The sequence below is a fragment of the Pholcus phalangioides genome, unplaced genomic scaffold (assembly GCF_987345545.1).
Source record: "Pholcus phalangioides strain wild (caught in Gottingen) unplaced genomic scaffold, Ppha-v1.0 ptg000022l_1, whole genome shotgun sequence".
NCBI lineage: Eukaryota > Metazoa > Arthropoda > Arachnida > Araneae > Pholcidae > Pholcus > Pholcus phalangioides.
The window spans coordinates 23,501,956-23,646,134 of NW_028301615.1; the positions used below are offsets into that span (position 1 = coordinate 23,501,956).

General features: G+C 37.8%; 2 protein-coding genes across 2 annotated transcripts; one reads left to right on the plus strand and one right to left on the minus strand.

Moving 5' to 3' along the window:
* Window positions 1–28,792: 28,792 nt before the first annotated feature.
* On the minus strand, window positions 28,793–114,765 carry LOC149070026 (putative polypeptide N-acetylgalactosaminyltransferase 10). Its single transcript, XM_089250048.1, has 11 exons — window positions 114,422–114,765; window positions 67,713–68,921; window positions 55,940–56,142; window positions 53,848–54,014; window positions 49,316–49,507; window positions 47,581–47,758; window positions 39,660–39,888; window positions 38,895–39,116; window positions 35,342–35,452; window positions 34,936–35,079; window positions 28,793–31,670 (listed from the first exon to the last, which is right to left on the minus strand). Exons 2-11 carry the CDS (start codon window positions 67,902–67,904, stop codon window positions 31,518–31,520), a joined length of 1,791 nt encoding a protein of 596 aa, XP_089106174.1. The 5' UTR covers window positions 67,905–68,921; window positions 114,422–114,765; the 3' UTR covers window positions 28,793–31,517.
* Window positions 90,574–91,131, plus strand: LOC149070027 (uncharacterized). Its single transcript, XM_089249262.1, has one exon. It carries the CDS (start codon window positions 90,574–90,576, stop codon window positions 91,129–91,131), a length of 558 nt encoding a protein of 185 aa, XP_089105388.1.
* Window positions 114,766–144,179: the final 29,414 nt, after the last annotated feature.

Genomic DNA, 144,179 nt, shown 5'->3' on the forward strand with positions numbered 1-144,179 from the left:
AAGACACTTTTTTTCCCGTTATAATCTTTATTATCCGGAATGTCATTGATGGAGATACGCCATTTGATCGGGGAAAGGGGGGGGGACATTACTATTAATCATTGCTAATTTTTCCCGACACAACCCTTCCTCTTTTGAGGTAACGGAAGTAAGTTGCTTTGCATTAGTCCGGGGTTGTAAGCGGTTCTATCTGCCCATCTCGGTTATAACGGCAAAATTTCGTAGAATCTTCAATTCCTTAATAACCGAATTCGACAGTAAAAAATTTATCCGAAAAAGGATATTTCTATGAAGTATTTTTTTCTAAAATAAAATAAAGTTTCGTCTTTTTCTAGAAAATTGGACTCAATACGGAAAGTGAGTTAAACGCTCTTTCGTATGTTGCCACCGTATGGAACGGGTGAAAAAAGTTTTCCGAAAAACGTGAGAAATGGGCATAACATGGGTAAAAAGTGAAGTACCATTACCGGAAGAGTCCGAAAAAATTGTTTCCCTTTTTATATGGTTTTCCTTGACCATTGGCCAATGGACGGAGAAAAGGATCTTTTCAACAGGGAATTTTTCTTTTCGATGCTAGTGTTCCATTCAAAGTGAACCGATGCATTTTTATTCCGATTTTTCATTGAACATCAAAAGGACTTTTTTTTTCAAAAAAGGACTCTTCTCTTCTGAGTCGGATGTTTCCTCCTTATTTGTATGATTTTTCTTTTACAACTTTTAGACTCTAATAATATGGAGAGAAAATAACACAAAAATGATGAAAATATTGTTGATTTCTAAAATAATTTTTTTCCCCAAAGGAATCATAAATCCGTAAATATGATTTATGGATCATAATGGTTTATCCATAATTGATGAGTATATATATATATATTATAGTATAGTATATATATATTATAGTATAGTATATATATATTATAGTATAGTATATATATATTATAGTATAGTATATATATATTTTAAATTATGGCCGTCACAACCAGTACCAATATCTCAACCGATTCCGTTGAATAAGATAGTGGAAAAAAAGGTTAAGAACAGCAGAAAAATTGTCATATTGCGAAAACTTGTGGATGTAAATGTATGAAAATTTTAGAGAGATAATTACAGGTAGAACTAAGCATTTTCCAGTGAAAATAATTCTAATGAATGTTGTACACCGCTCCAAAAAAAGAAAATTAAATTATAGTATAGGCCAAAACCAGGAAAAAAAGTATAAAGACAGTTGAAATGTTATTTTTTCGCAGCACAGTCATTTTCTGCATACAAGGACTAAATAGACACAGGGACCAACAATTTATTGCCGATTCCGAATGGCAGACTTTTTATATACTAATTAAGAGGTTGGTGCGCTGACCCCTCGGTGTGAAACTCCCTGCGGTATTAACCTTTTTCTGTGGCCTTGTCACCGTTTCTGTTGGTATCCCTGCGTCCGGAAAGTTACTGACAAGAACGAACCGGGTATCGAACCATCACCACCTAGAGATAGAAGGCCTCTGCAGGGTTTGCCATAAACGTCATTCAGACTACCTATCAAGTTCGCCACATTTTGAAACACAGCATCCTATTTCGTTTCTTCTTATTTTGGCGTAGAGTATACCTGGTCGACTCACAAATATCGCATAGTGATTGGATGTGGAGCATAAAAATCGCCAATTCTGAGCCCGATCATTTCTTTTCCTGGTACTGATGATACTGGCACGAGCAGGGAATTTGTTTTCTCTGAATATTCTGAGGGAAAATGGACCACTTACTTGACGTTAAAAGCAGAGTGCGAAGGCCTTCTATCTCTAGGTGGTGATGATCGAACTCGCGTCACCTCTATACATCCTTCAGTACTTTAAAACGTCAACCTAATGGGCAAGTATCTTATCGATCTGAGCTGCCGCGCTCCTACAGATAAGCCATAAATAATTATTTGTGTAACCGTCTTCCAAACCTGTTTGATGACCGCGAGAAGATATCATGTTTGTTTTCGTACTGCGTATCATGTCTATACCGTTCATGAGCCAATGAATGCAACTCAAGTGCTCTACAGGATTGAGAAAAGGGCTTCCCAATGGTCACTCGAGAGGTTCCAACTGAACTGACTTCAAAACAACATCTTTAAACTTTGTACAAGAATATTGTTCTGTTGGAACAAAATCCGTCTAAAATTTATGACAGGTGCTTCAGAAAATAGAAAGTCTGAAACTGTCTTGATATTCTTATATCTCCAAACTATGGCTCTGTCATTGCATAGGGCAGTAATATTTGAAAACATCGAGCCCATCTAAATAGATTCTTATCGAAGAAAGCATACTCATCCCACTGGGCGCAGAAAGGTACATGCTGTTTGGTCAATACACATCGCTTTTCTGTCTGCTTGTTTTGTAAAGAGAGGTTTTGTTTTATTTCGGTTATGCATACCACACATTTGAATTATTTTATGACGTTAGAGGCACAGTTTGACGCGTGCAAAGCAAGTTGTATTTCTTCTGAACTACAGTCGAATCCCGTTATAACGAACTCCAAGAAACCGGAGAAATCACTTCGTTACAACGAAATTGCGTTATAAAGGAATTCCAGGCATTGTTCCTATGAAAACTTATCTGAGGAATTAGAAAAGTGTTCGTTAAAACGAGATTTTCGCTATAACGGTATTCGACTGTTTAAGGAGATTGATTGATGACCGCTCAGGCCCAGAGCTGTTGTGCAAGACAACTTCTTCTTTTCACCTCGTAAGAGGCTGGATCGTGTCGGAGAAGCATCTGTTGAATATTTATTCAACAAACGAAATAATTATATACACTCTATGGAAACAATCAATCAAAATACATTGAGCAGTCAGGGTTACCATAAGAGGAAAAACGAAATAATAATTATATATATGTGAACCAAAGGAAAAGTTTAAACACAGACTAATTTCACTAATTAGCTATGTACTATTACAGTCGAATCCCGTTATAACGAACGCCAAGAGACCGAAGGAATCACTTCGTTAGAACGAAATTTCGTTATAAAGTAATTCCAGGTTACCTAGCATTGTTCCTATGTAAACTTATTTAGGGCATTAGAAAAGTGTTCGTTAAAACGAGATTTCCGCTATGACGGTATTCGTTAAAACGGGATTCGACTGTATATACAATCTATGGAAACAATCCATTTGAATTATATACGGAGAGATTTTTTTTTTAAATCGAGAGAGACGTAAGAAAATATCGACCCCCGCAATCAGTAGTCATTTTTGTAGCAGTGTTCGAGAAACCAGCATTATTGGTATGGGATATGTTCAAACCCCCACAGAACCGATAATGTCAAAGCCGAGGCAAAGAAATCTAAAACATCATTGGCGTTGATACCATGTAAGCTAACGTCGATTGTACAGCCTTTAGATGTGAGCATCAATAAGCCTCTCAAAGACTATTTGAGGGATTTGTGGATCGAATGGATGAGTTCCGATGATAAAGTGGTGCCTTGAAGTAAACTGACATTGGCCTGGTGTGCCAATGGGTACATGAGGCGTGGAATTCCTGTTTCCGCCGAAATTATCATCCGATCCTTCAAAAAATGTTGCATCATCATCAATGCGATGGACGGAACTGAAGATGATATCTATCCTGTTTGAAAGTGACAATGGCGATGAGACAGCCCAGATGAAGATAAAAACGAAGATGCCGCACCTTATGATGATGGATTACGATGAGCTTGGAGACAGAAGAAATGGTTTAAAAAGTTTGAATCATTTTCTATTGTAAATTTCCACAAGCAACTATTCATTTTGCATGAAAATATAAGAATTTTTTTTCTCTGAAATGAACGGATTTTTTTGGGGATCGGCTTATACACGGGTTTTCAATTTATTGCGGTTTTGGTGGTCCTGAAGGGGGGGGGGGGGTCGGCTTATACACGAGTATATACGGTAATCAAAACAGTAGTGTACGCTACGCCGACATGAGAAAAATTCAAATCTCTTTTCCCTGACGTCAGAAAACACGCGTGTCCGTATATGTTTTTTCCATGTTTGGACATTTTACTATAATTTCAATATTTTTTTTTTGAAAAAGTGCAGCACTCATCAAAATTATTTTAACTAGGAAATGTTTTGTTTTACGTGTAATTATCGATGTAAAATTTTCATTAATTTACGTCATCAAGTTAACGAGATATTACGATGTTTTGGTTGTCCTTAAATTTCTCTCCATCTTATAGGTGATATTGCAATAGTACCAGTCAATTTCACAAGAACTCGATCTATTTCTTGGCTATTCAAATGTTATATTTCATTGTAATGTGAAAGAAAAAAAAAATGTGTAGAATTTTCTCGTCGACATTCTTTCTCGTAAATTGAATACTTTTTAATGGGGAATTTGAATCGCTTTCATTTATTTCTCATTACCGTGTTTTCCTGCGTATTATCTGTTATTAACGTTATTAAATTATATGTTAAAAATGCACCGGAATTCCTAAAGACCGTATATCTACCACTGTGCATTATCGAATAGTTAAAACTGTAATTTCTAAAAATATATTTTTATAAAGATTCATAAATAGATATGGGTATTTCTTTTCTACGAAAACGTGAAACAACAACGCCTTATATTCCATAAAATTTCATTATTGATGAATGCAATTCTCACGTGCGGATTCAAAAGCCACTACGGTCTATACGGGAATTTTCATTTCGAAGTAGCAAATTTTTATCGTCAGAGTATACGAGAGAAAATATGGTAATATTGGTTAAAATGCAGTTATTTTCTTACAATTAGTTGTTTTAAGGCAGATAATTTTTTTTTTTTCTTATCGAAATTCCTATTTCTTGTCTCTAAAATTTCGAACTAATTCGGTTTTATACAAAGGTTATTAACAGCTGGCTGATGCGTGAAGATATATATATATTTTTGGAAAGAGAGGAAGTTCAACTGCCCCTGCGGGGAATCGAACCCACGTCCTTTCACTTTCCGGGTGAACGCACTAGACTAGATAGGCAAGAAATATCTTAATCTTTTCTTGGAGATCGTGTGCACTGAACGGGATCGTACATTGACGGTCGGACGCAATTCAGGCCAAAGCTCACAATTGCTGACGATGTCACCAGATGGGGACTTATCCGAGGATGACGTCACTCTCCGGTATCCATACAAAGGTTATTAACAGCTGGCTGATGCGAAGATACATTTTTTTTGGAGAGAGAGAGAATTTAACTGCCCCTGCTGGGAATCGAACCCACGCTTTTTCGAAGCCCGATATTTTTTCTTTCCAAAAAAAAATATATAACTTCGCATCAGCCAGCTGTCAATAACTTTCGTATGGATAGCGGAGAGTGACGTCATCCTTTGATAATTCGGTTTCGTTTCGAAATAAAATCCATATTCATCAAGCTTGATGCACCTACGACAATTTTTGTCCGATTTCTAAGAATTTTTCAAGAGACGTATGTCTCTCCCCGTGTATATCAGCACGATAAATATTTTTATTGTAACAATAACGAAATATGATTTACTGCTTTTGATACCACAGAATCTCCCTTGAAGGATGTTGTTCTAACCAAGATACAAACCTATGATAAGGTCCGTTCTAGGCTGAAAACTACGGAACACTAAAGAAATATCTCATTCTTAGAATAATAATTACAGCAATAATCACTCTTATACATTTCAAATAACCGAATATTAATTTATCAGTTCATAATTCAGAACATCCAGAAAATAAATCCAGAATTTTATTATATTGCAGTCAAAAACACTGAGAATATAAATAAGTAAGAAAAGAATACAATTTTTCGCATTCGATATTTTTTTACAGCATTGGAAAATAGAAAAGCAAACTATGCTATTAATACAGGATTAAGATACCCCTATTGTCGTTCTGTATAGTTTGTTGTGTGAGTTTCATATACATTTATAAGAATAATGTATCTCCTATTGTTATACATGCTAAAGTTTGGAAGATGTATTCTTTGCATTCTCTTCGAAAGGAACGTGTGTTTGACAGATATCAGATTCCCGTTCCATGGAAAAGAAACGTCTTTTATTGAAAACAGATTTCCCCTCTTCTTTCTATTCTTATTTCTCCCATTCTTACTTTTTTTTCCTTGTGTTTCTTCTTCTAAAAATTTCTTTCAGTTTAAAAAACTTTGTGTCTTCAAATCTCAAAAAAAGTTCTCGACTTAGAAATGTACAAGAAAAATTTATTTTCAACTCGAACAATGCCGTAACGTTTCCAACGTTATATACCAGCGTTTTCGATACAGCAACTAAAAAACTTTAACAATAAAAAAAATTTAAAATGTTTAATTTTTTTTCGAATTTATAATTTTAAAACTTTCTACAAATAATTGAACGATAATGTCATTAAAATTACAGTGCGGACGCCAAATGTTCTAGCTAATGTAGACCGGCCGTACTTCGGATATAGTGATGGCTCGTCACAGAAAATTCCAGCGAGGAGCACAACAATCGTTTAACATTTTATTATCTATCAAGCATTGTTATTTTTAGGTACATTTAAACAAGTATTGATGAATAGTTAGGTTTTAGCACAAAGAAATCGAAATGTATGAAAAAAATGGTGAAACGCATACATGAAAATTTGTGTTCGACAAAAAAAAAAACCATGTTGATCATCAAAAAACTACAATTTAAATGAAAGAAAATTTTCGGCAGCAACATACATGTGAAAATGTATGTATGTTGCTGCCGAAGTGCGGTCGATTCTTGAGGTGGCAGGAAATTTCTCCCCAAAGTTCGATATGCTGATTTAAGAAGGTCCATTACCGCATTGTGACTGAGATATTATGGACATAGCTAACGAGGGCATGATTACTGCCAAAAATACACCAACTCGGCGATGATCCCGAATCATTTGCTTTTTTATCGAGTTTTGGCCAGGGATCTCGTGGCATTTCGCAAACTCACCTGCCACAGACTGAAATTCGGGCATTAGCCGGGTCCAACGAAATGCGTCCGGGTCCGCTCATGCCACAAGCAGCATACAAATCACATTGAAACTGTGCGAAAAGTAAATCATTAATTGACTTAATATCACTACACAAAGATCACTGATGTCAGGTAATGATGTGTTGAATAAAATAGGAAAGAAAAATTTCCGCGAAAAAATTAGTGACTGCGGACTACGTATATTGAAATATAGATATTATGCATTATCTCAAAACCTAGAGCAGATTCGGCAAAACCAGCACCAGTTTTGAAATCAGCAACCCCAAAAAACCCTAAAACCATTAAAATTTCGTTTAGGAACCTGAAAATGTTTTTTTTTTCTCTAGCATAAAATTTGGCTATTTTAACTTACTCACAAACGTTTAGTTTTATGGTAGTTATTAGAGTCAGTGTATTATTAGAAAAAATAATTTTGACGATTAACTTTTCATCCCTCTCAAAAGTTTTTAAAGCTAGTTCAGCCTACAATATTCTTGTATGCTGAATGCCATCAAATTATAAATTATAGCCAAAAAAATAAAATAAAATAGATTCAGTACTTTCTGGAGAATAAAACAAAATGACTAACGCTTATCCATAATCTCTGTAAAGATGGTGTTGTCAGATACAAAGAAGATATTCCGATTTTGACTTGTAAAAAAGTTTTTCTCTGTTGCCCGAAAAAAGTGTGGGTTGTTTTCATACCTCTTTCGTTTTCTGGATTTCTCTATGTGGAGGTTAATATATTTTTAGCACTTCCAAAAACGCCAAGTTATACGTTGGGTGTACGATTGGTGCATTTGGCAGGATTTTTAAGTGACGTCATCAATTTTTAAAGCGTTATAAATCATTAATTTTATGGGTCTGATCAAAAAACTGAAAACACTTTTCGATATTAGTGTTTCACAAGGAATCGCGTGTGTAGTTATTGGGTGGTCGATAGTTATCACCCTGTATATTTTGGAAACGGAAAGTTTTCCAAATTTGTTCAAGAACTTAAAACTTTGTCAGTAGGTGAAAGAGGAAAAAAATTAACAATGTGGAATGTGGAAAAAAAAAACAATCATGGAGCAAACAGGGGGATTGCAGATCCAGTGAATTATTGAAGCAATTGGCATATTTGAATGCGATTTGCAAAGAAAAAGTTATTCTCATGAAGGGGGAATTTTCTGGTGCAGAAAAAAATTTTCGAAATTTTTTGTCGATGAAGCATGATGCATAAAAGCAAACCATAGAATCGCAGAAATTTCCTTCAATCACTTCTGTGTCCGAAAGATTCATAAAGCTCCTGCCGGTATTCGATGGCTGAGGTGAGGTTTTATATTGGTCAACATCACGATGAAAACCTTGTGTAAACGTCAATAACAAGAAAATTCAGAAATGAGCTGTCGATCGTACACTCTGCGTGACTCTCACATTTGAATATTTTGAATAATTTGAATATTTCCAGGAATTTGTTCTCGTGCAGTGTCCTCTATCGACAAAAATTACAAAATTTATTTTTTCTGTACTAAAAAGAGAAAACTATCCATGAGAATGATTTTTCTTCAAACATTTCTTCAATTAAATAAATTTTTCAACTATTTACAAATTTATGGGACACCCTGTGCATCGCACGGAATTCAGAATTTTTTAAAAAATAAGTTATTTATTATAAAAAGTATGTTACTATATATACTAATGTTTAATTATTTATTCCAGTTCATCAGGGCGCTAAGTCGATATTCACATTACAGGGAGATTAAGGTTCCCTGAGTATACTTTGTCCTGCGTAGCGGACGTATGGTTCATGGGAAATTGTATTAGAAAACGCCACTTTTTTTACCTAGGGGTCGAAAATGTATTTTATTTTACAAATCTCTCTCCCATGGCATCATTAAGATATCCTAAAAATTTGGCTGTATTCGGTTAAGAAGTTGGCTGAGTTAGAAAAACTACTCAGAGTCACACGCAGGAAACCTAAAGTATAATCACCCTGTATTTCATTCGTTTTTGTTACTATCAATCTTTTTACGGTCGCGGGCGTAATATTACGTCCAAACTGTAGTGCAATTACATTCATACAAGTTCTCTGTGTTTTTTTTTCCTCTCTCTTTACCATCGCGAAGCTTTATAGTAAACGTGTTATCCGCGGAGAGAAGTTTCTCTCTTTTTATATAAAGTATATACTCCTGTTAATGACTTTTTTCTCACACCTATATAATATACCTTTCTACTACATAGTAAGACCTGTTTTCAACAGAATCGCAAGGGACCGAGATTTTTTCCGTTGAACACAGGTTTCCGTTTAATAAAGGTTGAATTGATATAATGTGTAAAAAATATTATGTAACGATCCTGTGTGTGATTGAAATGTAATAAAAATAAATTGAAGATAAAGTGAATAATTAAAAAGTATATAAAATAAATAATTAGTTCATAATTACTGAGTACTGTATATATAGGTTTTGCCAGCATCTGTGTAAAATTCCGAACCACACTTTTTTAACAGACAAAACAAAATATAACGGCATTTACGTTCTTTTTATAACTTCCTCAAAAATTCTGATTAGGGTGTCAATATCCGTCGTGTCAGGTTTTGTTTGTATATTGTGGTCTATGTTTATGTAATCCTCAACAACATCAGAGCTGTAAATAGGAATTTTGTGAGGGAAAGAGCAAGATGATTTTGTCACCCCTAGCACTATAAAATTCGATAATTTTATAGCGGTGTTTATGTTCCGCCAGGCATTTGCCTCCCCCCTTCTTGCTTCTCTCCAGTTAATTCCGGCACTGCTCAGCCTTGTGATCACAGAATGTAGACGGCAATGCATAAACCTTTGTAAGTCATTCGCATCATTTGGAAATTCAACCCTTACACAGATTTCCCCCGTGGAAAAGCCTGCTCTTCCGAAAAAAAAATTCACAGTTTCGCAGCAAGCAACTGCTTTGCTACATATGGTTTATCAAAACCATAGCATCAAGTACAGGCAGCGCCGTCTTAAGTGCATCTCTGGGCCCCCGGGCGAAATGATTTTTCTGAGGCCCTACCTAGCAAATTCTCGAAAATCTGAACAAGATCTCATTTTTGAGAGTCCCATTTTCCTCTTCAGGCCCCCAGCTGTGCCCCATGCCTTACGACGGCATTGAGTACCGGGACGGTTTTTTGCTAATCTATGGTCGGATGATGAACATTTACAAAAATGATTTGTGTAAAATATTTCGATGGAACACTTTGTATGGTTTATTGGTCGCCAAACATTCAGTGTTAGTGAGAAATTTTCCGTTTTGAAGGGTTCAATTTTCCTTTTCGTTCCGCGTTAGACAGGTTACGTTTAATCCAACTCTTTTAATGTGTACTTTGGTATTGAAATCACGGCACCATGATTTTTTTTTTCCGTTGAAGATAGGTTTTCGTTTAATGCAGGTTCCGTTTAAGACAGGTTTTTATGTATATGTAAAAGTGAAAGAGAACGCGTAAGTTGAGGGTGAAAAGAGAACGCGCGTGCGCGAAAAAAAAAACAACTCTCTCATATATATATATTTTTATATCTACCCTCTTATCTATTATATTTTTCCTTTCATATTTTGTTTTCTCCCTCCCCCACTTCTTTCCATTTCTATCGCATGGTTACGTTGCGACAAGGTTACCAGATTTATCGCCCATTCCTCTAATAGAGATAATCCAAATTTCTTGCTAAACGATTGCAGTGAAGTGGTTAAATTTTGTGTCGTCATCTAAATATTCCAAATAAAAAATGGCAATAAAAGTCTTCGTAAACATTTTTTTTCTTTTGGAAAATAAAAACTTTTATTTAGAAAACTTCTAATAAGAAACTCGCAAAAAAATAAAATGATGTGGAAATAAAATGGAAACATTTTATTCTTTAGTACGTAAAAGATTTCCATCCTGAGAATACTTTCCTCCTCCATTTCTATTCTTTTGAATGTCTTAGGAATAAACATAACAATTCCTTCATCGTTTTCGACTTTTCTCGAACCTTTTATCGCTTTTACAAAAGAAATCACCTCCATTTTCGGGTCGGGAATTTATGATGCTGGCGCCCATCTCGTAATTTCTCCTTTTATTTCCCCTTGAACACAAGATTCAAACTGAAGATAATCTTATTTGAAATGTTGAAATCCGTAAGAGACCAATCGAGTTGAATTATTTGTTTGTATTTTCAGAGAAAGAAAAAAAAACACATTATATACCTATTAAAAAAAATTGTACTATTTTTTACAAATGTTTCTTGAGAAGAAAAATCAAAGAAAACGTTTTTTGTCGAGAAACATTTCTTTCTCCATTAAATAACGATGTTACACATTAATGAGCTTGGTTCTCTGGAGTATTTGTAAATTCATGAAACATTATTTTAATTGTAATGTATTTTTATATTTATGTTATTTCTCTCGGTTTATCAACGGTATGGGAATAACAGAACACATCAGGAAATGAGATACATGCACTCGGCGCCGTATTTAGGCAGGTGTAACTGTGCACCCGCACATGGCTCATTTAGAAGGGGGGGCCGAAAATGGGCCTAAATGAGTCGTTCTGGGCTCAAGAATGGGCAAGAAGGTGCCTAAATGCAAATTCTTGCACAGGAATGGCTAGTTATGGCACTGCATGTTTTTTTTTAACACACAAAAATGACAACTATGTGGCTCCAAGGGACATATATTTAAGGTTATATATTTAACCGTTACAACAGCAACGACGAGATATCTTGTCTAAATTGACGCGCTTTATTTCGGCAATCCTAAAATATCTCGGTTTCTTAAGACCTTCATTTATGTCGGCTATGCCGAGCCACAGAAAGTTTTGTTTCTGTGTAATGCATAATATAGTGCTTCCATCTACCACCTGTTTTTCGAACTATGAATGAAGTTTGATGATTTAATATTTGTACATGCCTACAACGGTGCAAATCTCCAATCACTACACTTCACACGTAGTTCGAAAAATAGATGGCAGCACTTACAAATAATTACACAGAAACAAACGACACACTTAGCGTTGGATTCACAACACGTACACACGCATTCCAACGTGTGCCAAATTGTTAGAAGTTCCGCAGAGGAATATGAATGAAGCGCATGTTTGGTTAAGTAGTTCCTGATAACATGTTTCCCATTCCCCCCCCCCCCCCCAAATCTTTTCGTCTGAAGTAGGGAGGATGCATTTTGTATTGTTGAATCGAGCAAAACATAATACAAAATTGTTGTGTAACACGATTTACAATTAAATTATGGAATAAAGTTTCCACACTGTCGCTCTGTATCTATGCATCTACCATAGACTTAACATATCCAGATATATAGAACCGCTCACAACCCCGGACTGATGCAAAGCACCTTACTTCCGTTACCTCAAAAGAGGCAGAGTTGTGTCGGAAAAGTTAGCAGAGATTTGCAGTGGTGGCTCCCCTTGCCCCGTGCTCGCAAGTATCGAATCACTCGCGTCGTTCTCCCCATGAAGACATCCATCATTTAGTGTATCACATAAAAATGATAAACCAGGCTTTCGTAAACTGAAGGTCTATAGATCAGTGATTCCCAACGGGGGAGTTAACGCCCCCCTTGGGGCGGTAGAATCTATGGGTATAACATGGGTTACATACCTTAACATACCTATGTTAGATTGCGTTGAGGGGCGATTTGAGTAAAAAATTTCTGAAGGGGGCGATGTAGGACAAAAAAGGTTGGGAAACTATGGTCTAGATTGTAATGGAATTATATTTTGGATATCAAAAAATATTACACAATATAAATATCAGTACATTAAATATATAAATTTTAAATTCAAATTATACGTTGCGGTAAAAATGTGTGGCAATCCCTGTATAAAATAACCGGTTATTATGAATAATCACCGAACATTTTGGTTTGATACATTTCCCTGAATTTATCACTTCTACCGGAAAGGGTTCAGCCGAGATGAGGAAAAGAGTGAACCTCCCTCTCAAAAGAAACACAAATTGATAACCACCCCTCGAGAAAATTCTGCATACGTCTATGTAAGCATGCATAAGAAGCGGTTATTATGTATAATCACCAATTTATCACATTTAACGTAACATTTACATAGCTTAAGTTTTCACACGAAGACCCGGCAACAAAAGACTCCCTTTTGTTTGCGCCAAAAAAAAGGCGCATTTTGGCCTTATTGGCCCTTGCGCCATTAAACCCAAAATCCAAGACATCGTTGCATCAACTCGATGCAACGTTAACATATCCAGAAAAGATCCCCCTCGATTGTTTTCTAGTGTAAAAAAGGGAGGGCTGTACATGTTTTTCACGAACACATCAGGTGACACAAGTGTTATCGACCGCGTCATTTTCCTACGTAGTGGGACACGTACTTTATGGGCACATCTACCTTTTGCAGCATTTGGAAGCTGTATACCTTCTTTATTAATTACCCTTTATTTTGCGTGGATGTTACTATCACAACTCAATATCACACACACGCACGCACGCACGCACAGGGTGTAACTAAACTGATAATCAGAAAAACTGTAAGAGGTAATAGAACTTGCCGAAACAAACGACTTTCACCTTACAATGTGGAGACGGAAAGCAAGCGGTCAGCCACGAGCGGGCACCTCTGTGGTAAAAATGTAGACACAGTAAAGGCGAAGAATCTTTATTATAGAAAACATTACAACAAATGCTGAAATGCGTGATCACCAACTGCAATGCAGGTGTCACGTCGGCGACGAGGCGAATCGCGCGTACACGTTGGGAGGTTCCTGGCATTTCACGAACTTCTGCAGCTGCGACGCTACTTCGGTCGACAAGGTCCCCTGGTGACTCGATGGGTGTGTCGTAAACGACGCTTTTTAGAAGGATAAAAAAAAAGGAACGAAACCTATAGGCAGGACAGATCGGGAGATCTGGGAAGCTAAGCGACGGGCCTACAGCGGCCAGTCCAGCTGATCGGACGGGCAATGTCCAGGTAGTTCCGCACATTGCTAAGAAAATGTGCTGGCACTCTGTCGCGCTTTAACCAGATAATCGTTCAAGAGTTTGGTGGTACAGTTCCTATTGAATCAGGCAGAACCTGCTGAATAACGAATAGCAGCTGAAAGGCGGGTTCTGCGAAAAGCGACGTTTAATCTATTTCAGGAAAATCGCTCTCTCGAGGCTAGTCGCTTGCTTTCTGATCCCTCATTGCAAGGTGAAAGTTCTGTGGTGTTTGGTTAGAACATAACTTCAAAATCACAGTTTTGAGATACAAGCATTTTCTCTCATTGCCATTTACAAATCACAAATAAAGCATACACACAAATGCAAATGAAAATATCATACATCAGCATATTGTTTTGTCGTACGCACGTATTTGTGCATTTATCTCACTTCTAATTAGTTATAATTAGCAAGAGTTGCTTTTAGATCAAAAAGTCATTTTTTGGAGATATCATGTTCTGACCAAACACCACAGAGTTGTTTGTTTTGGCGAGTCCTATCGACCCCTTATACTTTTGAACATCAGTTAAGTTACACCATAATATATACCTGTTTTTTCAGATTTAATTTCAATTTTATAATTTTCATTCTTTCAGAAACTGCCTGGGAAATACCCCGAATACGTGTACCAAACACTTTTATAAGTGACGGTCTACACTCACAAACGCACTTATATAGATTGCTGATGAGAAATAATAAGGGACATCTTAAACGCTGATCGGAATGAAATTAGCTCTCCGGCGCGATAATTATGTTGGACGCGACTAATGAACGACTTGAATGACAGCACCGACGGGTGAAACGTTAGGTTGATGCGGGATGGGAAATGAAACTAAAACAAAAAAACTGACATTAAATGACAATCGAATACGTTCAAGTTCGTGGTTTGACAGCCAATCACGTACTAAAAAATATAGTTAGTCAAATTATATGAACACAGTACTCTCTCTGCAAATAGAAATTCAATTGATTTAATTCATGTAAATGCGATTCGATGTCAGGTTTCATGATGGAAATTTGTGGAAACGATGACAGAATTTACCGAAAACCATAATTGGTGAAACGGGGTTCCAATGGATAGTTATAATCCATCAAACCCCCCTTCATCATGACTCTGCCAATTCCTGTGCAGTAATGCGCTTTGCAATGATAATTAGATTCTAATAAGGTGGGTGAAGGCGTAGGTTCACCTGAGACCTAAGGGGTTTTGTTTTATTCTTCCGATAATTATTGCACTGGTAACAGTGCTGATAGGTTCAAGCATTCTTTAGTGAAAAAGATATACAAAACAATAAATGCGAGTAGGGAGGATGAGTATAAATGTATTCACAACTTAGCAGCGTTAACAAGAAAACCAGGATTAATCATTATCTGCAATAGCCGACAGATAACAAAATTTAGCGACGTAATTGATTATATTGTTATAATTTATGGTTTCTAAAAAACACAGAAATGATTTTTCCTTAACTTTTCTTCAACTCCTTCTGTGTCCGAAACGTTAGTAGTCCGAACTGTTAATACGAAGTACAGATGACTGCATACCAAGCGAAGATAGTTGGGAAGAAAAGTCGCATTTTTCTCTGTGGGGAATCGAACCAACAACCTTGTATTTTCCGAGCGCGTGCTCTACAATTAAACTATAGAGGACAGGCGTTTTCGTTCATAAGAAAACCGTGCTCCTTTGGGCTGAACGGGACTGCCCACTAGACGGCCTAACTCAGCAGCAGATCGTAACGAGAGCTGTTAATCGTCCATCGTAAATAAAATTGGTAACATTGTATACGACTCTGATTTGCTCATTTCCAGGGATTCTCTTTCGTTCAATGTCATCAATCAACAAAAATTTGATGGAATATATTTTTTTCCCCGTACCATTTCAAATCTTCCTTCGTTGAGACAGCTTTACGCAGAAACCGCATTCAAAAATTCAGATTTCTTCAATTTTCACGAATCTTTATACTACTTACGAACTCATGGGTCTCTCTCGCATATATTATAAATGAGAAACATACAAAGTTTTAATGTATGTGTTTCATTAAATTGAATTAAATTTAGTATTCGATATTCTGATTGGTGAAACATTGATAAGAGATTATAGTTATAATTTTTTAAAAATATTGTATAAAAAATTTGACATTTTTTCTTTACGCATATTATATATTATATTATAAAAATATATTATATTTATATAAAAGAAAATTGAAAACATATAATAACAAATATATATATACATATTTAAAAGGAAAAATTAATATATAAGATTAAATTTTATGAGGGTGAAATAGAACCGATACAGTGGGTAGCCATCAGGTGGAACCCCATGCATGGTTCGAAAAGAATTTCTGAAGGGTGGCTATGCCTGATTGCATTAAAAATGCCAACCCTTGTTCACCGACACCTGCCTTCTCAGAAAAACAAGAGCAACTTTTTACCTGGTAGTAAAAAACTGACGTTTTTTTCCATTGCATAAACTTCTCTCCCATGGGGTCATTAAGATATCATGAAAATTTGGCTGTATTCGGATTAGTAGTTTTTGAGAAAACCACACACACACACAGAGTACACACGGGAAATTTAAATATAATCACACTGTATATAAAAATTAGTAAAAAAGAATGTAGTTAGTTTTTTTTTTCTGAATAAAAACTCTTTAAGGCCCTGGTACCACAAATGTGTGGGGTTGCTTATTCTCAGAGTATAATTGTTTCCCTGGGTCTCAGGGAATTAAAGCCCTAACTTGAAAGATTGTGTAAGTTTTAAGTTAGAAATATGGTCAATATGAAATTTGAGGGCTTTTATCAGAGGGCAGCACTTAAAGCTAAACTTTCAGGGATTTTATTTATTTTTTGTCAGATAATAAATAAATAAAATAAGTATTTGCTGACGTTTACGTTTTTAATAAATTTTTTGAGCATCAAAAATACAAAAAAAAAAAAGCCAAAAAATTTATACTCGGGTCTGAAAGGGATAAAATAACTCATACAGGCGCAATATGTAAAGTTGAACATATTCTACTGATACGAAGGCCGGTTGTATCAATTAAAATTAGACATGAATAAAATAATTACATATAACTCCAGATTCATTTTCCTTCGTTTTATTCCGGTATCCATCCCACTGTTCAACAGATTAAAAATTACATGTTCTTTTAATTACGCGAGGTGGCAAGTAGTGAAGAGGGAAGAGTCAGTAATTAACTTACCGCCGCCAGGCAGAGGGGTCCGCGCTCGCTGGTGTTTCTTGTCACTCTGTCTGTGTTACTGCTTCTTCCTGAAGGTCTCATTCTATCTCGCCAAACACCTTCTTGTGCGCCAACCGACACCCTCTTGTGCGCCAAAACAGCGTAGTGTTCCCGCATTACAACTTGCAGTTACGGTTAAATTCAGCAGGGAAATTATCACAAATTATTTCCCTCTATCACCCCCCCCCCCCTTTGTAAAACTTGCCACCGAGGGATTTTCAACTAAATTTACCAGTTCATTGTTTCGTAATGTACAAGTGTCCGTAATATCCCATTCTGTCCACCGCTGTGCATGCCGGTGTGTGTCTGGGTGACACTTGGCCTCGTCGACGATGCCTCAATGCAGCCTGCAAGGGTGACTTGACCCTGACAAACCATGAATGGACCCTGGTGTGGCATGGTCATGATGCAGCTCATCGTTGCTCCAGTATGGATGTGGATGTTTCAAAAAGGAAAAAAAATATTCTTGGTTATATTGATATGTTACAAAACACACCTCTCCTGGCGACCCACTCCTTACCTCTCCACACTTACCACCTGTACACTATTGCTTGCTGTACAGATTTGCCAAAATTTTTATCTATATTCAATTTGGAGAGGCAATGCATGTGACTATACCAAAACAATCGAGTAGAGAGAGTGACGCCAGAAAAATAATAAGGGAAATTATCACAAATTATTTCCCTCTATCACTACAATTATTTCAGAAGCTTATAATTTTTATTATTGTTAAATATTTCCAGAAATAAATTCTTAAATACTTTAAGATATTTATTTCTGGACACATTTCATACAGATTAGTAAGTATGTATGTGCATCGCCATTATGAAGCGTATTAAAATGAAATATAATGCGAATTCTCCCCCACACGGAAAATACTACGTTTTATAGAATAATGTACAGAAGGCTCAAGAGGGAGGAGGAGGACGAGATTAATTTAATTCCTTAATTAACTCTAGATGATATGCAAAATCTCAGGTAGATTTCACCAACGCGGGCATTAGTCATGCGATTTATAACTGAGAATGTTCGCACGGGGGAATTATGTTTATTCCTGTGAATGCGATGTTCTGTAATGTCTCGCGCATATCTTTATAATGGCTTTAATGCGCTATCGCGAGAATGTAAATGTTTATAAATTTCACGGTGGTAACGTTGTATTTCACCGCGGATAAAAGGTCGCCGCTCACTACTCTGACATACCACGTCGCGTCAGAGTAGTGTGTAGCGGCCTTAAGACAGATTGCATTGTATACTAGGTTCTCTTTGCCTAAATTACACGTAAACAATATGCTATCTCATCTATGATCAGTGTAACGTAGTTGACGTGGATATAAATTCTCCCAGTTGATGCGATCTGCCGCTGTGCGCTCGTGTGGACACCCTCACTGTCGGGTTGACACGCGCACTTCCGACGTGCCATCCGGCAGTAAGTTGCCCATTGCAGTAGATAGGAGTTGTGCTCGGTTTAAAAGGAACAAAGTCTGACAGGAGCGTGAGGAATAAGATTTCAACTTCGTTGGCGGCACATTGGTGGTCACATGAAGTTGGATTTTACAACTTCGAGGCGTGAAAGCGAGCCGGTCTCGCTAAAATGAAAATGTAAGCATTTTAATATCTTCATTTCAAAATAGGGAAGGAGATGGCAGCACCAGCAAGAGGCTGGGGTTCTCAACTTCGAGTCGCAAATGCGAGCCGATCTCGCCATTGAAAAGTCTCGCCACAGAGAGCACACAACAGTCCTACAACAATACAATTGTTCAACCATTACACTTCACTCATAGTTAGAAAAAAACAGGTTGCCGATGGCAGCACTACACATAATAACCATTACACAGAAACAAACTTCACGTGCACGCACATTCCAATACGTAGCAATTCGTTAGAGGTTTCGCAGAGGAATATCGACGAGGGAGAAGTATGGTTCAGTAGCACCAGCAGGAACACGAAACAAGCGCAACTCTGGCAATATAAACACGTTAAATTGCCACGTATATATTCAGAACACACATTTCGGCATGCACCGATTCATTAGAAATACCACAGAGGAATAATTACGAGGCACGCAACAACCCCCCCCCCCCAAAAGGTCCTCGCTGCACTCACACTTACCTCAAGATATCGTCACAATACCTTCCGTCATGAAAGGTCGGGAAATAATGAGTGACTTAGTGAATATGATTCGCTATGCAGAGGTTCTCCGGAAGGTCGAAAAAAAAACCCGTATTGAATGGGCTTGTGTGCCCTCACATATCGCCATCGAGACCGATTCGGGCTCACCAAAAATGCAGTAAATAGCAAAGATAATGATGGGAGTTTCTAAACATTTTTACTCGGAACTGTGTAAACGTCATGGCCAACCTGCAATCTTCTGAAAGAGAATTCGATCCCTCACTAACGCTTTTAAAACAGCTACAAACTACTCTGACCTGACGTGATCCCACGTCAGAGTAGTGGTGCGGTGGCCTTTACATCGTGGATAGGTATATAACCTCCGAAAACGCTGCCTGACAAAAGGGTTCCATCCGTGCCGCGAAAGTTTTCAGGAAGAAAATAGACCGAAAATATTTCTTTTCGAAAAATAGGGATCAGAAATGCGATAAATCAAATATGATGCCAAAAACATATGCAAAGTTGCCAATTATTGCTAAAATTATCGATATTCCTGCACTGAAACATGCTTTATCGTGTGCAAAAACCTCTCACAAAGCATTAAAATACAGTGCATGGCATAACATTTCCAATGTGGAATTACAGATTGAACGACGATAATGAGTAGGCCTACTAAATGTTTAAACAAGCTAAAATGAATTGTGATTAATGCATGGGTGGAGATACGAAGGGGACCTGGGGGCATTGACCCCCCCCCCCCAGCGTCAAAGGTGGAATCGACTGATCTAATGTATATATGCATATATGAATTGTCATCATCATCATCTTGCCCCCCCCCCCAAGACTTCCAAGTCTATCTCCGCCTATGGATTAATGCTATTCATGAGGCTAAGTTTCAAAGGTGTTTGTAACCCAGGCTGAAACAGTGAATACAAAATATATAAGGACCATCCTCTCCTCAGGTTCAAATTGAAACCATCATTTTGTTAATCGTAAAAACATTCAGTGAAATTTCATCATTACAAAGTTCATACAGTAATTACATTTTATTTTTTAAATCGACTATAAATGCAAATTCCGACTTTTAACGTTTCGAAATCACAATTTTTTTCCCAACTCCTATTGCATAGCATTAACCAAAATTCCAAGTCCTCAAACACGGAACATACAAATTGAATTAATCCAATCGAATTCGCCCGAGGGAGTACAAGAATTCGACGGTAATATAATAACAATACTTTACAATATTTACCCAGTGATGATTGAAATTCCGTTCCGCGCTACATCGAAAATTTAAATTCGGAAGAAAATTTCCATAAACTTTATTAAATTAAACATTACGTGACTTTCAATTAATTCATAAAAAAGAAATCCACGTCTACGGCATTTGTAATAACTTAATTGGAAATGCTTTAATCATTTTATCGAACGTTCGCTAGAAAAATAAATTGTAATAATTGCACAAAAATTATTAATTTCGCTTATGCTTGCTACAGTCGAACCCCGTTATAACGAACTCCAAGAAAACGGAAAAATCAATCGTTATAACGAAATTCCGGGTTTTTATATTGTTTTTATGTGAACTTATCTGGAAGGGGGATTAGGAAAGTTTTCGTTACAACGAGATTCTTCCGCTATAACGGTATTCATTAAAACGGGAATCGACTTATATCAATGTTATTTTTGATTTCTATCGTTGTTAAAATAAATGGTATAAAATAATGGAGGTATATACGGTATAGTTTCTTCGGTTGATCTCTTTTTTCGGAGGGATAGGAATCTAGAGCTTGGCACGTAATGGAGAAATTCCGGTCCACTAGCCATTCCGTTCCTCGTTCTTAGGAGATTAGGAGTACGAGGTACTGACTATAAACTTCCTGAGATTGTACTCCTTTTTTTCCCCTCCATTTTATCCAACTCAGATAATCTCTTTTATTCCGGGGCATCGTTCTTTCTTATTTCTTGTACGTAAACGGACGAAAGACATTGCCTTCACAGAAAACCAAAAAAACTACGTTTTTCTTTGTGAGGGATTCTTTCCTTACACGCTGACCCAATGAGGTCGATCGTACACTTGCTGTGTAAAGATCATTTAGGGTTTACCAATTGGCATTGACTCCATGCAAAAACGCATCTCAGAAATTGTGATTGTCGTCGTAACCAGTGATCACTTTTCAACACGGTAGAAAAAAAATCCCTTAAAAATTCGAATCCCAACGTAGGGGCCTCTCGAAACTTTCCTGGTCTACTTTATAATTGCCGCAGTGGAAAGCCCTAAATTGTGCCCACTACTACTTAACCGGACATGCACCTCGTACACCTTCCGCTACGGGATTTTTAACGAACCGGCATATGTCGAAATGTGTGTTCTGAGTGAATGTAACCTAATGTGTTTATGTTGTCGAGCTGCGTTTGTTTATCGTTTGTGTGTCTTCCATATTCTGAAGTAAAGATGGAAATGCTATTTATGTTACGTCAGTATCGTGTTGTAATCCCTAAACACTTTCTGAAAAAGTCACCCGTTTTTGAAAAGAATATTTTCTTCCGATCTCGGCAACTGATGTGCACCACCACAGCGCCTAGCTCTCTCTCACATCCGTGCATTAAGTCAAAGCAGCTGCAATGAAGCGCCGCTGTGGTGGTAGCGAGGTCATGGTGACGGACTCGCATTGCGAGGTCCAGGGTTCGAACCTCACCGTCGTCACATCGGTGGTCGGCTGAAGTTGGTTTTCTGTAGTTCCCAACTTCAAGGCGCGAATGCGAGCCGATCTTCCCCCTTTAATACACACATAATACAATCATAACACATCGCTCACTTCACTTCTGAAATATAGACGGCGGCACTGAAAAATCAAACACAACACTACATACGTACTCAGACTGTTAGGTACAGTTACACTCAGGGGCAGGCTTAACCATTTTGCGGCCCGGTGCGAAAACAGCTGCTTTGCGGCCCTCCGAAATCATTTTTTAAGATCCTTGAGGCTGAAATAAGACTCCGCCTCCAGGTTATATGCCAAACCTCCCCCTATGCCAGAGAATAGCATGGGCATCGGACCCATTCTGCTGCAAAATTCGGGCGCCATCTCTACAACATCTATGCACAGTACATCACAATGAAAGGGCTGTCAAGGCTAGATGACGGATTCTCTGCCCAGAGTTACAACTAAATACGCTTTCAGCTGTGACAAGCACGCATTTTGCCGCACTGGAACCCCTCCCTCGTAGATTTAAATAAGTACGTCGTTAGAGTGAGAATTCAGAGATCTTTCTTGTCCGGCGCCCCTGAGCAAATGGGGCACGTGCCCAAAAATTTACAGGACGCAGAATTTTGATGCTTTTTGCATTACAAGCAAATCCCTCCCCACGCTTCTGCCTCAAAGAAAACTACAAGAGCCGCCCCCTCCCATTAAAAAATAGTACTTGCTTAAGGCGCGAACTTATGAGATGCAGGCCGTGGGTTCGGGAGGGAGGTATGTCAAAATCCTAGATCTCGAGGGTCCCTTGTCTTGGACAGAATCTTAAGACAGAATCTTAAGATATTGCTTATAAGATTTATAAGAAGTCAAAATGTAACAATGCAATCAACGTATTTTTCTCATTGTAAGCAAAGTATTTTTAATTCGTTTTGCGGCCCCTAAAACTAACGGCCCGGTGCGACTGCACCCTTCGCACCTGCCCAAGTCCAGCCCTGATTACACATGCGGCACAACCTTCTCACTAGGTAGTATATCGCTCATAGATGGTGATAGACCTGAGTTGTGCTCGGTTTGAAAGAAAAAAAAGGATCTGCAAAGAGGGTCAGATTCAAATAAATTCGCAATTGTAAAAACGAAAGCTCTAAGGAAAGACTGAGATTCGTTGCCTTTATATAGTCTAGTGGTCTATGCCGCTTACGTTGCAACTATTAGGACGTGGGTTCTATTCCCCACAAAGGCAATTGAATTTTCTCATTTTCGCTTCAGCCAGCTGTTAAAAATCTCCGCAAACTTTTTCACTTGCTTTACGCAAGTAGAAAATTTCACTCTTACAGTGTTTTTACTTCAATGTTCAACTTGGAAAATAAGCCGCCCCCTCAATTGTGTTTGTGAGCAACCTGTTTGAGTAATCTCAGGATGAGTAGAAAAATTCGATCAAAAATCCTAAACTCCACCATTATCTATATCTCAACAAGAAACGAACGTTTTTCTATTCCATATTTTACGAATATAAAGTATCGATCCAATATTTCAGCCATGAGAGAGAAAAATTTGAATAATATTCTCAACTCGTGACTAAGAATTATTAATCAAAATAAATTTATGTAAATTTGTAAAAAAAAAAAAAAAAACCAACACACACAACAACAGAATTTTCCCATCATCACGAGATAAAAATTCAATCAAAAACTCATATTGATTGTGAGCACGAAGCATGCAACAACAACAACAACAACAACAAAAACAATTCGTTTACGTTTTTGAAAAAATCATCACAGAAATCTCCATAAAATGAAACAAGGGGAAAAAAAAATTTGGTTTTCCGGAGAAAACAAAGAAAAACTTGCATTTATTACTTTTTCCATCTTGTTTCGAGTTTATTTTAGGAAACAGCACGTTGTGTTTTATTAATGTAAGGAACACTGAGGCGTTTTTTCATCCGGTTTATGAATAAGAACGAAACCTAACAGTGGGCTTGAAAATAAAGAAACATTTCTAGAGATATTCTAGATTCTCTAACACGGAGGTGGTTAGATTTGTGTGAGTATGTTATGCTAGAAATTTATATTTTTTGGGATCCTATATTCGTGTTATTTTATTTTTAAAGGTCTGAAAAGACCCAGTGGGTGATTAATACAGTCGACGCTCCATTTTACGAACCTCCAATTTAAGAAATCGCTCTTTTTTACGAACCGTTTCTCTGTGCCATAGAGCTAATGTTAAAATGCGCTCTATTTTACGAACGCCTCTTTTCTATTAACTCTATATTTTACGAACTTCGTTTTTCTTCTGCTATTTTGTGTTTCCACATTTCTGAATTCCTTGTAGCAAAAAGTGAACTTTAATTCGGACTTTATACTCGCCTTAAGAGAAAATAGCGGAAGAGAAGTGGGTGGTGATTTCACAAATTTGTCATCAGTAGGACTAAAATTTTTGACATAATAAACGTGAAAATATGACCTCAAAATTCAAAAATATGACCTTATAATTCTCCCGTTATTTCATCTCTTCTTTTTCAGTCAGTGTTTCTTATCCTATTCAGTTAAATATAAACAAAAATTTATCAATTTACCTTTTTAATTAAAATTCTCTCACCAGATTCAAATGAAAACCCATGCGCATCGTATGCTGAATAATTGTCTTTTGGTATGTTCTAGAATCAACCTTAATTTTATGAGAAGCATGTTTAAAAAAACTGTTATTATATTTTGTTTCTTCTTTAGAAATATTTGAAGAAACTAATTTGCGCAATTGTTTTTTTTTTTTAATTCGATAAAAATTACCAGATGCCGCAATATTTGAAGAAGGCTTGTTGCGCACGCGCGTAAATTAAGACTGTAGTTTCTGAAATCTCGTTAATTGTTTCTCAAGCTGAATTCTAATGTTGCTGAACATCATATAGGTTTTGCACTAGAACTTTTAACACGTTTTTTTAACAAAATAAAATACGAAGTAAAACCATCGGTCCTTCTTTCCAACAGACCACAACTCCGGTCTCCCGTCGTTGGGCGCAATTAACTACTAGTTGATCCGCTTTCAGATTTGAGTTATGCCAAAAGTTTGTATACGTTCTGATACTTGATATACTTAACCGTCTGAGTGCGTATGAAAATAGCGCTGCCGTCTGTATTTCAAAGTGTGGATGAAGTGAATATATGTTTGAATATCTGATGAGTTTGAATATCCGTACAGGTGTAGGCGGGGACGTAATTTTTGCTTTTGGTTGCGGCCATAGTTTTAAGATTTGTTGAGGGACTTTTCAATGGGCAGATCGATTCACATTTGCGCCTAAAGCTGGAAAACGGCAGAAAACCAACTTTAGAAAACCACCATTCTGCCACCGTTGGGACTCAAACCCATGTTCTCGTGATGCAGATCCCCACAGATGCACCTATGGCCAAACAGTGGCTACCATCACTGCTGAAACTGTTCTCCCCAAACTCCTGGAAAATATTCCGTAACCTTTTACTCCGGACACAACTTCAGGCCGAGCCAGAATTAAAGTAAGAAACAAAGAGAGGGCAACTACCAAGCTTGAGGAAATGACAAGTTTAGAGGTGAAAAATTGGGAAAATGATTTTTATTTAAAAACATAATGCAAAATACATGGTTATGAACAGTGACGTGTGAATGGCAGAACCAGATCTGCTACTCTGGCAAAAATCATTACGTTCAGGGATTGTTAATGATGAAAATGCATTGAACGCGAAGATTCCGAGCGTCCGAATCGGATACTACCACAGAGTAATAATAATATAGTATACTAGCTGTAATACCCGGCGTTGCCCGGGTTTTCTTCAATGAGGCTTTATGAACCACGTGATATCTCCCTCTTTCTTTGAGGGACGTGCAAACCGTGTCTAAAGATAACCAATATGGCGACTCATGAAATAAACAAATCTAAATTTAAAGAAACATAGAAATGAATAGTCCCCTCCCCCTTTTTTTTTAATGGGTGCTAGGTATTTCGAGTCCCTCCCCCTGAACTTCAAGTTATCCATCTCTGCCTGTTTGAGCTTCCAAAAATGCTTAATTAAAGCTGTGGAATTTTTTCGATGCACTTTACGGGGCCCATAACTAATTTTAAAAACATTCTAAATCATATGAATTTATGCAGTTGAATATCAAAAGACAATACGGAGACATTAATTTTCATGCTTGAGAAAATATAAATAAAAAGTTGAAATCAATGTTATTGCATGAATATCCAACTAAAAAGTAGGTCCAGCTAATTACTTCATACTTAATTTTCTGGGCTTCGTATCTCCAAGCAAATTCAATATTTCAAAAATCGAGAATTCAATTTAATTTTTAAAATTATTGATGTGGCAGGAAACCCCCTCCCCCACTAAATTTCCGTATTTATTTTAATACTGATTTCTATGAGGATCACCCTTTTCCTGACACTCAAAGCGATGATGGTGATGATTATAGCGTCTATTCAAAAAGCCTCATTACTGAGAGTATTGAAAATGTGGCAAACCATTATAAAGGCATAAACTATTATACATAACTGGCAGCATTAAAGAAGTGACAAACCATTGTAAAGACATAAACACGTCTGAAACTCATCGCTAGGGAGCCACGGTAACCAAAGTAAACGTTCACAAAGTGATTGTTGAGGCCCAAAAACCATTGTTGCCAGACAGTTTTTTGCCCATTTGGGACATTGGCCCTGGTCTGGCGAAATTTTAAAGTAGCCTATCGTTCAAGTCGGGTCCCATTTGGAATATATGCAAAATTTGGCGACGATCGATCTAAAATTGTAGATTTGTATAGAGAACATACACACACAGACTGACAGAAAATCAATTTTATATATACAGATATTAGAGTAATAATAATATAGGTAATACTATAGTATATCTTCAGTCTATGGATACTACCTTTTTTTGGTATATTTGGGCATGTCCGGGAATCGTTTTTACGTCGTTGTAGACTTCTCTGACGCCACTTCCAACAACTCTTGTAACAATTAATCAAACAAATATTTTTGTAGTTATTATTGTACTTTTTGTCGTTCCAGCATGACATCGAAGCCTGCGTGCGTTTTTCGCGATTTCCACCCTTTCAACGTGGTTTGCGACACCATTCCCCCATCGAAAGTTTTGTTCCTCTTGATGTCTACTAACAACCCTCTTAGTTTGCCGTTTCATTAACAGAACGCCCTGTATTTATAAATCCCTATTAATTCGATCACTAAGATATCTATATTCAGATTCTTTTGATCTTTCGGGTTGCCAGACCTAATTATAATTATTATGGTTAGATATATATATATATATATATATACGACTAATTAAAAATAGTCATACTTATCACAAAAAAACACGCCAACGTGGCGATTACCTTAAATATTAGGCTCGATGATTAGGGGTCGGCCATTTCAAAAGCTGGCCATCTTCAGGTTCGGCAGTAACCCGAAGATTGATTTTCCGTCTCTGGTCTATGTGTGTTGTGTATGTTCTCCATAAAAAAATCTATAATTTTAGACCGATTTTCGCCAAATTCTGCATATGTACGAAACTAGGTGCGACCTGAATGATATGCTGCTTTAAAAGGTTTTCAGAGCTGAGCAAATACATGAAATTGCCCCAAAAACTGCCGTGGGGCCGTTCAAGTATTACGTAAGCAATTTTTAGCCATTTTTGACCCCCACCCCTCCTTGTCAGCGAAAGTCAGCAAAACTCTGACCCCCCTCCCCCCTTGTCAGCAAAATTTCATCAGCTCTGCCCCTCTGAATTCTAACGCATAGTGGTGGGATCACACGCGTACATGGGGGGCTTTTTAAATTGAAATTTCCGAAGAAAATACCTTTATTTATGTTATTATAATCAATTTCTGTTAATTTCAATGCTATTTGAAGGCTTTGAGCTCAAAAAATTTATTTTAATAAATTCATTGCGAACCACCCTCTAAGCCATATAATGATAAATCGCATAAACGCCCTTGGCCCGCTGACCAAATATGGCCCTGGGGGTTATGCGACCTGATGCGACCGGCCCTCCTCAAACATAATTTTGTGAAAATGAACTAAGCGGCACATTTACAGATCGCTTAAGTGTCCCGTGGTACAATTCCATAACATTTACGCAGCCCGTGGAACATTTCCAGATCGCTTAAATGACCAGAGACACAGTTACAGAACACTTAAGCGATCCGTGACACATTTAGACATCCCTTGAGTGACATGTGACGTCGTTTTAGAGCACTTAAGTGGCCCCCAGTGCGGTTCTACATCACTCAAATTACCCGCGGCACATTCACAGATTATTTAAGCGATCCGCGGCATATAATTACGGATCACTTGAGTGATGCTGGCACAGTTCCAGAGCACTTAAGCGACCCGGACACATCTCCAGAGCAGTTGGATCCGCGAAATATTTAGTGATAACTAAAGTGGCTCTGTATGGCACTTAGCAGTGGGGGGAGAGGGTTGTTAAGTGCCCACAAACTATCGAAAGGTTTTTCTCGTTTTTGGCGCACGACTAAGATTCCATTAAAAAAATATTTCATATTTTCATAAAGGGTGGTTGATGACGTAAGCATTATCCAAACTCCCCTTGTCATCAAAAGTCAGAAAATCGGAAACCCTCTCCTCCCATTGGTGATGACGTAATATTTGAACAGCCCACGTCGGGTAAGAATGATTTGTAAGCCTCAACGATGCCTTTTGGAACATTTATTCAAATGTCCGTGGTCCCCAAACACAATATTCGCTTTAGATATTTATATGCCTTTACACAATGGGTTTGTCACTTCTTAAATGCTTCCAGTATACGGAGGGGGGACCAAGGCAGCCCCGGGTATTAGAGTCAGCCGTCCATAAAATCACGAATTCTCCATGAATGAATGAATCAATACGCACAGACTCATACATAACAGACACTTTATTCATGTTTTTTTTTGTACAAAAAGGAAAACAACCGCATTCATCGTCCATCTAGCATCTACATGTACCAGGGAATAAAAAAAACAATCACTCTATATATTTAATAAAAAAAAAATCTTTTCCATCCAATTTCACAAAAAAAAATAACTAAAATTCCATTAAAAATCATAAAATTCTTGGAAAAAAAAAACTAAAACAATTAACCAAAAAAAAAGGAAAAATTCTTTCCCGTTTCGTGAAGAATTTCCACAGAAATATATTTAAAAAAAACGATTTCTGTTGCTTTTTTTTTTCCATCGTATTCCCTTATTATTAAAAATTATAAATTGAAATAAATTAAGGCACATCACATTTGGGAGAGAAAATTTTCTTCTTCGTCGTCGTCGTCGCATTTAGAAACACACACTCATTTACAAAATATCCGTTTATTGAATTATTAAAAATATATAATTATATTCTTCCCCCTCACTATTATTAATCAATTACCTCATTTTACCCCCCTAAAACACCTGCACATTTGAATATTGATCTGGATAATTCCGTATGTGATTATATCCGTCGTTATTCAAAATTATTTGAAATAAAGTCGATACGAAGAGTTGAATGCTATTTTGTATTATTAAATATTTAAAACAAAATATTGTCGCGAATTCGGCATTTGTGGCGGGGAAATGAAATTCCGTAGCGATTATATTGTGAGTATTAAGAGCAGGGATTCTTTTCTGGTTGAACTTGTTATTGGATTTGTTCGATGGTTTCGATACGATATACTTACAAATGTGTTGGGGTTTAGTAGGTGGAAATTGCAAACTTATGCAGCCACTCTCTGACATCATTATTGGCCAAATAACTAAGGTTATTTCCGGGCCGTTGTTGGCCAAATAAAATAGAACGTTATCAATAATGGCAAAATAACCAATGCATAATTTCGTGAACAAATAAACAAAGCATCACGATTCTTGGCCCGATTTTGGCCGATAGCCGTAGCGTCATAATCTTTGATCACATTTCGGCCAACAGCCGAATTATCATCATTCTTTACCTGATAACCAACGTAACTCGTTTCAAACTAACTAAAGTATGAATGATTAATTAAGCAAAGTATCATCATTCGTGACCAATTACTCGAACATCATCATTCTTGGCCAAATTAACTGAAGTTTCTCATTCTTCGTCAAAAAAAAAAAACCAAAAATATCATTTTTGTCTAAATAACTAAACAATTCTGATTTTTGTGGGAATATAACCAAAGAATTTTCATTTTTGTCTGAATAACTCAAATGATTATCATTCTTTGCCAAATAACCAAAGCATCATCATTCTTGACTAATTTCGGATGCATCACCATCATTCTTTTCAAAACAACCGGAATATCCTAATTCTTGCAAAATAACCGGAGAATCATAACTTCTACAAAATAACCAAAACATCATCAACTGTGGAAAAATAAGCATAGCCTTCTTGGTCTATTAACCAAAGTATTATCATCCTTGTATAAATAACCAAAGAATTATCATTCTTTGCCAAAAAGCCATTCTCGGCTAATTAACCAATGGATCATCATCATCATTCTTAGCCAAACAACCAAAAAAATCACGTTTTTAACCAAACAACCAAGGAATCGACATTCATATCCAAAAGAAAATATATTTAAATATATAATGATCTAATTAAATATATATTCATAAATATTATAAATATATAAAATTTGGTTATTCCTCAATGAAATAAATCACCATTTGCAGCCAAATAACTAAAGACCATCTTTCGTGGTGAAGAAACCAATGTATTATTATTCTTGGCCAGATAAACTAGAACATTATTAATCTTGGCAAAATAACCAAAGCATCGTCATTCTTGGCGACATAAATTAATAGGGCGTGCTATTCTGCATCAAAGTGGCATTCGAGTTGTGGATCCATGGGATTTCCCAAACAGAATCCCACTCAAAATCTGTCTGTATTAGGCTTCAGTTATGGCCTATGCCTCCATAACCCGCCGAATCCCTAAATACTCCATTGCTGCATATCGCAAATTGCCTTATCGAACACAGAAACGTTAGGTCCACGCAGGTAAGAAAAATGGGGAACCCTTGAAGACGAATATAGCATTGGAGAATTTGGTCATTTGTCACAGAAAACAAAAAGAACGTAGGCTATCAAGTGAATTTTAAAGTCATTGAGATGCACCTCGGGCAGTATGACCTCTATGCTCCTGATGATTAAGTCGGAAAACTTTCGCGAGTTTAGAATCATCACCAGCACTTTCCACATGATATAGACATTATTATACTGTGTTCAAGCAAACCAATGATAATCGGCACTCTAAAGATAAAAATTCTCAGGACCTTAAACCCATGAAAGATCCAATCATATGACTAAACACCTCATCAGTACCCTGCTGTTTCTGAGTCCAAGGCTTTTACCGATTCGTCGATCGAACCAAATGTGTGCGTGTGGATCTTAAGATTACCGGTAATTGAAAATCTTCTCTGTCCACACAAATACATATATATATGAGATCATTTTTTATTCCAAACTTAGTCCGAAAAAAACCCTCAAAATGTCAGGCATCCATGCATTTTGTCCGTAAGTTTACCGCTTCGAGTCATTTTACATCACGTCCCCCCGCCAGTCACGCGCAGGTAGGACTATTCCACGCGAATAAATTCATGAACAATAACCACATCATGAAATGAATGTTCATCACCAGTTCATAAGCGCCGTTATGTTTAGAGTCTCGAAACGCCATATCTGAGTCTTTCTCTGTGGGTTGCAGGGGCTCATGAAGATGAAGCGTTTCTCTCTGTCGCAGTCCAGGCAGTTACCCGTAATCGGATGAACTAAATGCTGGTTTCCCTAAAGCGGAGGGGAAAAAACATGCAGTTGTGAGTTGTATTGTCATAAAAGAGTTTATCATTATGCAAAGTAAACGTGACCTGTTCGGCCAAACGAATGTGGGTGATAAACGAGTTCAAGTAGAACATGAAACACCCTACCAATCCTGCCATATCTCGAACCGGTTTCGAGTTATGGTGGACAATCGATTATGGAAAACAAAGTGGCAAGTCTAAAAAACCCAAATTTTTGAAATTTCTGAAAGATGTACGTGCAAAATAAGCATATATTTGGAAAGAGCAGAAAAAATTCTACAAAAAGTCTCACTAATTTCAACGAAATATCTGGATATAATGGCCAGCTACAAGTGCTGAAAGTTTGGCGAAGTTCAAAATGGAATTGTCACCAAAAGTTTTCATCGCCGATTCCGCAAACACCCGTCTAGCTATAATTGGTCAAATTTACTAAAAACTTGTCCATTCCACCAGCTTTCAAAAAAGCTTACAGCAAACCACATCAGCAATCACGTTCAAGTTTGTTGGAGCCTTTTATTTGCAATACATCACTGAAATCTGCGTGGCGCTGTAGCCCAGGTCGATAAGACACTCGACTAAAGAACCAGTGGATGTTTAGATGGGTCGCGAGTTCGATACTCGGTTTGACCTTGTTAGAAAACTTTCCTGACACTGTACAACAGAAACGGCGACACGACCACAGAAAATATTGCTACCGCAGAGAGTCCCACATTGAGGGGTTAGCACACCAATCTCTCTCGCTGAGTATAAAAATAAGCCTGCCGTTCGGAATCGGCACTATATTGTAAGTCCCGGTCTAATTTGTCCTCGTGTGCAGAAAACGCAGCGGTGTGACAGAAATGACCAAATGCTGAACTGAAATCTGCTTTCGTCGAAGTAATTATAGTAGGTTTTGGCGACAATTCGATTTATCACTTCACCGATCTCTCAGGGCATGTAGCGCGCCATTAAATACGAATATCCTGTAGATAAAAGTAAGTGTCACACCTTAAAAGACTTTTTCTCCAAAGTGAAATTGTCAAAATCTAGCACAGCCAATTCTGGATTTCCGTGGAATATCTACTTCGACAAACGCTGGTTTCAGTGAAGTGTTGCAAATAAAATGCTAAGTAACTTCTGAGCACCGGAATACCGATATGATTTATTGTAAACTCTTTCTGGAAGCTGGTGGAATCCACGAGTTTACGGTAAATTTGGCCGGCTGTAGCTAGAACGGTTTTTGTGGAATTGGTGTGGATTAAACATTTTAGAGAAAATTCGATTTTGAACTGTGCTAATCGTTAGCTCCCCATTATACCCAGATATTTTTCGGTGGAATTAGTGTTACCCTATAGAACATTTTCTGTTCTCTTTCAACATGTGCTTATTTCTTATTTTGCGTATAGATCTTCCAGGAACTGCACAAATTTGGGTTTTTTCAGACTTGACGCATTTTTTTTCCTTATTCGATCACTAACTATAGCTTCAAAACGGTTCGAGATAGGACAAGGTTGGTAGGGTGCTTCATGTACCATTTGGGCTCGCCCATCACTCGTTTAGTAGAAAATGCCACGTTCACCCTGTCTGTATACAGGGTGCATAAGGAAGTATCTTTATCCCATAACTGGAGTTGTGAAAATTCTGTGCGTAGCTGGCGTCGTGGGGTCATTTTGAGACCCCAGGAAGTATTAATGCATTTTAAAAATCGACAAAAGAAATTTTCATAAAAGCAATGGGTGTTTTTACATTCGTCTATCAATTAATTCATTAAATTTTTTTTTTCAAATTTCTCTTTATTTTTCCAAAAATGGTCTTTTATTAAAACAAACATTCGAAAGAAAATTTTTTGAAAGCAATTTTCATGATTAAGAAATGTGAGCATAATTACAATGCATTTAATTTCAAAATAAAATTTACAAATCAAAATAATATTTATTATATTTTCACAAGCACCAAAATTAATCTTATTCTAAGTGTAATTTCTGATGAATGGGGAATTCTCTGATTGGACAGGCGTCACTAATGGAGTTCCCCAAGGAAGTGCCCTTGGCCCTATACCTTTTCACTTTCTATCGATGAACTCGATCAGGGTATCGATGGGATTCTTCGCAAATTCGCAGATTACGTGACGCTAATAGGGGTAATCGGGAATCAAAGCGATAGGGAGTTTCTCCAGACCAACTTAAACAGGATTGCAGCATGGGCAAATGAATGTAACAAAAAGTTTAGCGTTGACAGGTGCATGGTCGCTCATTTTGGTTCGAACAGACAACGGTTCTCTCACGAGTTAAATGGTGTCACTATTCCAGATGCAGTTTAGGGTGACCGATTTGGGAATTCTCATTGACGAGAAAATTAGCACTTTTCCGATACGCCATTTCGATCTGAACTCTGCCGTTACACAAAAATGACATACTCAAGTAGTGTGGTGGGATAATTTTGACCCCACGGAAACATTATATAAAGTGAAGAAAAAGTAGGAAATCATCATAAATTTGTCAAACACTTTTAAACAAACAGCTTGAAAGGTACTAAAAATAAGATGGTCCAGATGCATTTCTTTCTCAAGGGGCAGCAAGATGAAAAATGCGTCGGGTCAAAATTACCTCACCAATCCAGTTAAGAGTTATCCTGGATAACTCGCGAAACGTTGATCCAAGAATCATACTTCAAATTGGAAAAAGTATTCAAATAACGAGTATAGGCCTCAGATATGTACGTTATTAACACTGCAAGGGGTTGTAAAGTAAAATAAAATCAACTTTTTGGTGGTAATCCAGTCCTACAAACCCAAATTAGAAACTTGTTGACCTGTCTTTGTTTGTTTGCCCCACCCCCAAAAAAAATCCATGTTTCAAAGTGCAATATTCGCTGTGAATTAAGTAATTATAAACGTGAGAAGATTCACATAAACTTACGACAAACTGTTTCTACGTTTCACACGCTGTGTTTTTTTCCTTATTTCCAACGAATATTGAGCTTTAAAACATGATTTTCTTTTGGGCTCAGGAGTGACAGGGCAACAACGTTTTAGTTGGGTTTCTTAGCACAGGGTGACGGAATAAATAATTTTTTTTTAAATTTCAATAACTATTCAAACCCTTGCAATATGAATGACGCATTTGAGGCGTGCACGTTCTTTGGATACTTTTTCTAACTGGTAGTATGTATCTAGGATCAACAATTCACGAGATATTCCAAGATATATAGAGACTTCCCGGTGCACCCCATATACTATACCAATGAGAGTAGATGTCGAAAAAGAATCATACCAAGTCGTATTTCCAAAGCTGGTTCCCTTGCATTCCGTGGCAGTTCCAAAGTACTATCGGAGCATGGAACTCGGAACTTGAAACGTCGAAGCATACACTTCGCTTAGCAGGACGGATGTCTTTGTGCCATGACAGAACAAACTTCTGCATATGAAAAACCAGGCAAGAATAAATAGGTCATACGCTAATGCTAGTACAGAAAATGCATAACTTCCAAGGAACGTGAAAGTATAAATACTAGGTATAAAACAGTCGGAAACAAAAAAATATCTCTTATTTTATAACTACATGAAGAAGCCAAATTTTTTAGCTATTTTAGCCATGTAAGGATTGATTCAAGCATCGCAAGACACTGAAGTACGTATGCCAGCTTTGGATCAAACACGTGGAACATTGTGTGACTCACCTGCTCACAATTTTGTTTTGCGACGTCTTTTGTACAGGTATCCAAACCAAACTTTTCATTCTGGCCCCTGAACTTCGTATCGATGCACAAGTCACTGTCCCCACTGCGTATCTGTGAGTTCAAGAGGACAAAAGAGTCATATTATTTTAATCGTGAAAATATACGTCATATGCAATGCACGAATATTCAGGATCATCAATATAACACTTCTTCAAGTCAGATCTTGATTGTGGAGGATGTTTTGCTGGTCGAAATGACGCCAAATTTGAATGACAGACACTTCAGAAACGCTCACCATTCATTATATCACAATTATTGATATACAAGTTCACCAATAAGTGATGTATTCTGCTACTCTACCTTGTCACATCTGAGAGATAGCTTTCGTTGATTTGTTGCAGAGATCAATACGCAGAATCATAGGGGGAAAAATGTGGTTTTTACTGTGTTAGGATTAGAACGAAGGCAATATTAACCCTCTTCTTGGTTTCATAAATTTTCACTGATCCAAATAATAAATGACACAGCGGAAATCACTAAATCCTTTGCGAAATGCCCCATCTTATCTCTAGAAGAAAACATTTTTCCAATTTTGTGCAGCTGATAGTACTCCCCTTCCCTCCGCATCAATTACGAGAACCATATTCCAAGAAAAAAAAGTACTTGTCTTTTTTTTCCTCCATTATTTATACATTTATACTATACGAATAATGGGCTGGACATATTGCAAGAAGACAGGACAACAGATGGACCACACGTATTCTGGATTGGTGCCCTCGTGGGGCTAAACGTACGAGACGGCGTCCCCACGCAAGATGGATCGACGAGATCAGGAAAGTGGTTGGAGTCATTTGAATGGCTAAAGCATAAGACAGAGTAAAGTGAAAAAAAATATATATAGGAGACCCTTCACATCCAGCAGTGGATTGAAAAATTGTTGATGATGATGACTATACGCATATTCCTATCCTCTGCAGACCTGAGCTAAAACTAACCATTAATTTGATTTCCGATTGATCTGTGTTTATTGTGCATCAAAATTACATTTAAAAAGAAAAAACAATTGAATAAAATTTATTGTATTTGGATCGATATCTTCATTAGGACCATTAGAGTTAGGTACACATACGTGCATCTCGGGTCTTAACTTTGAAAGAGAATCATTAAGAATCATTTAAAACCGAAAACGATGAGGTACACATACAGGGTTCTCGGCCACCTCGTTGGGCATTTTGCATGTTGTGGCGTTGTATTTGTATTCTTAATTCATGAGGCAAACTTTAAGAGGTGATAGAAGACTCCTAAACAAGCATTTTTGATCATAAAATGTGCGATCAAATCGCAATAGCAAAGGCGGGAGAAGGCGTTTATAGGAAGTGCACAACAGCGCTTCACCAAAAACCAATATCATATTTTTCCTACAGATTTGCTGAGATATCAGCTATCGACCATTCGAGCGTGCATATGCACCTTCGGATTGGAGTTTGTTTTTTATTAATGCCAGGGCCATCAAGGTTATGGTTGTATCACTGGCGTAGAAAGTGATGTGCTGGCACTTAAATTTAAGCAGCGACTCATCCATAGATAACGTAAATCTGACTCACGATGATTACTAAAATTCCAGAGAACGGCTAAATATGAAGTTTATTAATTTGAAGAGACACGTGGTACGTTACACGCATGAAAAGAAACGAGTACACACGAACACGTGTAAAATAACATCTTGAATCCGCCAGAAACGAAAGTGTTCTCTCTCGAACAGCGAAAGAGATATAAAGAAAAGGCGTGCACGCCAAAACTATGTGTTGACAGATAGATGCTAGTAGGAGCGCCAACACCTGCGCTCTCTTGCCGAGAGCGCCACTACAAGGTTATGCAGTGCCAAACAATGTTACAAAGACATGTGGTAGAATTTGCGTTATCCAGGTTGTAACATGAGAAAGCCTACCACATTACAATAGCCTGCACCCTGGAATGGTTGATTGCACTTATTACAGCCAATCCGTCAGAAAAATGTGATATTTGCTTTTGGCGAAGTGCTGTTGAACACTCTCTAAAAAACACCCTCTACCGCCTTTGCTATTCAACCGCATTCTATGATAAAAAAATGATTCTTCAGGTGTCTCACATATCACCTCTTAAAGTTTGTCCCTATGAGTTTAGAATCATCCTGTGTGTGCACCTCCAGAGTGAAGAGGCCATACACTCCAAAAAACAGGTAAAAAAGGTATATTTCAAACCTTGTTTCTTTTTTTTCCCTGTTTTTCGTGCCATTGCAACAAAGCTTCGTGGTGATGAGGACAGAGGAAAGCAAACGGAGAACTTTTTTGAATTTATTCCATTGGCGTTTGGACGCAATATTACGCCCTTGATCGTAAAATGGTTACAAAAAGGTGAGGTGTTTGATAATCGCATCAAGTTAGGCGAGATACCTCTTAAATGTCGCTGAGAAGATTAAAATATTCTAACAACGATTTATCGGATGGTGGCGTCACTTATTGTAATGTTGTATTCCAATATTAAATAGCTAATAAGAATCTGATATTAAATTTCTGTCATTCGGCTAAGTCCACGCCCGCCTCTACACTACCAGTAGCGAGAGTGGAGTATTTAGAAAGCTTACATTCTTTTAACATTTACGTTTTATTTAAACATATTTTATAATAAATTCTATAATCTTTTTTTAAATCAACAGTTTAAAAGTTAACATTAAAACGCATATTTTTATATTAAAAAATAAATTAATTACTTATTATAGTAGCAAATGTGAAAATTAAAGTTTAAATTTTTTTTGTACATAAACTGCTCATATTCTTCTAATTTTATATTTACCGGTAGATGTCCCATTTTAATGAAGAAAACTGTTTTTGCAGTATATATGTGGGGCTGTGATTTCGTTAACTTTTTAATGTTTTGCTTCCATTTTTTTTTTTTTTTTTTGGTTTTACCCTGAATTTTGAAATCTGCATTTCTTTCACAGGAGTTTGAATCACGAACGAGGTAATTTTACATTAACAGACTGATATCACTTCGGCTTGCGTACCAGACTGTGTTGTCATCTGTTAGTCACAATTGTAATTACTCTGCAAACCAGTGTTAAAATTCCAATCCTACCCACAAGGGGATATATATATATTTATTTATTGTTAAAGTTTCATTGCGTAAATATGAAACACTGAAAACAAGTTAATTATGCAAAAACTGGAAATTAAAAACAACATATATGAACATTGTAAATTTAAAAAATAATTGTGAATGAAAAAAATTGAAGAATTCACAAAAACAATGAAAAAAGTCGTAGCCAATGTGTAGGGCTCTCATCGGGGGGAGGGGGGGCAACCTGAACATTGGTTTAACATAGAACGTTTCTGAGCGCATCCCTTGGCCTCCAAAACCTAAATAGATGTTCGATCCCCAGACGTTCTGCTGTAATACTATTGAATTCAAAAATACCGAAAAATCAAAAAAGAAAATGCTTTTATTATTCTTATATATATATATATGGATTGAAGCACGTCATTAACAAAATGCAAGACCTTAGTTGAGACCTTACTTCGCCCGTGGCATAATCTGGAGGTTCAATGGGAGGATATTTTCTCGGCTGGTCGAAGGCTACGTTTTCAATGAACCACTTGAACGGCTTGCAGTTCAGCTTTTGGCGTAGGAGCTTCTGTTCTGTCAAGTTACCGACTTCTATGTTTCTGTAATGCGGACGCCTCATGTATAGGTACTCTTTATACTCGTCCATCCACACTTCGGCGACTCTCTTGTAATTCTGTAAACAAGAAGAGCGTTGAGCGTCGTTTCGTTCACTGGATGTTGTTTTTTCGGTATGGAGTCTATACAGGATGTAACTGAACTGATGGTCAGAACTGACTCGCTAAAACGAACTTTCACCATACAAATAGGGGTCAGAAAACGGGCATGCGAGCCGCGAGAGGGCGCTTTCTCTGGAGTAGATGAAACGTCACCTTTCTCAGAACTCGTCATTCAGCTGCTATCCATCGCCGATGTATTGCAGCTGGTGGTCGCTCATTTAGAGCATTTCTTGTAAAGTTTTCGATAATGAAGATTCTTTATACTTAATTACTCGCCTTTACTTTATTCATAATTTTCACCGTCCTCTCGCAGGTGCCCTCACGCGGCTCGCCGCTTGCTTTGTAAAACAACAACAACGCACAACATTGTATGTTGAAAGTTGTTTGTTTCGGCGAGTTCTATTACCCACCTTACAGTTCTGACCCATCAGTTTAGTTACACCCTGTATGCAAAGAACGAAGAAAAATTCTAGAGAGAGATGTCGCGTTTAGAAACTCACCCGTCCGACAAAGTCACCTATTCCTGGATTAGGGAAAGGAGCGAACTTTCTGTAGATGTGTCCGATCCTTGAACAGGGTACGTCGACCATCGTTCCTCCACACTGCCATATCTTGAACGACAGCTCGTACTGCTCTCCACCCCAGACATCGAGTCCTTCGTCGTAACCTCCCAGTTCCCAGAAGAAGTCCTTGCTGATTGCGAAGAGGCCACCGGCCATCACGGGACTCCTTTTTTCGAAATAAATTGGTATCAGATCATCAATAATTAGTCATAAATACATAGCACGGTACCAAGAAATACCGGTCTGGCGAATATGATTCACCATACGTGGCTCCCCAAAGGATTTTGTTTTTCCAACAAAAAATTAAGAAAAAATCTTATCCCAGAAAGCGCTATTAACATTTTCCTGATATGCAAATATACACTGATATACAAAATTTAAGGACGGGTGTGATTTTATAACATAAAGCTACGAAATTTGAGAATGGGATTGTAGAGATATTAACATGATGAACACTCAAGTTTGGTAAAAATAATAAATTAAATACGAATTTCCGCTACAAAGCATTGCAGGTCATGTAGGTCATTTGACCTACAACAAGATATTCGCATAACATGAAAATTCAAGCATTTCCATCTTCACTTCAGAAAATGGAAGCCAGATGGCATCATGGTCACAAAACAAGCGCAACTCGACAACATAAATGCGTTAGGGCCACACATACACTCAGAACACACATTCCAGCGATGTGCCGATTCGTTAGAAATTCCGTAGAGGATTCAAATCTGAGTCAACCGGCGACCACCGATGACGCCTTCATTTCCCACCCACCAATAGCCGTATGGCGATATATGGCCGGAGTTGGTGTACGGTAAAGTAGAAATTATTGTGCATAAAGATATCCAGAGAGAGAGAGAGTGTGGAAAAAGATGTACTGGACCCGCCCCCATCCCCCTCACAAATTCGTTTCACTTACATGGACAGCACTCGATGGCAGCAGTAACTTAGCTGAATGGCAAGTAAATCTGGTACTTAAACACGAGGCAAGTGCTTTAGTTGGTAATTTAATTTTAACTTACCGATTTTTCTTGAAAGTGCCCACACGTAAGTGGTAAGTAGATTCTCATTGGATAATTTTTACAGAGGCGAGCGCAGTTAGCGCATGCGCATTTCAGTCCACTCAAATTCACGGAGAAAGAGAGACGCGACGCGCGGGAGAATAATAGATCTGGCATTTAGAGAAGTGCTTTTTTTAAAGCTCATAGCTTTCGTAACGATGGATGAAGATGATCAGGTAGAACTTACGAATAATGTGATCCGAGCCACATTATACGATATTTTTTTAAAGAAGAATATAAATTTATTCACTTTCACTTACCCAAGAGGGAAAAAAGAATACACAACATATTATAAGCTTATGTAAGTCATTGAGAAGAAATATGAGATTTCTCTATTTCTCCTCTAAGTTGTAAATATCGATTATATAATATTTTAATCGAAGTTGGAGAGGAGATAAATTATGAATTATGTAAGCGGAAAATACGGGAGAAGATTCTTGGCTTTCGTAGGAAATTCTAAGGGTTAAAAATTAAATAATAAAAATTCATTAACATAAAAATTCATTAACATAAAAATTATTTCCACAAATTTTCGAAATTATTATTATATTTTAATTTAATCTAGAGAGATGATATCTTTATGTTAAATATTTGATCATGTATTTTTACAACAGATGGCAGCAAATTCGTTCTGGGCGAGAGAACTATTCGAAAGTTCTCTCCTCTCCAGTTTTTAATACATAAATCCTCCACACCTGTTATATATTTTTGAATCTTCAATTTTTTTTCAACTCCTGACATCACGTCGACAGAATATTTCATAGATTTTTCCAACATGGAATAATTTTTAGCTTGTTTGTTAAGGTAATTTTCATTTCTATAGTTCAACAAACATTCATGGTGAAGATATTTTTCAACAAACTTGAGCGTTGTGTTCTCTGGCCACCTCACCATACAATATTTCCGCGGATTCTAGCGAAACTTCAGGAGACGACGGAGGATGAACAGGTTCACGCTTGAGATAAAAAAAAAACCCCTCCGTGAGAGAGCAAGAAGATCCCTCCAGAGCGGCAGGTCACGCCCACTGGCGCATGCGCCTAGGTCTACTTAATCGGAAAAAAATAGAACCGTTTGTATTTCACTTACCAACTAAACCACTTGCGCACTTGCCAACTAAAGCCGTGTGAACGGCCCTTATCATCTGCATACATTGTATCGTACTTGGCAACTCAAAATTAAGTTACCAACTAAAGCACTTGCCTCGTGTAAACGGGCCTTGACGGGTAAGTAAAGCCGGTTGGTGAACTCTTTTCATCTCTCTCTGGCACAAGTATGCATAAGTAAAACAACTGCTCTATCATTTTTATGTAAAGCAGCTGATGAAGGATGGCTGTATGATGGAGTAAAGATGGTGTAAGGCTGAGAGTAATCAGTTAGTAAACGACGGGTAACTTAGACGATGCCAAACGATGGTTGATTGAGATTATTGATAAAAGATAGCTAAGTGAGGACTCTTGTGAATGATGTCCTGAGCAAACAACATTTTAATTTTACTCATAATACACACGTACAGGCAAAATAACCTGCAGAGTGGTTACTTTTGAATTCGGAAAGAAGAGAGCAGCACTTATTGAACACGCAAGCACGCACGCACACACACACACACAACAGTTTTAAAAAACAAACCACTTTATGTACACCAAACTTTTATGCATGCACCAAATTCGTTAGAAATTCTTCAGAGGAATGCATCATATACCTCTGTATACTTATCCCTTTGTATTATTATATCCCTTTAGTTCAAAATAGTGTTTGATTGTAGTTTACTTTTTGTCTTTTGCAGTTTTTTTTATTGTCTTTCGGTCTTGTATGTGTTTGTGATGTTTGTTTAATAAATAAATAAAATGAAGGGATAATTCTCTGCAAGAATGTTTACGAAACGCGTGCACGGTTATAGTCACCGATCTATGATTTGTGAGCGCACCCTGACTTTAAAAATGACGATTACCGAAATTATTCACTTTTATTCATTATACGAAGAGCATCTCGAACGTATACGAGGATTTCCTAAATTGCGAGACCAAACGTGGAGGCCTTACTAACATTGCAAAGTAGGAGGTAAAGATGAGCAAATGTCGGTGGTGATTGCTCACAGGCCTGAATTTTGGCCTTGGTGGGGGGCGGCTTGAGAAAAAAAAATATATATAAATACAAATACAAATACAAATACAACACCACAACAGGCAAAATGCCCAACGAGGTGGCTGATAAAAAGATGCCCATAAAAATATGGTTGTCATATCCCTTTACTTTTTCTCTCTCTTTCTTTCTCTCTCTTTATACAACTAAGGTCAACGAGGCTTGGAAGTTTGGGCCCCCATCTTACTCACTCACACAAATATCACGCCCTGGCCTCACTTGCTCACACAAATATCAAGCCCTGGCTTCACTTGTTCATACAAAAATTAAGCCATTTTATCATTTGCACTTCCAAAAATGACACCCTGGTTTTACTTGTTCATACAGAAATCAAGCCCTGAACTCACTCTTACAAAAACCAAGTCCTGTTCTTAGTTGCTCTTGCAAAAATCAGGTCCTGGTCGCACTTGCCCATACAAAACATTAAGACTTCGTCTCATTTGCCCAAAGGCCATTTTCGTTCAAGAAATACAGCACCACAGATTATCTACGACTTTACAGCACACTAAATTCGGACATACTGCCATACAACAATATACTATCGATCAGGTTTGGTCGGAAACGAAGGCACCATACATCGGCGGTCGCCTCAGGTTCAGTAGGAGGAAAGGAGGTTGGCCACAGAGGTTAGCTGGTATATCGTTCTCAGGAGAAGACAGACCGACACTAGTCAGTAGACAACATTGTTCAGTAACTGAGTATGGATGCAGTGTGCGCTCACAAAACGTCTTCCTTTAAAACTTTCATCGATACCAATTTCACAGTAATTTATGAAACTATAAAGTCTTCTCGAACGTCATTTATTTCTTTGAATGTTCTCCGTGCAAATAGGAAAAGTATGAGAATATAAATTCCGTGTTCATATATAAGGAAAGAAATAGCTTATATTTTAAATATTCAAAAGTCTATTAGTAGAAATACGAAGACGGTCCCTATTAGTCATCGGAGGTCCTCGTAACCATATCATTAGGTATGTGTGAAGTCTTTACATTTCTTATTTTAGGTATTGTTCTCGGTCGGTTTATACAGAAATATCGATTTTTAAGAGAGCCCTTATTCGTTCGAGACGAAGCTTTAGTTAAATATCGAACTGTCTGGGAAGACTGAAGATACACGCACACACAAAAAGGAGTAAAGAATAAAAGTAGGCACGTCATCGTCACCGAAATCGACTAACCGATCGATCGCGTCATTAACCGTCGACCTTTTTTTTCCAGACTTAGATGACCATTGATTTTATTTTTTTTCCCCCTTCTTTTTCTCCAAAATCATCAATCTTTCCCGACGATCTGGAAGCCATTTTTATTCTCCCACACCCATCCTCTATCGAGAACTTCAAAAAGCAGAAGAGGCAATGATGTCGAATTTATTTAAACTTAATGTTCTCTACATATAGACTTTTTGAGGAAATAGCCACGATGTCTGCATGTTTTCAAATATCTATGTCGAATTTTTCAGGAATGAAAAATTGTTTATTGCTTAGGATTTCCTTAGATGTGTGGTTCACGCCGTATCCCTTACGAAACTTTGTCAAGATCGTCATAACGAGTCGTGGATATTAATGAATGCCAACGTAAATGATTCGAAGGACTTTACCCGAGCATTCTAAAAAATGTGAGTAGAGCCTTGTCAGTATTATCACCGGCAACGTGATGAAGCAGCTGGAAAAACATCAGTAGAGCTATGGAGCTGTACGTAAATGTTAGGTAATGGAGCCACTGGTGAAATTTGACAGTCGTCATTCGCATGTTATCGATAAAATGACGGAAAGAAATGCCGCTGGTAAGCGATGTCTGAGACCACTGGTGACAAAACCCATCGGCAAAAGATGGCTAGCGGAGACAACTGGCAGCAGTTGGTGAATGATGGTTCAGTAAAACCAAGGGTAAACGATAGCTGATAAAGACCACCGTGAAACAATATATAAACAATAGTTTTAACATGGCTGGCGAACGTCACTGGTAAATGTTCAAGTAAGGCCGCTGGTAGCAGATAGGTAAGTGAGGCAACCGGTGAACGATGGTTGAGTACGAACGCTAGTAAACGGTAGCTAAGTTAACACATTGACAAACGATGACTGATTAAAGTCACTGGTAAATGGTGGACGAAAAAGGAGACGGGTAGACGTTGGGGAGATGAGGTCACCTGCAGATGATGACTGAGCAAGGCCATTGGCAAGCGAAGGCTGACAAACCGCTAAGTAAATGGTGGATTAAAAAATGCAACTGGTAAGCGATCGATACGAAGGTTTTAAACAACTGGCTGTTGCGAAGATGAATTTTTAGAACAAGAGAAAATTCAACTGCCTCTTTGCAAGGAATTGAGCCCACGTCCTTTCACTTTCCGGGTGAACGTACTAGACTGCAAAGGCAACGAATCCCTCAATCTGTCCTTGGAGCTCATGTGCAGTTCCAAAGAAAGTTGTTAAAAACATTCGTATGGTAGGGGAGAGTGACGTCATCCTTTCATAAGTCGCTATCTGGTGGCAGTGTCAACAACTTGGCCTAAGTCAGGTCCTGCCGTCCAGTCACGGTCCCTTTCAACGCACACGAACTCCAAGGAAAGATTGAGAGATTCGTTGTCTTTGTAGTCAAATGGTCTAGGGCGTTCACCCGAAAAGTGAAAGGACGTGGGTTCGATTCTCCCCGAAAAGGCAGTTGAATTTTCTCTCTTTCCAAAAAATCATCTTCGCAACAGCCAGTTGTTAAGAACCTTCGTATGATAGCGGAGAGTGACGTCATTCTTTCAAACGATCGATAGCCCAGAAAGGAAGTTGGTAAATGGTGGTAAACTCATTGTGGTATTAAATGGTATAGTTCAGACTATAGTCACAATTTCTGAATAGGAGATCGACACGGATTGGTGAACTTCAGGTTTTTAACCAACCCGTGACGATATATAAAAAAATTTGGACTATAGGTTAAACTTATGCCAGTGAATACCGCCCTACGTAAAGCTAACGATGGCTAGGTGAGAAACTGGGTGACTTTTCGGGTGAACGCACTAGACTGCAAAGGCAAATGAATCCCTCAATCTTTCCTTGGAGCTCATGTGCAGTTCCAAAGAAAGTTGTTAAAATCATTCATATGGTAGCGGAGAGTGACGTCATCCTTCCATACGTCACTAACCAGTAGTTAATGATGTTTAGAACAAAGAGGCCACGAATAAACGATGATCTCTACGGCAAGAGAGTCACTTGGGTTAAAATTTGAGAGCCATAGATCAAAATATGATTTCTTAGTGATACGCTCCCTTACCATACAGATTTTTAGTAGGATTACCATGTGTTTCTAGTTCCTGAAGTACCAAAAACCGCAACTGACCTTATATAACACACATTTCGACAAACAAAAAAAAAACATCATATAATCGTGAATACACAGAGTAGTCCAGAAAAGTCGCATTGTACCAACACCCATCGTTCAGGAAAGCTTTGGCGGAAGTTCCACGATCTGAGTTTGTGTTATGCTGGACGTCTATTTAAATGGGTCAGCTGAGTCCCTCAGGGTTCTCCATGACCATATTTTCATCATAAATGGGCATATTCTTCCATGAAGACATGACATGTCCCGGAATGACAATGCTTAGATGCATTGATTTTAGCTAAAGCTACGTACACACCTGAATTGGCTACAGTCTCTACCTAAACCCGGTCGAGCATTCAACCCAGACAGGTAGCGTAACTTCTCTTAACCCACGCCAACACCAGGGCCTAAAATTTTATGCGTGCAACTACATGTTGTTGATTGGTGCTACTTATTTCTCAGAATTGTGCTCGGATTTTGACGTAATATCTCAGCGTCCTGAAAAATTTCAATCAAATGTTAGCAATACAATTTTTCTTCTCTCTTTCCAGGCTTGCAGAATATTAATGATTTTCGAAATTTTTATCACCCTCCCATAACGCTTTGTGAAATAATTACTACCATTGACGTCAAACTGCCGTCAAATTACACGCATTTTAATCGCAGTGGACTCCTAAAACGCTTTAAAAAAAAAACATTCATGTAAAATATATACTTTTAATTACATCAATCGACAATTATTTGACTCTTTATTTTGAATTTAATTAAATTTTGAATATATTTTATTTTTTTTATTATTTTATTTATTTATTACGATGTTTGTAGTAGGCACACACACAAGTAATGATACATGATATAATTTTAACAAATAGCTATACTGCTAAAAAATTTCACTAGATAGCGCTAAAAATCGCAGCCATTCTATGAAGTTTGCTTTGTCTTGATATTGTAGTGATTCCGAACGTGGGCGATGGAAATTTCCCGAGGGGGTGGGCGGTAGAAGCTATGGGTATAACGGAGGATCCTATGGGTTAGATTGCGTTGGGGGCGATGGGAGAAAAAAATTTCTGAAGAAGGGGGCAATGGGACAAAAAAGTTTGGGAGGAAAACTATGTTGTAGGCTGTATAATGCTGCCTTTTGGGATTTTTTCTTTCTTTCAAACCGAGCTGAACTGGGGTCTATTGCCGTGGGCAATTTACTACCTTGCGAGTTATTATGCTGAAAGTGTAATTGTGTGTACCTAGCAGTCTGATTTTGTGTATCTAGTGTTGTGTAGGGTTTTCCAATGCTACTAATGAAACAGAGACATGCACCTCGTCCATATATTACAGGATAGAAATGGATGTAATTATTACCTGAATGGAGAAGTTGGTTGCTTGAGGTCTTCAGGCAACAGCGGCAGACGCTTGTAGTAAAGCTCCCAGTCAAAGGCACCTCGGGCTCCTTCATCCTGAGCGCGATATGCGAATGTCTCGTAATCGATCACGTCGATGAAGGGGCAAACTACTGTTCTTTTATCCAAGGCTATAGGTTCTGAAAAATGATTCACGGTGCACTCAATATATAATGGAACAATAATCTGTATCGCAATTGGTTGATTATCAATTCCGGCTAAAAAACATTGGCCATGACATCATTTGGGGTTCAAAGGACTCTCCGGTTTTTTAATTGCGTGGTTAACTTGGAAATAGTGATCGATATAAAATTGAAACACAAGTGTTACACCTTTCTAAACACAGGTAATGCAAGTACACACCCCCGTCTTACCCATAAGGGCGTTCAGGCAAGTTTCGTAAATCACACGCTGCAACCCTGCATACTTGGCAGTGGAAAACGGAAATAAATCCCTAGTCCAGCGTCAATGAGGTCATAACTAACAGATGACGCACGCCACATTCATTTTATTCCGCGACTGCTTTTTTTTGTGGTACTATTTCAACGTCGTTGTTTACAGGCAACTCCTCAAACGCTGCATCAGCTTGAATAGTTTACCTGTGAGGCATGCGCATCCATTGCAGTAGAGAAATTACAGGAAGTTGTGGTTATTTAACTCCTTTATGATCATAATGGCTGTAGACAGCCGAGATTGGGATGAGGGGGTATATAATATATAATAAAGTGTATATAATATATAATAGAATGTTGTGAAATTCCAGGTAGGGATGATTGACAGTTCTTGTCAGGAGCGGAAACGAGAGAGACAAGCGTAGCCGCACCGTCAATTGGGTTTCAGAAGCTCCGCTCAAGCTTCACGATGTAGCTCCCTGTTGTTTATAAAAATACAATATAGGAACAGAATGGTGAGAAAGGATGGGGAGGGGTTAGATGAGCAGTAAAAGTTTGGACGAGTCCATTTTTAGGGAGCAAAAATAGCTTATTTTCAAGTCAAAGAATCGGTAAAGGGTTAGAAACTCCTCTCTTTGCTTTTGTCATATCCTTGTGGGCGAAATTCGACCAATCCATCGCAGGTTGATTTTATCCAATTAAGTACATCACCGACTGTTTGAAGAACTGTGGCGTCATCTATTAGCAGCAACTGTAATTAGTTTCACAAACCAGCGTATTTGAAATTAAAGTCGTGCCCATTGAACGGATTATTTGTTTCATCTTTCTGTCTATCACTGTTTCTAAATTATGTCATTTTAAAGTAAGGGGAGTCCTTTCTCAAACGCCCTGTATCACTAACGAAAAAGTATAGTATAGTTTCTTCAAGAGTTATAATAAGAGTTTATTTATAGTTTCTTTAAGGGCTCGCTGGAAGGAGGTTTTGAAAATCTGAGGGCTGCAATTATCTGGGAAAAGAAAGGGGTGGATGGGTAAAATTGTATAAGAATATAACATAAGGTCTAATTATAATTTTTCACGTTAGTAGTGAAAACCCATGATGAAAGAGATGTAGATCTAAAATTTAAATATTATTTGATCTGGTGCTCTGTATCACTTGTTCACGGTCTTTAAGAAAAAAGTTGATGGAATCTTTTATAAGTTTTACTCTTCTGTTACCGTGACTTCAACAAAATTTTGGTAACCGAATATATAAGCAATGTTTCGATGAAGCCAATCCTCAATAAAATCCAAATATACACTCACCTAAGAGTGGAGGCAGCCAGTTAGTATTCGCCTCAGTATGGGAATCCAGGAACACCAGGATATCTCCGGTTGCAGCTTTTGCGCCCAGCAGCCGAGCTCGAATCAGACCCTCTCTCTTCGATGCCCTGATTACCATGACATTCGGAGAGAAGTGCTGCCGGACATATTGCTCCAGTGGTGCTTTCAACTGCGCTGTTTATTCAAGAAATACACCATTAAAATAAAATGTATAAATTTGGATCTAATAAAACCCGTACAAGTGGATATACAGAGTGATTCGGAAAAGATGGAAGGGGGGGGGAACTTTAAGAGGTGAGAGAGTACATACCAATACAAACAATTGCCATCAAAGGATGCATGGTCTTACATGAAACGCAAACACGCTAGCGCGTTTCAAAACGGCCGCCCCGATAACGTTAAAACGGCAATGGTATTGGAATTTATCGGGAGAAAAAGAGCACCAATGGGCAAATATGCGTCACAATGAATTAAAGGTGCTGACTCCAGCCCTGTGAAGTTATTCCAACGTGCAACCGTTCTAATAGTTGTAACGTACGGGATAATGACGCACTTTAGTAATACTGAAAAAGCAAACATGCATTTCATTTACAGAGCTGCAAACGGAAGTAACACAGAGGTAGCACGAATGTGTATGGTGAGCGTTTTCCCTACAGGCGATTTGCTCAATCCGCAATCATTTGCAGGCTTGCCTCGGCAGCTGTGTGAAACGGGATCCTTTCTTGCTTCCTTTTTCTGATGCAGGTCGTACAAGGAAAAAGCAGACATGCATTTTATTTACGGAGCTGCAATCGGAAATACCACAGTAAATAAAATGCATGTCGACTTTTTCAGTATTACTAAAGTGAGCCATTATCCCGTACGTTACAACTGCCAGAACGGTTGGACGCTGGAATAACTTCACGGGGCTGGAGTCCGCACTTTCAATTCAATGTGACGCAGATTTGCATATGGTTTCTTCTTCTTCCCTAGGTTGCATTTGCATGCCTGTAGTGCTCTTTTTCTCCCGATGAATCCCAATAGCATTGCCGTTTTAACGTTTGCGGAGCGGCCGTTTCCGCCAAACTCGCTGGTGTGTTTGTGTTTCATGTTAGACCATGAATACTTTGATGACAATTCTTTGGATTGGTGTGTACCATCACCCCCTTAAAACTTCTCCCATTTTTTCTGAATTATCCGATAGTATTTTCAACTCTGAAACAAAACATGTTCCAGCCCTTATCGCCCATTAAAAAGTCTCGCCACAGAGAGCAACAGGCCTGCGATAAACAGGAACAACTATAAATCTTTCAATCATTACACTTCCCTCATAGTTAGAAAAACTGGTGGCAGATGGCAGCACTGCACATAACAAGCATTACACAGAAACAAGCTTCACGCCAGGTTTCACTACACGTACACGCACATTCCAACAAGCACCAATTCGTTAGAGGTTCCGCAGAGGAATATGAACGAAGTGCGTGTGTGGGTGGTTTAGTAGTAGCCCCTATCGCCTGTTGAAAATTTCAGAAATTGTATCCTTTTTCCCAGAAGCGCACGCGTGAGGTTTCACCGTACTCCATTTTAAATAAAGTGGAATCGTCCTCTCAAACCACGTACGTACGTTTCTAAAGTCTACTGGTAGCTGAGTTTAAGGTTGTTTTCTTCTTTGCGCTGTAGGTAGACAGGTGTCATTTTTGCCTTAATTTGCTTTTCTTTTGGTAAGAGAAAGGAATTGGGGTGTCCAACAACACCTAGTGCAAGTGTCCGCGCTGTTTTCGAAATCTGGCTCAAGAGGTTGGCTAAAAACAATTTACTGGTCTATATGAAGAGGAAATGTGGTGGTAAAAGGTTATTTCAACTGCTAAAAAAAGATGGAGTCAAATAATTCTTGAAAACATCGTCAAAGTAAGTGATGAAGTACTTCTCAATGAGCTTGACTTGCAAGTTGCAATGTTACAGAGCAGCTGATGAACTCAATTTCAAAGAAGAGAGCTCTGGATAAGTCTCGGTAGGTACTTCTCGGATACCAAAACAAATTCAATAATTATATTACAAGTAAAATGAATGTTTGGGGTCTGATGTATCGCACTCGCGTCTGAGTTTTGATGTTCATGCTGTCTTATGAAGAGGCCGAATCATCCTCAACTTAACTCCTCATCGATCACAATCGAGATATCTCGTCCATACTCAAATGGAAGAAATCTATTCCAGCTCACCCTGTTTTTTTTTAACTTCTTTTCTTTCATCGTCGCGAAGCTTCCCTGTAACCCTACGAACGGAAGTTATTTTCCTTTTCCGTTCTTCCTATAACCCTTTTTAGTGTGATTTCCCCCACGTATAATGTATCTACTAAATACTTGCAAGAGCGAGAGATAGAGAATCGAAACAAATAGAGTAGGTTGAGAAATAGACGATTATGGCGAAAGGGAAATCTTACTGTTATTAATCCCCCAATTCATTTCTAACACGCGAATAAGGGAACAAGTTTCGTCGCCTATACATCAAATGCAGATAATCCAAATTTGTTGCCAAAAGCCTGTCTGTGAAGGGGTCAATTGTTATCTGATGCTGCGGCGGAATTAAACAAAAACAGCTATAAGTATAGAGATCTCCTTAGTGTGATAGTCAGAAATTACTTCAGGCATTGAGACAGGCATCTAACTTCTTTAGGGGAATGTGGATACTTTCCGTTAAGAAGGAATTTGGCTAACCCACTGCAATGTCTCATGTTTGGAAAGATACATAAAAACCACCAAGAAAAAGCGGCTCTTTAGAGGAAGAATGGTTCCGAATGATTCTACATTGCTTCACGACAAGGCGAATTCCATGTTGGAATATTGCAAAGTTTTGCACGAAAATGATAAGAATCTTTGAATATACTACCAGTCAGCCCTAGTAAATCAAATGTGAATGCCCAGCACTGTCAACGGAGGCTCTACTTGATTATTCCCGTCCCAGTGGAGGATCTGTGTGTTTTCTGTGTGTGTGTATATTGTGTATTCCGTAAAAGGAAATGGAATCAAACCTGCCCAGCATTGTGGACGGAGGCTTTGTTTCTTCGTTTCCCGTCACAGTGGAGGCGCTGTATATATATTTTGGGTACATTGTGTAGATAAATATATAGATAGAACCGCTCACAACCCCATACATTACATACATTGTGTATTTATACCATTCTCAAATCTCCCACTTCAACATGCCAACTTCTTCTTCTTTCTTGTCCACAAGCCTTTTCCACACTTCTTTTGATATCCCAGGCTGCGGTCTCCGGCCCTTATGTGCCACTGGGTACACGTGAAATTTTTCTCCCTAGTCATTGGGTGCAGCTATCCATTTTAGTCAAATGGCTTGTACTTTGCATGGAGTTGATGGATGTCTTCATATGAAGATAATGACGCTAGTGGTTCGATACTTGCGAGCACGGGCGGGGCAAGGGAAGCCACCACTATAAATCTTTGATAACTTTTCCAACGCAACTCTGCCTCTTTGGAGGTCACGGAAGTAAGGTGCTTTGCATCAGTCCGGGGTGTGTTGTGAGCGGTTCTATCAACCTATCTAACCAGTCAGTCCTATAACTTCGATATGTCAACATGTGAATATCATATACCCGGATCCATAACAAAAGGGCTTTACGTGACTTGTCGAATATGCTAATGCAAGTAACAATGTAAAGTTTTTAATGTGAAGAGTATTCTGAATTCTCCCCTCAGTTAAATGCATGCCTGAATGCCTGTAGAAATTTCCTCTAAGAAAAATGGCTCAATTGCAATCTGTAATCACTTACAGAATGATTTGTACAATTCGCTCATAATATCGGGTATAATTTTTTCCAAGTCTCACTAAATCCACTCAAATGAAATTATCAAAATAAATTCAAATCGATTACATGAAATAAAATCGATAATAAAGAAAAAAAAATATTTCATATAAGATAGATCGAATGAATGGAAAATATTTTCAATTATATGCATCTTAGAGATTCTTTATCCGTGAAGATATTAATTTTAGTCCCGGAGTTATCTTGGAATTCCTCCTTCAGGAAAAAAAATAAATTTTTTTCTCCTTGAACAAATATTGCTCGGAAAAATATTTACTGGGGAAAAAAAAATGGGTGTGGGGGGGGGGGGTCCCTGTCGATACTGTCAAGACTAATTAGCCGGATGAATGATTAAAAGTAAAATATTTTCCCTCTTTAGAAAAACGTATCGATTTTCCGGGAAGAAATAAAGAGGAAAAATTAGAATCGAGTCCCATTTCGAAATTCCTGGAAAAAGAAAAAAGCTTTTTACTCTATAATCTATTCATTTTTTAAATTATTTTATAAATAATTTCGATCTAGTTTTTCATCGAAGATTTATTGTTAATATTTTCAGAAATATTTGGTATTTTTATAATTTATCAGCAACCATTTTTAATGCACTTCTGGATGAGAGAAGGTCTCCTCTAAATTTTTCCTTTAAGTATATATAGAAGAGATATAATTCGTTTGCGTTCTAAGTTTTAATACTGATTTATTATGTGTGTAAAAGAACCTTTTGTGCTGAAGTCATCCACGAGCAGTATCTCCTTGATGAGCTCGGCGGGTGCTCTGTTGACGACGCTGGTCACTGTCCTGATCAGGGCCGACCAGTGCTCGTTATGAAAAGGAATTACTATACTTGCTGTCGGCAACTTCACCAGGTATTTTTTGTCTTTACACCTACGTGATCAATGATAAAATGTATTAATAAGATACGGGAAAGCATAAAAATGTAAAATATGAAACTATGGATTTTGGGTGCATAATGGTTAGGTAATGCCATCGTAGCACCCGGGTGGTTTTGCAAGCTGGGACAATGTTTTCAGAGAATGAAATAATTTATCCCTCAGGTGAGATATTAGACAAGAATAGCAATACAAGTTAACCGAAAATGCGAAGAAAACAACGGCTAGACGCGTCCAAGTTCTTTCTTCTGAAGAAGGACGCGTTTCGGAATTGTAACACGTTCCTTCTTCTAAGATAACTTGTTACAGTTCTGGTAACAAGTTATCTTAGATACTTCTTAGTCTATTAGTCTTAGTTATTCTTATAGTCTTCTTCATAGGTGGTTTCTTCAAATTTCGGGTTAATTTACGTTGCTATTCTTGTCTATTTCCAGAGTTCGATCTAATCTTATGACCGGTTTATAAGAAACTAAAATTTTGCCAGTAATATTTGTTCTTGGCCCCTTAGCTGAGGCATCACTTCCTACAAAAGACCTATCACGGGCTAAGTACTGATAAATGAACTTGGGAACTGGATCCTCTCAATTGTTTTCTGCATCATAGTAGATATCACTAACCAACCCCCCGCCCCCACACACACACACACATAAACTGCTAATTTCTTTTTTAATGAAGATGTAAGTTCAGATTTTCCGCAAGTGCAAAGAAATGGGTATAGGGGAAATCTGTCCCATTGAGAAATAAACTTTTTTAATATCCGGGTTGGTGAATGCAAAAATAAGGAGGTGAGATGCTTTGTCAATGAAGAATTAATTTTTTAATTTACTGTTTTTATTTATTTTTTATTTTCCTCGAGCGATCACCGAGCCCCTGGAGAGTGCACACAGAGCCCCAAGGGATCCGCGGAGCACCGGTTGAGAACCGCTGCTATATCATTTCAGGCGCGGATTCATAGATGTGGCGGTAAGAAACGATTTATTGTGTAGAATCGTTCCGTATTTTACGGGACGAAAGTATTCTCATATTATCCTGCTCTTGGGCTCGCCCATTCATATTTTTTACATTTATCGTTTTTTCAAGACGACGCCGAGTAACTTCCGCTAGTAATTCACACACAGGTTAGTCATAAAATATCTTTGCCGATGTACGAGCTACTCGCAGCCGCAAAAGTCAATAAGATCCTAATGAAATTCGAGAATACATGTGCCAGAATATGTACCTAAAAATGAGATGAGAAACGAAAGCCTATTTCTCGAGCGGGGATGGTTTCAATAATAAAATTTCAAGAAGAATTCGAATGGCGACACTTACTTTTATACGTTTCAGAATGATCGGCGCAGTAAAAAATGAATGGCGTTAAAACGGACCTGTAGCAACATAAACGCCGGCGGCAGAACGCGAACAAAGATCTCACCAAGGGGATGGCTCCATCGGGCATCTCTACCGCGACGATCATTCTGAAATGCATGAAAGTGAGTGTCGCCATTCGAATTTTTTTCAAATTTTATAATTGAAGTACCACCACGCTAGAGAAATAGGCTTTTATTTCTCATCTCATTCTTCAGTGCATACTCTGAAACTTCTATATCACGAATTTCATTAACATTTAGTTCATTTCTGCTGCAAATCGCATATTGGCAAAATTATTTTATCACCACCCTGTATATATAACTTCATTCATTCATTTCAAGAACATTGCCTTCAGGAACAAACTTCGAAAATATCCTTTTTTTTTTTCATTCAACCGTCTAGACACTAATTATTCTAGCAACTGATTCTATCAAAAAAGCATTAAACTGGTGCCAGAAAATATCCACAGCAAAAGAATAATAATAATAATAATTACTTCACAAAGCACACATTATTCCATATCACACACACACACACATGATGCGATAGGTTAGAAGCGATATTCATTACCCTGGATGTCGGATGTCAGGAAGGGTCCTATTGAGCGCAATAAAGTCACTGACAAGGGCATTAAAGCCATTAACTTTATACAGCTCGTCTTTCTTCTGCTCCAGACCTGCAGGCAAGATAAAAGGCGATCCATTCTCTCCTGGGCCTGAGTTGACTCCGCTGTTATTGCCACCGGCGTGCCATATCTTCCTCTCCGGTTCAATCTACGCAAAATTAATGAATAATAATAATAATAATAATAATTTATAAAACTCTCGAGAAATTGATATTTATAGCCCTAGCAATAAAAATCGTTCTTCCTTTTTTTCTCTGATACTTAGAAAACGTTAATAAATTTCAAGGAAGCAATTTCAAATAAATCACTTCCGGGCTATTTTATAAGTACCCCCAACATGGCGGCTGTGTGTAGCTGTATAACATTACATATATATAATTTTTTTTTTTTGTACAACAACACGCACGGTAAATGTCATAAATGATGTAGGGCTATTAAAAGATGGCACTTTACGCTCGCGTTTTTGATAAGGGGGGATGCCTTTTAATGGCCGTACATACTTCTCGTGTGTTATAATATTCATAATACTTATTAGGTTAGTTTGCATGGCCGCAATGGGAATATTTATCACTATAAATACTGCCAGAGAGAAGCTGAGATGCTTTACACCATTATCTCGAGATGCCGTTTTTTTTTTTCTTTTTAAATTTTGGTTTAAGATTGAATGCGCCTTTTTGGTAATCGTTCGAGCAGTGGTTTGTGGATCGATCGGATAAAGGCAACGTTTAAATTTAGTTTGAGGATGTAAATGCGTGGATAATTTGGTTTGATAAAGAGTATCATAAATTTCTACCCAATCTCTGGTGGAGAGATTGCCGTTTCCTTTTTGCTCTTTTACGGTTGGATAGCAGGATGTTGGAAAGTTATTTGGATTTTGTTTTAAGATATGATGGGATGTTGCTCAATTTTATAGGTTTTATTTTTGTAGATAGCATCGTTGTTGATGATTACGGGGGTTGTATTCATGAATTTGAGCTGGTTTTTTTTATTTTTTAATCTTGTGTAGAGATGATAATGCGTTACTTACCAAATCGCCGTAGGTTTTAGATAAGCATTCAGCTGCTTATTATACAGAAAGTATAACATTTGAAAAATGGCTTTGGTTGACTCTCTATAGTTTGAAAGTTTCACAATGCCGTCAAGAGTACAATCATGAGCATACTAAATAAAACTTTTTATTTAATCAATCATATGCTAGAAAATTATTATAAAACACTAAAAGAGTCAAAATAATTTTTAAACTGTTCAGGCCTTTTTCTAAATGACTGGTTTAACAAGTCCCCTTTCTATAATAATATTTTTTGTGCCAAAGCAGTCTATACGTTAGGGTAACTTTATCCCACTCAAATATTATTATTTTATACTGTAATATATGTTTGAAGCGAAGGAACCTACTGGTTTTGAAGAAAAAGTATTCTCACATATCAATACAAAAATACACTTTATTTAAACTGGTACTTCTTTGTCAAAACAAATCCATACAGAAAATAGACTAAACAATATAAGTCTAATTAGAAGTGCTAAACAAGGTACGGTATGTAAGTATTATCCCGTTGTCTATAAGTTCAAAAACAACTCACAAATCTTGGCAAAACAATACTCGCAGAATAAATGTTTTTTTTCAATAATTTTTAAGGGTTATTCACTTTTGCGATATTAGACTATTTGTAGAAAAATGTGGTTTTTCCACCCGTTTGCGACCTCCAAGCGTTTTTTTTTGAAGGATCCACGCAATCCACAGTAGTTCTAGTTTCCGTTACACTCATAACCAGTCCCGGAGAATATTTTTCCTTCCAAGCAACATCTATGACAATATTTCCTTCTTCCAAATTGTCCTTTATAAATTGGTTTTCCACAGTTCCCGTTGATTCCAATGGCTCATTTTCCCTCAATAGATTTGTTGTCAGTTTTACTACTTAGAAGAGTTGATCAACCTGGTCATTCTGACGACGACGTTTGAAGTGAACAGACGTACTTCTTCCGCTGAGCAACCGAGCGTTAAGATTTGGTATTAAGCCCAAGTGGGAAACTCGGTCAGCGTGACTAGTGGTTAAATTTCCCTCTGAAGACGGCACCCATTGGTGTTGAAATGCATTAGGACTTTTATTTTCGTGTATTTGCCTTATTCGTTGGTGTCTTCTTAATAAGTTTTACTACTACCATTTTCTACTGTTGGCTTAAACACTTCCCGCTACTTTGTCCCACATTTTAATTGGGACAATGTAAACCGTTCTCTGGAGTTACTAGTACTAATTTTGATCTATGCATTTTACCATAAGACCTTGATAGTTCAACGGAAAGCTCTTTTGCATTTTTAATCAGGATGATGGTGCCTTTAAAATTTGGCATTAACTAAATTAAAATATGTACTAGATTCCTTGCACAGACAAAAGTTGGAAATGCAACAAAACACTTGCATTTAAAAGGGTTATGAGAACAGCACTGCTGCGACCTAGCGGCAAATATTAAAACTCTAATGCAGGTGGGCTTGCTTAACTAGGGCTACGGCCTGGAGGAATCACCGGCTACTATGCGAACCTGAAGCAATAAGCTTGTGGCACGTCTGTTTCAATATTTTCTTTTATTTCCCTTTTAGCATAAAGTAACACTCCAGGGCCAATTAGCCCGCGTTTACGTCAAGTGTACTGGCATTTTTGTAAAAACCTGGAAAGAATTAAAACGATTTTCCATGGGAGATTCCTCGTCAACACTTTTGAATGGCAGACTTACTTATTATTACGTTTCGAAGCTGGGCTATGTGTTTTTCGTATACAAAATAGACCAGACCAGAATTAAACTCTTTAGCCGATTCCTAGCCCATGGGGCCAACTGCCGGTATAAAAACTGGCCAAGAAGGCCTGTGAAGAGGAAAAGGGTGATAGTGTTCGCGAATAGATATATGCTGCATGTTTGTGTAGTGCATGTAGAAAGAACTGGTCATAATTGGTTAAAAGTCATGATCTGGCGAAGCAGGAAAAAGCCACCGCAACCACAGAAGCAAGTCCCACAGTCTGAAGTCAGTATCATCTGTTCGAAGTGGAATGGGGGGAAAAAACATCACATGGGGGACCATGACGCAAAAAACATCAAAAATTCATATAGGTAATAAAGTTCTGTTTCAACTCAATGCATCAGAAATTAAAGGGGAATAGATGGTAAAGTTTATGCCAACATCACAAGTTCAGTTCAAAAGAGACTTCGCTCTTTTTTTTCTCTCCCTTAAAACATATACATTATATACAGTTCAATGGACCAGTATACCAATTGCTAGAAAAGTGAGAGTGAATAAAAAAAGTCAAATGATGCAGGTCATAGATACGAATGATGATTAAATGTTAATAATATCGAGTAGATGCGATTAATGTCAAAAATACAATTAGATATGAAAATGTCGAAGCAAATACATACAAGAATATGAAAAGATGTGGATAAACAAAAATGATTTGGGGAAAGTACATTTCACAAATTATTTACATGACGGAAGGTATCCTTACAAATTTTCCCATGTAAGGTGTCAATTTGCTTGGGCCTCCTATATTTTCTCAAGAAGCGAGTGTCATAATCAACAATTTCCATCAGATGTTCGAATTGGGAATTAAACATTGCGCTCTCGAATTGATCATTGTTTAATTTCTTAATGTATGTGAATATGTGAGGAATGTCCAAGTCTTGTCTGATGTTAATTCCACGAACAAACCAAGGGGCTCCAACAAATCTTCTGAGTATTTTGTTCTGCATAGTCTGTAGTTTTTTTATATTCGTTTTACAAGCATGCGCCCAAGCTGGCGAAGCATAGAGTAGAGTAGGTCTTATTATGGATTTAAAAAGAACAATTTTGTTCTTTAATGAAAGTTTTGCCTGTGGAAATGTGATGCGATTGAGCATTCCCAAAATTCCGTTGGATTTGTTTATTGCATGATCAATGTGTTAAGAGAAAGAAAGATTTTTATTGACAATGCAGCCCAAATATTTTATTTGCCTGACAGGGCTTAATGATTGTGTGCCAATTTGAAGTCGTCTGTCCGGTATTTTACGACGTCTAGTCAGCCATAAAAATTTTCATTTGTCACTATTCAGTTGGATGGCTGATTGATCACACCAATATTCTATTTCATCCGTGGTTTCTTGTAAATTGTTGAAGGCCTGATTTGCATCCCTGCTACTGCAGAAAACTGCACAGTCGTCTGCAAATAAAGATATTATGCCATTTTGGGGGACAAGGTATGTCATTAATGTATGGCAGGAACAGTTGTGGCCCCAACACACTGCCCTGAGGCACAGAGGCATGAATTTGTTTTATTGAAGAAAGTGTATTTTGAATTTTACTTGAAAGGTTCGGTTTAAAAGATAGTGGTAGAAAAAAATAACCATGTGCGAAGGCATATTTAGATCAATGAGTTTGGAAAGCAATAGAGCATAATCACAACGGTCGAACGCTTTTGCTATGTCTAAGAATGATGCAGCTACAAAGTCGAAATTGTTAAAAGCTTCATTTATGAACTCTGAGACTCTAACTAGCTATGTTACACAAGAGTGCTCAGGTCGAAACCCGTGTTATTCGGGTCTAATTAAGTCATTTTCAAAAATGAATTGAGTAAGTCTGTTTGCAACGAACAGACTTATGTGAGTGATGATATTTCTTGGCGGGCGAGTCAAGGCTTTAATATACAAAATAAAAACATATAATTCAATGTCTTTCTTATAAATCATTTGATATTCTCAGTGATAAAAGAGATGCGAGTCCATATTTAATTTATTTTTGTAATTCAATTATTAATGCCCATTGTTGTACGCATTGCAGTATGTCGGAATAACATAAAAAACAGGATCTCTACACACCGAGCCTGAGACGATCATCGATAGATGGCATTTTCATCACAAATCAACCGGTTGGAAATCGCTGTAGGGCGATATCACCGTATATTTACTTATCAGGCGTAGCGTAAGTACGGGCTACTTTGACCCCCTTTGGGTGTTACTTTGTCCCAAAACAAAAACAAAAAATGATTGAACCCATGAATGCTACAAGCCTTGCTTCGGGTTCGAAAAGTAATCCGCGATTACTATATACAGACCACATCATTAGTTAAAGCCAGCCTTCAACAGGGTTCTAATATTTACACGTGTTTTGTTGATGTCAAGCTCCGTTTTAGTTTAGGTAAAGTACAAAATTTTAAAGCCAATATCATCTTGATTAAGAATATATAACATCTTTTTGTTGAACCTGTCAAGGTTTTATGGTTGCACGAATAGATCAAAGAACATTACCGATAACTCCAAAAAACGGGTTACTTTGTCCGTACTTGAGTGATCTGAAAATGTGCCACGGGCCACTTAAATGCTCTGGAATGGTGCCACGGATCACTTAAGCGATTTGTAAGATTGCCTCGCATTTTTACAAAATTAGGTTTGAGGACGGCAGGCCACATTTGGTCCGCGAGTCAAGGGTTTACCATACATGGCGTTGAGGGTGGGTCGCGATGAATTTCTTAAAAATAAATTTTGAGTTCTTAGCCTTGAAATAGCATTGAAATTAACAGAAATTGATTATAATAACATATCAAGGTATTTTCTTTAGAAAAATTTTAATTATTTCTTAAAAAATATTTTTTACATTAAAAAATACATTTTTGGTCGTCTGGAAGAGGGGGGAGGGCACAAGCCCCCCACGTACGTCTCTGATCCCACCAACAAATTTTTTGCCAGCTCTGCCCCTTACCTCCTAACGCATGTTGGTTTCCTCAACAATTATTAAAAATATTTTTTTTGTAAATATTGGAAAACCAGTGGGTTCTATTGCTTAAAGAACGTTTTACAATGTTTTAAAATGGGAATATTTGATGTGGGACAAAGTTACCCAATTTTATAGATTACCTTGGCCTAAAATAGAAGTAAAAAAAAAAAAAAAATTCATAAAAATATATACCAAGTAGTATTTAATTTTTTTTCTAGTATAAGATTGAACAAAATGTTACATAACAGTGGTCTAGAGTAACCCGTGTTTACGGTAAGCGAAACGTCATGATAAATCGATAGAACCGCTCACAACCCCGGACTGATGAAACAACTTACTTCCGTTACCTCAAACGAGGCAGGGTTGTGTCGGGAAAATTAGCATAGATTAATAGTAGTGCCTCCCCCCTCCCCGTGCTCGCAAGTATCAAATCACTCGCGTAGTTCTCCCTATGAAGACAGCCATCAACTCGATAGAACATACAAGCCCTTTAACTAAAAATGGATAGCTGAATCCAATGACCAGGGCGAAAAATTGCACGTGCGCCCAGTGGCACATAAGGGCTGGAGACCGCAACCTGGGATTTCAAAAGAACTGAGGAGAAGACTTGTGATGCAAGTAAGAAGATGAAGTTGGCATGTGTTGAGGTGGAAGATTCGAATGATCTAAATACACAATATATACAAAATATGTACAACGCCTCCACTGTGACGGGAAGCATAGAAACAAAGCCTCCGTCCACAGTGCTGAGTAGTTTTGTTTCCCCTTTTTTTACAGAATAAGCAACGTACACACACAGAGAGAGCCTCCACTGCGATGGGAATAATCAAACAGAGCTTTCGTTCACAGTGCCGGGTACATTCACGTTAGAATTACTCACATATGTTATTTACATAGCATAAGTTTCCCTTTTTTTACATAATTGGGAATGCACATAAACATTACTATGAATACAATACATACTGCGAGCAAATAATATGTGCTCATACAAATCGAAACGTCATGAAATGAATTCCTCAGGCCATGGCTTGTCAGTCCTTAAAATTTGTATTTATTTCATTCTACGCATTGTTCGAAACATCAAGACGAGTATTTTCGTGCAACCAAATCACAACGATAATAAAGCACGCCGGTTCGTTCTGCTTTAACGGCTTTAATACGCTCTGCTTTAATACGCAGAACTTTGACCTTTGCAGACCGGACACACCCCGCTTTCCATCTCAGAGAGATATCGAAGCGTTCCTGAAGGATGGGTGTATCCGGAAAATTGTAATTATAAACAACAAAACATTGTCGCCTCTGATGATGGCAACAAAAATAAAATATATATAAATACGATCGTCAATCTGAGATCATATAACAGGTAATTAAAATCGAAACAACAAACGCCAATAGGCAATCAAAATCATAAACAAGATTATACGATGATGGCATTCTCATTAAGAATCTAGTAATCGTCAGTCAATACGCAGACCCTCCGAACGACCTACACGATGGTTCCTTCTGTACGGAAGTAATACTCAGAAATTTCTATACCTCCTGAATAGCGATGGTAGAGATTTTCCTGACGCAGGGGTATAACGGAAATGACGACGAGACATGATCACAGAAAAGTATTACTACCGCAGGGAGTCCCACATCGTGGGGTTAGCTCACCAACCTCTCGGTGAGCATAAAAAAAGCCTGCCGTTCGGTATCGGAAAGAAACTGTAGGTCGCGGTCTTAATTAGCCTTGGTGTGCAGAAAATGGCCGTGTTGCGCCAAAAATGATCAAACTGATCACTGCGATAATCGAATTTGGCTCATACGAGTGACAAACTAGTTATTTTCACGAAAATGACAAGGCAGCTGAGCAATATTTTGCAGTGTGTGTGGTTTTTTCTAAACACACCCCAGTGCATTCTTGTTTGTTTACGAATTCCTTCTTTCGATTCCGCACCAGCTGAAATGTGACGCCCCGACATCGACTGCTTTTTAACGCGAACGCAAATACATTCCGACGTCCTTTATTTGTAAATGCATACACCGTATATCGCGTTGTTTAATTTTGCCGCACCGTCGGATATATTCCGTCTGTCTTAATAAATCCACTCGAACGGATTTCGGCAGCGACCCTGATATTTACCTTTGGTGAGAATCGCCATGCATTGATCAAATGTACCCAGAATAGCGAAAAACGACGACACGGAGTCTTGCGAAATTCTGTTAGAGGGAGAAGGCTTTATATTATTGTCTAGAAAGAAGAGGAAAAAAATATATTCATGGGGGACGTGACTGATCGTAGCGCACGTGCTATGCATTTAAGTCAACAATACAATACCATAATAATTTTTTCTAGGATCGATACCGTAATTTTTCTCCCGGATCGTTTTTATCGGGAGTTTCTATTTCTGTTTCTTTAGTACTAACTCTTCCTTGTGATAACATGACTGTGTATGATGGGTGTGAAGATAAACAGACGTGCATACATGAAGACGCGAATGAAGAACAATGACACCCGTGTTTTCCGATCGAATTCAATTATCGGGGCTGGAACTTTATCGATGTGGCATACCGTTTGTATCGATTACTTGCTTCGACTTTTCACCCCGGACATTTCACCTGCCTCCCACCGTACGAGTGATCAAGTAAGTTGATGAGTGTGAGTGAGCAAGTGATTGTATGAGTGACCGTATGTGTGTGTGTGCGATTGACTGTATGAGTGAGTGGGAGACCGTATTAGCGATCCAAGTATTACTGACCGTATAATTGACTAAGTGCATGGCTAGCTGTGTGAATGACCGTTTTCGTGATCAAGTTAGTGACCGTATGGGTGACCACACTCACTTCGTCTCTCATACGGTGACGTATTTTCTTTCTTTCAAACCTAGCACAACTCGGGTCTACCACCATCTATGTGCGATTTACTAACTAGTGAGTTGTGCCGGAAGGGTAACTGTGAGTACCTAACAGTCTGAGAGCGTATGCAGTGTTGTGTTTGATTTTTCAGTCCTGCCATCTATATTTCAGAAGTGAAGTAAGTAATGTGTTACGATTGAATTACATTTTAACTGTTTGTAGGTCTGTTGCACGGTCATATACTGTTACGCTCCCACTCACTTGGTCACACGTATGGTCGCTCAGCCACTTATATGGACACTTAGCTTCTCACTCGGTCACTCATGCGGTCACTTACTTGGTCACTCCCCACCCTTCGTCATTCACACCCGGGAAAGCGAAATGAACTGGGGGCGAAACGTGAGAGGAGCGAAATGTCGTCGACGAAAATTCCGTAAACCGATTCTACAGGGTGTCCTATAAGTAAGTCCTAACTCGCCTTTATCTTATCAACCGTTCGTCGAAGATGTGTGGTTACAATTTAAAAAAAATGATTAAAATGTGTTCTGAAATCACTCTGCACCAGTTTCAAGAGTGAAAATAGTTTGTTATAAAAAAAAATCTAAATTTTCATATACGGTCCTCTTTCTTCTAACTGCCAATTAGAAAATTTTGTTGCCCTGTATCTTCTGATCCACGCAAAACAAATCCCGTGTTTTTAACTGCTATATTTGCATTCGAAAATCTGAGAGAAAGTGGGAAAGAACGGCATAAACAAACGGACAAGCTTCATTTTACTGTGTTCCTTCCCACTTTTTTATCCAATTTTTGAATTCGCATATCCAAATACTTTCCTCTAATTCATCTTCGCATCCGCCAGCTGTTAAAAACCTTCGTGTGGATAGCGGAGAGTGGCATTTTCCTCGAAAACTCTGTATAGTCTTTTATGGTTGTTATGTGAGCTGTTAGGATGAAACTTTGCGTTTGGATTGATGAAGGGACAAAAGATCCTCAGCGTTCGTGAAACTCTTTTAAAGATTTCTAAGATTTCACGAAATAGTGTTATGACCGGCGAGGTTGTCATTTTCAACACCTTTCACAAGTGTGAAAAACATGAGAAAGTATAAACGAAATGGTCTAGATCCCCTATGTAACTGGTGGTCCCTATCTACCAATTTACATACATGCTCTTGAGACAAGTTTCATTATTAAACACCCACTACAGCGACCCCAAAGTTAAAATCATTCCGAACAGGCCCACGAGTTGTTAGCCCTGCAGATAACTTTTCTTGATTTACGACAAACTGTCCATTAAAATATAAATTTTTGATTAATTTCAATAAAATTTCACAAATTATATTTTGAATGATATAATTATTCATGTACGTAAAGGGTATTTCAGAAATAACGCTGAAATTTAAAATTACACAGGCAACGAATACCTCAATCTTTCCCTGAAGGTCGTGTGCATTGAACGGGATCGTACATGGACAGTCGGACCTAACTCAGGCCAAAGCTCTCAATTGCTGACATTGTCACCAGATGGCGACTTATCCGAGGGTGATGCGCCGATGTCTCTTTCCAAAATATATCTTCGCTTCAGCCAGCTGTTAAAAAACCTTTGTATTTCAAATCGAATTGGACCATCACCTCCTAGAGATAGATCCTCCAATCATCACCTCTATTTCTAGGAGGAAGTGATTGGACTCATGTCGATTTGAAAACCTTGTCTCGCCTACCCAGAATATTACAAAAGGAAAGGGCGGAGTTTATATATAAAGCCAGTTTCCCGCAATATCTCTTATGCAGGGCCGTCATTTCAACTTTTTCCAGGGGAGGGGGGGACAAACTTCTTCCACGGGGATCAAACTTTTTTCAGGGGGGGGGGGGACAAAGCACATGTACTCAATGTATGTGTGTGTATATATATATATATATATCATTTTTAGTGTATTTGAAAAAGCCCCCAAATGACGGGTCTGCTCTTATGTAATATATACGTATGCCTCGCGAAAGAATTGCTCAAGCTGATACAGCGTTTGAGGACTTTTATTGTAAACAATGGCCTTCAAATGGCTCCACGTAAGGATGTGAGGAATATAGAAAGACTAAGTTAAAATTGTAACTGAATTTGGAAACCAGTATACACGGTGTCTCCCTCTTCCTAACCAGTTTACGGGCTCTCTGCTCTATCTCAACGAGGAGATGTAAGCAAGTGGTCGGAGAAGAGCATATATAGGGTGTCCCATAAATTCCGAAATATTTTCCAAGTTCATGAAAATCAAAGAAATTGATATATTCGAATACGGTTGGCGAAGCACTTGTTTTGAGTTTATTTTATTTTTTCTGGCACGTGGAAAGAAATTTATTCCAAATTTTTGTCAACGGAGGACGATGCACAAATGCGAATCACTGGGGGATTTGTAAATCAGAGTGTGTGTGTTTAATTTTTCCATCAGTGTTTTGTAGTTACGCTATTTCATAGTATGTTGAGGAGTCCTTTTTCTGAGACCCTGTAAGGAAAATTCACCGAAATGGAAAATTCATCGCTGGGAAAATTCACCGACAAAAGTATGGGTGTACGAGTAACTGAATGAATAAAACCGAGTGAATGAACGAGTGAGCAAGTGAATGAGTTTTCCAGTGAGTGAACGATCAACGAACGAGTGAGTGAGCAAATCAGAGAGTGAGAAAATGAGTCACTGAGTGAAAAAATGAGCGTCTCACTCTGTTACTCCCTTAATGTATCACTAACTCACCTTGTCGCTCATTCACTAACTAGGTCGCTTACCCTGATACTTTTTGAATAGATCGCTCATTTTATCACTTACTCACTATGAGTCTCTCACTCTGTCACACACATTTAATCACCAGGTCACGCCCTTCTTCACTAGGCCACTCATTCTACCAGTCACTAGTTTGCTCACTCACCAATGCTATCCACTCTGTCACTCACTAACTACTGTATCATTTACTGACGCGCCCTCTCGGTCATTCCTTGCTCACTTACTGGCTCGCTGACTCGTGTCGTTGTTGGAGAATGACAAGAATGTGAACTTTCCCAGCGGTGAGTTTTCCGTTTGTCGTAGAATTTTCCTAGCGGTGAAAAGGCATTGTGATCCGTAAATCTTCTGAAACATCTCGCATGTGAAAGTAACAACACTAACCTTAGATTTGGCATCTAGGAGATGAGTAGCGAAGCCTATGCCTTTCTCACGTTCCTCCAGCTCATAACCGGGTTCCTGCAAAATGACCGACGTCAGGCTTATTTTCAGCAGCAGGCCACCACAGAACGCAGCTAGTGACGCGGTGAAAATCAGCTTCAGCAACGTCTTGCCGTTCCGCCTCACTCCGTACATTATAACAGCTGACTGCTCTGCCGGGATCCCTCGGTCAAGAGCATCCAGAGAACAGCCTCGGCCCTTTTCAGTTTTCAACGCACCCAACCAACCAGCAGCAAACCCCGTTACAGGACAGTTGAGGGGAGGCAATACAGATCCTATCGGGAAGTAAAATTCTCCACCGAATCCGATATTCCAATATGGAGAAGAGACGAGATCAATACACGGCCTTGCTCATACGTGCGGAAACTTCTGGTTGTTTCGATCATGGCGGCGGTGGAAGTAGCAGCGACATCCGATTTTGCGAGTCCGGATTTATGGTATTTATCGAAGCGAATTCAGGTAAAAATATTAGAGATACATGGATATATCAATTCATGATCAACACTCGGACCGTCGGTGTCTACACGTGATGATACGAATCCGGGACTTCCCTGGATAACTCATAATCATTCCATGATCTCTTCTATGAAAATCTCTCGCTTTACTGAAGATTATCTGTAGTACTGTTCCGTTGTAACAGCTTCTTATATAAATTACTCAAGTCCCGGATTTAAGATGCTTTAATATTTTACGACCGATGGAGTCATAAATTTCCTGAAAAGAACTTTGGGATTTTTTGTTTCTTGGCCCGAGACCCGGATTATTGATCGTTTAATTTATTTTTTTACAGAAGTTTCGGGATTAATCCCAAAAAAAAAGAGGAAAAAAAAGGCTTCCGCGTGGATGATGGATGATTACGATGAGGATTCATTCCATTTTCGTTTTATTCTGCATTCTGTGTGTCGGTAGGGTTCGTATATTCCTACGGATATCGAATAGAGTTTTGGAACCTAGAAATATTTTGTTTGAATAATGTTCGAGTCATTTTTTTTTTGCCTTTCGTCGTTGTTAAATGACGTTTTCCGACGAACTGGTAATGAATTCCATGATTTAAAATGAAAATCCGGGGGGGAAAACTTTGATGAGTATCAAGCTGTTTCGGATTGGAAACTTCTGTCAATGATTCATCGTCAGTATGGACGACGTCTGATCCTGCAACGATAAAAGAAAATTAATTAAACTGCGTTTTATAAAAACTCATTAACAGTATTTTTACGAAAATCATTCGTGATCGTGAATTTCAAAATAAAAATGAAACTAAATTTTAAAATTAAAGTTTTGAAATTGTATAAAGGTAAGAATCTGTGCTCAGATGGAAATGTTATGTCACTTTTTGAAAATTTCACAATGGAAAATTTGTAAACAATATTTTTGCCAAAATGCGATACTGTGGCTTTTCGACTTATTACAATTTTGCTTCCACTGTTTCCTCATAAACAAAAGGAGAAATACAAAATTATTCCATTTTCGAAAACTTTGACGAACGAGAGTCAGGGATGCGAAAAACTTTATTTTTTGGGAAAAGTGACTTTTTTGGCATCTGAACACAGAAATATACAAACGGCGCTTAGCGTTAAGCGACCATTCCATTATTATACAAGGATGACGTCACTCTCCGCTACCATACGGAGGTTTTAACAACTGGCTGTTGCGAAGATATATTTTGGAAAGAGAGAAAATTCAGCGGCCCCTGCGGGGAATCGAACCCACGTCCTTTAACTTCCCGGGTGAACGCCCAAGACCACTAGACTACAGAGGCACCGAATCTCTCAATCTTTCCTTGGAGCTCGTGTACACTGAAAGGGACCGTAGATGGGTGAACATAAAGTAAAGTTTGTTAAAATTACGAAACAACCTCTTCAAAAATAAATTACGAAGCAGTCCTTACTATGTAAAAAAATCCCCATTTCCAAAAAATCAACAAATATAATTGGAATAGGGAGAGTTTTTTAGTTTAAAATCAATGTCGGGGGAAAAGAGCGAAAAGAATGAAAATTTTTACGATATATTTTTGTTTCGGTTCCGTGTTTTAAAGCTCGGGAAATATATTTATTTATTGTTTCAGATTATCAAAAGTTTTAAATTTCATCGTAACCGGAAAAAAGGAGAAGATAATTTCTGTTTTCCCGTAAAAAAAAAAAAATTGTTTCTGCGAAATGAGGAAACAAGATAAAAACTACGATATTTCCAATCCAGATAAGATGAAATCGTCATGCTCCGTAGATATGGAACTTTAGATAGTATAAATAAATGCTTATTTATTTCCTGTATTTTTTATTGCCAGAAGGTTCTCGTTAGATAACATGAAATTTGTTTTAATTTTTAAAATCACGTAACTCTTGCGTTATATATTTGTTTGTGAATTTGCGGATTTTCATTTAAAAATCGTTCTTTTCTGTAAAATATACTGTTTTGAATTTCCTGGAACAAAAAAGTGTAATGCAAGATATTTATTTTTAAGTGTTGCACAAATACAAGTATAATGAAAGCATTGTTAAAAGAATTGAAGAAAAAAATAATTATTAAATCAACAGTAATTTCAAATCTATTGCATACAGAAATAATTTATTCGAATGTCTCTCTCTCTCTAGAGAATGTTTGTGAGAGCATCGCGTACAAAGCATTGTTGTTCTGTTAATAATGTTACCTGAAATAAAAGGTATTTCATTATTAGTGCTGTTTTTTACTTTCGAGATTCGAAAAATATTTCTTTTCGGCATTCTTACGATAATAATTATTAAATCATGAAATATTATTGTGATAAAAATATTCACACTGAAGAGTAGCATTTGAATATCGCTGTTGTAAAGGGTAATACTTAAAATACAGGGTGTCCTGTAAGTCCTGATCGTGCGTTTATGTCATCAACTGTCCGGCGTAGAGGTATGGTTCCAATTAAAAAAAAATTCAGGATGTGTTCAGAAATCCCTCTGTACCAGTTTTGAGAGTGAAAATAGCGTCGAAAAATAAAAGATCTAAATTTTTACACCATCGCCCCCCCCCACTTCTCTAACTTTCAATTGGACAGATTTCCTATCTCTTCTCAATAGAAATTCTCGTATTTTTAACTGCAATGTACGCTGAGTCATTTGAATTAATAAATCGGAGAAAAGGTGAGGAAAAACAGCATAACGAGTGTGCCCGTTAGTTTATCCCGTCTTTTCATGCTATGTAAGAAATTGTTCCGCTAGGTAAGTAATTGATCTGCTATGTATAAGAAATTGATGTACTGTATTTCTGATATTGTTCTGCTATGTGAGAAATTTTTCTTACAAACTTGCGTAAGATCTATCTGCATAACTATATGACTTCAACATTGACTTGCCATTCATGATTTCACTATATAAATTATTAAATAAATAAAGAAAAATTGTTCTGATGTGTAATAAATACAAATACAACGCCACAACAGGCAAATTGCCCAACGAGGTGGCTGATTTAAGAACATCATGGATCCCCGAGCCATTTTTTGGAGGCCCTACCTACTACTGCTACACCACACATGCACCCATCCCCGCGGAACCCCCAACCCCCAACGAATCGGTACATGCGGGAATGTGCGTGTACGTGTAGTGAAACCTGACGTGAAGTTTTGTTGTTTCTCTGTAATGCTTGTTATGTGTAGTGCTGCCATCTGCCACCAGTTTTTCTAACTATGAGTGAAGTGTTATGATTGAATGATTTATCGTTGTAGGAAATCGTTCTAAATACATTCTTGCGTGACAAATTGATCTTCCATGTAAGAAATTGATCTGCTTGTAGGGAATTTTTCTAGATACATTAAGATATTACTCTGCTATGTAAGGAATCTTTCAAAATGCATTCTTGCGTGATAAACTGTAAATTCTTGCGTCAAAATTGCTTCAAATGTGTAATAGCGTCGAAATTGTTTCAAATACGTTATTGCGTAAGAAATTGTTTTAAATACATTTTGGTGCAAAACATAAACTCTATATCCAGGCCGCGGGCCACATCAGTTGACTCCCGAGAGCCACACTTAGCCTGCTGGCCATGGATTGAGCATGAGAACGTAGCCGCAAGAAATGTAGAGACATCAAAACAACTTTTACCTAGGATTGATTATTGAGAAAATTGGACAGATTTCAAAAGTTACCGCTATCAAAAACCTGCTGCTTGATCGCGAATTCAATTTTCCACTACGAAGAGTAAGTTTCAATTAAAAAAATAACTATTATATAAAAGAATTTTATAAATGAGTTGTTTGTAGGAGCCAAAACTCATTCGAAACAGATAAAAATAGTGTTTCCCTGCATTTAAGTGGACACAATGTCATTATCACCCCCAGTATTTAACTGGTCACTTATTAATTACACCACGGGTTTCAAAGAAATTCACACAAAATTTCCATAGATGAAAGAATTAAAAGCTAAGAAAATAAGAAAGGAATTTACTATTTTAAACGAAAATAATAACAAGGATAATCCTTTCTTTTCGAGAAATTAACGATTAAGCGATTAGTTCGTAAATATCACGAGCGTAGATGCGAGAAAATTGAAGGTTAGAGAAGAAAAAGCCGAGAAAATTTACGCTGCCTCACCCACAAATTTCATTAACTAAATTAATTTTCCTCTCCGTGATAAATGGTCATGCGCCGCAACCTAACCGCTGAAACTCGATATCTCACTTAATCTTTTAGTTTTATCCTCAAGAAAATGAAAATTCCGAATATAAAAACAAAATTGTGTAGAGAAGTATATATATTGAGAAAAACTTATTAACAAAATTTTTCCTTTTATCTCCTTTTTCTGAGATAATCTAATTTTAATGCAATTTATGGGCTTTTATTTAGAAGAGAAATCGATTACCTTTAGGCGTACATCAAAGTAACATATCCCCCATAAGTAACAACAAAGTTACTTCTTTTATGATTAATACTTGCGTGTTTTTATTTAAATAATGATATTGGACGATTATTTTTATAGTAAAAAAATATCACAGTCGAATCCCGTTATAACGAACTCCAAGAGACCGGAGAAATCAATTCATTAATAAGGAATTCCGAGGTTTTGCATTGTTCTTATGAGTATCTACTTGGGGGGTTAGAAAAGTAATCGTTAAAACGAGATTTTCCCTATAAAAGTATTCGTTATAACGAGATTCGACTGTACAGTATTTTGAGCGAACTCATATAGGTTCAGTGTTCGAAAATATTCTAAAATTTGCCGTCATTATGAATTTAAATTTAATCCATAAGTGAGTTCTCGAGAGATATCAGCATTGTGCTCTCAAGAAATTAACAATTAAAGCTCTCAGGAAACATTTTTATTGCGTTCTCCAGAAATTTTTTTTTATTGAGCTTTTCAGAAACATTTTATTGAACTTTGAAGAAAATTCATTACTGATTTTTGCAGGAAGCTGAGCGGATGCTGAGCTTTGCAGAAAACCCATTTATTAAAGTCTTAAAAAATTCCATTTATTGAGGCCTCAGGAATGGATGTAAGGGAAGAGTTTGCCCCCCCCCCCCGATAGGAGGATCTAGGGTAAAGGGCAATGAAGGCATGTATAGTACTTTGAATGACTTTTTTACGTCAGTTTTTATTAGAGAAAACGATATTCAATGTACGGGTGTTGAAGTGGGTAACAAAATCCTCAACAATATTCAAGTGAAAGATGTGGAGGTCCTAAATCTTCTAAAAAATGTATGTGCGAGCAAAGCACCAAATGATATCTACCCTAAGGTCCTCACGGAATGTGCTAATGAATTGTGTGGGTCAGTCGCATAGATTTACAGAAGTAGTGTTGCTGAGGGTATCGTCCCAAAGGATTGGAAGCTGATAATGTGATTCAAATATTTGAAAAGGTTTAGTAGAGGAGCTGTGTCCAATTGTAGTCTAGTGAATTTGACGAGCTCTATCTCGAAATTTTGGAAATTAATTATCAAAACGAAATTGATGAAGTGGATAGACGAGAAAAATTGCCTGATAATCAGCATGAGTTCAGGAAGGAGAAGTCATGTGTGACTAACCACATTTGCTTCCATGATCACGTGACTAAGGCTTTTGGTAAGTGCAAAAATGTAGATGTTGTTTACCTTGATTTCCAGAAAGCATTCGATCGGGTCCACAATGATAAACTCCTGAGACGTTTACACCAGATTCGGGGGGGGGGGGGCGAATTGTGCTGAATTAGATAGAATCGGGGTTAAAAGATAGGTCACAACGGGTTATGGTGAACGGGGAATTCTCTGATTGGACACAAGTGTAGTTGGCCATATACTTTTGGCCAACATATATTTATACTACTTGGCCATATACATAGTTTTTTTTTACTTTTTATCGATAAACTCGATTAGGATATTGATGGGATTGTTGCAAATTCGCAGATGACGTGAAGCTAATGGGGATACTCGGGAATCAAAGCGATAGAGAGCAGGATTGGAACATGGCAAATGAATGGAACATGACCTTTAGTGTCGACAAGTGCATGGTTGCTCATTTTGGTTCGAACAATCTACGGTTCTCTTACGAGTTGGATGGTGTTACTATCCCGGATGCAACTAGGGTCACCGATTTGGGAATTCTCATTGACGAGCGGCTTAGGTTTTCTGAACATTGTTCAGCGGTGGTCAAAAAATCGAATAGAATGCTTGGTCTCATTTTCAAAAATGTCTCTTCGCGATCTCCTAAAATCATTCTTCCACTTTTTCGAGGCTTAGTTCGTCCTGGACTGGAGTATGCTGTAAGGTTTTGGAGACCATACCTACGGAGGGGCATTGACTTTTTTTTAAAGGGGTGCAGAGAAGAGCTACGCGTGTCCTTATTGGCACACAGACCTTGAGTTATGAAGAGAGACTTCATTTTTTGAATATGTTTACATTGGATGAACGCAGGTGTCGAGGAGATGTGATCGAAGTGTTCAAAATTTTCAATGGGATAGATAGGATGGACCATGAACTTTTAGTACACCGCCAATCGACTGCTTTTACAAGAGGACACCAGCATCGATTGGTAAGGGACAATGCGAGGTTATGGTGTCGCAGGGAATTTTTCTCTAATAGGGTTGTCAATAAATGGAATAGCTTACCCCCGAAGGTAGTAAATTCTAGCACAATTGGCACGTTTAAAAATAAATACGATAAACATGTTGGGATAAATCGAGAAGCTTATCCATACTTAGAATAAGACAACCATAAATGTTTTTATGGGTATTGTATAATATTTTATCATGTAGTTATAGTTTTATGATTTTATGATTTAAATTCTAATTTGGTATTTTGGAAATATATGACATCCATATTTGTTATTGACATCTTTTTTCTCCGCCACGTCGTTGGGCATTTTGCCTGTTGTGTCGTTTTATCTGTATTTGAAAATCGATTTATCGAGTTCTCGGGAGAATCGATTTATTGAGGTCTCAAGAAAATTCATTGCTCTCAAGGAAATCCATCATTAAGCTTTCCAGAAAAATTTCTATTGACCTCTCCAGAAAATTTGTTGCTGAGCTCTCAAGTAAGTTCAATGCCAAATAATTTATTATTACTCTCTCAAAAAGTTTAGAATTGAGCTCTCAACAGAAAAAAAAATTAATTAAACTGCATATAAAAATAACTTAAAATATTATAATTCGTTGCATTAAATGAGTTATTCGTTAATTCTGATTGGAAATTTTCGAATGAATTCCGGTTAATCCATTTCCTCCACAACATTGAAATAAAATTCCAGTCGATCATTTCTAGCAAAGAAAATTCTAGCATTCTTTGCTATTGTTTTCAAGTGAATTCATGACAATTTATCAGCCGAAAATTGAAATGATTCATATTAAATTTATTCTTAATGTCTTTTTTTTTTGCTCCTCGAGTGAATTCCATGAAATTAATTAAATTTCTTATTAAGTTTAAAAGTGGATTCTAAACCAAAAAAAATAAAATTCTTGCAATTTATTTAGGATTTAGGTAGGAATAATTTCTCTATAAAGAATGATTAGAATTTACGTTAGAATTCCCAAACTAAAAATAATTACAATGTATTTCTACTATTGCTGAAATAGGGCGTTGTCTCCGGTCTGAGATATGTCAGAATTAGACTTCGTACCTCGCATACAGAATGACCATCATTTCGTTGTATCATTCAGGGACCGAAAGAAATCTCGGGTTTCGGGTAAGCGTTATCCCGTTTTAGGGTTCCCAAGGGACGCATTCGTCACGGGCTTAAAACCCGTGAGGGGAAGGTCTGAAATTACTGGTTATTCTGCGTTATCCTGCCCTCCCACTCCTCTGTTTTCCTGCGGAATTTCACGGGGAATCGAGGTTAACAACAGCTATCGGTTTGGGCGTTAGCCTTTCGTTGATTTATGCGAGAATGAGACCCAGTGATTGTGAAATCGCTTTCTGTTACGTGCTTCTCTGAAAAAACGCCTGAAAACCTTTGAAAAAAAAACACACAACTTGACGGGAAAGAAAATGCAACAAAGATTAGGAATGCAAAAAATATTACGAGACGTATCGATGGAGGAATGTATTGCAAGCATATGCTTCTTACAAAGGTTCTTATCAGCTGGTTGATGAGATGAATTTAGGTAAGAAAGAAACTTGATCTGCTTTTGCGGAGGAATCGAACCCACGTCCTCTCACTTGCCGGTGAGCGCACTAGAGTGCGAAGGTCACGAATCTCAATCTGTCCTTACCTAACTCCAGCAAAGCTCACAATTGCTGACACTGCCACCAGAACGCGACTTATCCAAGGATGATGTCACTCTCCGCACAGTGCACATGAGCTCTAACGAAAGATTGAAATTTGTTGCTTTTATAGCCTAGTGGTGTAGGACGCTCCCTCGACGAGTGAGAGGGATTGGGTTCGGTTCCCCCTCAAGAGAACAGTTGAATTTTCATTCATTTCTGAATTTACTATCAACCAGGTGTTAAAAACCCTCGTATGGAAATTGGGGAGTGACGTCATTTTTGCATATGGTTAAAACCAGAAAGTAGACTTTTCAAGCGCATTAGACACGAATTGCGAGGATCCATTTTCAAACCGTTGGTGGTACAGTACGGGTGTGTGGTCGGCTAAAGTTGGTTTTTTACAGTGGTTTTCCTACTTCAACATGTGGATGCGAGCTGGTCTCCTATTGCGGAGGGGCATACTGAACTTCTATATGATGACTTACATAACATGAAAATCCATGCATTTGCATGAATGAAATAATTTGGGCGCGAGCGATGCAGTGTTAAAATGCTCTTGTACTACCATGAAGGTGACCTTCAGTGCCGTAAGTTCAACCCCAGTGTCTGGCAAACGAAAAGTTCTTTCCCATTCCAACCATACGTGACCCACTGATATGCGACGTTTGTTCAAAAAGTAACCGACCATTGTTTTTCGTGTGTGAACCCAATGAAGCTAGGGAAGCATGGCTTGGTGCACGCATGGTGATAATGCTAGGGCGCATGTTTGAATTTTTACCTGTTTTAACTTATCTGCCAGTCGCCGGCAGACCAAAGATGGGGACCAAAGCAAGTGAGCACCGTGCCGCATTATTGTTATTGGCAAAATGTCGGGAAAAAAAAAACTTGAACAACGCGGCTGCATTAATCGTGATGGAGCTGTCAAGTGCACGTCTCAGAATGTCTTCGAACTACCGGAGTCGAAGAAGACCACAAATCGTCAGTCAAAATAGAATGAATGGACCTTACGCCAATGCCCATCTCGTCTGTAAGTTCTTGGATCGTGATTCGCTAATTTTGCTTCACCAGTGTCCTCACTTAATCAATAACGATTTATTTTCTGGATGCTGAGGGCATACCAGAACGTGGTTCACTCACCACTGATGTGTGACCACCTTCGAAGTGGTTGTACCACTTCTTTATCAGCGTGGTTCCCCTTCCTTCTCCTCCGTAGGTCTGTTGGATCTTCTTAATTGTTTTCTATTCGGGAATCACCAAGTCACACACAAAATTAAATAAAGTAACAATGTTCAAGTTTCTCCTGCCATTTTGTCGAAAACGATAATGCGACGACGTTCACTAAGACGTCGTCATTCTTCTGCAGTCTGCCGACGACTGGCAGCTTCTGCAGAGAGGTAAAACCAAAGCGCTTGCAGAGACCTCTTCAAGCGCTTTGGGTAAAACTTTGAGCATGTGCACTAGCTCCGCTTCCATATATGCACGAAATCACGCCCCCTTAACTTTACAGGTGCACGAACGAAAAATTGTGACAGGATATTTTGGATATGCTCTCGCTGTAGGTTTCCTCTGTCTAAGATTATATTTTCTTTTCTTTGATCTTTTTTTTTCGCACCCACAGTTATTTTTTGCATACGAGAGCTAATTAAACTGGGACCTGCAATTTTTTGCCGATTTGGAACGGCAGCATTTTTTTTATACTCACCGAGAGGCTGGTGTGCAAACCCCTCGATGTAGGACTCCCTGAAGTAGCAATATTTTCCTGCGGTCATGTCGCCGTTTCTGTTGTGTCCTATTGTTAGGCGAGTATCTTATCTACCCGGGCTACCACACCCTTCTCCAAGATGAGGACAAAAGTATAACATGGACTAAGATAATCGCTGAAAGTATCAAAGGATATTTAGAGGTGTAGCGAGTTCGAGACCCGGTTCGTCCTTGTCAGATACTTTCCTGACACAGGGGTACAACAGAAAAGGCGACATTACCACGGAAAAAGATTGCTACCGCAGCGAGTGCCACATCGAGGGGTTATCGCACCAACCTCTCGGTGAATATTAAAAAAAAAAATGCTGCCGTTCGGAATCGGCAATAAATTGTAGGCCCCGGTCTATTTAGCCGCCATGTGCAGAAAATGACCGTGGTGCGACACAAATGATCAAATGACACAACATGATTTTCCCTAAAGAGAAAGGTTTCTGACTCGATCGGTAGTAAATTATTTTAAGGCGATATGACCGAAGCTGACGAGCGGTGGAAAGAAGGGCACTGAATAGTCCAGAAACAGAGTGACCCAATATAATCGGAAATCGCATTTTATAATTTGGCGGATTTCTAATTCCTAGAAATTCCATTTGCCATGGCAAAGCGGTAATATTAGCGATGTAATTATACGTATTACATTAAAAGGAAGTGTATTTAATTACAATAATAAAGACATTTCGGAAATAGAGATTGTGCTAAATACAATTTTCGTTTTAACGGATTTTGTTGAACCACAATTGTGGGGGTATTTTGTTATTGTTATCCAAAGAAGAATTCAAACTTTTGAAAAGCTTTTTTACCTGTGTAAGTGCAATATTTCTACTGGGTTGTGTGATAAAATAAATAAATAAACAATTTATTCAACTTAAATGGTAAAGTCCGTGCCTTTCCGGCTGTTATGCCGTGTTCCTGGTTTCTCTGAAGCAGATGTTTCGTCCTCTACTGTGCCACTGAGTCATCGGTAGCGAGTCAACATCTTCAGTGCAATTTTCGACAAGCGAGGAGATGAAACGACCTCCTCCTTGGATAACGATTATTCGCTGCTGCTTTTACTGGAAACGCGGAAGGATCAACCTCGTGGTTGTGCCGTCGAGCAACTGGCATCCCATCAACTTCGATACGTCGCTTGGTTGAAATCCCAACGACGCGTTTTATTATCCTCCGTCACAGGCAAAAGCGTCAGTGGATAATCGTCATGCAAGGAGGTCGTTTCGTCTCCTCGCTCGTCCAAAACTGCGCTGAAGATGTCAACGCAGTAGTGGACGAAACGTCTGCTTCAAAGAAGCCTGGAACACGGCATAACAAACCGAAAGTAAGAAGTTCATCATAGACTATGGCCGTGAGCACATGCTTATATATCATCGTTGAGACAGAGCGGTGGGCCATGTTCTGGTTAAGGGGAGGAGGCCGTGAAAGCCTGTCTTCTCTTTTCAATATTCAACTTAGTTTGTGTGGCGCATTTTGTATTCGCCAATTCGAGTTAGTGACTCTAGAAAACTGCATGCGCATATGAGCGGCCTTCCTACATGAAATGAGAGTTGGGTGTTGGCAATTCACCAGACAATTGGCTAGTGCACATGTTGACCGAGAGCACAATCAGCTATTAAAAATACCCAAATAAACAAAATGGCAAAAACAAACTACCTTGTAATTAACTAGAAAATTCCCTTCTCCTTATGAAGGAAGACGAAAGAATACGGGGTTTCCTGTACTTTCATTGAATGTATCGCCATCTAGTGAAATTTTTTGTTAGAATATGTATTTGTCAGTATTGTTTTTATATTGTTTGAAAATCATGTTAAAAATAAAATAAATATTATAAAAACACTATCAAGTTGATAATAATGATTGAAAATTGTAAAGTAATTTAATTATAAATTTATTTTGTATATATTATATAATTGTGATAATTAATTATTACACTAAATTTTTTTCACCTAATTTTAGTGTCAGTACTTGATCGTATGATCAATGCAACGATGGGTGACGGATAAATAATAATTTCGTAGGTGTTTCAAGGTGCTCAGCCATTTCACCCAACACAATCTGTCAGCACCTCTCTTTTCAAAATTTGGGATCGAATAAACCAGGTAGCGAACGCGTTAAAATCCGTCTCGAGGACGCGCGTAGGGTTTATTACACCCTCATAGTATCACAAGGTAATGAATATTTTTCCGAATTCAAAACTTCATAGGGAGAACGCCGCGAGTGATTCGATACTTGTGAGCAGGGGGAAAACGGGCCACTACTATAAATCTTTGCTCTCTTGTTTTTGTTGGTTGGCTGAGGCACACTGCCGGTGAGCAGAAAGGCAGGTTTTAACCTGCCGACCGATACCGTGGAAGGTTTTCCTTTTATGGGGAGGCAAAATGTCTTCTCACCACGTTTCAGCACTTCGTACGGTCCGTTGTAAGAGGGGGCGAGTGCTCGTTTCACTGTGTCTGACCGCAGGAAGACGTGGGTGGTGTTCTTCAGTTCCGAATGTATGTACAGTCTCTTTTCACCATGCGCCGTTGCAGGAGTTGGTTGTAGCTGCTGCATCTGGTCCCTTAGAATGGAGACGAATTCTGTGGGACACGGTATCTTGTTACTACTGTTGGTGATCAGATCGCCAGGCAATCTGAGCTGTGTGCCGTATACGAGTTGTGCTGGTGTGGCTTTGAGGTCTTCTTTGTAGCAGGATCGTAGCCCTAACAGGACTGTTGGAAGTGTGTTCACCCAGTTCATGTTTGGCCTAGCTATCAGAGCTGCTTTCAGTTGTCGATGAACTCTTTCTATCATCCCGTTAGCTTGAGGATGGTAAGGTGTCGTCCTGATGTGCTGAATGCCAAGGAGTTTGGTGAGTTCGTGAAAGATGAAGCTTTCGAACTGTCGACCTTGGTCTGTTGTTATTTTCTCTGGGGTTCCGAAACGACTGATCCAACCAGAATAGAATGTTGAAGTAACAGTGGCTGCTGTCATGTCCTTCATCGGTAAGACTTCGACCCAACGGCTGAATCGATCGATGCAGGTGAGGCAATATTTGTAATCTTGGGATGGCGGAAGTGGACCAATGATATCGATGTAAACGTGCTTGAAACGGGCGTCTGGCATTTGTATTTTTCCTGGAGCGGAAACAGTATGTTTGTGCACCTTTGACTTTTGGCAAGGCACACAACATCGAGTCCAGGTGGTGCAGTCTTTCCGAATTGAAGACCATACAAAGCGATCGCAGACAAGACGTGTTGTGGCTTTGATGCCTGGGTGACATAGATTGTGAAGAACATAGAAAACGTGTCTTCGAAGAGTATTCGGTATATATGGACGTACTCGATTGCAGGATGTGTCATACCAGAGCGGTTTGTCTATAGCAACTAAATTGCAGATGTTGAGTTTTAATGAGGAGGAATGCTTGAGAGAGCCAAGTTCGCTGTCGGTCGCTTGAGCTTCTGCGATCTGGGAATAGTCTATTGATGGAGGGCATGCAATGGTTTTTATTCTAGAAAGAGCATCAGGGACTTGGTTCTGTACGCCTGATACAGCCTGGTATGCTGTCCGATGAAGTCAAGATGTCGTGTTTGTCTAGGAGATGTCTTGTGAGGCTTTTGACGAAACGCAAACGTCAAGGGTTTATGGTCTGTGTACAGGATGAAATGTTTTTCTTCGATCATATGTTGAAATTGCTTCACTGCCGCATACGCTGCTAATAGCTCTCTGTCGTAAGCGCTATAATTCATCTCAGCTTTGATAAGCTTCCTGGAGTAGAAAGCGAGAGGTTGCCAGTGCGAGTTGACAAGCTGTTGTAGGCAAGCTCCGATTGCTGTGTTGGATGCGTCTACCATGATAGAGAGTTCGGCTGATGGATGTGGAAAAGCAAGAAGGGTTGCAGAAATGAGTTTTTTTCTTGCAATCTACGAAAGCTTGATTTGATGTTTCCGTCCACTCGATCTTCGCGTTGCTTTTGGTTTTTTTTTTGAAGATATAAACATAGTGGAGCTTGTGTTTCTGCTAACCCAGGAAGGAATCTCCGATAAAAATTCAACATTCCTAGAAAACGTCGAAGCTCTTGGATGTTTGCCGGCCTTGGGAAATCTTTTATCGCCTTCACTTTATCATGAAGAGGAGAAATTTCCTTTTGATGATATCCTGTGTCCGAGAAATATGATTTCATCTTGGAAGAATTTGCACTTCAGAGAGTTGAGTTTTAGACCATGTTCGGCCAGTCGTTTGAAAACTATGTCCAGATGCTGTTTATGTTGTTCAGAGTTCGCTGATGCGATGAAGATGTCATCTATGTATCCCGCTGAAAAACTCAGACCAGCCAACACTTGGTCGATGTACCTCTGCAATGTCTGGGCGGCATTGCAAAGTCCGTAGGGCATGAAAGGAAATTCATAAGCCCGAAAGGCGTGATGACGGCAGTCTTGGGCACGTCAGCTTCTGCCACTGGAATTTGGTGATACGCCGAGACGAGGTCGATGGTCGAGTAGATTGCAGTCCCGTGAAGCATGTGGGTTAGGTCATGGATATGAGGAATGGGATATCTGTCTGGTGTGGTGATCTTATTTAGCTGACGGTAATCACCGCAGATACGACACGCACCGTTAGGTTTCTTGACCATATGAAGTGGACTGGCCCATGTACTGTTTGATGGCCGACATAATCCTTGTTTTTGCATGCCCAGAAATTGCTTTTTGGCGCAAGATAACTTTTCTGGAGAGAGACGGCGAGCTTTGGGAAAAATTGGCCTACCTGTTGTCTCGATGATATGCTCACAGCATGGTTTGGAGTTCAGCGAAGATTTGCTGAGCAGGCTTTGATAAGTTGTGTCACCATCGAAAAGTTTGAGTGACTTCTTTAGTTGGCAGTTTGCAGTGAGTTTCGTCCTCATGTCGAGGAGACATCGTCGTCTAAGTCCGGAAGAAAATTGAAGTTGTACAAGAAATCGGCTCCAAGAATCGGTTTCGGTACCGCGGCCAAGAGGAAAGTCCACCTGAAGACTCTGCTGAGTTGAAAATCTAAAGTGACTGTTCGCTCGCCATAGACGTTTATTGGAGACGAATTTGCAGCGGAAAGTTGGAGAAGTGGTTGACGTTTGTCAGTGCTGCACGCTGGGAGTATTGAAACGTCAGATCCAGTGTCTACAAGGAATGAAATATTGGTGCTTCGATCGACTACAAATAAGCGACGATATGTCGTGACTACTCTCCGCCTTCGCCGTTTTTTGTAAACCTGCATGGTGAAGTGCACCTTCTGGCTTGATTGCCAAATGTCTTATGGTACCAACAAAATTGCCTATCCGGCGTGGTGATGTTGATCTCTTTGAACGGGAGAAACGCGAACGCGAAACACTGCGGGAACGCACACGCAAAACTGTTTTCAGTTCGCGGCGTAGTTGGGCAATCTCTTCTTGGAGTTGTGCGATCGTGTCCGACTGTTGACTTTTGTTCACCGCGTCTACATGAGGTGGGCTTGCTTCTTGGATCTCGTCGGCCAGCTCTGCGGTTTTGTCAAGGGTTAGTGGTCTCACGACAGCGAGTATAGAAAAAGTGCTTTCACACATCACGAACCATAACGATACATCACGCACGTTGAAAGGCGGTATAACTACGGCACTCACCTCTGCCATGGTGGTTTCTTTTGTTTCACGTCCGATGTCGCCAATCTTTAGTTGATCTATGAAATGATTTCGTTTATATATTTACACTTTATTTACAACGGATAATATTTACACAATACAAACGTAAATGCTGGTAGAGAAAAATGTGGCCCGTGCATGGTGAGACGCAGACACGCGCGTCGGTGAGTACGACAACATCTACAACCGAGCCAGACGCCTTTGACCCCCGATTTCCATGGTGATGCCACCAGCAGAAAATAGACTAATAATTATACAAGCTGGGAAGATACGCCAGCGCCATCGTGCGGGCAGCACTACATGGAGATAAAGCAGATAATGAAGGAATAAAAAATCACACACGGGTGCCGAGGTTGAAAGCATGAACCTAGTAGGGGTCTTCAAGCTTTCCGTCACGGCTGGCCGAATTATAACTTCCCACAAATGATAATTCCCGGGTGCCATGAACTCATGTAATTTATTGGCATTTTAATTTATTTTATTAATTATCAATTTTTTTATTAATTCCGGATTAATTTTTTTCACTAATTCTGGAATTATTATTATGCAATTATTCCCATATTGATTGCATAAAATAATTTATATTATTAAATTGTTTCTCACTGATTCAAAAATAATTTCTGTTAGTAATTCTGAATTTTCATGAATTCTGGATTTATTTCTGAAAGAAGTAATTATAACTATTTTGAATTCCATATTAATTCCAAATTAATTTTGAGTTTCCATCAATTATTTCCGGAATAATTTCTTTCATTTAGTTTAGAATTAATTTCTATCAATTTCGAAATAGTTTCTTTCATCGTTTCTGGAATTATTTTTTCATTAATTCTAGTGTTATTTCTTTCATTTACTTTAGAATAATTTCTTCCTCATTTATTTTAGAATAATTTTTCATTTATTCCGAATTATTTATTTTTAATTTATTCCGAATTATTTATTTTTCATTTATTTTAGTAGAATTTATTTCATTCATTCAGAATTATTTCTATGAATTCCAAAACGCGGTCCTTTGTCAAGGTGGACTCGAGATAGATCCGCATCTTGAAACAACTGGACTTCATTGTTAAAACAGCCCTTTGCGATAATAGGAAGTTCCCAGTGAATTTGGCTTCTTCGTAGAACTCGTGAGCTATATATAAACTACAAAGGGACTAACATCCAACTTGGGCCTTCCTCATTGCGGGGAGGCGCTATAAACACGAACTGTACCAACGAAGAGCCGAAAAGATCCTCTGGACCGCAGACGCGTTAATGCTATTTTCTACTCGCATTACCATGACGAACTGCGAACACACCGCGTGGTCAGCTTCATATTTCACCACCACGTTGAGAGCGCATTATATCGTGACGACGCATTTTAAATATCACTACTACTTAACCGCGCATGCCGAAATAATGCTTCTTTTGACTTTTTCAGGGCATAGTGGCCCACTTTCATGTTGGCAGATATGCTGCTATAAAATTCCACAGACAGCTTTCAATTTAGTAGACTCACAAAGAGTCGCCTAATCACGTGGTGCCTGGAATTTGTCCAGCACTGCCGTATCAGTAACCCAATCAATAGACAAGTGAGTTGGTGAGTGACCGCATGAATGAGTGACAAGGTGAGTGGATGGATGACCGTATAAGTAACAAGTGAGCGGGCGAGTGCCCGTATAAGCGACCAAGTGAGTCTGAGTGAGCTGGTGAGTGAATCTTTCATACGGGCACTCACATTTACTCACTCAGTCAGTAATTCACCTATTCGATTGGCCACTCGTGAGATCATTTATCTATTTACTTAGTCAGTCACTCACCCACTCACTTAGTCATGTACTGAGCGCCACTGAAGTGAAATGTATCAGGTACGAAGTGACCTACAGGCTAAAGGTCGAGAACAAATGCCGGGACCTACGTTTCCATGAAACATTTGAAGAGCATCTGCGCTCCAATTTATGCAACTTTATGGCCTTTAAAGCTCCATAAAGTTCGAACCCGAATCTGGTATCGAATTTGGAATTTTCTCTGCAACATTTTGTCTCACAAAGTTTTCGACAGCGAAGACCAGGAACGAATTCAAGGAAATGATCCAGAAACCGAATAGCTGCATATCATCGGAAATTACATTTTATAATTGGATGGAACTTTAATTCCTGGAAAACACATTTGTCAAGTCAAAGCGATAAGAATAGCCATGTATATATAAGTATTAAGTAAAAGGAAATGCTTTTAATTATCATAATAAAGGAATTCCGGGAGTAGATTACGCCGAATCTAATTTCCGTTTTAACGAAGACAATGGAAGTTGTGGAATCTTTCGTTGCTGTTATTCAGACTAAACTTTTGAAGAAATTTCCGGGAGAGAGAATGCATATTTAAATTCTTGCACTATGTGCCACGTTTTGTATGCAACGATTCGAGGTGGCAATCTTATCAAAATGCATGCGTCCATGCGCGGTATTCCTATATGAAATTATAGTTTGGTGTTGGTAACAGGGTCGCACAACCTATTCAGTCCGTGGGCCAGAAACGTGCATACACATTGTGACCATATGAGCTGTATTTTATGGGACACGCTCGTATATATAATTTTCGTCTTACCCAAATTTTTAATAAAATTTAGACTTACTTTAATTTTTGAAATCTGTTGGTGCTACATTCGTATTACTCATAAGTTAGTTCCTTCCGCAAATTTCAACTGAAATTGGCAACTTCACTTAGCTTTGAAATTTTTTTTTCGCCAAATACAACTAGAAAAGTTGCAAGTTAAGTTGCTGTTGGCAGCTTTTGACTGTATGCGGCAACCACTTGTCTTTGAAAATTGGTTTTGTTTTTGTTGCTATAACTGGCAAATTTATTTGCCTGAGGCGGGGTTACACTATAAAAGTTTGATGAAAGACCTTTTGCTACTAATATGAATTTTTCTAGAATGTAGCCAATAATATTTTTGGTGGTATTTTTCAAGCTTTATAAAATGACATTTATCAAACTTTTATACAGTAATCCCGGCCTTAAACAAATTATTTGTCTTTCATCCTTGCCTTACCTTCGACAATATATATTTTTTAGCTGACATTGGCATATATGTATTTATTTCCCTTTTAAAAATTTTAAGTTTATATTGACACTTTTACTTGCCTTATACAATTGTTTTATTGCTGTAATGGACAATCTTATATATATCGCCTATATTATTTGCCAACATTAATGCATATTTGCCTTTTTTGATTGAAATTAGTACTACCTTTACTCACCTTTTCAAAAGGAAAAAAAAAAAAAATATATATATATATATATATATGTGTGTGTGTGTGTGTGTGTGTATATATATATGTGTATATATATTTTTGGCTGTTAGGACTTTTTTAGATTAAATTTGCAACTTCACTGGCCTTTGACACATTATTTTGCCAATTACCCGTATTATTATGAACGATATGTAGTCAGCCTCGGCATTTATCGTTATCGTGTTTTTCTACCGGAACACCTTTCGCAGACTGGGTCGTGCCTCCTGGCAGGTCCACGACCCAGAGGTTACGACACATCCCTGCTAGAGAGCATTTCCCAGTGCATATTTAAAAGAAGGCAATCAGGCCTAAATCATTTAAAATTCGCATACAACATGGAAAGGCAAATAAAATAATAATATAAATCTGGAAGATAGATGACACTTTTTACTTTATGGGACATACATCAGGCATCCCTCAGAAAAAAACTTCTCGATAGATAAGAATCACATGCATGACGCATTCCGGCATGCACCAATTTATGGGAAGTTTCTTCGCACAGTTTCTTTGGAAGAGTAAATTTTTACTAATTGTACGAGTGGTTCAGGTAGTGTTAGTAGCAGCGCATGTGTGAATTGCTGGGAAGATCCTCGTTTTCTATGTGAAAAGAACGAAAGAATGAAAACAATGAGTTATCATCCCTTCTTTTCATTAAATGTAGCGTCATCTAGTGAAATTATCAGAACATTTATTTGTCAGCATTGTACCCTATATTGTTAAAAACCTCACTGCGAACATAAAAATCGTAATTAAAATAAGATAAATATCATAGAAACACAATTAAATTGATAGTGGTAATTACTAAATTATAAATTATTTTAATTATAAATTTATTTAATATATATATATATATTGTGAAAATTTTTAATATTATCTTTGATACTCGTTCCACTCTATAATTTGCGCTTTATCATAGTGATCGGCGCTATTTTCGGTACGCGGAAGACTGTTTTAAAAATCTGACCGTCAAATGGAGGTTAGGTATGTGATGTTGGTTCAATGTACAGTAATATCTTGTAGCCAATGTGCTGAACTTCTCGTCCTGAGGATCCAGGTTCAAACCCCGTTGACGGCACAGTGCTGGTCGGCTGAAGCTGGCTTTCCAGCTTCGAGGCGTTAATGCGAGCCGCTCCGCAGAGAGCAGGTTGACTTACAACACGATACGGACATAACATGAGCAATTCAAGCATTTCCATCTTTACTTCAGAAAATGTTAGGCCGATGGCAGCACGAAACAGGCACAACATAAATCCGTTAGGGCCACTCATACAAATCAGAACACACATTCCGACACGTGCCAATTCGTTATAAATTACGCGGAGGGATGTGTACGAGAGATGCATGCACGGTTTAGTAGTAGTAGTAGTATCTTGCATTAACCCTTAGTGGCGTCGTGGTGCCATTTTCAACCGCCATCAAGTATTAATGCATTTAAAAAATCAACGAAAAGTGTTTTCATGAAGATTTTCTGAGCTATCAGCTCAGAAACTGAAGGAATTGAAGGTCACTCACGCGCGTAGATAGAAGGATTGAGCCAAATTACCACATTAGGTATGCCAAGAAACAGTTAGGGAGGCCACAGCATGCCAGAATACTCGTACATCTCGACATGCCGGGAAATTTCAGTCACAGATTCTGGTAAATTGTAAATATTTTTACTTTAATAATTTATCGAATTGGCTGAATGCAGTCGGTCATCCTTGTTTTTCCCGGCGTGCCGGGAACGGATCTGACCCCAGCATTGGAAAAGCTATGCCCTTCGTGTTTTACGGCATACCGGGTAATGCTGGGCGATACGGTAAAAAAAGGAATGGGGTCTGTCGGACCCTACACATTTCTTGTCAGATTAATGTTATCCCTTTCCCGTACAACCAAGACAAACAGTGAAATATCCAACACCACGTGGTCAGCTACACCTCACTATCGTGTTTTAATACTCACCAAATCAATATACCACACAGTTTAAATGAATCAACTAATGAATTAGCGTAGTAGCTTATGTAAATGCAGTTTACATACGCCGGAGGTAATGGACACTATGTCAGAAGTATGAAATATTTCAGGAGAGTCGTTTTTAAATATTTTTTTCAGCATGTCTTTCTATGTTATTTATTGAAATAGGACTCAGTGTTGTAATGTAACAAAAGCACTGCAAATCGATAGCGTTATCCCAATTTCGAAAAAAAAAATGGATATGTTGGCCTTTATTACCGGCATACAGAGATAACCCTGTGTATAGGGTTCTGCTTGACACGTACGTATGCAATTTCAGAATAAAAGCCACGTCATCCGAAGAGCACGCGGCTCCATCTGTGCTCTTATTTATGCAATTTTATACCCTATAAAACTCCATTAATTCAAAGTTCGAGCCCGTATTTCAAATTCAGTATTTTTCCCTCAACATTATGTCGACACAAAATTTTCGACAGCGAAGACCCGGGAGGTAGTTCCAGGAAATAATCCAGAAACAGAATAGCTCCGTATCATCGGTAATTGCATTTTATAATTGGGCCGACTTTTAATTCCTGGAAAATTCATTTGTCAAGGAAAAGTGATAAGAATAACGATGTATATACGTATTAATTAAAAGGAAATAATATTAATTACATAATAGGGGAAATTCCGGAAGCAGATTACGCAAAATCCTATTTCCGTTTCGACGAGACAATGGAAGTTGCGGAATCTATATTTTGTTGTTACTTAAGGAAGAATTCAAACCTTTTTTGACACGTTTTCGAATGTATATATAACTTCTTGAGCTACGTGGTATGCTTTGCATTAAACAATTGAAGTTGGCAACCCTATCAAAATGCATGTGTGCATGAACGGCACTAATACATCAAATGCGAGTTGGGTATTGGGGAATTAGAATCCTAAGAGCACAGTATTTAGTGCATATGTAAACAGGGAGCAACAAACATAATGGCGAACAAACAAACTGCACAGTTGTTTGAATTTGATTTCGGAATGTAGGTGACAGCACTTCTGGGACATGCAGTACGCATTTCCCCCAGAAACAAACTTCGCGTTAGATGCTAATCAGCACATATGGAATTTTTTACACATCCATTCTTTTCATGATATTCAACCAGTGGCGGCTCGTGGTCGGATATTCTAGAGGGCGCAGATATTGAAATATTTACTGCCGTCTACTGGTGAAAATATGTAGTCAAGTATTTACAATTATATGGTAAGTATTGCACTGAATTCAAACGTTTTATTTTTGTTTATCGAACTGCTTTTGCCCATTATCCGTATATCTATGCAGTACAAAAATAATAATGCTCTGTCAACGCAACATTAATTTGCACAATGAGCCTAATCGATATTTTATAACAATACTGAAAATCATTTAGATTCACTAGTTGACATCGGCAATGGTATTTGCAAATTGTGAAATTTCATACTTTCAATATATTTATGGATTTCTCACAAAAAGGGAAGACCAACTATTAGACTGCGAAACAATAATAATCAATAAACAATCCTATAAGGCACAATATAAATATAAACTATTTAGGAATAATGTTTGAATGGCTGGTCCAGCATCGGGGCATTAATGCAAGTATTAGAAATACGCTTTATAAAGTTATCGCCGTCCGCATTATAGCATATGACTCTATCGCATGGTTCAATGATCGAAAACAACAACTAAGAACAAAAGTAGACTCTCTTCAAAGAAAATTCCTGCTATTCATCACTGGAGCCTATTCCACAACACCAATCAGTGCGTTACAAGTATTAACTAACGATCCTCCACAACATATACTTTTGGACAACGAAGTACAGAAAGCAAATTTAAGGCTAAAGCGATATATTAAATTAAACAATATAACACATCTTCCTACAGATGTAGAGCGTAAAAATCCACCATGGACTTATCACCCGGTGAAAGATATTCAGGTCTTGACCACAGATGCAGAAGAATCAACCCATCCAATTATTTTTACTGATGGCTCCAAGACCGTAGATGGCGTAGGAGCAGCCTGCATAAGTGTTCACTTAGGTAAAGTATCAGACAAATGGAACTGTCGATTGCTCAATTACAACACTGTATTCCAAGCAGAGTTATACGCAATCTGAATGGCCGTCAATAATGCAAAACATTTTGCAGAAATATCAACTATAAAGTCCAAACAGCATGTCCTGTGTACAGGCAATACGAGACGTAGAATCGCCTCATAGCCTAGTGCATAATCTCCCAAACTGTTTGTTCCATCGCCCCCCCTCATCAGAATTTTTTTCCTCTCATCGTCCCCCAACTCAAGTAAACCCATAGAATCCTATGTTAAATCAGTAGGTTCTATCGCCCCCTTGGACCATTCCATCGCCAACCAGGGGGCGATATTGCCCACTTTGGGAAACACTGGCCTAGTGTATGACATTAGCAAAACACTAATGGACAACAGGAAGATTACAATACGATGGGCGGAAGCTCATGTAGGCATTCAGGGGAATGAAATGGCGGAAAAATTCGCAAAAAAGGCTACAAAACATCAACATGAAAACCACCTAATGAAATTACCGGCATACTACATTAAAAATCTGCTGTCGCAAGAAGTATCAGAGAAATGGCAACACCATTGGCAAATATGCACCACCGGAAGAAAGGTCATCGACTTAATACCAAAAGTGGGTAAAATTAAAGAAGTCATGCCGAGAGAAATAGTAGTGTTCCTCACAGAACACGGTGCATTCGGTGAATACATGCAAAGGCATGCAAAGGTTCAAAATCATCCAGACCAGCACGTTGAGATGCGGCCATCCGGGAAGCATGATAACACTACGTGACACAGTGTGAGCACATAAAGGGATACCATTTGTACCACCGAACGGACGAGAGATCTTGTGGAAACGGAAAATTATTTCACTAAGATTTGCAACGAGAAAACTGCAACAAGTCTTGAGCGGAAGTAAGGTGCTCTGCATCAGTCCTGGGTGTGAGCGGTTCTACCTATCTATCTAGCCGGTCAGTCCTATATCTTCGATATGTCAACATGTGAATATCATTTACCCGGATCCATAATAAAAGGGCTTTACGTGACTTGTCGAATGTGTTAATATACAAGTAACAATGTAAAGTTTTTAATGAAGAGAATTCTGAATTCTCTCCTTAGTTAAATGCCTGTAGAGATTTCCTCTGGTGTATGGTGCTTTGCATCAGTCCGGGGTATATTGTGAGCGGTTCTATCCATATAAAGTTGCTTCAAGAACGTTTACGGTCCTTTCGTTTTGATTCAAATTTGGTCGATACTACAGGCGTAATATTGTATAATAGGCAAATGTATTCGACTAATCTGAGAAACACCTTCATTGTTGAAGAATTACTATTTTTTTTAAGGAATTTTATCCCCCTCTTTAGGAGGTGTTATCAATGTATTTCTCTTATATTCTTTCCGATTGGGTATTGAGTAAAAACCTGTTAAATATGTCTGTTTCTTTCCTTTTTTACACGCAGCAGAAGTATCGATTTTATGAACAAGACGCAACACTCTTCTCATAGAACTCTTTCGCTCTCATTTTCAAATGGAAATTCTACTGTTAGAATTCGATGCAAATGCATGCGAATAAAGGGTGGAGCAAGAGAGAGAGAGAGAGAGAGAGTCACACACAGAGAAGAAACCTGTGAACTTCAGAAGATCTCTCGCATGTTATGCCTGGCAATGGCGTCCTCTCCTGAATCGATTCTCCATAAATTATTCAAAAACGGCTGTGATGATAGTAGTTGCCCGATATGTATGTATATATATCAGTGGCGTAAAACCGCCTTTGCACTTGACGCCACTGGCTTTTCTTTTGTAATAGGTTAACGGGTGGGACGTGGCAAAATAGGATTTCTTTGGACCGATGTATCGGATCTCGACAATCCTCTTAAATGAAGAGGTATCTCGAAGATTCAGTTTTGACAAGAGATATACTTGTGTAGATTATTCATCGTGCTTTGGTTTATTTGAACATTCGGACGCATCTGAGAGGCCATGATATAGATTCAAAAATCTATACATTTATAGGAGCGTACAGGGCGTCCCTGAATTCTATCATCAAAATAAGACGGGCGATACAGTAAAAGTTGCGAAAAAGTTTTGCAATGGAATCTAGGGTTGCAAATAAATTTAATTTTCAGCACCTGCTATCATGAAAATAAAGTCACTGGGGTAAAGAAGAAATGGCGAGAAAAAAGTTCATTTTACTAAACCCAGCGTCAAAATATACATCTCCGGGAGTAATAATTTGCGCACCAGCAAAAAATGCTAAGTTTGAAAAAATAATTTGAAGACTGGCAATAAATAAATAAATAAATAAATAGGACGAATGATTTGCGGATCGGAAGAAAATACGTAAATAAGAGCAATGAGTTTTGCGGATCAGTAAAAATGCCTAAACGCGAGAAATAATTATAGAACTGACTATACATAGTACTGAACTATACATAAATAAGATATAAACTATTTGGAAGAGTTGATCAACTTTGCCCAAGAATATTAGGACGAGACCAACGAATAAGGCGAATACACGAAAATACAAAAAGTCCTAATGCATTTCAACACCAATGGGTCTTCACACTTCAAACGTTGTGGTCCATCGACCACGACGTTAGAAGCGTTATAATGCTCCTATTATTACTTCATATTTAGTTTTCTGGGCTTCTTATACCTCTAAGCGAACTCAATATACGTATTTCAAATAATCGAGAATTCAATACAATTTTTAAAATTATTGATATGCGGAAAACCGCCACTAAATTTGCGCATTTCTACGGTAAAATTGGCAATTTTAACACAGATTTCCATGGGGATCATCCTTTGCCTATCCCTCAAGGTGATGCTGATGATGATTCTGATGACTATTGAAAAAGTGGCAAAACATTGTAAAGGCATAAACTATTATTTATATATATATGCTAACAGTATTAGAGAAGTGACAATCCATTATAAAGGCATATACACGTCTGAAACGCATTGCTAGGGAACCAGGGTAACCAAAGTAAACGTTCCGAAAGTGATTGTTGAAGACCAAAAATCACTGTTGCCCGACAGTGTTTTCCCCATTTGGGGCATTTGCCCTGCTCTGACGAAATTTGGAAGTAGCCCATCATTCAAATCGGGTCCCATTTAGTATATGTGCAAAATTTGGCGACGATCGATATAAAATTATAGATTTGTATAGAGAACGTACACACACACAGACAGTGCTTATTCCCAGCGTTCACACCTCGACATTTTACTTTCACTTCCCAATTACATAGTGTAGCTAATCCGCTGACAGAGACACTGTTATTTTCGATCCTTATTTGTACTTGTGTAGCTAATTAGAATTTTTAAATTTTCGTAGGATCTATCTCGTTCGAGATGGAGAAATGATTGTACCAACTTTATGAAGTTGAAAAGGATCAAAAAGCATCCAACCAATAATTGTGCGTACGTGAAACCAATGCAACTAGGGAGGCGTGATTTGGTGCGCGTATGCTGGGATTTTTATCTGCCTGTAGAAGCTGCTTAATGCCAGCAGATCGCCGAATAATGAGGAAGTGTAAAGGACCACTGTCGAATTATCGTTTTTGACAAAATTGCAGGAAAAATTTGAACAACACTACTGCAATAAAGTTTTTGTGACGTTTGGTGATTACAGTGGAAACAATCCGCATGATTCAACAGACCTTCCGAGATGGAAGGAATGGGCACCACACCGATAAAGGCATGGCACAATCACTTCAAAGATGGCAGAACATCAATGGAGTGTGAAGCACGTTCTCTGGTGGGTCTTCGCCATCCAGAAATGAGACCGTCATTGACTAAGTGAAGACTCTGTTGATGCAGGATCATAAAATCACGTTCAGAGAACTTCCAGACGAGGCGAGCATTAGAATTATTGGATCAATTCATTCCATTGCGACTGACGATTTTGGCGTCAGGAGCGCCGCACGACACAACCATCGCCAAGGAGTAATGGTACCAAGATGTGCTGCGTCGCAATTCGCATTAATCGGAATCACGATTAATGCAGTAGCGTTGTTCACGTTTTTCCTGTCATTTTGGCGGAAACAAAAATACTCTACGGCGCTCCCTTACACTTCCTCACTCTCCGGCGGTCTGCCAAGGACTAGCGACTTCTTCAGACAGGAAAAAATTCAAGCATGCCCACTAATATTGCCTACATACTTGCATCAAAACATGTCTCTCTATACAGCGCATAGCTGCCAAGTCTCCCGGATTTTCCGGGAGTCTCCTGAATTTCTGCTCCCGAAAAATTCTTTTATTGCCCGTGATTGTAAAAAATCCCTACATTTAGGGAAAAATTATTCTTCAAGCATTTACTTGAAAAAAAAAAAAAACAACTGCTTCTTCATAAGCGTTGTGCAAATCCATTTCGTCAAATCTTAAAAAAAAAATACTTCATTTTTGGGTAGAAAGCACAAAATTCGCCAATCAACAAGCCTTTCGAAATCCGAAATTGGCGCGATCGCGTGTATCTCCTTTATCCATATCTCCCGTTTCGGGCTCGACGGAGATTTTTTTGGTTAGCGAGATTTGATTTTTGAGAGGTGATTTAAACCAAGGACTTTAACCCCTACTTGTTAGCCACGATTAGCGACGGTTTGCAGGGTGTCACGGTTTTTGCAACGGGAAAATATCCCTTTTACTTATGAAAAATCCTTAAAATGTTTTAAAAGATCCCTTTTACATTTATTTTCGTACGGAATTTAGATCCGCGTGAAAACCTCCCGGATTCTGATTTTCGAAAGTTCACAGCTATGCCCTTGCATCATTGGTTTACTCACGGAAAAATATGGATGGATACTTGAACAGACCTCACTTATACGTTCTTTTAGGAGTAAATATATTTCATTCAAAAATGATATTTGATTCTCACTCCGAATTTCAATCTATGAGCACAATCACTCCTTATACATATTTGTAGAGAGGACGAGGGATTTCATTTTTTGTAAAACGAACACTTGGGATGCTAAAGAGTCAATTATCAGCTTCTCGACGTTGGAATTGTTCACTGATCGGAATGCAAACACCGAACTGCGTGTTGTGCCAGAAAGCTCTTCTCATTACTTCGGTAAAAACTCTATTTCAATTCGAATTGGGAACTTCCCAGAACGCATTAAAGAACTCTATTCTCTGAAGAAACTCCGTCTAATTTCGAGAATCTTTTAACATGCAAATCCTCTGATTTTCAATTAAAATTCCGTACGTTCCCATCACTTCAATGATAACAGATATGTTTGGTAGCTATACAAGTGGAAATCGAAAATTAATATGTACGGTGTAAATACGGATTCGCCACAAAAATCGTTCTTCTTTTCGTTCATAGTGGTTTTTAATGCATATATTTAAACTGTAATTTGCCGTCATTACTTTGTATGATATTTCACAAATGTGTGAAATGCACATATTTTATTATTCCGATTGGTTTTTAGAATTTTCTTCCAAAATATTCGAATACTCAGAATCGATAATGGTATAATGAGCCGATCTCCCCATTAAACAACTCGCCGCAAGGCAGGCCTACAACGATACAATTATTCAATCTTTAAACTCCACTTATAGTTAGAAAAACTGGAGGCAGATGGAAGCACTACACATAACAATCATTACACAGAGACAAACTTCACGTCAGGTTTCACTACACGTGCACGCACATTCCAACAAGCACCGATTCGTTAGAGGTTCCGCAGAGGATTATCGACGAGGTGCATGTGTGGTTCAGTAGTGGTAGTGATGAAATGAAGATTATATATCTAAGAACAACGTGGCGCGCGTAGTACATCGACGATTTTGAATTGCAACTCATAGAGAATGCACATGCGTACTATACCGTAATTAGTTTTTTTTTTTTCAGACAATGCACAGCCTTGATCTATCGACGCATTCCGAAGGTTATGTCGTAATATAAACTCCTTCGCGTACAAGCTTCTGGCAACAAATTTGAATAATCTCTATTTGACCGCTGTGGTGGTCGAGTGGTTATAGTGACGGACTCGCGATGCGAGGATCCGGGTTCAAACCCCACAGAGGCGGTCGGCTGAAGTTGGTTTTCTGTGGTTCCCAACTTCAAGGCGCAAATGCGAGCCGATCTACCCGTTAAAAAGTCTCGCCACAGAGAGCAACAGTCCTACAACGATAAATCATTCAATAATAACACTTCACTCATAGTTAGAAAAACAGATGGCAGCACTACACATAACAAGCATTATTGAAACAACAAAACTTCACGTCAGGTTTCACTACACGTATACGCACATTCCCGCATGTACCGATTCGTTGGGGGGTTCGCGGGGGGGGGGGTGCATGTGTGGTGTAGTAGTAGTAGGTAGGGCCTCCAAAAAACGGCTCGGGGATCCATGATGTTCTTAAGTCAGCCACCTCGTTGGGCAATTTGCCTGTTGTGGCGTTGTATTTGTATTTGACGAATCGGCGATAAATCTGGTAACTTTATCCTAACATAACCGCTCGATAGAAAAAGGAAGAAAGGAGGAAATGTATTGGAAGAAAAGGAAGATAGTTTCAAAAAATAATACATAACAGGTAATAGGTAAGAGTATACTTTAAGTATACTCCATAAGAGTGGACACTTTTCACCCTCACCCTACGAATTCTCTTTCGCTCTTACGTGTATATAATAGAAAGATGTATGATATGTGGGAGAAAGAAATCATTAACAGGAGTACAGAAAGAAAATAGAGAAAGAAAAACACAACTTCGTTTCATAGGGTTGAAGCTTCGAAATGGTGAGGAAACTAAACGCAGAAAACTGGTTATTGAATTTATTCTATGTGGCGAGATGTTATTAATGGGAGATCGGCTCTTGCATTCAGGCCTCGAAATCGGGAAGCACAGAAAACCAACTTCAAGAAAAATAAAGATAATAATTCAAATTATTATATAGTTTTTAATAGACGAAATTGTATTTTTCACAAATTCGTATTTTTCCCGATTCGGGATGGGACATGTATACAGGGTGTCCCGAAAATTCATTGATAGTTTAAAATTTGAAAAGAGAAGCCAGGATTTCACAACCGAAGTTTATAATAAATTCCGTACCTTTCGGGAGGCTGGTATAAAATTTATTATAGTTTAAAACTTCATCAAAAATGTAGGAATTGTTTTATTCTATTGTGGTTTGAAAAAGTTATTCTCATGGGGGGGAGGAGATTTCTCTTTTGGTACAGAAGAAATTGGTTCAATTCATTCGTTGATAGAAAATGCTGCACGAAATGAAATCACTGGAACTATGCAAATCATAGTCCTATTGAATGGGAGGGGTATGATTTACAGCTCATTTTTGAATTTTCTTGCTACTGGTGCTTACATTCGGTTTTCAACGCCATTTTGTCTGTTGTGGCCTTTGTATGCAAATACAAAGGCCACAACAGACAAAATGCTCAATTAATTGGCTAGAAAAAATACCCATAAAATTAAAGATATAGTAAAGATGGGGCGAAATTGTTTTACCTTTGACATGAATCGCTGACTGGAGCTTTACGAGCGTTTCGTATACAGTAAAAATTGAAGAAAGGTCCAGTCATTCTTGCTGAACTGGTTTCCTAAGCCATCTATCGACAAAAATGTGAACTATGTATTCATGTCGTGGTCACGACGTTTGAAGTGAACAGACGTACATTTTCCGCTGAGCAACCGAGCGTTAAGATTTGGTATTAAACCCAAGTGGAAAATTCGGTCAGCGTGACTAGTGGTGAAAGAAGACAGCACCTATTGGTGTTGAAATGCAAGGACTTTTTGTATTTTCGTGTATTTGCCTTATTCGTTGGTGTCTTCTTAATATGTCTTTATGTACCAAAAAAAAAAAAAAAATACCCCTTCATGAAAGTAGCTTTTTCGTAACATTTTAAATCGATGTCTTCATGTCTTATTTCGTTTAACAATATTGCACACAGCGCCATTCCCCGCTGGTGGTGAGTTTTTTTGGGGAGAATTGAATTATATGACCTCCTGTAAACTATTACCAAATTTGATAAAATTTTGTCCAGTAGTTTTCCTTTCATGGCCATTTCAAAGTGGAACTTTAATTATAAAAGCCCTGTACTTTGTAGCAATTGACCAGACGTAATCTCTTCACTATACTGTTGTCTACGTAGCTTGTGTTGTCTCTTTGCTCACAAGTTATTTCATAGAAAGAACCATCCTATGTATTCCTCTATGTTTAGGGAAAAGTTTATTTTGCAAGTGATATTGAATACTATGTACGAAAGATTTCAGAACAAACTTGAAACACGTGAAATTATCAGAGACCATCAATTTAAAAAAATTCTTAACGATATAAAACAGATTTTAAATCTCCTCATCAAAGGCTTAGAAACGTCTTCAGGAAAAATAATTCCACGATTCTTTAGAATCAATCCTTTTAATTATCATGACATTTCTAGAAAATTCTCCACTTAAAACTCTTTCCTCGCATCCAAAATCTTCAAAGGACTGGAATTACTCTCCTGCGTGTCTGCATACACTATTTAGTTTTATTCGAATTTCTTCTCAACTGCTCCAAACATCCAGATTCAAAGGCAAGACGAAACTTACGGTTTTGTGTAAAGAATTTAATTCATTCCTCGCGCTTATTCCATCATGGTTAACTGGATAATTTCATTCATCACTGACTCGAGTATTGAACGTCGAATTAGTGGCCCAAGTTCAAAAGTTGTACGTAAACCAAGTGGAAAAATAAGCGAAAACATCACGTAAAATTTGCATTCGCCACATTCTTCAAAAACGGGGCATTCCTCGAGTTATAATTACGCGGATTTTCAATTCATGAATTACATTCCGTTTATGAAAACTTCACTCCTCGATGGAATCTAAAGATTGAGGAAATGATGCGAACATTCTCCTCTTTTACCAGTCTGCGTACATTCACTAATTTGATTCAAATGATCTAACCATATGTATATAATGGGTGTTTCAAAACATATTTTTATACAGAAGTAGTAGAACTTTTGTAAAATATAAAACGATATTATTCCGAATTCGCATCAAACTCACTACCTGAATCATGGTGAGCGTATTCATCGGATTTACCGCAAAGTTGTGTGTGTGTATTAACAATTTAAGACCCTGGTACCACAAATATGTGTGTGGGTTGCTTTTTCTCACATTAGAATTTTTTTTCTTTGAAGCGTGTTTTTCTTACTTGAGCGTGTATTTCTTTCTGTCTTTGTTTCAGTCCTTGGCTTACCTAAACTTGCACAAGAGCTGACTCCGCCCACTGGCAGTTGACGGATTGGAAGGTGGGAGGGGAGAGGGAAAATGGGAAATATGCTTTGCTGTAAAAACAACTTAAACTCGTTTTTAGAAGACGAGATATTTCGTGGTGGGGCTGAAATAAAGCAGATCAAGTTTGACGAGATATCTCGGGATTGCCACTGAAAGGGTTAAATGATTCTGTAAGTTTTGAGTTAGAAATATCGTTAATATGAATTTTAGTCTTTCATCAGGGAACCGGACTCAAAGTTGGACTTTCGGGGATTTTTTTTTAAGATGGTGTCCAGGAGAAAGTGTATCCGTGAAAAGTGTGATTTTTTTACATAAAATTCTGGAAAATATTCTATGCGAAGATGAATGAATATACCCTGCATCCTCTTGGTTGAAAACAATTTTGAAAAATTATAAAGAATAAATGCTCGGGTCTGAAAGGGTTAAAACGTAATGCTGTTGAATGAAATTAATCTTCTTTTTTTTTTCGTTTTTGTGTTTCTTTTCTAAGCTTTTTGTGTCCGCCTAATGTTTTCGTCGTGGTGGTTAAGTTCCGTTCCATCCATTGATTCTTAACTTTTCGAGAGTTACACAGATCCTCCTATGCCAATAAGAGGCTACTGGCCAATAAGGTGCCAATAAGTGGCTACTGGCCAATACGGTGCCAATAAGAGGCTGTGCCAATTAAGGATACTACGGACCTCTTTATAAAAAAAACTACCAGTTAATCGTTCTCTCATCCATTCTTACACGCGCCACCTGAAATGTCTTCAATGTGTGCACGGATACCTGGTTTAACCTTTTAACGGCCAATGTTCCCAATTAGGAACACGTCGGCTTCATTAATTAGAAAAGTATTTTTTTCTTACATGAAAACACTTGATTTTTTTTGCAAAACGTGCGAGATTTAAAACTTAATTTTCCAACAACAAAAAAATCATTCATTTTAGCACTTATTTATGCCATTAATTCAATTTTTTTAAATCACCAATTTTCAAAGAAGAATAGAATTCTAGTTTTAATATTGTTTCCATGGACATGTGCAAGCCCATTAAAGCAACACAGAAACATACTTTTCCTCCCCCATGAATTTTATGGTTGATATCTCTAAACTAAAGCATCGGAAAGGTGAATAACAGATCAATTTTCAAATCTTGACTCCACCGGTAAAGGGTAAACTCACTTCAATCGGGGCCTTTTACTGGAACATTTTGATACCTCGTGAAAGCTACACGGCATTAGTTCAAGAATCTTTCATACAGACAACATAATTTTTCGTGGTGCCGTAGCGTGGAATTCATAATGTGCTCGCATCACGGATATCTTGGGAGGGGGATAAACAGGGTAAACTGACCACAACCAGGCTTTGCCACTGAAGTGATTTTGCCACAGTGTCAATAAGGACGTGTGGTTGTATCGGGAAAAATCCATGTGGGAGACCCGACCAGATGATTCCCCGTTCACCAGTCAAGCACTCCGCCAGCATGATATCAGTCATAAAATGTAGCTAAGGGGCCGTTCAAGTATTACGTAAGCAGATTTTCAGCCATTTTTGACCCCCCCTCCTTGTCAGCAAAAGTCAGCAAAACACTGACCCCCCCCCCCCCCGTCAGCAAAATTTCGTCCGTAGCTTAGAATATTTCATATCTTCAAAAAGGGGTGGTTGATGACGTAGGCAACCTTCAAACCTCCCCTTCCCCCCGCCATCAAAAGTCAGCAAATCCCAAACCCCCTCCCCCCTCGATGCTGACGTAATACTTCAATGACCCCTAACAGTGGGATAAAAAAAAAATTCGGGCCACGTGAACAATCTACTGGAAAATTATCGTTTCCGGAATGTGTGTCCTGGGAGTATGTGTGGGCCTAACGTACTTATGTTGTCAGAGTGGTGCGTGTTCCAGTGGTACTGCCGTATGCCATCTGTATTATAAAGTGAAAATGCCAGATGCCTTAATTTACGTCACCGTGTTGAAATTCTGCCTGCTGTTTATGACTCTTCCAAATGGGGTACCTCATTGCGTTAGCACCTGGAAGTTGTTAAGACTTCACTGGTTGAACAGTTATGATCGGCTCAGGCAGTTTTCTGCCCGAATTTCGAGGCATGAGTACCAGTCAGTCACCTCGATATAAAAGGGTTTCCCCCAGAGCGAGCAACAGACCATACAATGTGGTACAGATATTCAATCATTACATGTCACTCATAGTTTTACAAATAGATGGCAGTGTTAACAACTAATGCACAACACTAGATACACACTTAGATGGCAACGCACTATTTGGTGCACATGCACGCTTCCAGCGCAGCTCATTTGATAGTAAATTACCCGTGGTGATAGGCCTGAATAATTTACAGAAAATTTATCGGCATGCAATTATACTCAGAGAAAAATTATCGACTGGAAATTCACCGACGACGACGACAGTTCGACACAAGATGTGTGATCAACCAATAAATCAGCAAGTAAGTGAGCGAGTTAGTGAGGGAGATATAGTGGCTAGTGCGTGACAGAGTGTGTGAGTAAGTGAGTGAGATATAGTGGCTAGTGCGTGACAGAGTGTGTGAGTAAGTGAGTGACAGTGTGTGTGAGTAAGTGAGTGAGATATAGTGGCTAGTGCGTGACAGTGTGTGTGAGTAAGTGAGTGACAGTGTGTGTGAGTAAGTGAGTGACAGTGTGTGTGAGTAAGTGAGTGACAGTGTGTGTGTGAGTAAGTGAGTGACAGTGTGTGCGACCTAGGGAAAAGTGAGTGAGTGACAGTGTGTGCGACCTAGTGAAAAGTGAGTGAGTGACATTGTGTGCGACCTAGTGGAAAGTAAGAGATAGATTGAACGACCTGGTGAGTGAATGAGTGACAGAGTGCGCGACCTTGTGAATAAGTGAGTGATAGAGTGAGTGACCAAGTGAGAGTGGTGATAGAGCGAGGGAGGAAGTGATAATTGAGCGCCCTAATGAGTGAGCGAGTGACAGATTGAGCGGCCTATTGAATGAGAGACATAGTGAATGAGCTGAATTTTCACTCACCCGGTCGTATCGGCAATGAAACTGCTTATATCTCAAAACTGTGATTTCGGAGTGATCATGTTCTGACCAAACACCACAGAATTATTACGGAGTAAGATATTTCCGCAAAGTAAATGCGCAAACTACCAAATCTACTTCACGAAGACCGTTTCGAATGCATTTATGGATATTTCCCCCAGCCTGCAAACCTACACGAGAGAGAAATTTCCACCTAACCCGATGAGTTCCCGACAAATACGATACACGCGCAAGGAGAAATGCACTTTCCCCGAGTAGGTTACATTACGAAAGTTAGCGCGATATTTACAAGATCCATTACCCTTAAAAACACTCTCAATACGAGCCATTAAGTGCATCTTAACTCACTTTATACATCGTGCAGTCGTACACTTGCATTTCAGCCAGACGCGCACACACGCACCATTTGATCCCATCAGCCTTACAACAACAACAACAACAACAAAAACACGTCCATATAGACCCGGGGGTTTTATTGCCCTCCAAAAGAAATGACATTTTGAATGTCCGGTCGGAAGAAAGGAGCGATATTTCACAAGTGCTCCTTTTCCTTACGGATAAAGCACCGGATGCGTGTTATTTACGGAGGAAAAGGTTTTCAAAACCCTTCTTAAAATATCCCGACAACACTATTCCGGGAGAGAAGAAGTGTGTGTGTGTGTTTAATATATCGATTTGTTCTCCCGTTTTGCTCCCAGTGTGTGAATGGGATAGAATTTTTCCACTGTCTGTCCAAGGCACGGGCCGTAATCCTTCAATTTTTTACCGACGAAGTTCAACGAACCTTCATTTAAAGGAAATATTCTCCCGGAAATATGTTCGTTTTCTATATATCTGTGTACGTTTTAGTGTGTTCCGGGAATCTCTTTTTTTTTGTTTCCTTTTTATCTTGGAAGATGTTATTTTCTAGAAACAAAAATGTTTGAACTTCGAGAGAGATATAGAACAGATGGGTCTCTCTCTCTCTCTCACTTATAATTTACTCAGAATGGATCCAGAATTTCCAGGAGTTTCGAGTTACTGACTGTAGAAGGAAAAGTTGTGTTGAGAGATATTTCAAAATATGGTTTTATAACAGAAACTCTTGATAGAAGACACCAATGGGATCAAAACTTTTGTCCGCCCGCTAACGGGGAGTGTCCGCTATTGGAGAGGTACGATCAGGGCCGTAACTAGGCATTCCTGTACCATGTGCAAGAATTTGAATTTAGGCTCATGCTGGCCTATTCTTGGGTCCAGAAGGCCACTTTAAACATCCCCCCCCCTCCTTCCAAGTGGGCCCTGTATGCCTGTTGCACCACCCTAGTTAGAGCGCTGTGTGGGATATACAGTAGAACCTGGTTGCCGCTGTGGTGGTCGAGTGGTCATAATAACGGACTCGCATCGTGGGAACCCGGGTTCGAGCCCCACCGTCACCACAGTGGTGGTCGGCTGAAGTTGGTTTTCTGTGGTTCCCAACTTCAAGGCGCAAATGCGAGCCGATCTCCCCGTTAAAAAGTCTCGCCACAGAGAGCAACAGTCCTACAAACAGTACAAATATTCAGTCACTACACATCACTCACTTCCCTTCTGAGATATAGATGGCCGTACTGAAAAATCATACACAGCACTAGATACGCACTCAGACTGTTAGGTACACGCACTTACACTTCCGGCACAACTCACTAGGTAGTAAATTGCCTATGGCAATAGACCTGAGTTGTGCTCGGTTTGAAAAAAAAAAAAAGTAGAACATGGTTTTTACACGATTTTCACATTTATACGATCATTATTATTGCTTCAGTCGCAATTGGTTACTGTATTATGTAAAAGTGGTCATCAATCGTCTCGATAAAGAAAGTATGATTAAATTATTACATTTATCACTTTTACCAGCGATTATGCAGTTTCCAAATAAAGTTGGAAAGTTTGATAAAAACCGTAACCTTTATTATATAAAAAATTATAACCTTTTCTTCTCTTTTTTTAAACCAATTGATTATTTTCACCCGTACATTACACGTGCATTGCACATACTTTGCAATAAAAATTAAATTAAATTGAATGGATTATGAAGAAGAGAGACGGAGAGAGAAATAAACGTTCTTAACAACATTATCAGTTATGTTGGCTTTCTTCACACATGTCAGCCATGTGCAAATAAAACCAACATTACCATTTGGAATCGGCATCCTGGACCATAGTTATGTTCAGTTAATCAAGTAATTAATTGACAGATTATCATATTTACCAATGCGAGCTTGCGATTATATATAATCACCGTTGAATATGATAAATTCTCGATTATTGAACAAAAGTACACAAATTAGAAGTTGGAAGGAAATAAATAGTTTGTCTGATTTTACTGTCCGCTATATGAGGCGTGTCCGTTAACGGGGAGTGAAATACATTAAAGCTCTATTCCATTGAACTGGGGGATAGTAAAAGTGTCCGTTAACGGGGGGGGGGGGGGTCTCCGTTAATAAGGTTCCATTGTATTTCTTTTGACACTGTTGTAAAAAATGTCTATGCACCCGAAAAACCTTTTCCAACCACTTATTAGACCACAATGTTTATTTCATTGCAGTAAATTGATATTGATGAAGTACGGGTCTTCATCAATATCGTCTTTTATTCAAAAGACTCCTGCCAAAACATATGCTTTGTACCACCATAAATGTTGCACAAAGAAATTAGAACCCCATGGTGATAACGATTTACCCTTTTATCTGACTCCACACACTACTGCTACACCAGTTCTTGGTGTATAACTTGATAATTCATTTATTAACTTGAGAAACGAACTGGTTAGCAAAACATGTTAAAATTATAAAACTTAAAACAGGTATACACCTGTTACCTATTTTAAGTTTATATATATATATATATATATATATATATATATATATATATATATACCGCGACACCTACAACCTCGTTTGAATTACGATTTTCGCTCTCTTCAGTGGTTTTGCTATGTTCTGAACTGCGAGTGTCATGTTCGCTGATGAATACTGCATCACTAACTTTGTCGTTGCCTTCGAGAATTTTTTCGTCTACACCATCTTTTGTCCGTTGAAATGGCCTTTCACTGCCATATTTCATCTTCACACGATGGCAAATTCGTTCCTCTTATACAAGGTGATTCTAAACGTCATGCGACTAACTTTATGAGGCGATATAAGACACCTAAACAAGCCATTTTGGTCGCAGAATCACAATAACAAAGGCGATGACGACCTCAGAATAGTATTACACCACATTTACCGATGGATGTAATGCAACATGAGAAGGGGGGTGTCTGGTCCATTCGAAGGTGCAGTCGGTTGTAGGCCTGTTCATTTTACGAACTGGGTAACGCAAAATCAAATTGCAGTACCAAAAGTCATTGTAGCGCTTGTCATTATTTGACGCAGCATGAGTCGCTGGTTCTCGCTTCAACAAAAACTGAAGGCACATGTGGTTCCAGCATAATGTAGTGCAATGCCTATTTTTCAGTGAAGTACGGAATTACTCAAATACTACATTTTTGCTGCAATGGATTTGATCGATCCAAATTAAATGGCACTCGTCTTCTACGAGATCTCTTCTTTCTCTCAATTTCTTTTTGGGAGTCAGACGCCTAGGCATTGTGTACGTGATTCGCATTGAAATCTTCAAGGACCTCATCGGAAAAATTAGTGTCACCAACCCTTACCGGTCCAGAGGCTTCGTTAACAAAGTTCGTACATTATAGCACCTTCTCCCGGTTGTCGGGAGAAGGTATGTCGTTTTACGGTTTCTGTATAGCTTACAAGTTCTGTGAAGAAGCCGAATTCTCAGAGGCCTTCCTATTACTGTAAAGGGTCGTTGTAACAATGAAGTCTGTTACACCCATCAGTTAAGACACACTCATCTTCCGGAAACACTTATATATCTCCTTGAGATGGGAAGTTAGGTGTGGCTGGTCCTTCTCTCAATGTTCCGTTTAAGAATGAAGTACCCTCGTTTCCCGATGAGGCCCTTCGTCAATTCCATCTCGACATAAGACCGCAAAAGGTTAAGGACAACGCATCAATGCGCTTTGTTGCAGTCATTGCCACTTCAGTCTTTCATATTCGATCACACAAAGTGTTTGTTAAGGTGTGTTTTATCACCACTTAAAATTTGTATCATGAATTCTTAATCACCCTGCACATAAGAGAAAAAAAGTTTATCTCTAAAACGACACGAGTTTTTTAATATCAGTATGGAGGTATCGGCCTTAATCTCAGCCACCGAAGGAATGAAGTTCACGTTCATAGATTGAGACGAGTCCATTTTATAAGGAAATAATGGACTTGGTTGGGATGTTCTAGCTTGAAAATAGACGGACAGCACCACTGTACAATTAATCATACGTGAAACACCATTGGTTAACTTGAAGCCGTCAAGAAAGCACAGCGCACGAGCAGTATGAGAGTTACGCATGCTAAGTTGAACCAAATACCAACACCGATAAGTCGATGTAATAAGTCTATTGAACCCCATGCGCACGCTGCTTTGTTGAGAATAATCCAATAGCCCTATTGAACCGGCTGTCAACCCCAATAACGGTAGCCAAACGGCTAATCAGAAGCGATATAGTCGATGACGAAATCGTAAACACGAGAGTTTTACTTCATTTTGGACCTTGGCTTCTGAATCGATAGAAATAGTTTCCATTATGTGCGCTGAATGATCCTTGTGGAGAACTATCTTGCTAGTCCTGACGGGGGCCTCAGGTCAGCGAGATTATGTGGTCGATTCATCAGCTATTTCTTTAATCCGAAGCGTTCTTATTCAGGTCTATTCAGGTCTTTTTCTAAACATCCAGATTGCCCTACACCTTGTATAGCAGAAAGACTGCGCACGTAGCTCGTGACGTCACTGACTCCATTTCACTTATAGTCATTGGATGTACTGTAAAAAAGGTAAAGATTTCGCATACGTCGGCCTGCTATATCCAATGACTACAGGTGAAATGGACAACTTCGGTGGCGTCAAAGCTTCGCGCAGAAGCTTTCTGCTGTACAAAAGGTGTTATATTATCTTACTTATCTCTAATCCATCGCATTCGGGGTATACTCGGAATGAGCCATCATGGGATGTAGCGGAACTAGTTACACTGAATTCCAGAACTTATCATTAAATCTGTCAGAATAACAAACCTTCGTGAGTGCATGCTAAGTCAATGTATTGCAGGGTATACGACAGGTTTATATTAACCTTACGTCGGTCCTATTCAGTAGATACTTTTTCACAAAATTTAAATCATTACATTTAACTACATGCGACCTTCTGTTTTCAAAATTACAAACAAAGGTGTTTTATTTATTTCTTTTGTATCCATATACAATTTCGAAAAGTGAAAAACAACTCGGATTTTAGCTGATTTAATTCCATCTCGTACTAAAAAGATTTTAGTAGTATTTCTTAAATGATATAAAAATCTAAAAACAACATAAAAAATTCATGCGTTTCGAAAATTTTCCCACAAAGTATATGTAATATTTAAATTAGCTTAGGGAATGATGATACGAAATATTTGTGATGGCCTTATTTATACAGGGTGAGAAAAAGACATACACAGACATATAAGTCGCAAAACATCAAAGAAATATTCATCAAATGCATTTCCAGAAAGCTTTTAAGATATTGAGATTTCGCAATTCTCTATGTCGTGTAACAGAAAAAAAAAGGAAGCTCTTTTTGATTCACGTAAACATGCATAAATAAAAAATATTTAATGCAGCAAAATCTCTTGAGTAAAACATTTTAAAATCATCCATACTATTTTGAGATGGAAAGTACCTTCTGTGGCGGATTCGCTCAATATAAATCCGAAATATGAACGTAATACGGTGAACGCCGCTCGATGTGGTGATCGCAGCGTGACACGGAGTTACTGATAACAATAACCGATTGATACATATATTACATTCTGCTTATAGCTCAATTATTACCGATTGTAATACATACATATATGTCCCGTTTGATAGAACATGGCGTATGGGAAGGTCATCACAGCGTTTTCTTTCCACCATAACAGGTTTCCAAAATTTTATATATAAATAGTGCATCTTTTTAACTGTTCTAATGAAGGACTCTTTTCCTATTTCTACAAGCTAAAACTCTTTTTTTTTATTCCGAAATGTTTTGGAGCACTGTAATGGAATTATGCAATGTGTATCACGAATTACCATAACTTTCATAATGTATAGTGCATTCAATTAATTCCCTTTTGAAAAAATTTCGCCCGAGGAACTGTGAATGTCATCAGTTGAAAAAAACTGACCACGAACTGAAGAAAGATATTTTATTTTTACCCTACATGCCTTTACGATAAGAAACAAATTTCAAAAAAAGCCCTACACTTAATAATGAATCATAGCGGCAATTACGGCCCAATTAGGACACTGTGGACTGAGTACAGAAATTATTCTTGTTCATAAGAGAGACTTCTGACCTCCTGCGTGCATAGCCCTGTAGAATGATAACTATAACTTTCAGGGAAAAAACGAGTCTGGTTCAACTTCAGCTTCAATATATGAAGAAAAAAAAAATTTCGACGAAAAAAATTTATAACATTAACCGAAATACAAGATACGGGAAAATGTCTGAATAAAAAGATATCGGTATTTCCGGAAAGGAAAACTCATCGCTGCGCTCACGGGGGCCCGAGCGATTCACGGGGAATCTCCCGTTTGCCGGACGAGTGCTCTACTAACTATGCCATGAAGACAGGTCGATTTATCTCCCCTCCTTGGAGTGTATGCATATACTGAATGGTTCCGTGCAATGGACGGCGGCAACATTCTACTTATAGCTTTATAAATGACAACGGGGCCACCAGATGGCGACGATTATGTAGAAAGACTCTTCCCCGTCAATGCAACAGATACGGAAAACTGGCTGAATGGATAGATATTAATGTTTCAGGGTGAGAAGGAAAATTCATTTCTGCCCTCACTGGGACTAAACCGTAGTCTTGATAAATTTGAACGAATTTTTTCCCATGTTATGATATCGGTCCGTTCTACACTTGGTCAAAGTAATAACAATACCCGAATGACAGCATTATCAGTGATTCTAATGGGCAGTACCTGCTGCACTACAATTTATCAAGTTCCTGAACCTCTATCCTTCGATATTTCGATAGATTTGATTATTCTGTCTCAATAAATAGTTATTAAAATGGATTTAGAGCGAAAAATCAATATGTAATACTGATAGCAACCTTGGTTAGTTTGATAACTATTCAAAATTAATAATTGGAAAATCATTTTAGCAGAGTACGCTTGTTGACAGAGCTCCTTTGGATCGAGGGCAGTGATGCAAACAAGAATGTTTCTAGTAAATTTATCCTACTAGCAAATCGATCAGAACCTCTAAGTTATGGAAAGGAGTAAATGAAATACACAGTCAACTCTTATTTGACCTGATGATTCGAATAGGAATTGCCAACTTTCACGTTTTCACAGGCCATTCTTCGTGGGGGAATGATATTAAGGGGGGAATTGCATACCACAGATTCATTCTTTGTTGACAGATCGCAGCGATTTACTGTTCCATCGCGATCGATTGTGTGAGCTCAGTGTCATTCTCTTTGCTGATATGCACGTGCCATTCTGACTGCCTATATATTTGAATCATAACCAACATTGAAGTTTTTTTTCTCATGTGTTCATCAAATTGCACACGTAAATTATATTTGTGATTATTAAAATATGTAAGTTGAATATTTGCCTCTAAAATGCCCACCGAAATTATTTCAGAATTTCGACACTGAAATATAATTTTCGAAAAAAATGCCTTATATATCCATGTTTTTCTTGGGCCTTACAGACGAAATGAACTGATAAAATTTTATTTTATACAAAAATTGCCACGTTTTTAAGACAAATAAATCACACTGGTCGAATGGTCGACGCGTTTCGGCTCTTCAATGGAGAGCCGTCATCAGGACCTCGTGGTCAGAACTCACACGAATGAAGAGTGATGTTTACGTCTGGTTGTCCGAAGAGTTCGCCTTTGTATTTGCTGCGTCCGAGTGGTCTTTGGATGCGAATTGGGGAGCCATCTGTTGTAAAGTGTTGAAAGTTTTTTCACGACTGAGGTTAATAAAGCCTGTCCAAGCTGACGAAATAGGTGGTGTGTTTCTTCCATCATTAACGAGGAAATTCTGGCATGTTCTGATGAAGTATCCCTCGAGAAAATTCAATTCCGAATTGTGTGTTGCTTTTTTAAAAAAAAGCATTTGTTTTTAAAAAAGCAACACACAATTCTGAATTGAATTTTCTCGAGGGATACTTCATCAGAACATGCCAGAATTTCCTCGTTAATGATGGAAGAAACACACCACCTATTTCGTCAGCTTGGACAGGCTTTATTAACCTCAGTCGTGAAAAAACTTTCAACACTTTACAACAGATGGCTCCCCAATTCGCATCCAAAGACCACTCGGACGCAGCAAATACAAAGGCGAACTCTTCGGACAACCAGACGTAAACATCACTCTTCATTCGTGTGAGTTCTGACCACGAGGTCCTGATGACGGCTCTCCATTGAAGAGCCGAAACGCGTCGACCATTCGACCAGTGTGATTTATTTGTCTTAAAAACGTGGCAATTTTTGTATAAATTAAAACCAGGCAAAGTTACTCATTTTTTGTGATGATAAAATTTTGTTTTTCGATTGTCCAAAATAAGTCAGATCAGGAAGATTACATAATATTTCATCATGTTTGTATATTGTTTTTTTTATAATTGCATTTTAATTGGGTTGCTGTATTTTAGCAATATGGGACATCCATATTTGTTATGGACATCTTTTTCCTTAGCCACCTAGTTGGGTATTTTGCCTGTTGTGGCTTTGTATTTATATTTGCATTTGCATTTAAAGGGTTAAAGAAATTTGAGTTTAGAGTTGTCGTTCTGCGGTCATTTTATGCATGAAGTAGCATTTTGACGGGTACCCAAAGTTCAAAGACAATTCAGAACAGCAATGCTTCATTGTACCCACAAAATCAAACCGAGAACTACCAGATGTGGAGGTTTGTGCATGATCATCCGATGGTCATGTACGTATATATTAATACAGTAGATCTTGGTAAATTCCAATTTTGGAAGATTCGAACTTTTACGAACTCTCCTAGAGTTTTCTATCGGATTTAATGTAAAATTTCTTGTTTTATTCGAACTTTTTTCGAGCTATTTGGATGATTCGAAGTTGGAGGAATATACCATGATTTTCGCATGAGCAAATTTAGTTTGGAAAAGTTCTACCAGAAGCCAGACTTTGCTTTTCTCGATCAAGTTGTTAAACAACGTATTTTTAAAGACTAATGTTTGAAAATTATGTTTTTCTCTACTCTTATTATTATTTTTTTGATAATTTTTATGTCCATTTTAACATTGTTCAGCTGGAGTGCATCAAGAGTATGTACCACTTACTATAGATTATGTTATTCAGCTTATAGATCAAGGTGTAACATTCGAAATCTCAATCTTTTTGTGTCGTAATTAAGAGTATGGAAAGTGTCGGGGGAATTCAGATTTGTAATACGTTAATAAAATATATACGTTATGGTTGTGTTATTTCCTTGATATAACATAAGAATGATAAGCAAAATTTGAGAAAGAGTTTCGTGATGGATGATCATGAACTATTTCCGTAAATCCGGCTTTGAACACGGTCAAGAAATTTTGAAGTTATGTCGATTCCAGAACAGGGGAATAATGCAGAAGCTAAGAACAGTTATATTATAGTTACAAATTATTACAATTTGGGAAACAGTTTCGTAACTGATAATGAAATATTAATAATTAATAATTATTATTCTCTGTGAATGTTGATGATGAAGTTGCAGTTTACAGGCATTTTACAGATCCAGGATAGACTAATTGGCTAATTCGAATTTTAGATAATTCGAACTTCTTTTTTCCAGTGACTTTGAACATCGAATTTACCAAGTTCAACTACATCAAAAACTTCCAATTGTTGCATTAATTATTTCAACGCCTGAACGAGGGCCTCCACAGCCCGGAACGCCTTCCGAGGACAACGGCCTGCATTCTTTTGATGCGCAAACATTCATAAAATAATTGAGCGTGTTTACAGAATAAAAATAAAAAGTCGGGTATCCAACTACAATCTCTTGAGGTCATCTTGATATTCTCCAGTGGTCAACAACGAAAAGTAATAATCGCGAGCGTTATAGGGTCAGGAAATATATCGCGGTCATCATCGCTTGGACGCAGAAAAAAGCGGATAAAGTTCATGGAAGGGAGAATTCAATTTTTAAGAAGAGCATTCATTATACAGAGATTATCAACTATCTCTCTCTTGAAACTCATTCATTTAATACTCGCGTGCTTGGTGTAAATTTTCTTATTGCTAATATAATAATTTACTATAATACTTTTATTGGATTCATCTAGTATGAGCGCGTCTTTCAATCGACCTGTTGCTGTCGTCAAAAATTTTGTATCTAAAAATACTCAAAAATCAAAGTACTTAAAATCAGAGTATTTAAAAATAAAAATTCCAAAATGGCTATAAATTGCCAAAATTAAACAATTTTTGAATCCGTAAATGATCAAAAATGAATCACTGAAAGGATTTATAATTTCGAGAATTATATAAACGCCGGAAATTTATGTTTTAATATTAAAATAAAGTGAAAGTATCCCCTTTTCAATATAATTATTTTTGTCAATTTCTTTAAACTTCTTATGAATTTTTCTTGTAGGTTATGCAGTTTTATCTGACAATAGAATATAAATTGACGAGAAATTTTCAATATATATCCCATAACCAATAATCAAGTAGTTATAATCCTGAAGTAAATTGAAATTCTAGAATAATCGAAGCCTCTAAATTTCTTGTTAACTAAATTTCTAATTTAAATAACTTCATGCCAATTTATATAACCCACATCTATAAATAAACGTCATTTTCCGAGTTCACAACATGGAGAAAAAATTTACGTTTTTAAGTAACTTAGTTCCAATCTTTTCCACTCTTGTAATTTCAGTTTGACAAAAATTTTAATAATACAATTAAGTAATAGAAAATTGTAAATCACATGAGTATTTAAATGCATTCATTAAATTAACTGAAAAAGGAAAAGTTGAAACATACCTCTACCAACATCCTTTACTCTCCATCATCCAGTTGATAATATATAATCACAGTTAAAGCTCGAGAAGAGATCTTTCTCCTAAGTAAGTCTTCACTGTATATTTTACGAAGATAATAATATTACATAATGAATAGAAGCGTGTATTTATTTATTTCGCGGATGAATCACTTGTTTTATCTCTCCAATAAGAGCACTGGAATGGCAAAACGGGATGACCATCCACTCCTGTAGAGCGAGGAAACAGGAGGAGTTGTGCATTCATCCAGTATTGAAGGGACAATGCGACATGTAAGGCCAATCTTCCATCTATATGAGAAAGGGATGCAAGAGCCAAACTAACGAACCGATTCTCCGCCACTGGCTACGGATGTTGTCCATTTACCAATGGGCGGCGAGGGAAGCGGCCGCGCGTGGCGCCATCTTTCGGTGATTCTGTCCTGTTGCGAACTTCTTCCAAACATAAGCATTGCGGACTCGTGCTGCTCGTTTTTTCTTACATACAGTCGACGCCGCTTATTAGAACCACGGATAATGTTATCATTCGGGTTTCTTATCATTTTTATGCACTAAAAATGCATAAAATAGGCATTTATAATTTATGGGGAAAAAAGGAAAACTAACTAAGACTATGGTATTAAGGGTCTAAAAACTAGCTGAACAATTGATTGCATTTGATCCCTGTACTGCTTTAATTATGGTTTATAATATGGTTGTAACTGCATTATAATAATCCAAATTAGACTAATTTCAAACCAAAATAAAATGTCAGTAGGCCCTCATTAGTAGGTCACTTCCAGGACCACAATTACCAGACGGGGAGTCCGTAGAGAAAATGGGGGCTCCTTCGAGTTACGAATAATTCTCGTTTATTTGTTGTATTATTTGGAATGATCATTACCATTCTTATAGTTGAAACATAGCTACCTTGTTTTAATGTAGTAAAACAAAATTCTTTTTTTTTTATATTACCGCATATGCAGGACTCCTTCAAGCGCGGGGGCCCTGTGTGGCCGCATCTGTCGCACACCCTGACAGCGACTGATAAATTTAATCGAGTACTAAAGATGCATGTAAAATAAATAGCCGTGGTTGACTGCAGTGCATTTATGGTGTGAAAAACGAAATCAGCAGAACAACATGGGCCCCATAGCCCTGTCTGCTCCTATTCCGCCTTGTGTGAGCTATGACGTCCATTGATGACCTCTTGTCTCGACAGTTGTCGGTCAGCTATACATATACAATGCAGTCCAATGCCTGAACAAGAAATGTTCATCTGAAACATGAGGAGAAAACAAAAAATTTCTAATTTTCCTCTGCTTTTCTAACATGGGCGTTCGACTGAAACAAAATCATTCGCGTCTAACACCATCCGGTTAAAGCAAAGTTTATGCAATGGCAACACCAAGTTCTCTATCTCTCAGATCACTTATTCGTGTTTAAATGGGGCTGGAAGGACTGGGGCTTTCTGATGACAATTAGTACCGAGAGAGTTGAAAAATTTTAAAAAGCGCAATTCTTTTGTTCTCAATGCTCGAAATATTGAAGTTTTATTGATTATGGCCTCTGAAATTCACTAATAAACTTAAAGATATGTTAAAATAGGCATTTATGGCAGGAAAACTTAAAAAAAAAGGCATTTTTACCATAAAAATTTGAAAATAGGCAAAAAAAGGCATTCATGGCATTTTGCCTGAACTTCCAGGCTCAAGTTATAACTTTTGCAGAAAGCGAAATAGACCAGTATCATAACATGGGAGGAACAATTCGTTTGTAATAATCGGGACTTCGGAAAATGCAATACTTTTTGTCGTCGGGGATGGCGACAGAACTTGGGTCTCGGGCAGCTTCGGAGATGGGTCGTGCAAATCCACTTGCAGCCAGGGATTCGTGAACAATGAGTCACGAACCGAATTTGACTCGCAGGGGCTTCCTAATTGAGTCATTTATCTTCATATACACAGTCCTGTTAAAAATGAACTTATTGGTTCATGGGTTTCACTAATTTCGAAAAAACAAACAGTCCCATGGGTCGCGAAGCTGATTCTGTTGTTGAGTTTTGGGTCGCGGCCGAAAAGAAAGTTAAGAAGACCTGAACTAAATGTATTTTTTCCTGTAAAGTTAGTATCATCAGCCTGCAAGACTATGAAGGAGGATAGAAGTCGATCTCGCCCTACCGCCACCCTTTGTTCACAAGCAGGGCTGCGCAAATGGCAAAATAATTTAGGCACTAATACTTTTTTTTACCTTATTCTATTTTTAATTTTTTTTAAAGAAAAAGGTCCAGAATAATGTTTTATTTGGGCTTTTTGAGAGCATTATGACGCTCTTTCATATGTTTGCAGATATACTCCTATAAATTCCAAACATTTTGTGTTGCTCCACCTTCAATTTAGTAACTACACGAGGAAAATTTAGGTGTCAACAACATTTTTTTTAGTCGCTATGTTAATTTGGCGTTAGGGATTTGTCCATCCCTGGTGGTTCATGTGATCAGCTGCTTTTTGAACAGCCTTCCTATAGTTAAAGCAAATGTGTATCAGAAAAAGCCCTTCCCTTCAGTTCTTGATCAATTTCGTTTAGTTTAACAGATTCAAATTTCTTTATCCGAGAGAGTTTCTCAAGTGATCTATGTAACGTACAGTACCCTGTGCAATAATGATTCTTTGTGATTCTATTCACACACACAATAATGATTCTTTGTGATTCTATTCACACACACAATAATGATTCTTTGTGACTCTATTCACACACACAATAATGATTCTTTGTGATTCTATTCACACACACAATAATGATTCTTTGTGACTATTCACACACACAATAATGATTCTTTGTGATTCTATTCACACACACAATAATGATTCTTTGTGATTCTATTCACACACACAATAATGATTCTTTGTGATTCTATTCACACACACAATAATGATTCTTTGTGATTCCATTCACACACACAATAATGATTCTTTGTGATTCCATTCACACACACAATAATGATTCTTTGTGATTCCATTCACACACACAATAATGATTCTTTGTGATTCCATTCACACACACAATAATGATTCTTTGTGATTCTATTCACACACACAATAATGATTCTTTGTGATTCTATTCACACACACAATAATGATTCTTTGTGACTCTATTCACACACACAATAATGATTCTTTGTGATTCTATTCACACACACAATAATGATTCTTTGTGATTCTATTCACACACACAATAATGATTCTTTGTGACTCTATTCACACACACAATAATGATTCTTTGTGATTCTATTCACACACACAATAATGATTCTTTGTGATTCCATTCACACACACAATAATGATTTTTTGTGACTCTATTCACACACACAATAATGATTCTTTGTGACTCTATTCACACACACAATAATGATTCTTTGTGACTCTATTCACACACACAATAATGATTCTTTGTGACTCTATTCACACACACAATAATGATTCTTTGTGATTCTATTCACACACACAATAATGATTCTTTGTGACTCTATTCACACACACAATAATGATTCTTTGTGATTCTATTCACACACACAATAATGATTTTTTGTGATTCTATTCACACACACAATAATGATTCTTTGTGATTCTATTCACACACACAATAATGATTCTTTGTGATTCTATTCACACACACAATAATGATTCTTTGTGACTCTATTCACACACACAATAATGATTCTTTGTGACTCTATTCACACACACAATAATGATTCTTTGTGATTCTATTCACACACACAATAATGATTCTTTGCGATTCTATTCACACACACAATAATGATTCTTTGTGACTCTATTCACACACACAATAATGATTCTTTGCGAGAAATTTCAACGGAAATTTCAAAAATTTCGTTTAAATCAAATATAATTTTGCTGGAAATCTGAGAAAATTCATGCTACTAAGTCGAATGCAATTTCGTTCTAGTCGGTACAACGTACCGAGCGTTGAGCTTTCGTCTTCTCCGTCTTGGTTTCTACTTGTAGAGATACATTGATCAGTAAATAGCAAAATGGTTGCTTAAAAACAACATGGGTGATTTTTTTTTTCTAATATTATGTAAAACCCTGTTCTTCAGATTTGAATAAGTTTGAAAATCTGAAAACTATATTCTACAAAAATGAACTATGGTTAAAGGTTACAAAATGGTTATATAAATTTACACAGCATTTATATGTGAGCCTTTCAATACTTTACAATAATCTATTCAATTAACATACATAAAATATTGTCACTACTACAATATTAAGAAACACAACATCACTTTAGTGATTCACATTTTAACAATTTGTTACAGCCCATCCCTTTACAACATCATTATTTTCAAATATGTAAATCTCGAAGATTACAAATATCTACAATATAAATAAATTTACATTATCTACAATACCAAATAATAAAATTTCAATGAAATTACCACTATTTGCAAAAACTTTACCACACACCTTTCACAATAAAACATATTTCAATTCAGAAAAAGTTCAAATATATATACACGGAAACTCTCACAATATCATCAGAATTATTTTATGTGACTTTGGAGCATCTGGCCATTATATTGGACAAAAATAAAATAGTGGACAGTTAAAAAATGATTATATACATTTCCAGAGCATTTATATATTACCATATACCTTTGCATGTTTTCCAATAATCAATTTAGTGAATAAATGTGTTTTTTCTACGTAAAAAACATTCTCACTACTAAAATTTTAATGTATTTACAATATCACTATAGTTATTAAGATTGCCACAACCTGCAAAAGTCATAAAACCTTTTTGCAATACCAATTTGCAACACCTTATCCACGTCAAAAGCAAAACAGCATCTTGAAATTACTAATGAAATATTGTTTCATTTAGTACACACACTATTTATATGGACTTTTTTCTTCCTTCACAAAAAAAAAAAAAAAGACAAATAATTCAAAATGGCGATTAGTTTTTAAAAATTGTAACCGCAATCAACGGAAAAATTTACATTTTTACAGATATAGTTTCCATGATCGAGTATTGAGAGACAAAGAACTAAATCATTTTACTATCTCGCGTATATATAACATAAAAGCTCCATTCACAATCAAATTCCATCCAGTCCGTTTCACACCAAGATCGCTATCGGTATTTATCTTAGAATCATTCTAACAATTCAGCCACTGAAGATTCAGCTTTGCCTGGTTCAAGACGCATCTATTGTTGGGATCAGATCACAGCGGCAGTTCCCGATTCAATTCACCCTCGAGTGCAAAAAAAAAAAAAAAAATGATTGTTCAACAACAAAAGGAACCAAAGTATTCGTAATACATTGTTCTCTACGGGCGCCGTTTTCCGAACCAATGCATCTGAATACCAGTTGTTTATGCACGGATAAATAACAAACGAGACTTTTGTAACTTTATCTATCGCTATTAATTATTACACGCATAGATCAGATAACCTTTCCGTGGTATCCGTCAGGGGAATCCTCAAGACTAACTAACGAAAAGGGAGGGGGCTGGGGAGATATAGTCCCATTCTCCCCGTTCCACCTCTATCCTATCATTGTCCAACAACTACTAGAAATCGGCTCATTAAGCACAGACGTTCTGCTCCGAGAGAAATCCACACCGCATCCACTATGTGGATATAGCAAGGATAGGACGACGACGACGGTGGATCCAACAAAAGAGGTTGGAGAAGTGTTATTTTCTGGAGGAACAAAGTATGTTCCATCCATCTCCAGATGATAACAATGGACAAGTGTCGAGGCGGGCGGTGGACGCGGTGCTGGATGGGCAAAGGAAAACATCGTAGATGGCGGGATAGGAAAATGAGGGCACACACACAGAGTTTCCAAGCATATATATCCATGGAATTTATCTTTACTCTTATGCCACCTACCCTATTCAGGGCAGCAGCAGCAGCAGCATCATCTCGCTCGAGAAGTTCCCCACCGGACTGCGAAGAATTGATCGTTTATCTTGACGCTCTATGTATTACACATACATGCACACGTGTGCGTGAGGGCATGTGTTACGCACACACAAAAGCACGATACAAAGTGGAAGTGGGTTTCCTACCATCGATCGATTACTTAAGCCCCCCCTCTCTTCAGTTCTCCGCCCAAATGCTGTTACTTCGACAACTTGAAAGTATTGCATAGAATGAAAGAGTGGATATATATCCTCTCTCTCACACAGCCAATCTCGCTTATGCTTTAACTCCCCGGTACTGCTTTTTACCCCGTTGTTGTTGTTAAATCACTGGGAAAGTAGAAGGTGGACGAGGGTAATTTCCAGCTCTTTATTCATTCATGATCGTAAAAGTGATCGCGAGCAAAACACCATGTTCTGTATTGTGTGTGTGTGTGTGTGTGTATGTGATGTTTCGTGTTATATATTTTTTGTTCCCCCTTAAAAATAACGGAGATAGGTTATTAGGATTTTTGTATGTGAAGTGAGAGTGTTATTATGGTAGTGGTGTAACGTTGCGTGATAATACAGGTCGAGGTTCAAAGTGATGGGATCCACACCTCTTTTTTGTAAAGGAACATGGCTATTATTTAGGATATAGTCGCTTGAATAAGCGGGGAGAAGTTGGAGAAGGTTAAAACCTTCTCCAACTTCTCCCTTTACACTTTACATAGAATACATTATTCTATGCTTTTTCTACGAGGGGGAATAAGATGTGTTTATCGTGATTCTACGCCTCGTATGGATGTGAAACGTTTTCTTAAAGTGATCTTAGTTGTCAGGATAAGAAATTAATAAAACATAATATTTTGTTTCTTAAACATTTAAAATAATCAGAAAATTAGGAAATGAAATCTTTTTTGAATGAAAGTTCAAGAGACTTTTCCAAGTTAGTTCGCTTGTTTTAACATTTAATAGTACCGAATTCAAGATAGTTCATGTGAACAGTCCAGAACCAAATTATAATAAATTCGGGAATTTCGCATTTTATGGCTATTGTTCGCCATATGTTGCTTTTGAATGAATACACTCATGTACGGAATCCATGAACACTAGTCTGTGATTGTACGGAGATTTTGATAAAGATTATCCGAAATGGAAATAAATTCTATTGCGGATTCTAAAATTAAAGTAAAATTTGTGAAAACATCTGCGAGAAAGTAGAAAAAAAAATTAATGGTCTATTTTCGTTCCCGTAAAATAATAAGTGGTGAAACATGTGAAAATTTAAATTTTTGCAATCCCCAAAAATCCTAGTAGTAATCGTCCCATTAGTAAACGTTGCTCTTCCCTCTAAGAACTGGAAAAAATATGTATATCTAAAAAAAACAATCACCGACGTTTTGGTGATTAAAAATTTAAATTTTCACCACTTTTCAAGGCTTTATGGAGTCTTTTGCACATTTCTGAGACTTAAAGTCACAATATGTGACAAAAACAAAGAACTTAAACCTCCCATTTTTTCTGTTTGCGGATATTTTTCACACATATTAATGTGGTTTCAGTGAATTTCTTCGAATTTTTGGTTTTTTGCGGACGCTCTCGCCCTGGAAACGCCTCATATTGTATTCAATTGAGCTTTAACCTTGTCCTGATGATGGTGATAGAGGAGTTTTTGGAGTAATGATTATGCAGGCTCCGCTTCGGTGCAGGGCCGGAACTAGAGGGGGCGGGGATGGAAACTTCCTCGGGTAGAAAAATTTAGTGGGACGGCCGTTTTAGGTGGGAACAAAGAACACCGTTACAAAATTACCGAATTTTTCAGTTGTAGGGGCAGCAAAATAATGTTTGCTCTGGGTGGCAAAAATCTTAGAGCTCTGCTTTGATGTGTCGGAGGTTTCTTGCCAAGCAAGCTTAAATCTCGCCAGCATCGGCGGCTTGGCGGCGTATGCTAAAGAGTATCATCCACAGCGACTTACAAGGAAAGGGTGCCAAGGCGACGGCTTCAAAATGTTTTGAAAAATTTACCACTGATTCTACTCATTTTAATATGCACAAAAGTGGGGAAAAAAATTCGGTGGAACTTTTAGGAGTCAGTCAATGAAAATGTGTAAATATTAATATTTTGAACGCCATTATAGGCCAGGAATGACTTGAAACACATGCAGCCGTAGAGTGTTAGAGTCATCCAAACAACACAAGATCAAGTACAACACAGACAAAGAAAGAAGAAAAGAGAAATCGACTAGTTTCAAGAACAGAGAAGCGGGAGGAAAGAAAGGAAAGTTTTTTTAATGTATACCTCCAAGAAGTGCAAGAGGCGATGAGTAGCCAACTGTCATCATTTTTAATAATTTTTTGCGGCTTTAATAATTGCAGTCTACCGCTATTTTTTGTTTGTTTGTTTATATGTGTTTCTAGGTGAGATGAATGTACTCAATTTTTTTTTTCATAATTTTTTGGACGAAACCTTGGGACACTTTACTTGTTAGTCGCGATTAAGAGAAACATTGTGATGTAGTACAAATATCAGAAGTACATAATGCGATAAAAGAGATACGGTGCAAACAATATATGAGAAATGCGGTATAACCTTTTTATTACTGTGAACCGATGAAAGTAATTGCACAATTTCTCAGACCGTCAAAAAAAGAGATAATTTGCAGACGGGTTTAACAAACAGCAAGAGGAGAAAAATGGTAATAACTTGCTTAAATAGTAATAATTGTATAAATAGTAATTATTGTATAAATATTAATAATTGTATAAATAGTAATAATTTGCATAAATATTAATAATTGTATAAATAGTAATAATTTGCATAAATAGTAATAATTGTATAAATAGTAATAATTTGCTTAAATAGTAATAATTTGCTTAAATAGTAATAATTGTATGAATAGTAATTATTGTATAAATATTAATAATTGTATAAATAGTAATAATTTGCATAAATATTAATAATTGTATAAATAGTAATAATTTGCATAAATAGTAATAATTTGCTTAAATAGTAATAATTTGCTTAAATAGTAATAATTGTATAAATAGTAATTATTGTATAAATATTAATAATTGTATAAATAGTAATAATTTGCATAAATAGTAATAATTGTATAAATAGTAATAATTTGCTTAAATAGTAATAATTTGCTTAAATAGTAATAATTGTATAAATAGTAATTATTGTATAAATATTAATAATTGTATAAATAGTAATAATTTGCATAAATAGTAATAATTTGCTTAAATAGTAATAATTTGCTTAAATAGTAATAATTTGCTTAAATAGTAATAATTTGCTTAAATAGTAATAATTGTATGAATAGTAATTATTGTATAAATATTAATAATTTGTATAAATAGTAATAATTGTATAAATAGTAATAATTGTATAAATAGTAATAATTTGCTTAAATAGTAATAATTTGCTTAAATAGTAATACTTTGCATAAATAGTAATAACTTGCATAAATAGTAATAACTTGTATAAATAGTAATAACTTGCATAAATAGTAATAATTGTATAAATACTAATAATTTGTATAAATAGTAATAATTGTATAAATAGTAATAATTTGCATAAATAGTAATAATTTGCTTAAATAGTAATAATTTGCTTAAATAGTAATAATTGTATAAATAGTAATTATTGTATAAATATTAATAATTGTATAAATAGTAATAATTTGCATAAATAGTAATAATTTGCTTAAATAGTAATAATTTGCTTAAATAGTAATAATTTGCTTAAATAGTAATAATTGTATAAATAGTAATTATTGTATAAATATTAATAATTGTATAAATAGTAATAATTGTATAAATAGTAATAATTTGCTTAAATAGTAATAATTTGCTTAAATAGTAATAATTTGCTTAAATAGTAATAATTGTATGAATAGTAATTATTGTATAAATATTAATAATTTGTATAAATAGTAATAATTTGCTTAAATAGTAATAATTTGTATAAATAGTAATAATTTGCTTAAATAGTAATAATTGCATAAATAGTAATAATTGCATAAATAGTAATAATTGCATAAATAGTAATAATTGTATAAATAGTAATAATTTGCATAAATAGTAATAATTTGCTTAAATAGTAATAATTTGCTTAAATAGTAATAATTGTATAAATAGTAATAATTTGCATTTATTACTATTTGTATGCAAACAACATTTTGTCCAGTATGCAATTTATTGCATACTGGACAAAATGTTATCAATCTTGATGATAGTGTACTGTAGTTCATTGGCCATGGGATTAAATTTTCCGCCAAAAAAAAAACCAGAAACAAAAAAAGTTCAAACACTCACCACCAGCGGTCAATGGCGTTGTATGCAATATTGTTAAATGAAATAAGACATGAAGACAAATGTTTTTAATCGTTTCTAAAACGTGTTTCAAAGCATGTTCAATGTAGCGTGCACCATTTTCTGAAAGCAAGTTAAATCGCATTACTGCGTTCTTAACAGTAGCTCTTAGCATATCAGGAGAAATTTTTTACAGACATGTCGATGTATCGCATTTTTTAATTCCACCAAATTTTTTGTTATCATCACCATAAACAGTGGTTTTGAGGTAAACCCACAGCCAGAAGTCAAAGAGTTTGAGGTCTGGTAACCGGGATGGCCAAGAAATGAGGGAAGTGTTGGCTTATAATTCTGTAATCCGTTAAATGGTGCTGAAGCAATTGTTTGACGCATGTACCAATGTGAGTAGGAGCCCCGTCCTGCATAAAAATTGTGGTGTCTGAAATGCCACGTTGCTGGAGGTCAGATATCACGAAACGTCTTAACATCGACTCTAAGCGATCAGCAGTCACAGTGAATGTCACGGGCCCAATTGTCGGTTGCTCTTCAAAAAAAAAAAAGGCCCAATTCTGACACTAGCTGTTTCACCACACCAAACGGTGACTTTAGGAGAATGCAATGGAACTGGGTGAATAACACCACCTATCCGAAATCCGGCAGTTTGGATTTGTAAAACACCATTCAGTGTTAACGAAACAGACAGTTTCATTTTCGCTTTAGAAACGATTAAAAACATTTTAAACTGATGTCCTCATGTGTTATTTCGTTTAACAATATTGCATATATCGCTATTCCCCGCTGGTGGGTGAGGTTTTGAGCAATTTTTGTAGTGGAAAATTGAATTCTATGGCCTCCTGCAAACTATTACACCAAGTTTGATATAACATTCTGTCCAGTAGTTTTTCTTTTATGGTCATTTCAAAGTGGAACTTTAATTATAAAGACCCTGTACAACAAATAATTCGCAGACCTACTCACAGCTAAGACAGAAACAAAAACTAACATAGAACAGTATAATATTTAATTCAATCTAAAATCATGCATTGGCTATATGAATTGGGCGAAATATGTTCCGGACTGGCAGTGGTCCATTGATCACCGGTTGAAGAATGCTGAAAAATAAATGCACGAAGCTCACGCAAACTCTCAAAAACTGTTACAGCTCTAAGAATAACATTTCGAGTTCTGGTAGCACTGCTCAACAACGATTTTGTTCCGAAAGATATTTCAGTGATTTTAGGGGGATTTTGGAGCGTTGATTCCGAATCTGGCATTGGTTTTGTCAAATTGGCTTCAGGTTTTGATATAAAGTGAAAATTAAATGTCAATGTTAATACATGAACAGCGTACAAATCACATTCAAACTGTGTGTTATAAATAGATACAGTAAATCATCAGCAAAGATTATTCGGAAACGTTAAGGTAATTTTGGGGTGCTGAATCCGAAACTGGAATTGGTTTTGTCAGATTGGGTCTAATTCTTGAGATAAAGTGAATATCAAATTTCAATAGTAGTTAATACATGAACAGCATTCGAAGTGAGTGAAATGTGAATCGATAAGTAACTTATTTTATCAATAAATAAAGGTCACGGATGTGTGTTTGATCATGATATAAATGCAATAATGTATTGAGTAAAAAATTAAAAATTTAAAATGTTAAAAAGTAAAAATTCGTGGCTGCAGACTATATTGAAATGTTGAGAGTATGCATTATCTCAAAAGCTACAGCCAATTCGATAAAACCAACACCGATTTTAAAATGAGCAACCCCAATATACCATAAAACCCTTAGAATTCCTTTGAGAACATGGAAAAACAAGTTCTTTGTTGAGCAGTGTAACCAATCCTGACTTCATTATCCAGAATCTTAATGCATGAGTTTCCCATTGGCCTGTCGACGTATGCATTCCTCAACGACTATTCAAAACACTCGAAGAAACGGTCATAAATCAAAAAATACAATACCGCGGTGAAGAACCTAAAAGAAAAAGTTAAAAAACAATGGTTTCCATAAAGAATGTCTTGGAATTAATCTCCTGTTTGTCTTGTTCTCCTTCAACATAAAATAATACAGATCCAAAAGAGCGAAGATAAATATTGATAACATCCATCCTCCAAACTTACATTTGTTCTCCCGTTTTCTATTCTTTCCATATACAAAAATAGAAAAATATTTGGTGGATGAGGACGCATTTTTCCGCTTTTTTTTTTGCTTTCCTAAGGAATATAACGCAAAGCTTCTTCATCGATTTGTTGAAGAAGATGAAGAAGAAGAGGTAATTTACTGCCTTTGCTGCATCCGAATCATCATCTTTGGCGCCGGAGTCTCACAATAAATTCCTTTTTATTTTGCTTTCTCACAGCTCTCAATGAGTGTGTGTGTACGTTCTGTTGGATGAAAAATTTCATTTTTTCCTTCAATACATAAAAACAAAAGAAAAAAAAAACCTTCACACGTCTTTGGAGCCATGATGAACACAAACAGACCCTTGATGAATCGACAGACGCGTGCTGTATATATATTCATAATGCAGGAAGCTGTATAATCTGCCATGAAACAATCCCGATCTCTCTGATGTATTGTTAGTACTTCCTCATGAAATAAGTTATCTGGATATTTAATAGAATTGGGATATCAATCCTAGATCGTAGGGTTTGTATGGTGTTGGAAATTTTTATGAAATTCCTTTATATGGTATGTTTCATATTAGATGTGTGCTGTGTTACTCTGTGATTCATTGATGAGGTGATTGATCTAGTTTCTGACCAGTATTTTTGAAAGGGAATTTATCTTGATAATTGTTGCTGTTGGTTGCTGGAGTGCAATATCAGCAGAGATATTTGAATTCAAAAATCTCTAAACATTAGGCAAATAACAACATATGAGCAATTTTTTTCCTTTAACATACACAGTTCCTTCTCTCATTTTCAGTGGTTATTCAATTCAAATATTTCAGCCAGTCTAACACTGTTAGAAAAAATGATCTTTCTGTTCAGGCCTCAAAAATTTAAGCACATTCATCTCACCCAGAAACATATCAAAGCGAAATAATTGCTGTCGGAATTATTAAAACCACAAAAAAAATTATTAAAAAGGACAACAGTGGGCTACTCACCGACTCTCGCCCTCCTTGGCGATATCGATAAAAACTTTTCACTACCACAAAAGCTCCCCTTTTCTTCTTTTTCCTTCCTCTCTTTCGCTATCTGTGCTGTACCTGGCCATGTGTTGTTTGATGTGTGTTTGAGCGACGTCTCTCTCCAAGACTCCAGGGTTTTAGAATTAAACTCTAGATTTTTAAATTCATTCTTGCCCTCTATTGGCGTTTAAAATATTCATATTAATATTATTTTTTGTATTTAACTCCTAAGCGCAATTATAAATCAATAAACGCTTCTTCAAAATTTCGTAACTTTTTTAATGAAGTAGGCTTTCTGCCGATTTGCAGTAGATGCAAACCTAAGATGTGTAGGAGAAAGTTTCCCCATTGAGAAATCATTTTTACAAATTATTTGGGCTTGTTAATGCTAAATTAAGTGGCTTTTGTGAAAGCGAGATATCTCGTGATTGCTTCTTAAATGGTAAAATGAATAGAATCAGTAAGAATTTTCTTCAATATTTTACAAGGATGCCATCAAGGGATTCTTCCCTTGGTACGTAGCGTACAACAACTCTTGAACCATTAGTTATAGAACCATATTTTCTATAAAAAAAATTGGTAACGTGATGGTCCATTCATTTTACTAAAAACCGTATATACAACGAGATACAAAGTTTATTTTTTATACGGTTCCCTTGCCCTGTAACTTCCACAGGGCAATACACCTTTTTTTCTAATTGGAAAGTTAGTGGACAGCGTGACGACATAAAAATTGAAATAGAAATGAATTTACCTTTTGGGTTTGATAATACGATTGAATAATCGACGTTTGCGTGTACCCAAAATTCCAAAACGAACACGGCCATATGCGTTTCGGAACCATATGAAGTTCCTTCATCAGAAACAAAGAAGGTTCCAAGAAGGACATAAAAATTGTTCTTGCATAACGATACATACACGGTCCCTAGCTGCGTTCGCCAATACGCATCCAGATGCGTGGTTCACGCACCAACATTCGACAATACTTCTCCAAATTTCGTTGAGTAGAGAAAATATCAAATAATAGGTAGTTTTTAATAGTTATTTCTCTGTTTTTCATAAAACAAATTTCCCCTATTTTTTACAAAATAATCCCCTAAAATTTTTGAGGGGAGTGAAACTACTCTTTAAATTTATTTTTTCGGATAATACTGGTCCCTAGTTGAATAAGTAACGTATCTAAAATTAGCTCGTTATCAGAAATTTTGTTTATTCAAAGTATATTTCTATAACCGACCGTACCCGAGTTATTTGAGCTGAAACGGATGTAAGTTCTCATAGTTGCTCGAAAACAATCATTGAATTAAAAAGAAAAATAACGATCGAGTGCATCGCGCTATTTGTATTTGCAGTAACCCTTTCGGTACAAACTGTTGGAGATTAATTTTAATTATCTGTATTAGGCGTATATAAGCGATAAATATGGTAGCCTTGTTACGTTAAAAAAGTGAGAAGGGAAAGAAAGAAAACAAACGATAAGGGTGGGCAGGAACAGTGCACTGACAGTACATAATGAGATAAGAAAGTTACAGTACATTGCTTTTTCGACCTCATCTGCGTGTTGTCTTTCTCACTTCGATGTGTATAGTATACAACTTTTTGTTGTATAATAAAAGGAATAGTTCTGAGAATGATACATTATATATCGGGGGAAGTGGAGAACAAAGAGGGGAAACACATACACACACAACTTTGTTCCATGGGGTTACAATAAGCTTTGCGATGAGGAAAGAAGAGGTTGAAGAAACGGTCAGCTGGACTGAATTTATTCCACTGGTATCTGAACACAATATTACGTCCCTCATCGTGAAGGGTTTAAATATTTTTTTTCTCTTTTTGGAAAGGAAAGACGGTGGATAGATGAAAAGAAAATGAAAGATCATCACATACGCTTCTTTTTTTTTATTACACATATAATTTATGCAGAGAAAAAATCTCTCACTCCCTCCTCTTTAAATATAAATTTTTCTATAGCAAACACACACCAAACAGTAATGATCTTGAAGACTAATGGACATTTGATATGCAACATTGCTTTGGATTAATAATTGTAAGTATTGCACATTATTAATACAAATACAACGCCACAACAGGCAAATTGCCCAACGAGGTGGGTGACTTAAGAACATCATGGATCCCCGAGCCATTTTTTTGGAGGCCCTACCTACTACTGCTACACCACACATGCATACCACCCCCCCCCCCAACCCGCGGAACCCCTAACGAATCGGTACATGTGGGAATGTGCGAATACGTGTAGTGAAACCTGACGTGAAGTTGTTTTTGTTCTCTGTAATGCTTGTTATGTGTAGTGCTGCCATCTGCCACCAGTTTTCTAACTGTGAGTGAAGTGTTATGATTGAATGATTTATCGTTGTAGGAATATTGCTCTCTGTGGCGAGACTTTTTAACGGGGAAATCGGCTCGCATTTGCGCCTTGAAGTTGGGAACCACAGAAAACCAACTTCAGCCGACCACCACTGTGGGGTTCGAACCCGGATACTCGCATCGCGAGTCCGTCACTATAACCACTCAACCACCACAGCGGCAAACTGTATTAAATTACAATTTTACAATTACAATTAAATTACAATTTTCGTGGTGTCTATATTACTGCCTACCGGGTGTGTCAAAAGTCAGTTAAAACTTCAAAAAAATGAATAAAAAAGTTAAAAGATCATGATGATGATAAATTGTGGTTTGCAAGGGAGAGGATCAGAGAGAGAGATCACTTATATTTATTTTAGTAAGGAGAACAATTACTACCAAATCTTGACAATAGATGGCTGAGACTTGCAATATACGTATTTGATTAAGCTTGTTTGAGGGAAATCAGGTTACCTTCATTTAACATAGAATACACGTGTATTAGTGTATCCATCTAATTGTTTATTGACGGCTTGATATCATAAATCGGCATTGAATATTATGTGTGAGTGTCATCATTTTACCGTGACTGGAATGATAACACTGTTGCTTCTGATGATGTGAGCAAGGTTGGCATATTTTGGCGACTTCTGAAGTAGAGCTAATGCACATATCCCTCAAACAAGTGGGATGAAATCAATGCTTTCATTGTTTTTTCTTTGACTTATATCATCAATATCATTTTTCTCATTCGGGTGGAGTTCCGAGATATATTTTTTTATTCGTTATTATTTTACAATAAAAATTAACAGGCATTATCCCACATGAATTATTTGTTAATTTCGATGAAATTTGCGTTTTCTTAAGCATACAGGGTGTCCGTAAAATGGCTTTCCAACTATGAATATGAAAATTTAGAGGGCAACTGTGGACAAGATTTACCATGAAAAAAATGATAACATTGCATTTACATCACGTCGTACATTGCTCCATTTTGATAATGTACACATTTCTATATGTATATCAGTGTCTTTTTACCCACTTTATTTTGTTTTTCGGGCACACTATGGATGCCATATACAGGGTGGGCAAAAAGTCCGTAGAGACTTTAAAAATGAATAAAAACTGGAAAAATAACTGAAATAAAATCTTCGCAGGGTTAGCATTGATAGGTTACGGGAATATTTTTAAGACAGGGAAAAACTCAAAAACAGTCGATGATAGATGGCGCTGGTACGAGCGACTTCGGTGGAAATATGCAAATGAGACAGTTATAAGACAGTTATAAGAATCCACAACCAGTTCACCGTTGTAAACCGTGCATGTGGACCTGCTGCACTCTGCCGTTGCTGGATTTGTGACTCGCCTGCAATATGTTACTGGTGGTGATGTGGAACACATACTGCAGTAATAAACGATTTGGAGGCTTTCTGTTCGTTCTTTGCGTATATTTTCTTTGACTTGTGTACGTCAGCGCCATCTATCGGCTGTTTTGACTTATTGTTGTCCTGTCAGACAAAATGCCCGTGGCCTAGCGCTGCTTAACCTGCAAACCGTTTTTTATTTCGGTTATTTTCCTGATTTTATGAATTTTTAAATTTTCTACGGACATTTCGCCCACCCTGTACTACTATGCCACTGTAAATTTGCACTATCGAGGAAAAACTAAAGCACTATTAAAATTTCACACTACAGATTAACTTATGAAGAATATACAATTTCAATAAAATACATAAGTCTTTCTTTGTCATCGGTATCATCTTTTTCAGCCAATCACTTCCGGAATCGCTATTTTCACTTTCGGGTAGATATAGCAGAAAATCATGATTTTCGTTGTCAGAGTTTGCATCATAAGTCTCCTCAGCCTCAGATTAATTTCCGAAATATCTTTCAGCACTGATAAAATTAGACTTGTTCTAAAACATCCTTTTTCTAAGAGCCATTTCTACACACTTTGACTGAACCTTCTGTTTCCTAGGAAGCTTTCAAAGCGGTTCGTGGCATGAAGAGTTATGGAATGTCAAACTAGAGCAGAAACTGAGCTTTGCCAGGTAAACGATCAGAAAAAGATTCCTCAATTTTGATAACAGAGCATATAGCTAAATAGTACGTCAGATACAGGAAACTGGCATTCAGTTCTGCCCTCACGAACCCTCGTCAGGGCAGAAATGAATTTTCCTTTCCTGAAACATCGATATCTCCTTACTCAGCCAGTTTCCTGTATCTGACGTATTAACAAGGGAGAGTGACGTCTTTCGTCATAAATAGTACATAGGGTTTTGATTGTGGCTGCATATAAATGTATATACTATCCCTGCCAATAGACATTTTAGATTGCCCAGTAACACGATGCAAAACAAATAGCATTATTTCATTTATTTTTTCTTATTGATATGTTACTCCTGAAGATATGTTGAGTTGTGCGCCATCGGGGGATGATAGGGGAATAAGCCTAAAAGCAAAAGTTTACATCAATGCCCACCACAAGGAGAGAAAGCATATATAATTTATATATAGCAGTCAAAATGACTGTGCTTGGCCGTTCTAGGTATAAACGCCGATATCTCCCGAACAAAATTTTCAATGTTTTAAATTTTTGCACGCAGAGAAGTACGGAAATAATGAAAAGAGTCACCAAAAATGGAGTGTGTATGTCACATACTGTCGATAATATAGCGTTTTCAAAATCAAGAACCATCAAAATGACTGCTCCGGCTGTTCTAGTGTTAAACGTCGCAGACGGTCAGAAAACTGCCCAACAACAATCATCAAGACGCTGGACAATGTCCCAATGCCGCAACACTCGGTAATTAAGATGGAACAAAATACATGGCGATGCAAACAAACTACATTCAGTTCCAGTAATCTCTTTCAAGATGCTTAGTTTGTTTGTAAAATTAGCGTTGAAAAGATGAATCGAAGTCACGTATGGTCGGCATTATTATTGGAGCCAGAAAAATGGCAACGCTGCCCTCAAAGTTTGCACCCCCTAAGGGAAAGATTAATCCATGTTTTTATTAATGAACATTTACGAAGAATTTCCGAAATTAATAGCCAAGTGTGGACGAGATCCACTTCATAAATCACTTCGACTCGTGCGCACTTTCCTCCCATTGCTTTAACGCGCAAGTTATTAATCTCGTTTATAACATTAAATACTTCTTCCAGTCATTTGCTGTGTACTGAAATGCTTGGTTGAGCGAGTAATCACCTGAGATGCGGTGTCCGCGAGACGTCATTTACGCTGAATGCATTTCCATGTCGTGGCAATATTCCATTGGGAAAAGCTACCGAAGTCTCCTCTATAAATTAATAGAACGTCATTTAGGTGAATACGCCAGCCGTCGTAAAAATTTAAATGCAAATTAATAAGTATTTCTTACAGTGAAGGAGATTTTCAAATTATACCGATAAGACGAAATTGTGGAAATATATATTTTTAGACTACGCTACCCTGGTTGTTGCCTTCAGTACCCCACATGAACACAGTTGACGCTGCTTATTAGAATCATTGATAATCTTATTATTCGGATAGTGTTATCAATTTCGTGGAGAACGAAGTGGACCAATATCGTAAAATAGATCGGGACTTCGAATAATGTTATCAAATTTTTAAGCATTCTGAAGCTAAGGTTTAACCGAACTTGGCTGGAGGGTGGATAGAAGAAGGGTAGAAAATATTCTTCCCCCGGCCCCTTTTCCCTTGTTGACAAACATTTTCGTACTGTCGTAGTTAGTCTGTAGTTATTTGCTGTGATATACATAATATATGTGGATCTGCTTTTGCAATATCCGTCCTACAGTCAAGGCAGATGCATGACGAAAACAAAACGATTATCCTTCTGTTCTTGATGAGTTGACTAGATTCAAATTCCTTTTTTCCCAAGAGGCTTTCCTCTAGGGCAGGGCTGGACAAATCCCAAAATATATCTCGACCGCGAGAAAACATTCTTAGGTGCTAAAAAACATTTTACCCGAAGGAAAAGGTCCAAAATGATGTTTCTCTTCACTATTTTCAGGGCATAGTGACCCTCTTTCATGCTACTGAACCGCACATGCACGTCGTCCATATTCCTCTGCGGAATTTCTAATGAACTGGTACATGTTGGAATGTGTGTGTATGTGTACCTGATGTAAAGATTGTTTCTGTGTAATGCTTGTTGTGTAGTGCTTCCATCTGCCATCACTTTTTCTAACTATGAGTGAAGTGTAATTGAATTATTGTATTGTTGTGTGTAGGCCTGCTGCTCTCTGTGGCGAGACTTTTCAACGGGGAGATCGGCCAGCACCTCATAGAGATAGAAGGCCTCTGCACTGTTTGTCATAAATGTCATCCAGACTACCTAGCAAGTTTGCCACATTTTGAAACACAGCATCCTATTTCGTTTTTTCTTATTTTGGCGTAGAAACTTTCTGATTGGCTCACAAATACCGCGTAGTGATTGGATGTGAGGCATAGAAATCGCCAATTCTGCGCCCGATCATTTCTTTTCCTCACAACGATGATACCGGCACAAACAGGGAATTTTTTCCCTGAATATTCTGAGGGAAAATGGATTACATACTGACGTCACAACCTGAGTGCGGAGGCGGCCTTCTATCTCTAGGAGGTGCTGGATCGGCTCGCATTCGCGCCTCGAGGTGTAGAACCACAAAAAACTAACTTCAGCCGAACACCACTATGGAAATGGTGGGGCTCGAACCCGGACCCTCGCGATGCGAGTCCGTCATTGTGACCACTCGACCACCATGACTCTTTCAAGCTAGCAGATATGCTGCTATTAATTCCAAATATTTTTGCTGCTCTCAGCCTACAAGTTAGTAACTACACACACATACATAAAATTTTAGTCGCAAATACTAATTTTTCAGTCTCCCTGGCAACCCGGTGCCTGGGATTTGTTCAGCCCCTATATGTCGATCGCTATGTATCCCTATATATGGATTATTAAGTTATCAATATTCAGATTCCTTTAGGGCTGCTATAGCTAGCCATAATTATTATGGCAATAATAAATGGCCGTAATTATCACACAAAAAGACACGCTAACGGGAGAATGGGATCGATATATATAGGGGTCAGCCAAAGTCCAGCGAAAGCCCGAACTTCGGATAAATGCCTTGTCATCCCGTGTCGTCTTAATACCCGGGCGCGGGAGCTTCAAGAGAAGAGGGGCCTCATAAAAACGAGTAGTAGGTGAATTTTTCAAGAATTTTTTAAAGTAGGGCCTCAGAAAAATCGCTTGGCGCGGGGGGCCCATGATGCTCTTAAGACGGCCCTGTTGTCATCTAGTCCGGCCAGTTCACAACCTGACCAACTTCGGGCTTTGACAGTAACATATGCAAGAGAAAGATTAATTTTTGAAAAAGCTATAACGCGCGCGGGACACCAGGACGAATATTGTGTGGGAAAACATGGAATCGGAAAATCGACCGATCCCCAGAAACATTTTTTTCCTTTCCATTTTTCCGAGAGCAATGCATTGCTTAAAGTTGCATTATGTAGTCATTGCAATGACTACAAAAAATGTTTACAGAATAAGGATATTTTACTCAGGTCCCGAGGAGTCCGGAAATATGAGAGGACAAAACTGTAATAATGAGCAACCGAGACCATATCTTTCATCGATATTGCTGACGATTGAATAAACGCATCCACATAACAACATATCGAGTTTCGGATCTAGACCAACGGAACAAGAGGTTGCAGCGCTAACCTCCCACTTTCCGGAATGCCCACAGGAAGCCATCATTCCCAATATAATCCTTAAGAAAATATACCGCTTTCGTGGTGTCGATTTCATCTCTCGACGGAATATTCGAGAGAATGTTCTCCAGATACCCAGGAGAGAATCCACTCGAGACGATACACACAGTAATGTATAGATTGTTCTCCCCGTTCCGTCGAATACAGGACAGAGAAGAGGAAACATAATCTTAAAACAAGAAGCGCATTGTACGTACGCAGAGTGAATTCATAACTTTTATCGTCTCTTTGCAGAGCTTCATGTATTATTCAACTTGAAATATGGCTATAAAGAGTTCGCAGGCTTTTGTTCCGTCTCTCCCTTCTACAGAAATAACTAAGATAAGTTGTATTCTGGTTGTGTGTGTGAGAGAGAGAGAGAGAGAGAGAGAGAGTGAGAGAGAGAAAATGCTTTACCTCTCAAGGAATATGATGCTGAGAACATGGAGCATGTCGTGGAATGCTGGGGGGAAGAATGATTGAACGCCACCAACGAATATTGGGAAGCTTAAGCGTGTGTGTGTGTGTGTGTCTTTAATTCTCAAGTCCGTGACAGTTCAAAGAGACATTTGAGCACGTTTCAGTAAGGCTTAAGAAAGTTCTTTGATGATACTTCTCTGTGTGTGTGTCACAAAAACCACGATAAAGTGTACATTTGTTTCGCTCATGGATCGAAATTCGAAACAAAAGTATTTGAGGGATCCAAAAGTTTCGCCTCCGACATTTCGCCCCGACGACTTTTCGTCCCCGGTACATTTTATGTGGCGTCGGAAATATCGTATCTGGCATTTCATGTGTCCTGAACGTATGAGTAAGCGAGTGACTGTATGAGTGACCAAGAGAGTGTGAGATTCACTGTATGAGCGAGTGAGTAACCGTAGGAGTGACCGTATAAGTGGGTGAGTGAGTGTATGTGTGACCAACTGAGTGTGCGATCAACTGTGTGAGGGAATGAGTGTATGAGTGACCTATAATCAAATGAGTGTGCAATCAACTGTGGGATTAAATGACCTTATGAAAGACCAAGTAAGTGACCATATGAGTAAGTAAGTGTGAGTGACTGTACGAGCGAGTAAGTGTCAGTGACTGTACGGTTGAGTGAATAACCATATGAATTATCAAGTTGTTGACCATATAATTGAGTGAGTGACTGTATAGGTATCAATTGAGTGTGTGTTTGACTGTAAGATTGACCAAGTGAGTGATCAATTGAGTGTGTGCGTGACTGTAAGAGTGACCAAGTGAGTGATCAATTTAGTGTGTGTTTGACTGTAAGAGTTACCAAGTGAGTGAATATGATTGACGGTATGGTTGAGTGAATATGATTGACGGTATGGCTGAGTGAATGACCATATGAATGAACAAATGAGTGACCATCATTCACTCGGTCATTCAAACGATCACTTATTATGTCGTTCATACGGTCAGGGCAGGTGAAATGACGGGGACGAAGCGTCGGAGCGAAATATTATTGGCAGTTTCCGTAGACCATCTAAATATCATAAATTATTAGGTTGTTTCCTTAATTCATTTGTATGTTTATCGTTTCCCTCAAAGAAATGACTATGAAACAACTTTTTAAGGAAATTAAAATTTTAGCCTTCGCATAATTTTAATTTAGCGTAAATTTAATTCTTAAGTGAGTGGTTGGTTCATTTCGTACTTCAGTAATGCACACAAACACATTTAACCTCTTTACGATCATGGACGAAATGTTTCGTCTTAACATCGGTCAAATTAACTTCAATGAAGTTCTCTATGTTATCTTTCCCCTGTCTTCACCATCGCGAAAAGTTATTGAAATCCCATGAATTGAAGTTGTTTTTTAATCCCCGTTTTTTTGTACTCCTGTTAGTGATTATTTTCGCCGACGTGCAGGGTCATCATTTGGGGGTCAGGGGGGCCCGGCTTCTGAAAATACACTAAAAATGGTATATATATATATATATATATATATATACATACACTGAGTACATGTTCTTTGCCCCCATTGAAAAAGTAGAAAAAAATGACGTTCCTGCCCAGCTTCTCTTCTTATGTATGTAGGCGTGAGTATATATCAAACCAATATAATGACTTTTTTTTTGAAGGAGAAGGGTTGTCCCATAGTGGGCTAACCTGTATACATTTTTTCCTATGAGTTTTGGGAAAATGTCTATCTTACGTCATGATGGTCATGAATCACCAATATGCTATGTTTTTTGGTCACTTTTATGAGAAACCATGAAAATTAGTAAATTAACATTTATTCTTAATCCAAAGACAAAATTTATTTAATGAAAATCCCGGAATCACTCTCTTCATTTCCAAGTTTTGAAATCGCGATTCTCAACGTTATGTCGCCTGCACACGCGTAGCATGAAGATTAGTTTTTCTTACCGTTTTATTTATAAGTTGCTTCGAAATGTTCAAAGTTCTCGAGTTTCATACGTTTGTAACCACAGGCGTACGCAGCAAAGAACATAGAGGATGACCCTCCCCCAAGATGATCACAAATTTAAAATATTTTAAGCTCTATATATTAACTCTTTATCCCTTGCTGTAAATTTAAAATACTTTTCGAAGGTTGGTGGCTCAAAATATCTCTGTGAGATATTCCTTGTGCTCCCTAAACCCAATGTACACCCCTCTAAAGGTCGAGCTTTCATACGTCAATGCTCGAGACGAGGGTGCAGGGTATTGTAATGTGGCAGATCTTCTCATGGTACAGCTTGGATAACGTGAAATCTACCACCACTCATTTTACAGATTAATCAGTTTTTGGCGCAGCATAAACTTCATGGTCCTTGCACCGATAACTAAAAAGAAAATCCAGTCCTATCCGAAGGTGCATATGCTCCCTCGAATGGTTGATGGCAGAAATCGCAACAGATCAATCGCAGCAAGCAATAGACAGCAGATATAGGTATACAGATATGGGCAGCCCGAACACTCCGGAGCCAAGCGGCACCACAGTACAGATATTTCAAGTATGACGCCAACTGAAAGAGGCATTTGTCGGAGGTTGAAAAAAGGAATCCAAACTTGCGTTAAGGGGATTCGACTAAAGAAATGAAACTCAATTGGAAAAATGTTGATAAATAGTGAAAAAATCCTTTACCAAAACGAGAAGGAACCATTTTTTTTCCACAAACCAGCTTTTCTAGAGATAGGTGCAACTTTTTGTAAGTGCAAGAAAGGAGGTGTGTTGAGATCAATTAAGCATTGAATAGCAATTCATCGCTGAAAAATATTGTATTTAACTTCGCTTATTTATCCAAACTCGAGTTTTTCCTTCAAAATTATTTGGATGTGTTAAAATTTGCGAGAGTGAAATCCCCGTTATATAATGAATCTGTCATAAAATATGCCGCCCCTGTAATCATGCCACCCTGAGAGCGACAGCCTCGTCGGCTCGTGCCTGACTCCGGCCCTGGACGCACACATTTTCTATTTAATGTTTCTCTTCCCTAATTTCCTTTTTTTCTTCCCTTTCTTCTTTTTTCTAATGTGTGGTTAGGTTGGGACAAGGTTACCAGATTTATTGCCGATTCGTTAAACAGAGAATTCAAATTTGTTGCCGAAAGCTTGCACTTGAAGGGGTTAATTTATTTTGTTATTTTTCTGCTCTGTAGAGCCAATAGAAAGCGCTAATTTTCACAATAAAAGTAAAAAGTCTTGAATATTATGATCGTTGTGTGTGTGTAATATTAAATATAATTATCATTTCATTTGTTGTCTGATTTATTCCAGAAGCTTTATTGATACTTTATAAGTTTTTAATATACAAACCAAACGGTGCAAAACGGCAAAAGAATTGTTCCCCGAATAATCAAATACCCCTTTTAATCTTATTTTATGTGCTAGAACCGTTGATGTCCGTTTAAGCAAGGCCGACTGTATTCGCAAAATTGTTATAAACAACAATTCTCAGATAGAATTAAAACAAATACCCAAATTTACTCCTTAGAACATTAAATTGGCAAGCATTAAAATATCCAAAGAAAGGTTTTGAGGGGTTATATTAAGCAAATGAGGGGTATCCTGAATGCTATTACATGGAAAAAAATGAAAAAACACCTATGGTCAATGTAAAAAATATATAGGCCTATATGGGATGTTGCACACACTTCAGGGGAACACACTATATTATTAAGATCTACATAGAATTGAATATTATAAAAATGTCATTTATTTTCTTTGCCACTTTACTTCTCTATCATTTTTTAAAAACGCAATATGTCTCCTCCGCACTTGGTGTTCCCTCCAAAATGCAAGATTTAACACTAGAACCACGGACTGAGTCAAATTTACCCAAACTGTTAACAAACGGTGTCCCACAGCGAAAACTGGGATTCATTTTCTGTTGCTGAGGTCCCCCCCCCCCCCCACACTGTTATTTAAAAATCGTTCTTGTTTGGCTTGCCAAGAAATAGGAGACACGGGTACCTTTGAGATACTCTGCTGGTAATTATAGAAACTTCATGAACAGCTCACAAATGAAAATCGAATGTTTAGGAGTTGCTTTAGAAACATCAATGCCGAAACGAGCTCAAAATATGAAATGTTTTTACTTTAAAAATATGAGAAAACCATATTGCCTTGAGAGTAATATCGCCAAATAAAAGAGTTGAATGCAATGGAATTTGTTTGGAATTCCGTACTTGATGGAAAAATCAGACAAGAAAACAAGACGGCCATCATTTCCAACGTCCAATCTACGTCAATTATCTCTAGCGATCGATCAGATGTTAGTATCGGCTCGACTGTCACAATCAGTCTAATCATCACGTGACAGACCTTGATTAAACCAAAGAGACAATCGACATCGAAGTAACTGCATTCTTTTTCCTGATCGTAATTTTGTAAATTCTTTCGTTTTTCCTTTTGCCGCGTATATGTGTTCATACCAAAGGAAAAGAATTCTCCAGATTCCAACATATAAGAGGATTTTTACCAGCCGAAGCAATTTGATGCACCCGCGACTCCACACACACGCGCACAAGTCACACACATAACAAGAAAATTCCTATTGTTTCCCGTGATCCAAGTCCAGGATTCCACGCTTGATTAGAAACAACTTCTAGAAAAGTTTGCGGCATTTCTTTAAACGTCGACACCGTACCAGGGCCTGTATCCTGTAATTATATCCATCTCCGTTCAGAATTCTAGGGATTATTCTACAGAGGATGGGGTTAAGATATTCTAGGAATTCGTTGATAAATCGTCAGGAATGTTTCATGATTACTTAATTAAATCAAGATTTTCTCCCCTTCGGAGAGTTCTACGTGCGTTTGAAATTTCAAAAGTCAATTAAAATTTTAGGCTTAGCGATCAGGTTCCGGAACGTGTTGGAAAGTGCTCGTGTGTTTTAATAAGGTAAATATTATCCCGACAATATATCGTGTCCGTGTTTGTCTTTCGATATTCAAACACGTTTTGCATTCAGGGCAATATACCCAGATATCATTTATTCATAAAAGTATAAGCCTATCCAATGTGTACTTATCTAAACATTGGCATAGCATAGTACCTACGCGAGATCGATCGTACAACATGAGTCTCGTAAAAGATCCGCGAAATGTTTCGTATTAAAAGGATTTTGTATGAGAGGACTGTAAAATATATTAGGTCCTTCCTAATGCAAAATTTTCGTGGCAAATGTAGCGTTGTATTTCGAAGAGTCTCGAAAGTTACGAGAGAGATGCTTACAATTAATGAGGAGTCGGATCACAAAACTTCATAAATGTATCGAGCGAGAGAAATTGTAAATAACTTGATTACCGAAACCAATACGGAATATTTCGTAAAGATATACTATGGTTTATTAAGATCTTCAGGCGCCCTTAATGGGTATCCATACCTTTTTACATAGTCTAAAAGCCTCGAAAACTATTCTAAACTATAATAGAAATATCATTAAAAATACTATTCAACGGATGATATATTTCAAATTTATTAACACATATTTTCGAGTGCATATTCTAACATTGATCCTGGAGCTATACTTTCAATTAGAAAAAGTATCCAAATCACGCGTAGGGGGCCGTTCAAGTATTACGTAAGCAAATTTTTAGCAATTTTTGACCCCCCTCCCCCCTGTCAGCAAAAGTTCGTCATCACTGCCCCCCCCCTACCTCCTAACACATATTGGTGGGATCAGAAACGTATGCGGGAGGGGGACATACGGGGGGCTCGTGCGCCTCCCTTCACCCCCAGACGAAAAAAAAAATATTTTTCAAAAATTAAAATTTCGAAAGAAAATAATTCTATATGTTATTATAATCTATTTCTGTTAATTTGAAGGATAAGAACTCAAAATTTCTCTTTAAGAAATTCATTGCGACCCATTAAGCCATGTGTAGTAAACCCTTGACCTGCGGATCAAATGTGGCCCTGAAGGTTATTTGATGTGACTTGCCCTCCTCAAACCTAATTTTGTAAAAATGAAAACTAAGCGGCACATTTACACGGCGCTTAAATGAATCCTGGCACAATTCCAGAGCATTAAGTAGCCCGTGGCACATTTTCAGATCACTAAAGTAGGCCTCAAGGAAGATCACTTTCACATTCAAAGATCACCCAAGTAACCCGCGACGCAGTTACAGAACAATTAAGCGATCCGTACCGCATTTAGAGATCCCTTCAGTGACATGAGGCACAGCTTTAGAGCACTTAAGCGGTGGTTACCCCCAGTGCGGTTCTACATATCACTCAAGTTACCCGCGGAACATTCCCAGATTATTTAAGTGATCCGCGACATAATTACGGATCACTTGAGAGCACTTAAGCGGCCCGGAAACATTTCCAGAGCACTTGAAGAAAGGATGCGCGAAACATTTACAGATCATTAAAGTGGCTCTGTAGGGGACTTATCAACAGGTCGAAGGTTAGTTCAGGTGCCCAGTAACTATCGAAAGGTTTTTCCGTTTTTGGCGCACCGAACAAGATGCCATCAAGAATATTTCATATCTTCAAACAAAAAAAAAATGGTTGATGACGTAAGCATCATCCGAACCCCCCCCCCACAGTCATCAAAAGTCAGCAAATCAGAAACCCCATCCCCCCCCCGATGCTGACGTAATACTTGAATGACCCCTAGTACTCATAAATATCATTCATGTTGTAAAGGGTTGTATAGTTATTAAAGTAAATAATTAACTTTTTATACGGAGACCCGATTAGAAAGCTGCTGCCCTGTCTCTATTGAAGACAAAAAAAAAATCTCGTCGCTAATGACGAAGAAAAAACGTTTTCCCTTAGTTTAGACTGTTCTTTCCCAACTTTCCCCCGGTGTATTTGAATTCAAATACCTCAGCGAATATTGCACATAAAAGCACATAATTGTTTTGTTGGCCTCAGGAGAGAGACGAAACAACAAATTTCTGAAACGGTTTCCGAGAACAGGGGGGTCCGTATAAAAAGGACACCCTGACATTGGCTTAACACAGAAAGTTTCTGAGATCATCCCTTGGCCTCCAAAGCTTAAATAGATTTAAAACACGAACACGAAAGATACAAATTCAATGGCCCCAGGACCGTCGCTCGCTGAAACACCGGGCCCAGAGGTCGATCTTACTCGGGGAACCACCTCGGTTAATAAGCTACCACAGCGAATACTTTCTTGTTGCAAGGACAAAAGACGTAAGATCTGCCCGGTAACTAACAAGCCACAAACAAAGGAAAGGGGAACAACTGTTTTGCAAAAGGAAAAATATTATATATTTGATCACACACGCTCAACTTGTAAAATGAAGTATAATGGACAAACAGGCAATAGTCTAGCAATAGTATAAATTTACACAGATCTGACATCAAGAACTTTGGGTCACAACAAATGAAAGACATGCAGATTCTTCACTTTCAAAAACACTCATTCGAAAACACTGAAATTTCAACTCTTGGCACAGAAAAGTGTACGAGGTGCATGTGTGGTTAAAAGTAGTAGTAGTAGTAGTGATGTGTATATAGTATGAGTTATTAGTTTTTCCTTTCGTGATATGTATATTATTTTACATTGGGTTGCTTTATTTTGGTTATACTTGACATCCACATTTTTAAGGGCATCTTTTTTCAGCCACCTCGTTGGGCATTCTGCCTATTGTCGCCTTTGCATTCGTAATAGTAAATCACTCATGAACCAATCGAAAAGAACTTTACTTATTATTCATTGATTTCTTATGCTTTTTTGAAAAGAAAAATGTACATATATATACACCAAATGGGACCCGACTTGAACGATAGGCTACTTTGAAAGTTCGTCAGATCTAGGCAAATGA

Bases quoted from the DNA above. Each gene is read 5' to 3' on its own strand.
- LOC149070026 (XM_089250048.1), bottom strand. From the start codon at position 67,904: ATGTACGGAGTGAGGCGGAACGGCAAGACGTTGCTGAAGCTGATTTTC. The intron at 56,143-67,712 runs GTTAGTGTTGTT...AATTTTGCGTAG, and splicing joins TCCTAGATGCCAAATCTAAG to ATTGAACCGGAGAGGAAGAT. The intron at 47,759-49,315 runs GTGAGTGTATAT...ATCATTTTTCAG, and splicing joins CTGGCTGCCTCCACTCTTAG to AACCTATAGCCTTGGATAAA.
- LOC149070027 (XM_089249262.1), top strand. From the start codon at position 90,574: ATGTTTGAATGGCTGGTCCAGCATCGGGGCATTAATGCAAGTATTAGA.